General features: G+C 50.5%; 1 protein-coding gene across 5 annotated transcripts; it reads left to right on the top strand.

The window, feature by feature from the left end:
- The first annotated feature begins 26,226 nt into the window (after nucleotides 1–26,226).
- On the top strand, nucleotides 26,227–117,075 carry ST3GAL1 (ST3 beta-galactoside alpha-2,3-sialyltransferase 1). 5 transcript variants are annotated; one of them, XM_005215316.5, is made up of 9 exons: nucleotides 26,227–26,444; nucleotides 43,333–43,484; nucleotides 75,404–75,458; nucleotides 97,610–98,521; nucleotides 105,176–105,372; nucleotides 106,372–106,551; nucleotides 107,892–107,937; nucleotides 109,875–109,994; nucleotides 112,677–117,075. In XM_005215316.5, the coding sequence occupies exons 4-9, from the start codon at nucleotides 98,219–98,221 to the stop codon at nucleotides 112,848–112,850; spliced, it is 1,020 nt and encodes a 339-aa protein (XP_005215373.1). In that variant the 5' UTR covers nucleotides 26,227–26,444; nucleotides 43,333–43,484; nucleotides 75,404–75,458; nucleotides 97,610–98,218; the 3' UTR covers nucleotides 112,851–117,075.
- Nucleotides 117,076–138,333: the final 21,258 nt, after the last annotated feature.

Raw genomic sequence — 138,333 nt, forward strand, 5'->3', positions numbered from 1 at the left:
TCTCTGTGGGCATGACGGGGGACAAGGGTGAAGAGTCACTGGAGGATGGAGGAGTCGGGGCAGTGAGGACGAGAGCAGAGCACGTCGTCTCTGTCCTCTGGGTCTTATCTCTACAGAAGTCCCAGCGTTTCCCTTCAGTCCAAGCTGATAGCATTTGCTGTGAGTCTATTTTGACATTGTCACACTGTCCCCAGAGAGTGGCACTGACGGGCTTTCTTTTCTTTTTGCTTTGGTATCTCAGGACCAGACTCATTGCTCACGGGTATTGGAAACATTTCATCTTGACACCAAACCATGGCATTTACAGGTTCCAGGAAACACACTTCTGCTTCTCGGGGAAGCTCAGACAGGTCCTGGAGTCGGGGCGAGCAGGACGTGACAGACCATCTGTTTGGCAGAGATTACTTTATTTAAGAGCAGTGTGGGCTTGGACTCAGATGTTCAGAATGATCGGTGGATGGGTTTATTATTCTATCTAGTGCGTGGTTATTTGAGTACTTTTAAAATTTGTTGTTTTATTTAATTTTTGGTTGCACAGGGTCTTCGTTGCAGCTAGGGTTTCTCTAGCTGGGGGCGTGGGGCAGGGGCTACTCTGCATTGAGGTGCACAGACTTCTCACTGCAGTGGTTTCTCTTGTTGTGAAACGCAGGCTCAGTTGTTGTGGCATGTGGCCAGACCAGGTATTGAGCCTGTGTTTCCTGCATCGGCAGGCAGATTCTTATCCACTGCATCACAAAGGAAATCCCTATTTGAGAACCTTTTAAAGCCTGTTGTGTTAGGCACTGGAGAACCAGCCGGGAAAATGGATGATAGTCTCTGTTCTCATCATGTAAGAGGAGACTGAGAAAATGAATCACATTTCCAACAGGGATGATGCCCTAAGAGCTGGGTTCAGGGAAGGAAAGCACATCTGAGGAGGTCAGCGTGGTCTGGGGAAGACCACACTCGGTAAATATTCAGGAACACCAGCTCTGGGTCAGGGTCTAGGTGGGCAGTGGGTACAAAATAATGGAGACAGGCACACACCCTGCCCACAAGGAGGTCATATCTGACCAGCACAAATGGGAAGGTGTATAAGATGCGTAGGAGGCTTCCCAGGTGGCTCAGTGGTAAAGAATCTGCCTGCCAATACAAGAGATGCAAGTTCGATTCTTAGGACGGGAAGATCCCCTAGTGAAGGAAATGGTAGCCCACTCCAGTTCTTGCCTGGGAAATCCCATGGACAGAAGAGCCTGGTGGGCTACAGCCCATGGGGTCACATGACTTAGTGACTGAACAACAGCAACAACGATAAGATGCATAAGGCAGTGATTCAGCCACATGCTTGGGGGAGTCGGGGACTGTTTCAGGGAAGATAAAGTGTGATCTGAGGCTTGAAGGCAGGGGGTCAGTGCCAGCTGGACAAGATGGCACAGAGGGAAGGAAATACACAGAGAAGTGGAGGCATGAGAGAGCATGGATTAAATAAGACGTAGTGGGAGTCTGAAAGTTATGAAACATAAAATACAATGAAAAGAGGAGAACGGGAGCAGAACTGGAGGTGGAGAGGCAGCCAAAGCGGCCCCAGAAAGTCTGCACGCCGTGCTGAGGAGGTGTCACCTTTATCCCATAGATGAGAGGCTCACAGAGGAACACCAGGCAGAGCTCCACAGAACCCCAGGCAGTCCTGAGGGGGGTGGTGGTTTTCTTCTCCCCCTTCTCCACCCACTTCTTCTCCTCCTCTCCTTCTAAAGTTGACCTTTGTTGAATACGTTGTACAATTATGAGTTTATTCCTCCATCTTTTTTTTTTTCTTGGCCACACTGCTTTGCCTGTGCAATCTTAGTTCCCTGACCAGGGCTCAAACCCTGGCCCCTGCAGTGAAACCAAGGAGTCTTAACCACTGGACTGCCAGAGAGGTCCCTGTTCCTCTGTCTCAACAAGAAGAGACTCTTGCAATCATAGACCCTCCCTGGGTATTTGTCCAGAACTTGAGGTCACTATTCAGTACATGATCCGTATGGCCAGAATGGCAGATATGTCTGGAGAAGGGGATCTGAGCACACAAACCAGGAGAAGCCCTTACCACGAATGGGTCCAGTGGGTCCACGACTGGCTGTGTCGCATGGAGGTGACCTAAAACAGCTGTCACAGGTAGAGGGCCCAAGTGGCTGCCCACCCTCCACCTAGGATATCTTTTCCCCTACTGGGGTTATTTCACCCAGAAAATGTTGCTTGTAAGGAATAGAAATAGTTCACAGTTAAAAAGTAAGGCAGAAAAAGGAATCCAATGGGAAAATGTGGGTTCATTCATATAACTGAAAGGAAAGCTCAGCAATATTAGGTAATGATAGTAATAAACATATACTGAGCACAGATTTTATGCCAGTCACCATTCAAGAGCTTTGCACGTATTAATTCATTTAATCTTTACAACAATGCTAAATACTAACGGACTCGTGGACCCAGTGAGGGGAGGAAAGAATGGGACAAAGGGAGAAGGTAGTATTGACATATAAATATGTAAAAATAGTGTAAATATAAATATATATAAATATATAAATATAAATATGTAAAAATAGATAGCTGGTGAGAAGTTGCTGTATAGCACAGGGAGCCCAGCCCGGCGCTCTGTGATGACCTAGAGGGGTGGGATGTGATGGGTGGGATGGGGGGAGGGGAGCGAGGCTCAAGAAGGAGGGGGTATATGTGTAATTATGGCTGATCTGTGCTGCTGTAGGCAGAAACCAACACAACACTGTAAAGCGATTTCCCAGTTAAAAAAAATTAATTTAAAACCACAATGCTAAATACTAAACAGGACACTAGTATGATGCTAATTATATATTCAGTTCAGTTAGTTCGGTTCAGTCACTCAGCTGTGTCCGACTCTTTGCGACCCCATGAATCTCAGCACACCAGGCCTTCCTGTCCATCACCAACTCCAGGAGTTCACTCAAACTCATGTCCATCGAGTCGGTGATGCCATCCAGTCATCTCATCCTCTGTTATCCCCTTCTCCTCCTGCCCCCAATCCCTCCCGGCATCAGGGTCTTTTCCAATGAATCAACTCTTCGCATGAGGTAGCCAAAGTATTGGAGTTTCAGCCTCAGCATCAGTCCTTCCAATGAACACCCAGGGCTGATCTCCTTTAGGATGGACTGGTTGGATCTCCTTGCGGTCCAAGGGACTCTCAAGAGTCTAGTCCAATACCACAGTTCAAAAGCATCAACTCTTCGGTGCTCAGCTTTCTTCACAGTCCAACTCTCACATCCATACATGGCTACTGGAAAAACCATAGCCTTGACTAGACAGACCTTTTTTGGCAAAGTAATATCTCTGTTTTTTAATATGCTATCTAGGTTGGCCATAACTTTCCTTCCAAGGAGTAAGCGTCTTTTAATTTCATGGCTGCAAGGAAACTGAAATTCAGAGAGGTTCAGTAATGAACTCAAAGTCGCTGGGCAAGGCAGCACCAGAGCCATGATTTGAACACACAAAATCTGGTTTCTGAGTCAGTGCTTCTTACTCCTACACTAAGAAACAGGATTCAGGAAGGTAAAAACAGAAGGCAATAAAGAATGACTGATGTCTTCAGAGAAGTGTCACATCTGACCAGCCCAGCTTGGGATTCCTGCCATCTTGTAAATGAGGAAGGGGTGGGTCCCTGGACTGAAATTCTTCCCAGACTATGTGAAAGAAAGGAGTCATTTCTCAAAACACAGCCAGCACTGGATTTCACATAAGGCTGAAATATGAAGCAACAAATAAAGAAAGAAACAAAAAAGAGCTCTATTACTAAAAGAAAAAACAACTATCACCAGAACCCTCTTATTTGTACATGAATAAATAAACAGTTTTCTTAAAAGTTGAGGCTGTCAGAAACGGACTCACAGACTTTGAGAATGAGCTTATAGTTGCCAGCAGGGAAGGATGGGGAAAGGGATAGTTTGGGATGGTCCTGTCTACACTGCTATATTTAAAATGGACAACCAACCAGGTCCTACTGTATAGCACAGGGAGCTCTGCTCATTGTTATGAGACAGCCTGGATGGGAGGGGAGTTTGGAGGAGAATGGATACATGTATATGTGTGGCTGAGTTGCTTTGCTGTTCACCCAAAACTATCACAACATCGTTAATTGGCTATACTCCCATACAAAATCGGAGAAGGTGATAGCACCCCACTCCAGTACTCTTGCCTGGAAAATCCCATGGATGGAGGAGCCTGGTGGGCTGCAGTCCATGGGGTCGTGAAGAGTCGGACACAGCTGAGCGATTTCACTTTCACGCATTGGAGAAGGAAATGGCAACCCACTCCAGTGCTCTTGCCTGGAGAATCCCAGGGATGGGGGAGCCTGGTGGGCTGCCGTCTATGGGGTCTCACAGAGTCGGACACGACTGAAGCGACTTAGCAGCAGCAGCAGCAGCAGCCGTACAAAATAAAAAATTCAAAAAAGAGTTGAAGCTGTCAGTGTTTATTATTACTAAACTGCTTTTGCATGTAGAAAAATATTTAAGACTGATTTTTTAAATGTGTTAATGTGAAAATAATTTAGAAATCCATTTTTTCCTTAGGCCTTTGAATTCAACTTACAAGTCTCTTTAAACATAGACTATATTTTAGCAGGGAGACACATAGTCTCTTAGTCAATGTTTAAAGAAACCAAAATAGCTTTAAACAATAGGCCCAGATAACAAACCTCAATACATTAAATCTCTTCTGATATTTATACCAGTTTGATAAGCAAAAGCCTTCCAAGTATTCAAAACATCTAGTGAAGTGATAAAATCAAATTTAAAGGCCCTTAGATTCGTCTAAAATTCCACGGACAGAGGAGCCTGGCGGGCTACAGGCCATGGGGTTGAAAGGGTAGGACATACACACACACACACATGCAGATTCTTCTAAACAATCAAACATAGCAAATTTTCTTTTGTAAAATTTTCCAATAAAAATTTACATATCTAAATTAAACTGCTACTCACATTTTAAAGTGGCATTATCAGGCTAATCTGTCTTTAATATGAGAAAAATACTCTTTTATTATATCACATATTTCAGATACCAAACATCTGCTGATTTGCCCACAAGTATTATTTCTGTGATTTACTTTCCCATCACTCAGTATATTTCTAAACTTTCCCAGGGTGAAAAAATGTTTAGCACTAGGAGAATAAACATCACAAGCGAGTACCATCCTAAACTTAGGAATTTATCAACCAGAGATTTCTGGCTAGAATACAGGATCTGAGATGCAAGGACAATTTTTTTCTTCATGGCATTTGGCGTATTCAGCCTTTTTATGGTTACTATGGTGACAAGCAACTCTGAATCCATACTTTGCACATGGGATTAGCTTCAGCACTCTTACCCTTGGTCAAAATTGAGTGATCTGTCTCCTTTTAACCCTGCAGCACACACTGTTAATTGTCCCTAAATACCCACTTGTCTCAGCGTACATTCCCAGGATAAAGACCATATTACCAGCATCCCTTGTAGCTAGGCAGCTGAAAGTGACCTGGCCGATAAGATGTAAGAAAATATTAGTGTGGGCAAACTGTTGGAGATGTCCTGAAAGGTAAAAGACATGCTCTTATCTCTTTCTAAATGCCTAGAATAATTAACAATCGTAATAAAGATCTGATGGCTGGAGCGACAGCAGCCAACTTGGACGAGGAAGTAAAGTTAAGGATGGATGGTGTACACTCTCATGGAACAAGGAATATGAAGCCTGGGTCCCTGAGACAATAGAATGCCATATCAGCCTTTCTACCAGGACTTGTAAAAGAGAGAAATTAACTTCTACCTGATTCAGTTCAGTTGCTCAGTCATGTCCTACTCATTTCGACTCCATGGACTGCAGCAAGCCAGACTTCCTTGTCCATCACCAACTCCTGAAGATTGCTCAAACTCATGTCCATCGAGTCAGTGATGCCATCCAAACATCTTATCCTCTGTTGTCCCCTTCTCCTCTTATCTTCAATCTTTCCAAGCATAAGGATCTTTTCTAGCAAGTCAGATCTTCAGATCAGGTGGCCAAAGTATTGGAGCTTTACCTTCAGTATCAGTCCTTCCATTGAATATTCAGGGTTGATTTCCTTTAGGATTGACTGGTTTGATCTCCCTGCAGTCCAAGGGACTCACAAGAGTCTTCTCCAGCACTACAGTTCAAAAACATCAATTCTTTGGTGCTCAGCTTTCTTTATGGTCCAATTCTTACATCCAAACATAACTATTGGAAACAACATAGCTTTGACTAGATGGACCTTTGTTGGCAAAGTAATGTCTCTGCTTTTTAATATGCTGTCTAGGTTGGTCATAACTTTTCTTCCAAGGAACAAGCATCTTTTAATTTCATGGCTGCAATCACCATCTGCAGTGATTTTGGAGTCCAAGAAAATAAAGTCTTTCACTGTTTGCATTGTTTCCCCATCTATTTGCCATGAAGAGATGGGACTGGATGCCATGATCTTAGTTTTCTGAATGTTGAGTTTTAAGCCAGCTTTTTCACTCTCCACTTTTACTTTCATCAATAGGCTCTTTAGTTTTTCACTTTCTGCCATAAGGGTGGTGTAATATGCATATCTGAGCTTATTGATATTTCTCCTGGCAATCTTGATTCCAGCTTGTGCTTCATTCAGCCCAACATTTCACATGATTAAGCCATTGTTATTCTGGGTTTTCTGCAGCTAAGTGTAATCCTAACTGCTATAGATACTATCATCTGATTTTTATAGATGAAATTCTGAATCTTTCCTTCATCAGTAGAGTTCCTCATCAGTCATTTTACTGCTGAATGGAATTATCTGGCTCTAGACCACAATCCTAAAGTGCCCTAATGACTTAAATGATTTTACCAAATTGACACATGGAATTAGTAGCAGATGTCACATCTCTTAAAACTGATGCCATGGCTCCCAGCACAATCTCAAGGTAGATAGATCTGCCTCCAGAATCATTAAATGCAGATCATTAAGTGCAAGATGCTAACATTAATTTATATTTTATGAGTTTGCAGTTCAAAATATGTCAACACTAAACTGTTTAGTACATCAGTACACACAGAGGTAACAATTGCTAACTTACTGCACACCTACTGTGTGCATGGCACACTCAGGTTGCCCCTATCATTATCCTTATTTCAGGCACAAGCAAGCTGAAGCTAACTGTTCTGCCCGACTTTATACATGCAGTTCCACTCTATAAACCACTGAGTTATGGAGGTGTCATACCTTTTTGCTTTTCATAGTATTCATGGGGTTCCAGCTCTATGCACTCTCTGTATTGTTTCAACTATCAAAAGAGGGGGAAAAAGATGTTTGCAGATTTAGTCTCAAGGAAAGTTAACCTATTAAACAAAAAAAATACAAAGAAATAATTTCAGGGCCTCTTTTTTATTTCTTAATAATATATATGGATGCCATCTTCATTCTTTTTAAACATGGACCACTTATGCCCTGAACTTGAATATTCTAAGTTTCAACTGGGAAAAATAACTTGCTCTTCTTTGAAGGGGGAAAATAGGCCAACCCAAAGTTTGAAGGCCACCACCATGGACATGGGTTTTATTTTTTCAGTTAATTTTATTGGCGCATAGTTGCTTTACGACGTTGTGTTAGTTTCTACTCTACAGCAAGGTGAGGCAGCCACGCGTGTATATATACACCCCCCTCCTTCTGGACTTCCTTCCCGTTCACACTGCCCTCCGTTAAGCAGAGTTCCCTGTGCTATACAGTATGTTCTTATTAGTTATCCGTTTTATATATGTATTTTTTAAAAGGAAGAATTACAAGGCTTTCTTCCCCCAGAGAAGACGCTGCTGGCCTGGCAAAGCCCAGGTACTGGGGAACTCTTACCCTTCGTGATTTTCTAGTCTCATTTATAAAACATCTGCAGGAATGTTAACAAGTACCATGTGAATTAAACAGACACTTAAATTAATAATGGCCACCATTTATTGAGTGCTTACTAAGTATCCGGCAGTGAAACGGTAATTTTTTACCTATAATCTTTCTCCTTCAGAGAGCACTGAGAGGCAGGAACAATATGTCTATTCTGCAGATGGAATCTAACAGACTGAGGAAGAGTGACTCACCTGACAAGGGGCTCAGCACAGAGTCTAGAGCCCCGCCCCTGCCCCGCTGTACTGGCCGCTTCCTCCAAAAGGCAGGCTCACACGTCACCCTTTTCTGTCCTTTCACTCATTTCCCCAGGGTAAGGGCTGGCTTTTAAATGCCATAAAACCACAACGCAGAACATTTTTGATCCCTAAAGAGCCCCACAATTTCTTTTCAAGAATGAAGGTGATAACCTTGGGGTCTTCAGTTCGGTTCAGTCGCTCAGTCGTGTCCGACTCTTTGCGACCCCATGATTGCAGCACGCCAGGCCTCCCTGTCCATCACCAACTCCCGGAGTTCATTGAGACTCACGTCCATTGAGTCAGTGATGCCATCCAGCCATCTCATCCTCTGGCGTCCCCTTCTCCTCCTGCAATCAATATTTCCCAGCATCAGGGTCTTTTCCAATGAGTCAATTCTTCCCATGAGGTGGCCAAAGAAATGGAGTTTCAGCTTCAGCAAAATTCCCTCCAAAGAAATCCCAGGGCTAATCTCCTTCATAATGGACTGGTTGGATCTCCTTGCAGTCCAAGGGACTCTCAAGAGTCTTCTCCAACACCACACTTCAAAAGCATCAATTCTTCGGCGCTCAGCCTTCTTCACAGTCCAACTCTCACATCCATATATGACCACAGGAAAAACCATAGCCTTGACTAGATGGACCTTTGTTGGCAAAGTAATGTCTCTGCTTTTGAATATGCTATCTAGGTTGGTCATAAAATTCCTTCCAAGGAGTAAGCATCTTTTAATTTCATGGCTGCAGTCACCATCTGCAGTGTTTTTGGAGCCCAGAAAAATAAAATCTGACATGGTTTCCACTGTTTCACCATCTATTTCCCTTGAAGTGATGGGACCGGAGGCCATGATCTTTCTTTTCTGAATGTTGAGCTTTAAACCAACTTTTTCACTCTCCACTTTCACTTTCATCAAGAGGCTTTTTAGTTCTTCTTCATTTTCTGCCATAAGGGTGGTGTCATCTGCATATCTGAGGTTATTGATAATTTCTCTCGGCAATCTTGATTCCAGCTTGTGTTTCTTCCACTCCAGTGTTTCTCATGATGTACTCTGCATAGAAGTTAAATAAGCAGGGTGACAATATACAACCTTGACGTACTCCTTTTCCTATTTGGAACCAGTCTGTTGTTCCATGCCCAGTTCTAACTGTTGCTTCCTGACCTGAATAGAGGCTTCTCAAGAGGCAGGTCAGGTGGTCTGGTATTCTCATCTCTTTCAGAATTTTCCACAGTTTATTGTGATCCACACAGTCAAAGGCTTTGGCATAGTCAATAAAGCAGAAATAGATGTTTTTCTGGAACTTCTTGTGTTTCCATGATCCAGCGGATGTTGGCAATTTGATCTCCGGTTCCTCTGCCTTTTCTAAAACCAGCTTGAACATCAGGAAGTTCACAGTTCACATACTGCTGAAGCCTGGCTTGGAGAATTTTGAGCATTACTTCACTAGCGTGTGAGATGAGTGCAACTGTGCAGTAGTTTGAGCATTCTTTGGCATTGCCTTTTTTTGGGATTGGAATGAAAACTGACCTTTTCCAGTCCTGTGGCCACTGCTGAGTTTTCCAAATTTGCTGGCATATTGAATGCAGCACTTTCACAGCATCATCTTTCAGGATTTGGAATAGCTCAAGTGGAATTCCATCACCTCCACTAGCTTTGTTCGTAGTGATACTTTCTAAAGCCCACTTGACTTCACATTCCAGGATGTCTGGCTCTAGGTCACCCACCATCGTGATTATGTGGGTCATGAAGATCTTTTTTGTACAGTTCTTCTGTGTATTCTTGCTACCTCTTCTTAAAATCTTCTGCTTCTGTTAGGTCCATACGATTTCTGTCCTTTATCGAACCCATCTTTGCATGAAATGTCCCCTTGGTATCTCTAATTTTCTTGAAGAGATCTCTAGTCTTTCCGATTCTGTTGTTTTCCTCTATTTCTTTGCATTGATCGCTGAAAAAGGCTTTCTTATCTCTTCTTGCTATTCTTTGGAACTCTGCATTCAGATGTTTATATCTTTCCTTTTCTCCTTTGCTTTTCACTTCTCTTCTTTTCACAGCTATTTGTAAGGCCTCCCCAGACAGCCATTTTGTTTTTTTGCATTTCTTTTCCATGGGGATGGTCTTGATCCCTGTCTCCTTTACAATGTCACAAACCTCGTTCCATAACTCATCAGGCACTCTATCTATCAGATCTAGGCCCTTAAATCTATTTCTCACTTCCACTATATAATCATAAGGCATTTGATTTAGGTCATACCTGAATGCTCTAGTGGTTTTCCCTACTTACTTCAATTTAAGTCTGAATTTGGCAATAAGGAGTTCATGATCTGAGCCAGTCAGCTCCTGGTCTTGTTTTTGCTGACTGTATAGAGCTTCTCCATCTTTGTCTGCAAAGAATATAATCAATCTGATTTCGGTGTTGACCATCTGGTGATGACCATGTATAGAGTCTTCTCTTGTGTTGTTGGAAGAGGGTGTTTGCTATGACCAGTGCATTTTCTTGGCAAAACTCTATTAGTCTTTGCCCTGCTTCATTCCATATTCCAAGGCCAAATTTTCCTGTTACTCCAGGTGTTTCTTGACTTCCTACTTTTGCATTCCAGTGGGTGTTATTTCTAAACGGTCTTGTAGGTCTTCATAGAACCGTTCAGCTTCTTCAGCATTACTGGTTGGGGCATAGACTTGGATTACTATGATATTGAATGCTTTGTCTTGGAAAGGAACAGAGATCATTCTGTCGTTTTTGAGATTGCATCCAAGTACTGCATTTCGGACTCTTCTGTTGACCATGATGGCTACTCCATTTCTTCTGAGGGATTCTTGCCCGCAGTAGTAGATATAATGGTCATCTGAGTTAAATTCACCCATTCCAGTCCATTGGAGTTCACTGATTCCCAGAATGTCGACATTCACTCTTGCCATCTCTTGTTTGACCACTTCCAATTTGCCTTGATTCATGGACCTGACATTCCAGGTTCCTATGCAATATTGCTCTTTACAGCATCGGACCTTGCTTCTATCACCAGTCACATCCACAGCTGGGTATTTTTTCTGCTTTGGCTCCATCCCTTCATTCTTTCTGGAGTTATTTCTCCACTGATCTCCAGTAGCATATTGGGCCCCTACTGACCTGGGGAGTTCCTCTTTCAGTATCCTATCATTTTGCCTTTTCATACTGTTCATGGGGTTCTCAAGGCAAGAATACTGAAGTGGTTTGCCATTCCCTTCTCCAGTGGACCACATTCTGTCAGATCTCTCCACCATGACCCGCCCGTCTTGGGTTGCCCCACGGGCATGGCTCAGTTTCATTGAGTTAGACAAGGCTTTGATCCTAGTGTGATTAGATTGACTAGTTTTCTGTGAGTATGGTTTCAGTGTGTCTGCCCTCTGCTGCCCTCTTGCAACACCTACCATCTCACTTGGGTTTGTCTTACCTTGGGCGTGGGGTATCTCTTCAAGGCCGCTTCAGCAAAGCGCAGCCACTGCTCCTTACCCCGGACGAGGGGTCTTAGACAGCTTAAATCCAGTCATTGCATTCTGCCTGTTTTGACTTTACTCAGAAGTAAAATCATGGAAAAACATCATAGAACAAAAGACTTCCTCTTGCATGGACCCTTAGAGATCACCTAAGTGCTTTCAAAGCCAGTGCTTTCAGTCCTGGGGAGGGTTTGCCCAAAAGGCAATCCAATGGGAAGCACAGGCATAACAATTTAAAGTCCTTTGGCCAGCTCCCTCTCTTCTTGTGCTTCTCTCTCTTGTTTTGATTCTTTTGGCAGTGCCAAGGGGCATGTGGGGTCTCTGTTCCCCATCCAGGGCTCGAACCTGTGCCCCTTGCAGTGGAAGCATGGAATCTTAACTACTGGACCAGCTGGGAAGACCCCTGGGGCTTCTCTTTTGAAGTATCTTTCATAATGATAATCAGCCATTGATTGGGCCATATCCCCAGTATCCAGCCCAGGGCCCAGCGGACAGCAAACATTTGCTAAGTGGATTAATCCAGATGGCAGACCCAATCTGGAACCCCTTGGGTCCCCTACAGCACAGTAGGAGAGCATTGGTTAACTCGGCCTCCTGATTGTACAGATGAGAAAACTGGAATCAGAAGAAGGAAATTGGCAGCAGTCAGGTGGCTACAAAGCAGCCAAGCCAGGATTTGGAACCAGGACACCTTATCAAAAAGACTGTCTGTGACCACTTCAGGATTTGTGGCTGAGTGGCTAAGTACTGTAATGCCTGCCAAGGCCCTGCAGCCATATTAGAGATGGAAGTTGTTTAAAAGGCAGATTCCTGGACCCTATTGCAGTTCTGCTGAATTCCAACCCTCTGGGAATGGATTAGAGGAGGCTATGCTTAGTAGAAGCCTCCTGACGTCAGCCTTGTGCACACTAAAGCTTGAGAAGCAGACTCTAATTCAGTTCAGCTCAGTTCGGTCACTCAGTCGTGTCCGACTCTTTGAGACCCCATGAATTGCAGCACACCAGGCTTCCCTGTCCATCACCATCTCCCGGAGTTCACTCAGACTCACGTCCATCGAGTCAGTGATGCCATCCAGCCATCTCATCCTCTGGCGTCCCCTTCTCCTCTTGCCCCCAATCCCTCCCAGCATCAGAGTCTTTTCCAGTGAGTCAACTCTTTGCATGAGGTGGCCAAAGTACTGGAGTTTCAGCTTCAGCATCATTCCTACCAAAGAAATCCCAGGGCTGATCTCCTTCAGAATGGACTGGTTGGATCTCCTTGCAGTCCAAGGGACTCTCAAGAGTCTTCTCCAACACCACACTTCAAAAGCATCAATTCTTCGGTGCTCAGCCTTCTTCACAGTCCAACTCTCATGTCCATACAAGACCACTGGAAAAACCATGGCCTTGACTAGACGGACCTTTGTTGGCAAAGTAATGTCTCTGCTTTTGAATATGCTATCTAGGTTGGTCATAACTTTCCTTCCAAGGAGTAAGCATCTTTTAATTTCATGGCTGCAGTCACCATCTGCAGTGATTTTGGAGCCCAAAAAAGTAAAGTCTGACAGTTTCCACTGTTTCCCCATCCGTTTCCCATGAAGTGATGGGACCGGATGCCATGATCTTTGTTTTCTGAATGCTGAGCTTTAAGCCAACTTTTTCACTCTCCACTTTCACCTTTATCAAGCGACTTTTTAGTTCCTCTTCACTTTCTGCCATAAGGGTGGTGTCATCTGCATATCTGAGGTTATTGATATTTCTCCCAGCAATCTTGATTCCAGCTTGTGTTTCTTCCAGTCCAGCGTTTCTCATGATGTACTCTGCATATAAGTTAAATAAACAGGGTGACAATATACAGCCTTGACATACTCCTTTTCCTATTTGGAACCAGTCTGTTGTTCCATGTCCAGTTCTAACTGTTGCTTCCTGACCTGCATACAGATTTCTCAAGAGGCAGATCAGGTGGTCTGTTATTTCCATCTCTTTCAGAATTTTCCACAGTTTATTGTGATCCACACAGTCAAAGGCTTTGGCATAGTCAAAAAAGCAGAAATAGATGTTTTTCTGGAACTCTCTTGCTTTTTCCATGATACAGTGGATGTTGGCAATTTGATCTCTGGTTCCTCTGCCTTTTCTAAAACCAGCTTGAACATCAGGAAGTTCATGGTTCACATATTGCTGAAGCCTGGCTTGGAGAATTTTGAGCATTACCTTACTAGCATGTGAAATGAGTGCAATTGTGCAGTAGCTTGAGCATTCTTTGGCATTGCCTTTCTTTGGGATTGGAATGAAAACTGACCTTTTCCAGTCCTGTGGCCACTGCTGAGTTTTCCAAATTTGCTGGCATATTGAATGCGGCACTTTCACAGCATCATCTTTCAGGATTTGAAATAGCTCAACTGGAATTCCATCACCTCCACTAGCTTTGTTCGTAGTGATGCTTTCTAAGGCCCACTTGACTTCACATTCCAGGATGTCTGGCTCTATGTCAGTGTCAACTCTTTTGTTGACCATGATGGCTACTCCATTTCTTCTGAGGGATTCTTGCCCACAGTAGTAGATATAATGGTCATCTGAGTTAAATTCACCCATTCCAGTCCATTGGAGTTCGCTGATTCCCAGAATGTCGACATTCACTCTTGCCATCTCTTGTTTGACCACTTCCAATTTGCCTTGATTCATGGACCTGACATTCCAGGTTCCTATGTAATATTGCTCTTTACAGCATCGGACCTTGCTTCTATCACCAGTCACATCCACAGCTGGGTATTCTTTCTGCTTTGGCTCCATCCCTTCATTCTTTCTGGAGTTATTTCTCCACTGATCTCCAGTAGCATATTGGGCCCCTACTGACCTGGGGAGTTCCTCTTTCAGTATCCTATCATTTTGCCTTTTCATACTGTTCATGGGGTTCTCAAGGCAAGAATACTGAAGTGGTTTGCCATTCCCTTCTCCAGTGGACCACATTCTGTCAGACCTCTCCACCATACCCGCCCGTCTTGGGTTGCCCCACGGGCATGGCTTAGTTTCATTGAGTTAGACAAGGCTGTGGTCCTAGTGTGATTAGATTGACTAGTTTTCTGTGAGTATGGTTTCAGTGTGTCTGCCCTCTGATGCCCTCTTGCAGCACTACCGGACCCTAATTATCCTTTGTTTGGTTCTAGGAGATCACTGGAGACTCAGATAACTGGGGTCTTTCTCCTGCTTGGGGCCAGATGTAGAATCACCAGCCTGGAGGGTGACCTGAACACAGTCGTGTTCTTGAACAAATTATTAATTCCAGAATCATTTACTGACAATAGCCATGAATTCAGGGCTCTGTCCTCATCCCTCTTTTCATTTTCCACAATGTCCCCAGGGGATTTCATCCACGCCTGGTCTCCATCACCCCCTGCTGCCTGTGAATCTGTCGACACCTGGGTTGTGCAAATCAGTCCTGAAAATGCAGCAGCTGCATGAGGCTGTGTGCCCTTCTAAAGCAGGCTGCAAACTCTGACACTCCTCCCATCAAGGGGCGGTCTAGCGCCCCTCCCTAGTGTCTGGACAGGCATGTGACTGCTCTGAAATAGTGCAGGGTGAATGATGCTATGCTATTTCAGAAGTTAGGTCATAAAAGGCGTGCGGCTTCCACCTGTCTCTCCTGGGATGCTCCTTCTCAGAACCCAGGGGCTAAAAATGGGGCACTGTGGCAAAAGACAACAAAAGAGAAAGAAAAAAACACCCTTAGGATTCTGATACCCCAAAATACATCTTAAATGCTAAAAGGGAACAGAAATTGGATATGCCCGCTTAGAGCAACAGCTCCTAACAATATACACAACACTCCTCCAGAGATAACCTCACAGAAATAAACAACATGCCATAAAACCATCTTATCAAGAAGTGGGTTGAAAATACGTTCCATTGATCCACTTCTGCTATGGCTCAGACTCTCACTTGATGAAGCAGCATGCCTATTTACAGCAAAGGAATACCCTGCCCACCAGTCCTCCTAGCTCTTAAAGTGTGGGGGCTGCTAGGCCCTACAAAATATGTAGACCCTCCAGATGCTCTACCTGTATTCCTATGGTGGCCCCTACATCCTAAAAAAAAATTGTTTTAATTCCTGCTAGTGCCAACATGTATGATATTCACAACCAGCTCAATTTCCTAAAGCAGCCAACCTCCCTCTCCTTACGGCCAGGTGGAGAGATTTTATTTTTCACTCATGCAATTAGTTGGCCTGGCCACCATTTTTATTCCCTCCATTGGTTTGGGAAAGATTATCATACATATGAAACCTTTTACCAAATTCACAAAAAACCCTGAAGTGATAGTCAACAAAGCCTGCCCTTACCAAACACTGAAGAATTGATGCTTTTGAACTGTGGTGTTGTGGAAGACTCGAGAGTCCCTTGGACTGCAAGGAGAGCCAACCAGTCCATCCTAAAGGAAATCAGTCCTGAGTGTTCATTGGAGGGACTGATGTTGAAGCTGAAAACTCCAATACTTTGGCCACCTGATGCAAAGAACTAACTCACTGGAAAAGACCTTGAAGCTGGGAAAGATTGAAGGCAGTAGGAGAAGGGGAAAACAGAGGATGAGACGGTTGGATGGCATCACTGACTCAATGGACATGAATTTGAGTAAACTCTGGGAGTTGGCGATGGACAGGGAGGTCTGGCATGCTGCAGTCCATGGGGTTGCAAAGAGTCGGACATGACTGAGAGACTGAACTGAACTGAAAACATCTCTAATAAAAAAAAAGCAGCACTCCCAAATAAAATGGCCTTCAGTCCAGTTCAGTTCAGTTCAGTCGCTCAGTCATGTCCGACTCTTTTCGACCCCATGAATTGCAGCAAAATGGCCTTAAACATTATTATTGCCACACAAAGAGTTACCTATGCATTATCCAAACAAAATATAATATGTTCATATCTGATAAGTCTATTAATGGGATGTTGTTGCTAAGTCATGTCCAACTCTTTGTGACCCCATGGACTGTAGCCCGCCAGGCTCCTCTAGTCCATGGGATTCTTCAGGCAAGAAAACTGGAGTGGGTTGCCATTTCCTTCTCCAGGGGATCTTCCTGACCCAGGGTTTGAACCCTTGTCTCCTGTATCACGGGCAAATTCTTTAGCACTGAGCCACCTAGGAAGTCCCAAGTCTACTAAACATCATCTTTATTAAATCATATAAAAACACAAATAAAGGCCCTCAGTGATTCACTCTCCAACCATTTCTTTAGAAAAATGGTTCCTATCATGGGACACTCCATTAAAAAAAAAAAAAAAAAAAGCTATTTATGTTAAAAATCATTATTGGGACTTCCCTGGCGATCCAGTGGTTCAGACTTTGAACATCAGCTGCAGGGGGCATGGGTTCAATTCCTGGCTCGGGAACCAAAATCCCACATGCCACATGGCATGGGCAAAAAAAAAAAAAGAAAGAAAAAATCTTTATCTTAATCTGTACTGTGTCTTACATGTACCTGCCTCCAGTATAGTCAGGGAGCCACCAAACAGGCCACTTTCATGCTAGGAAGCCTCATTGCTGATCACTCAGGCCACATTAAAAAAAAGGGGGGGGAAACGTGTAAAAACCAGGCACAAAAAAAGAAAATGTCAGCAGAAGCCATGGAGAGGACATGACCTCCAGTGGACCGGAAAGCTGGACCCAGGCCATCTGAGGCTCCTCCCCCCACCTTCGTGATACTGTGGGGGTCCCGGGCACAAGGCCTTTCTGTGTCCCCCATTTCTTCAATTATAGGAAACTGCCTTCATTCAGCCTCCATGACCTTCCCCGACTTCCAGTGGGCAGATTCAAGCAGTTATTAATTAGGGAAGAGAGAGAATGGGAGACCAGAGAGAAACAGTCAAGAGCAGCCTTGGGGCAAGGGCCTGGTTCCCCATCAAAGGATGCACACAATAACGTCTTAGAGCAATTTTGCAGATGCTGAAGCCCCTTCCAGGAGCCCACAAGCATGTAGACTCCAGATCAGTTGGACCTTAAGGTTGATGATGTGGACTCCTGCTTACCTCACCACCAACCCAGCAAAAGGACGTCCATAAGCTGATTATGCCTTCTTGGGACAATTAATATAAAACTTCTCACTATCTTCTCCAAGTGGGGATATGTGGTTTGGGGGGCATGAACCTGCTATATTCTCCTTTGCCCGGCAAAGCAATAAAGCTGTCTTTTTCTACTTCATCCAAAACTCTGTCTCCGAGATTCGATTCTGAATTGGCGTACAGACAAGCTGAATTTTCAGCATCACTTGTCCTAGGGATGTACACTCTGCCCATCATCTCCACCATGGCATCTGTTTTCAAGGATGCAGGCTTGAGAGATCACATGTGGTTGAGACCCTCAGGATGGTGTATGTCACCAAGCCCCTTTAAGGCTATGAACTCCTATGGAAAAGGAACCGGTAACCCACTCCAGTATTCTTGCTTGGAGAATCCCATGGACAGAGGAGCCTGGAGGGCTACAGTCCATGGGATCACAACAAGTCGGACATAACTGAGCGACTAATTGATGATGAACTCCTAAGATTCTGGTGGGTGGGGGCAGAGATCTACTTGTTTCTCGCTGCCCGAAATAAGTCTCCTGAGTAAGTGTCCGTCTTTGTTAAACCTGCCAACTACCAATCTGGAGTGCCTTCTTCTCTCTTTGGTCTCTCCTCGCCTCCATGTACAGAAGTGGTTTCAGATTTCACCCCCAAAACTCCTAAAGTGGGAAACCATCACCCTGTTCAGGATCTCAGTACAGCCACTTATCAGCCTATCATGGCAGTGCCCAAACATGGTGAAATAACCAGCCACAGTCAGTCCCCTGCAAAGTGTGGGCTCCTGGAGGACGGGAACTGTGTCGTGTCCACCTCTTCATCCCCAGCACTTTGTATCTGATGCTTAGCAGGTGCCTGGTAAATTTGCGTTGGATGAACTGATCGCTCCTTTTCTCCAGGACTTTTCCATCTCACTGGAAATGTAGCTTAATAGGCAAATAAACTACTAAGGCACAAAGGAATAGAGAGTCTAAGAAAGACACAGCAAGATATCATGAAGGGAAGGGAGTAAAGCTACAGAGGGAATGACAACCCCCCCAGCTTCATGGGGGGGTGGGCAGTGAGACCGCAGGGGTCAGGCTGATGGAGAGCTTTCAAGGGCACCAACAGTCCATATACAGAGCCTGGTGGTGGGTTTTCTAGAAGGACTGGCAATGCGTGAGAACACAGGTATAACAGGCAAGGTGAGACACTCTATTATATACTACTTGTGATTTTTGTCCTCTATGTGTTCCCTTTTCATACCAGGCCTTGACTGTTTCTTTTTTGCCTCAAAGACTTTTGCCAAAGGGGAAATCAGAAGTAGGAATTCTTTGAAATCTTGTTTCAATCCATTTGCATAGGAAAAAGGAGACAGTGGTGTGCTTCTGAGAGCACTAGGAGAAAAAATGACAAAAAGGATCTCTAAGGCTGGAGGTCAGCTGGAGGTGTGCAGAGGGGAACCAGCACTCAAGGGCAGGGCCTTGAAGCGGGGTGAGCAGGAAGGTCGAGCGTCCCTGGTACATTGGCTTGAATAGCGTCTCCCAAATTCATGTTCCCCTGGGAACTTCTGAATGCCATCTGATTTGGAAATAAGGTCTTGGCATGTGTTGTTGTTGTTCAGTCATGTCTGACTCTTTGCAACCCTACAGACTGACTGCTGCACACCATGCTTCCCTGTCCTTCACTATCTCTCAGACTTTGCTCAAACTCATGTCCATTGCATAGGTAATTAGTTAAATAAATTCAGTTCAGTTCAGTTCAGCCGCTCAGTTATGTCCGACTCTTTGCGACCCCATGAATCGCAGCATGCCAGGCCTCCCTGTCCATCACCATCTCCCGGAGTTCATTCAAACCCACGTCCATCGAGTTAGTGATACCATCCAGCCATCTCATCCTCTGTCATCCCCTTCTCCTCCTGCCCCCAATCCCTCCCAGCTTCAGGGTCTTTTCCAATAAGTCAACTCTTCCCATGAGGTGGCCAAAGTACTGGAGTTTCAGCTTTAGCATCATTCCTTCCAAAGAACACCCAGGGCTGATCTCCTTTAGAATGGACTGGTTGGATCTCCTTGAAGTCCAAGGGACTCTCAGGAGTCTTCTCCAACACCACAGTTCAAAAGCATCAATTCTTCGGTGCTCAGCTTTCTTCACAGTCCAAGTCTCGCATTCATACATGACCACAGGAAAAACCATAGCTTTGACTAGACGGACCTTTGTTGGCAAAGTAATGTCTCTGCTTTTGAATATGCTATCTAGATTGGTCATAACTTTCCTTCCAAGGAGTAAGCGTTAAATAAATTAAGAGGAGGTTGTACTGGATTAGTCATATGTGTGTGCTCTGTTGCTTCAGTTGTGTCTGACTCTTTGTGATGCCACGAACTATAGTCCACCAGGCTCCTCTGCTCATGGAATTTTCCCAGGCAAGAATACTGGAGTGGGTTGACATTTCCTTCTCCAGGGAATCTTCCGAACCCAGGGACTGAACCCACATCTCTTGCATCTCCTGCATTGGCAGGTGAGTTCTTCACCACTGAGCCACCTGGGAAGCCCATAGTGGATTAAGGTGGGACCCTTAAATCCTGGCGTCCCTACAAGAGGAGAAGATTTCATACAGACAGAGACACACACAAAACATACATACAGACTCATACAGACACACACAGACACACATAGACTCACACACAGAGAGAGAGAGAGAGACTCATACAAACTCCCCACACATAGCCATACGAAGACAGAAGCTTCCACAAGCCAAGGAAGGTCAAGGACTGCCAGAAGCCACCAGAAGCCAAGAGGCAGGAAACAGATTCTTTCAGGGTTTCCAAAAGGAATCGGTCCTGCTGACACCTTGATTTCAGACTTCTGGCCTCCTGAACTGTGAGAAAATAAATTTCTGCTGTTTTTGGCCACCTAGTTCATGGTCATTTGTACTGGCAGCCCTGGGAAACCGACACATCCAGGAAGGCTGGACCGCAGGATGGGGGCTGTTTAGGAGCCTTGGTCCCTGAGGGGTCAGGCAGCTTAGAGCAGCAGGAGGCTGGGCCGATGCAGCAAATGCTGCTCAGAAGCCGAGCTCCCTCACACCAGGCCCTGGTTAGAACTCTGGACCTTTAAACACCTCCCGAGTTGAAGAGCCCCATGACAGGTATTGGGGAACTCTTTACCAGCCCAGCAACACAGAGATCTATGTTGATGTCAAGGACCTAAAACATGTCAGGACTTCTGGGCTGACCCTAGTTTGCTACACAGAGGTTCATAAAAAGGAAGGATGGAAGACGAGTGAGAAACACGGGACCATATCAAGGAGGACTTGTTGCTAGGCTCAGATGTTTGGATTTACTTTCCAAGGCAATGGGAGCAATTGAAGTTTTAAGGGTTGTAAGCTTGGGGCTGACTTGGGGGGATGACTATTTTGAAGGGGGGCTTCAGAAAAAGCACTCTGGCTGTAGTTGTATATAGGTTATCAAGTGGTTGGCTGCAAGTAACAGAACCGTGGCCTAAAGTGACTTAAACAAAATAACTCTATTGACTCATACAAAAGAAAAGCTAGATGTAGGCTTCGGGTACAGTGTGATCTGGCCTATGGATCTATCTAGCTTCAATTTCGCTTTCCTCAGGGGCACAAGCCCTGGAAGAGGGCATGACAACCCACTCCAGTATACTTGCCTGGAGAATCCCACGGACAAAGGAGCCTGGCGGGCTATAGTCCAAAGTGTTGCAAAGAGGCAGACACGACTGAAGTGACCTAGCACGCATACATGCATGCAGGGGCATAAGATGTCTTCTAGAGAAACTGAGTTAAAAATACTTTCTTGGGACTTCCCTGGTGGTCCAGTGGCTAGGCCTCTGTGCTCTCAATCCAGAGGGCCTGGGTTTGATCTGTGGTCAGGGATCATGTGGTCCCACATGCCACAACTAAGAGTTCACATGCTGCAATTAACGACCTCGCACACTGCAACTAAGATCTGGCACAGCCAAACACATAAATCATTTAAAAAAAAAAAACTTTCTTGTTCAGTCCAGCTGGAATAAAGAGAAGCTTCCTAGGATATACTTTTAAGAAATTCTTCCCTGTAAGACCCAAGTATGTTTCTATCTTATTGATCCAAATAGGGGTTAAATCTACTTATTCCTGAGCCAAATTCTGCAAAGAGATTAGGGGAATCATGACTGGACAAGACTAATCAGCTGCCTTAGCTGTTGGTTCTAATACATGTGAGTGGTTTCAGTTCAGTTCAGTTCAGTCACTCAGTCGTGTCCAACTCTTTGCAACCCCATGAATCGCAGCACACCAGGCCTCCCTGTCCATCACCAACTCCCGGAGCTTACTCAAACACATGTCCATCGAGTTGGTGATGCGATCCAGCCATCTCATCCTCTGTCATCCCCTTCTCCTCCTGCCCCCAATCCCTCCCAGCATCAGAGTCTTTCCCAATGAGTCAACTCTTTGCATGAGGTGGCCAAAGTATTGGAGTTTCAGCCTCAGCATCAGTCCTTCCAATGAACACCCAGGACTGATCTCCTTTAGGATGGACTGGTTGGATCTCCTTGCAGTCCAAGGGACTCTCAAGAGTCTTCTCCAACACTACAGTTCAAAAGCATCAATTCTTTGGTGCTCAGCTTTCTTCACAGTCCAACTCTCACATCCATACATGACCACAGGAAAAACCATAGCCTTGACTACACGGACCTTTGTTGGCAAAGTAATGTCTCTGCTTTTGAATATGCTATCTAGGTTGGTTATAACTTTTCTTCCAAGTAGTAAGAGTCTTTTAATTTCATGGCTGCAGTCACCATCTGCAGTGATTTTGGAGCCCCCCAAAAAATAAAGTCTGAGACTGTTTCCACTGTTTCCCAGGCTATTTGCTCTCTCTGACTCAAATGCCTTGAGACTTTCAGGGTTCGGAGGGGACTTAAGAGTCATGGGTCCTACCTTCCCTGCAATGCAAAATCTCCTATACAAGTCTCCATCCACACATTGACTCCTGAGCCAATGCTGCATGGGCAGCCTATTCAGTTGACTAGTTGACCTATAACAGAGTGAGACCTGCCAATCAGATTTCTCTCCTGGAAAAACTAAAACCTGGAGTGGTTGAACAGTTGCCACAGTGTGGATGGGCTGGGGTCACAAACATAAAGCTTTCGGGGGTGAACCCAGGACCTAACAGAGAAAGTCTATGGGCAGGAGAGAGAGCAGAGAGAAACAGAAGGAGAGCAGGAGAGAGACAGAGAGAGCCAGAGCAGAAACACAGGCTACCTTCCCCCTTCTGGCACCTCACTTTCAGCATCAGTCTGTACATCCCCTTTTTTTTTTTTATATCTAAGGAAAAGCTGGGCTAGGTCCTCACAGCCCCAAGAACCCAAAGCAAAATGCTGCCCAAAACCAAACACCAAGTGCCCAGCAGCTCTGAACTCACCTCTGACAAGCAAGGCAGTTCTTTCCTTTTCTGCACAATCACCCAGATGGCATCAGAGCCCAATAGGATCTTTCCACTCTGATGTGCCAAGAAAGGGGACCAGGAGAGGATGGAATCAATTTTCTTAACCATTATTACTGAGAGCTTTGCTGTTGCTCTCAAGCCGTTGTGGGGGTGGATGGGGTGATGGCGAGCTTAAATCAATGTCGGGTCTCTCCCGGGAGCTCATTGTGCAGACACTCCAGTCATGACAGGAGTTACCGGCAGGCCGTGTTGGGAGACACACAGGCTGAGAACCTGGAATGCTCACAGACACACATTCCTGACACACAGCCCCAGATCTGGGCTCCTGGAAACTGGCCAGGGCGTCAGAAGTGCTTTTCACCAAATGTCACGACTGTAGGAAAAAAGGGAGAAGAGAGCCCTTCTCAGCTACCTGGTAAAAAGAAAAAGAAAAACCCTTGTAAAAAGAAAGGAAATAGGGTTAGAAAAAGCCTTGGCAGGTTAACCCATCAGAGGCTGGCAAAAGATGCGTCTGATGAGCATCTTTTTATAGCAGTAAGCTGATGATATATGCATGTTTCATCAGAGTCACTTAATAAGAAATTTCCATCTAAGCGAACTGCCAAAAGCCCAGAGCTGTGACTAAGAGCCAAATTTGATTCTTGGCTGCAGAGCAGAACAGCTGGATGATCTAGGGCACTTACTTGCCCAATCTGATCCTCTCTCCTACTAGGAGATAACAGGATAGTCTTAATGACTGAAGCGTTTTCTATTCTGTGAAGTGCTTTTCTGTACATTATACTATTTGATCCTTGCAATAAACATTTCTTTATTAATTCAGCTAGAAACTCTTTATTGAGCATGGAGATGGGCGTTGCAGTCAGCCGGGAGCAGTACACATCGTATTTCCTGCCCCCAGCAAGCTGAATCAAATCAGAAGGCCAAAGTCACCAACTATATAATCAGGAAAACCAACAGGGCACTGCAGGCAGTTGTTCCTGTGAAGACAGCAAGATGATCGTCGCCGCTCTTGTATTTCTGATGACTTGGATATGGGTGAAGCTTCAAGCCATGCTCCCAGTTGCTAAGTCCCAGAGGTCCATGTGAGAAGGTTCCTGTGGCCCAGAGATGCTGCCACTGCCGAGAACAGCAGCTGATGTTGCTGTTCTGGGCAACACCTCTGCTCCCCTCATCCCATACGCTAAAGCATTTTGGGGAATGCCAAGAGCAGTAGATACCCTGACACTCACCTTAGGAAGAGCGAAGTCCACAAGATACTTCCACGCAGGCCAGAAGGTTCACCTCCACCACCCCCCACCACCACCACCCCACCCAGAACTGAAACAAAAGCCAATAGGTTCAAGCAAGAGTCTCAGGTCATAAAATACCCAGAACTTTTCTTGCAAACCCTGGAGGCCAGGAAACATAGCCAGATGGCAGTGCCCTGGTGCAGTTTGGCAGGACTCCTTGAAGAACTCCTGCAGATTCCTAAGTATGCTTTCTGTTTCGGCCCCTCTACCTCCAGTGCCTCACTTGCGCTTTGTACGTCTTTATTCCTCTTTTCCTTCCCTTTCTAGTAGAGAATCTTCTCACTTTCTCCCCTGCCCTGTTTAATCATTATCTTTTCTGCAGCTTAAAATATCTCTCCTTTTCTCCTTCATGTCCCAGAAGGACTTGTCCAGTGCCAACACCGCATTCCCTAGGCCAGGCCTTCCCCCGTTGTGGGCAGGGACCTGGGGCTGGAGAAGTCCACCACGGGCACAACACACTCTTACTGGGCATTTGACAATATGCTGTATAGAGTTTTTAGTATTGGGCATACATGCTTTCACTTAGTCATCACAGTGACCTTGTGGGACTGATCGCATTACGCCTATTTTCACAGATGGAGAAACTGAGGCACAGAGGTAGCAAGCTTAGGGATTCTGAAACTAGCCTAATTTCACACATCCAAGGAGTGGCAATGCAGGCTGCAACCAAGAAGTCTGGTCCTGCGGGCCCTACTCTGGAGCATCCACTACATCTCTTTCTGATGAAGAGCTAAGACTATTCTTTCTGCTTCCGTTGCAGAAGGCTGGCCTCTCCGACTGGGGCCGGGGGCACTGCAAGAATTGACTGACCCCCTAGACCAAGCTGGGCCTTTTTCCTCGTAGCATTCCTCCGAAAAGTTGTGAAAGAGGAACAGCCCCAATAAGGAGTTAAGAGCTGTAAAACTAGATTTTTTTTTTTTTTTGGTAATGCCTCTTAAATCCTGTGTCCAGCACTTAGCCTGTAGAACTGGCATTCTGCTACAGAGCAAGACGCCAGCACCGCCTCACTTCCCTATAAAGAAGAAAGGGCCCAAATCCGCAAAGCTGACCCCAAAAGGGGGCCTGGTCCTGGCAGTCAGGCTGGCGAGAGAGCTCGCCCTGCTCTGGATCACGTCGCAGGTGATCCCTGCGACCCTCCCGGCGGGTGGGAGGGAAGAAGCAGCGGCGGGCGGCAGGGCCAGGGCGGGGGGCCGGGCCGCGGTGGCCCCTCCGGGCTCTCATCTGGGCGCCCGCCCCGGGGCCTCACCAGCCGCCCAGCCCCGCTCCCGCCACCCCAGCTCTCAGTCCCGCAGCGACTCGCGCGCCCTTAGAGGAAGTAGGTGGCTTGGCCCCACCGCCGGCAGGGGGATCGGCCCCTTCCCGCTACCGCGCACCCACGCGGGCTCTTCGGTGCGCCGCCGCCTCCTCCGCGGGTGTGAGCCCGCGGGCCACCCCCAGGCCGCGCCTCCCCAGTCTTGCCAGCCCGCCGGCGGCGACCGTCCCCGCAGAGCCCCGCTCGGGGCGGCGATCCTGTCCCCGCGCCGCCTCCAGCGTCTCCCCCGCCGGGCCTCCGCAGAGCCGGCTGCAGTCCACGTGGCTCGGCTCTCTCGGTTCGGCTCGCCGGCAGCCCGGAGCCCGGGGAAAGCTGAGCCGAGGCCGGGTGGGAGGGGGGACGGCCGCCCGGGGAGCGCGGGGCCGCAAGGGGCGGGAGCTGGGCGGAGGAAGCGGAGGGCGGCGCGCGAGAGAGGCACCCGCTCGGCTCCGGCGCGCCCCGGCTCTCGGCTCCTGGCCCCGGCTCCTCCCCGGCCAGCCCGCCCGCCTCCCCCTCCCATTCCACCCGGAGGAAGGTGTTCCCGAGACCGCCCCCCTGCTCACCCCGCCTCTCCGCTCCCCCGGCTCCAGCCTCCGCCGGCGGAGCTCCACTATGCCAGACAGTTTCGACACTTTGCAAAGACAAAGACCAGAGCGAGGAGGAAGAGGAGGACGAGGAGGAAGAGGAGGCGGAGAGAGAGGAGGCAGGGGCAATGTGAGCCGGGAACGGGCCGAGTGTTCGGGACACCCCCGTTTTTATTCTCCTCCGGATCGCCTCGTCCCGTACCCACCCCCAGCCCCAGAGCCCCGGAAACTTCCGCGTGTCTCCGGCCGCGGTGAGTGAGCGCGGGGAGCTAGGGGTACGCGGGGGGCTACATCCACCCGACTTGGGGCTCGGGCAGTTTCGTGTGTGTTCTCCGAGTGGAGGGGGTGATGGTCCGGACCTGGGGACAGAGGCGGTGGGGAAGGATCTGGGAGTGTGTGACAGGGGCGTGGAAGTGGACTGAAGACCCCGGCGCCGGGAGGGAGGAGGGCACACGCAGGGAGCCCCCCTCCTTAGCAGCGGCGTCGCCGGGGTCTTTGGAAGAGCGAGGAGGTCGGAGCGGAGGGTCGGGCTCAAGGGTATACAGCCATTTCAAAAAGAGCTGCTGGGATCTCTAGGGAGCCTACGCCGGGTCTGGGGCAGCGGTCCCCGGGGTGGCCCCAGTGACACTGCACTCGGCTCTCAGAGCTGGCATCTCGCCGATCGGGGCCGCCGAAAGCGAAATGGCCCGCGGGGTTGCCTGTGGGCTAAGACCCCACGAGGAGACGGGGCCGCGCGACCTTTTAGAGCGGAAACCGGGGTGCGGGGGCGCGCGGAGGCCGCCCAGTGATCGGAGTCGAGCGTCCAAATCCGCTGCGAGCAGGCGCGGATTCGGGAGGTGGCCATCGCCCCCGGGGACACCGCAGGCCCGCGTTGCTCCGGATACGGTGGAGAGGTTGGCACCCGGGGCAGGCCAACTGGACGTGGCGGGTTGGGCAGGGAGGGACTGGGGTGGGCGAAGGGGAGTTTGACTGGGGTGGTGCCCGTTGCAACTCGAAACTCTTGAGTCTGCCCGGGATCCCGTTAGGCGCCGCAGCTGCCGCGAAATAATCCGACAAAAGTTAGCAACTTATCTGCGTCTGGGGTGTGTGACCTGCGCGGGGCAGGGGCTGCTCCTTGGGCGGGCGCGGGAGCGGGCAGCAGTGCCTTTGGGGCAGAGCGCCCAGATGGGGGCACAGCCTGGTTCGAAATCGGGACGGTGGCGCAACTTTGAGCTCCTTCTTTCACTAAGCGAGAGTGTGTTTGAGCTTGACCTTGCGGGAGGCAGCGCGGCTGAACTTGAGATGGGCACTGAGGCTGCTCCCTAGCTGGGCACAGTTATGCCCCAGGGCGCCTACGCTCTATCCCGTGGCCTGGTCTCCAGGGAAAGGTGTTGGGATCTTTTGGGCTCCCCTAGTCCGCCAGAGACCCGAGTCCCACCTCCCTCGTACGTGAGGGTCGCGGATAGAGCCTACAGAGCGTGGGGCTCGGTGAGGGCTCTTGACGAGCAGACGAGAGTCCGCTCGCAACTGCGCGCGTGGCTGGGGGCTGGGCGGGTCACTGCGTCTCGCGGGCTCTGCATGTCCCACAGAGGGAGACAGCCTTGACCCTGAGGGCAGTGACCTCCTGGCTGCGGCCCCGCATCGGGCATACGCCTGGCTTTCACGTGCCCACCTCCGGGAACCCCTCGCCTCTCCCAGCCCATCCCCTTCCCGGGTCCCACGCCACGTGGATTTGCGCCGAGATGATTCCCCGGGGAGACAGTGAGCACCCACTCCCGCTCTGCGGCTGTGTGTGTTGGGCGAGCGGTACTCTCCAGCTCGGAAAATGAGGTCCGCTGGGGACTGGGTGGTCCAGCTGTCGCGTCTGGCACACAGTAGGTGCGAAAGGTGTGAAAAGGTCCCTTCCTGGGAAGGCGCTGGCGGAGGCCACGGTGTCTCTTCCCTCTTTCTCCCCACGTTTACTATTATTGAATTCGCATCCATCTGCCCTGTCCAGAGCTTTTGACTTCTAGACGTATTTTGCGCACCTACTGCGCGCTGGGCTCAAAGATGGGCTATTCTAAGAAGATGCGGGCGCAGCCATCAGGTTTTTTTTTTTTTTTTTTGTCCCTGGGGAGCTGAGCGACTGTGTTCCTCAGGTTCAGAAAAGGCAAAGTGCACTGCCCCCTGCCGACCACTATGGAAACTGCCGCTTGGCTACAGGGATGGGAAGGGGCTCTGGAGACTGGGTGCCAGGGGTCGCTCCCTGCACCTTCTAACACCTTCCGTTACTGCCCCCAAACATGGCCTGGCCTTTTTCTGCAATCCTGCGGGTAGCTGAAGAGACCAACCCGAATCCCCCACGTTAACATGTCCCGATGTTGTGCCAAGTGAGGGTAAAATGGGGTCATGGCTATTACCTTCCAAATATGTTAGACTACGTATTATATGAATTGTGTGAATGTGTGTGTATAAGTATATATACATACGTATGTTTACACACATATATATTCATATGCCTTGACCTCAAGTCGGCACGAAAGGAATTTCATCCTATGAAAAATTTATTTTGTGGAATAAATAACAGAATAAGTAGGGGGGGAGCCGTCCCCTGCTTTGAAGAATTCCACGTGGGTGGAAATATGCTGTCCTGAGTTTTGCAAGGCCTGCATTTGCTCTCCAGGCCTGCCTCCCCAGGTCTGCCTCCCTGGCAAGGCTAGGGCCTGGGTGCCGGCAGAGTCTTGCCTTGACTTCCCTCCTCTGTTGGTGGCGGGACCACCAGCACCCCCCTGGAACACTGGGCTTAGAGTTAAAAAAAAAAAAATAAGGAAAAAACAGAAAGTGTTGGGCAGAGGAATTTCTCTAAGGGGTGCACATTCTGCTCCTCCAGGCTCTTATCAGCAGTGGCCTCCTGCTCACCTCAGGACTGTTTCCACTTGGAGGCACAGGCCGGGCTCATCAGACCTAAGGTCCTGAAGTCCTAGTACTGTCTGTCTGGAGCTCTCAGTGTGCCAGTGTTGGTGGGCTGGGTCTATCTGCGGGCCTGGTGGGGAGGGTTTTGTGCAGGTGGGTGTCTGTCTCCTCTCTCCACTGCCAACCCCAGGAGCATCAGCTGGAGGCCAGCTGTCTGCAGCCCTGTGGGAGCCCCACAGAGGCCCCATAGGGGCCTCTTAATCTTCTGGTCAGTTAACCTTGCCTGAGTCTGTTGCTGACTCAGAGGATTTGTATCTGAACAGGCTTTGCCTTATAGGATCTAAACCTTAACCCTCCCCTGAAGTCCCCTCCCACACCATGAAAAACAGCCAAGAAAGCAAAAAATAAAATCCACTTAAAACTTTGCACGGCTTCCCAGTTAGTCCTCCGTGCATGTCTGCACACACCCATCATGGGCGGGTGAAAAGAGCTGGCCTGGTCACCAAGAATTATTCTAGGGTAAGGCTTCCATGCACTTTGTCCAGTTGTGGAACCCTCTGGATCCTGCCGCACCAGCCCCCACCTCACCCCTGCCCTGGCCTAGCAGAGGATCTGGGTGCCCCCGCCCCACACTAATGTGGTTCCGGGAGCCCAGCCTCGGACCCCAGCAAGAGCCTGTGTTCTGGCCTCGGCCAGTGAACAATGGCTTGACCACTTGGCACCTAGACAGTTTCAGGCTCAGGGTCTCAGTTTCACTGTGGGAAATGAGAGACTCGGAGCTCTGCTGACATCACCTTGGGGCCCTTTGAGCCTTTTCCTTGTGAAGGCAGCACCTCCACCCCACTCCCCGCCATTTGCTTTTGCCTCCAGCTTCATCCTCAGTACCCTCCAGGCCTCCCTGGCATCACAGACAAGCCTCGCCCACCCCTTGCCAACAGTGCGCCTCCTGCTCTCCCTCCTGGAGCCTTGAGGAGTGCACTCTCATGGCGAAGTCGATCTTTTATGCCCAAGAGCCGCACAGGGTCCTGCTTGGTATTAGAAATGGGGTTTTCTTATTTCTTTAAGTTTTGTTGTTGGACTATTTTGATTTCAGTTGAACCAACATTTATTAGGAACTTATTGTGTCCCTGACACCATGCAAGGTGCTGGACACGTGGTTGATCCTATCCCCTACGTGCGGACGTGAAGGGTTACCCTCCGGTGTGGTTTGCACTAGAGTGGAAATGTGCATGGGCTGAGGCAGGGTTTTGACAGAGAAGAAAGGATTCTTCTGCCTTGGGGGACCCATGGAAAGAGTCATTGAGGAGACAACCCATGAGCACCTTGGGGAATTCTTTTAGGCGTAAGTCAGGCTGCTGGAGAGCAAAGGCATTTTCTTGAATGCACAGTTACTGTTGTTCAGTTGCTAAGTCATGTCCGACTCTGCAGCCCGCCAGGCTCCCTGTCCATAGGATTTCCCAGGCAGGAATACTGGAGTGGGTTGCCATTTCCTCCTCCAGGGGCTCTTTCCAGCCCAGGGACTGAACCTGAGTCTCCCGTGTCTCCTACTTGGCAGGTAGACTCCTTACCTCTGTGCCACCTGGGAAGCCCTGATGCTCTGGATAGTTGATGTGAAAGATAAATGAGAGTCTCTCAACAAATGCTACCTTTTGTTCCTGAAAAGCTCTAGATCCAGACCTGTTGGTATAGAAGTGGGTTGTGTGCCATCATGGTCCTTGTAACTTATTCAATATTCAAGGAATACTATTTGAATAATCTTATATTAAAGATTTTTTTCCCTTCCAAAAATACCTGAGGATGTTTGGACCATTTCATCTGCTTCTGTGTGTATGTATACATATATATTTTTTCTCCTCTAAGATACATAAAAGCTATCTAACTAGGCCTGATTCTGGAACTCATACAAGATTATAAAGTACAAACTAAAAATTATTTATAGTCATTCAGAGTTCAGAGGAAAATGTTAGCTCTAAATTATGTGGCAGAAAAAAAGAAGAAGTTGCAAATGACTTTTGGAAAGTCCCTGTTTGGGTACAAAGAAAATACATTCTCCAAATTTCACTAGATACCTTAAAAAAAATCAAACCAATATCGATACTGTAATAGATTGTGCTGCATTAAATATACATCCATTTGAATCCACATGGAACCAACAGACCAGAGTGGCTAAAAATTCCCTTCATGCATATTTACTTAGCAGAGGGCTCTTGAGAAAAACCCAACCGAAAAACACAACCAAAGCAAACCTGGCTACTTCTCTGAGAGGGTGGAATGACTCCAAAAGATCGTTTCATGTTCAAAAAGCCTAAAACAACTCTGCATGAAAGATGAAAATCCTTCTAATTGGGCATTTACCTTTTCAGAAATAAAAGGCTCAGTAGAAAGAAAAGAAAATGGGGAAAAAAAAAAAACCTTCAAAAAACCTTTTTCCTTGGAAGACCAGACTGGAGCCCAAAATAAATCCCCTGAATTTGGCCAAATCATGAAGAGCTGCATTCTCCCTCCCCACCCCTGGTCTAGCTCAGAGAACTCCCAGTGCTCTGAAAGCAAACCTTCTCTGAAATGCCCACCGCTGCACGCCAACATCTGCAGCTCCGACCTTGTGTGGACCTCAGTCTGTCCCCTCTGTGTGCTCCACTCTGACACGTGTCCTCCTCATTTTATGGATGTAGTGACTTACTCAAGGTCACACAGTCTTGCTCTCACCCACATCTTCCGTGTGCCTGGAGCTACCCTCGTGGGAAGTAGGTGACTCCTAGGCCAAGAATAAGCCCACACATCCAGCCACCTGGAATCCCCATCACACATTTTCCTCTGCTCACCCTCTGGAACCCCCCACCTTCACTCTTTCCACCTTGAACTGTACAGATGAGGAAGCTGAAGGTCAGTCAGGTGACCAGGTTCATGGAAATGACCTCCAGTCTTGGTGGTGCCACCTCCCTGCATCCTGGCCTTTGCTGTCTTCACCTCAACGCCTGCTCCCTCTATCTGCTTGGCTAAGTCTGAGAACAATGGCAGAAAATCCCATAAGTTGGATCTCAGCATTCTTATTAGATCTTACAGTCAACTTAGGGAACAAAACTTCATCTTCACAACAACACAATATGACACAGTACTATGTAACACAACACCACATAACAACCACAACTGCCACTCACAGTTCATGCAGAGAGTGTATGAATGCACCAGAGCGGAAACGGACTAGGCTGAGAACCAGCTTCAGTATTAGCAGGAAGCCAGAGAGCGCCATCCCAAGGGAAGCCTTAAGGGAGGGGTTGTTGAAGTGGGGTCTGCTGGTGAGGCTCAGGGAGGCAGATGACAGTGGAACCTCCAGAAAGGAGCTCTCAACCACTAACTCAGGCATGTCGCTAGATAATTTCCCTACTGTTTGGTTATTTTGCCCATAAATAATTTTCTCCCAGGAGAGAGAGTCAGCTAACAAGTGCATAGAGTCAAAGTCATAGAACAATAACAGGAACAGAGTTTAGAAAAAAGGCGATTGGAGAGAAGATGCCTACAGAGAGTCTGGGAACAGGGAAGCTTGCCTGCACATTTTCGAGGGTGGCCTCCTAAATGGCCTCCTGATGTGAAGAACCAACTCTTTGGAAAAGACCCCGATGCTGGGAAAGATTGAAGGCAGGAGGAGATGGGGACAACAGAGGATGAGATTGTTGGACGGCATCACCAACTCAATGGGCATGAATTTGAGCCAACTCCGGGAGACAGTGAAGGACAGGGAAGCCTGGCATGCTGCAGTCCATGGGGTCGCAAAGAGTCAGACACGACTTGGCGGCTGAACGTGACATGGCATGAGTGGGCTCCCCAGGTGGTGCTAGTGGCAAAGAACCGCCTGCCGATGCAGGACACAGAAGAGATGTGGCTTTGATCCCTGGGTCAGGAAGATCCCCTGGAGAATCCCATGGACTTCGGAGCCTGGTGGGAAGAGTCAGACACGACCGAAGTCACTTAGCACACACGCAGTCTGGTTGGAGCCTCTGATCGTCCACGTGGATCCCAGCATTGTTGACTGCAAGCTCTCATCCTTTGGCTGTCCACACAAACTGAATTCAGAGAGCCCACACAGTGCCCAGGGGTTGAAGAAGGACTGGGCGGGAAGGCTTGGTATAAAGTTTGTCACCAGGCATGTAGACCTAACCAGGTTCCTAGACAGGTGTCTCTCGGGCAGTCTGCTGCAAGAAAAATGAATTGTAAAAGTTGCTGTTGTGACACTAAAAGCTTCCCCTTGTTATATATTTATTTTTTTAATTTTTACAATGTTGTGTTGGTTTCTGCCGTACAACAACACAAGTCAACCATAATCATACATATATCCCCTCCCTTGTGAGCCTCCCTCCCCTCCCCACATCTTACCCCTCTAGATCATCGCAGGGTGCCAGGCTGGGCTCTCTGTGCTGTCTGGCAACTTCTCCCCAGCTGTCCACTGTACACGTGACAGTGTGTCTATGTTGAGCTACTTTCTGCACTTGTCCCTCTGTCTCTGTCCCCTTGCTGTGAACACAAGTCCCTTCTCCACGTCTGCGTCTCCATTCCTGCCCTGCAAATTTTCCTAGATTCCATATAGATGCATTCACATACGGTGTTCGTTTTTCTTTTTCTGACTTACTTCACACTAATGACACCTTCACAATGGAGAAAGTGTTGGCTGTTCTTCTTCCTTGAAAACACCGTTAATCCTCCCACCTGGTGGAGAGTCTGATGAATCAAAACTGTTGCTTTGAAACGTTAGCTGCCACCAACAAGAATGTCTTAGTGGGGGGTATTCCTGGTTGTTCAGAAGCATATTCTTGGGGAAGAAAGGAAATTAAAATGAAAAGGAGAGATTAGAAGATAGCAAGGCTGTGCACCACCGCCTAAGGGTAATTTCAAATGAAAAAAAACACCTCTCAGAATGGTTTGAAAAATCGGTTCCAGCATAAGGGCCTCCTCTATTTTCTGTCTGTAATCTATGACAGGGAACAAACTGAGCTACGCAAAAATGCATCATGAACTATAGGATTATAGAAATTAAACTGATGTCTTCGCTGCAGAAAGTGGGTGCGGGGGCTCTTTCAGGGCCCGAGAGTGGGCTCTTGCCTAACGCTTGGAAATGAATTGTCTGAGGAGACACAGGTGCCAAGGAGACACACACAGCAAGAAACTTTATTGGAGAGGGTGCCCGGGCGGAGGGCAGCAGGGCGAGGGAGCCCTGGAGAACTGCTCTGACACGAGGCTCACAGTCTGGGGTTTTATAGTCATGCGGTTAATTTCTGGGTTGTCTTTGGCCAATCACTGACTCAGAGTCCTTCCTGGCGGTGCACGCATAGCTCAGCCAGCATGGATGCTGGCAAGAAGGCTTCTGGGAGGTGGAAGGACACGTGGGGGTCTCCTTTTGACCTTTCCCGAATTCTTCCTGTTGGTGCTGGCTTATTAGTTCCATGTTCCTTACCACAACCTCCAGTGATAAAACAACTCACGCGAACAGTTACTATGACGCCTGGCCAGGTGAGGGGTTTCAGTCAGTGTGTTTCCCCTAACATCTCTACAATGCCAAACATCCAAACAAGGAGAAAAGATGTGATGGACCTGGAGGCAGGCTGGAATATCGAAATACCCCTGTGTCCTTGGAAACCTGCCTCTGGAATGGAATGAAGGGGCTTCTCTTTTTCTCTGAACATAAGTTGTGTTGTGCGTTGAGTTGATTGAATGATAACAAGTTACAAAGGCTGTACCTTTAAAGAGCATGAAATCAGAAAGAATTGTCAAATCTGAGCATTTGCAAAGATCCTCAGCAGTGCCCTTGTTCAACCTTCCGCTACTCCAGACTTCAATTATTCATCGACTGAGTCATTCATTGATTCATTCAGTGGAAGTACTGGCTCTGCCACTGGCTTGCTGTGTGACCTTCAGTGTGTTTCATAACCTCTCTGTGCCTCCAGCACCTCATCTCTAAAACTGTGGATAATAATAGCACCTACCACCTGGTAGGTACTAGATGAGTTAATACTTGGAAGGTGTTTAGAACAGGACCCTGCCGAGTGCCTGCTTTATAAGTGCTCGCAGAGTGCATGCTGCGATCATCATCAGCTTTCGAGTTAAGCAATGCCTTGCTCAGCTTCCCCTGAATTGTTTCCTCACTTTGACTCTACCAAGTGGTTAATGCTCCTCTGCTTGAATGTTGCCAGTGATGGCCCTCTGATTTCTGGACACCTCTGTGGATTAGAAAGCTCCTCCTCACACAGAGCTTCCATCCACAGAGGACTTCCTGAAGGAGGTGGTAAGGTGGGGGTGGGGCATCTCTGGAGCTGTCTGAATTTAAGGCTGGGAAAGTTCTTTGGGCTTAAGAAGCTATGGTGTGGCCCCTGGACACTAGTAGTAGAGAGGGTCCTCTGGAGACTTTGGACATGACATTTTAGACGCTCCCTGCCCTGTATTTCACCACTGAGATAGCTCAGGTAGAGGCCTGACCCATATGATTCCTCATTAGCAGGCGGAGCCAGAGTGAGAAACCACCCTGAGTTCAGGGCTGTCACGGCTGACTTGGGCAGCTCAAGGTGTCCTGGAGACGAGCTTCCAATGTGCAGAGCACAGGACGCGGCAGCAGGCACAGACCGGGGTGCCAAGGGCTCCTAGGTAACCCCACCGGGCAGGCCTCCTCCTCTAGTGATCCCCATTGTGTTTTCTCCTCGGTCTCCTAGAACTCCCTCTTGACCCCCAGTCTCCCTGAGATGGCCCTCTGAGCAAGTCCATGTTGGTTTTTGTGAATTCTGGCATCTCTCTGCCCTTCTCTCCTCCCTAAGTCCCGTTCCCAGGAAATACCACTTCTGGACACTCTGCACTCATTTAACCTTCTAAACAGGGCTTTTCGGTCCTTCTTGTTTTCAGTATTTTGACAGTTGAGAACACCAAGGCTCATGGAAGTGGGCCACTTGACCTCAGGCCCCCCAGGTGGGGACTGGTCCCCTGCCAGCACACCCCCACATGTCCCGTCCACCCCCATGTGACAGCAGCTTCCTTCCACTTCCCTTCAGTTGTTCTGAGAATCAGATAGTGAGTGAAAGTCACTCAGTCATGTCTGACTCTTTGCAACCCTATGGACTACACAGTCCATGAAATTCTCTAGGCTAGAATACTGGAGTAGGTAGCCCTTCCTTTCTCCAGGGGATCTTCCCAACCCTGGGATCGAACCCAGGTCTCCCGCATTGCAGGCAGATTCTTTACCAGCTGAGCTACCAGGGAAGCCCAAGAATACTGGAGTGGGTAGCCTATCCCTTCTCCAGCAGATCTGCCTGACCCAGGGATCGAACTGGGGTCCCGGCATTGCAGGCAGATTTTTTACCAGCTGAGCTATCAGGGAAATCCGGGAATCAGATAAGAGGCTGAAAAGAATGAAGGCCCTCCTTCACCAAACGATACTTCAAAGGACTATAATTAGGACACTTACTGGTGGCACTCGGTCACATTCGCTATGGACAGGACAGATGCTGCGTGATGCCAGCGTGTCCTCCAGCCCAAGGTTTTCACGGTCAGCACTGGTTTTTTTCCCTGACGCTCTCTCACTCTCCCTTCTTTGTTTTTCTTCCTTCTTTCTTTCCCCTCATCCACTGTCTTGCCCCAAAGTACATAGTTCAGCCTCCTTCATTTGGCCATGATTGCCTAGAAAACAAACACGTGCCTGTGTCACGATTTCTCCCAGTTCTGACAGACACGAAACAGTGCCCACCAGGCCCCGGGGAGGCTGCCCAGCCTCCCATCTCCCTCCTCTGCAGGCAAAATCAGGGTACCCAACAAGAACATCCACGAGGGCACCTCCTGCCCTGGAAACCATGGAGGGCAGAGAGGTCAGTGAAGGCTGAGGTTAGGGGAGAGAACAGGTCCACCGTTTGTTAGCTGTGGAGTGTGGGGCAAGTGCCTACCATGCCTGAGCCTCAGTCTCCCCACCAGGACTCTGGGGACACCACCACCCATCTTTCTGGCTGAGAGTTAAGATAAATCAGGCAGGAAAGGGTAGGGGAAAGGCCCAGAGGAAAGATGGTCTTCAGGCTGGAAGATGGGAGAGCCAGGGCATGGGGGACCCTGGAGTGGGACCCACATTTGGAGCCAAGGGCATCTCCCCAGCCATATGATCAGTAGAAGGAGAAAGAGGAAAACTTCAAGGCACCCGCTTTGTGGGTCCCAACCGCTCTGCCCTCTTCCAGCCGTGATCAAGGTATCTTTTCCTGCGAGTAGAAAGAGATTTAGGCAGACCCACATTTTAGGTGAACCAGCAAACTGAGGTTTGCAGTGGGTGGGAGGCAGAGGCCTGAGCAGCTCCTGGGTAGTCCACGTGGGAGTGTTTGCGTTGCTCCGGTGTGAGAAGTGGTGACTATCTCTTTGGGGTTCAAGAGCTCATTGTACTCAGATGCTGAGAAATTAGAAAGTGAAAGCCACTTGGAGATTTCCAGTCTGGTTGCAGAGGTGACTGGGGGGCCATGGACGACCACAGGGAGCGTGGCAACTGACAGCCCAGGGGACCATGCTGCCCCTCCCATCCCAGACCTGTGGGATTTGAGGTGTAGGAGGACACCCTTCTGGAGCCCAACCAGGCTGGAGGGTGAAGAGGAAGCCTGGGGCTCAAGACGGCCCTGGCTTTGAATCACATCTCTGCTGATTTCTAACTGTGTGGCTGTGGGCAGATACCTTACTCTTTCAGAGCCTCAGTTTCTGCATCCTTGAAATGGGGATAAGACTACCACCCTCAAGAGGCTGGCCTCGCAGGTTGAATGAAATCACAGACGTGGAATGTGACTGTGGTGCTGGCCTTGTTGCCCGGATGCATTCCATGGTAGCTGTTGTTATAATAATATCTCCCTTGGCAGAGCAGCCAGAACTAAACAGTCAGGCCCTGGATTCAGAAATCCACTCCTTCTCAGGACTCCAGCATGTGGAACCCTTTCAGAGAGGGAGGGTGCACGCTAGCTTTCCCAGCCTGGTGAACATACCTGCTTCTTGCCCGAGTTCTGACTGGCTTCTTCAGCCCACACACCAAGATGGGGGAGGTGCGGCGAAACCCTGGAGAGGGCCAAGCTGCTGCACTCAGCTTCCTTTCGCTCTCGTTATTAGCTCTGTCATCTGTGGTTTGCATGCTCAGAATTTCTGCCTTCACACCCCACTTTCAGTCCTGCCCGACATTCTAGCACTTACACAGGCTTTTCTAGGGCATCTCACCGTTTACCCTTGCTCTTCTGCGTCATCTGTTCTCAAAGCAAGCTGATCTAGCCAGTTTCAGTTCTTTTTCTCATCCTCCATGATCACTGAATGCCACCCACTTAACCCGTGCCCTCTCTCACTGGGTACAGAGTGAGGTGGTTCTTACTGTCTGCCCGAGTCCCCTTCCCCACAGTTGGAAGAGCCTGCAAGTGTACTGCCGTCCCCATCAGGGCAGAGCAGAGTGCTTGCACAGCACAGAAGAAGCTCAGTAAGCACTGATTGAAGGGAGCCGTGTTAGTCCTGATCTTAAATGGAGTCCACCTAGGAATTAGTTCATCATTCAGGCTCCACTCTTTACTATGACCATGAGCAAGTTACTTCATCTCTGCAAGCCTCCGCTTACTCATCTACACAGTGATTGCAGATAATAATACTGCACACATCACAGGACCATTATGAGGAGCCACTGAACTTTTGAGTACAAAGGGCCTAGTTTGGCAAAATCTTCACAAACATTTAAAAATGGTACCTGCTACTACCACTACTGCTAGTTTTACCTTATAATTTTTATTAAAGCAACTTCATGTTGTTTCTTATTCTCTTGCTTTGCAGCACAGCCCTGTAAAGCATTGAAGGAGGTAGAGTTTCCATTTTACTAGTAAGTAAACTATGACTCAGAGAAAGGCTGTTTTTCTAAACTCACACAGCTAGACTTTGTGTGGCTGGCCTCCTCTGCTTGGCATACCTTGCTAGCCAGCCACACTGTTTTGGAACATGATATGACCGTGGGCCTCTGAGAAAAGATTCCTGCAATTTAAAAGCACAGCAGTATTTTTTTCACCTAGGCCCAGTGTTAATAATTTTTCAGATGATCTTCTTTTTTTTTTGACTTGGAGGAGAAAGGCTATGCTTTATTAAGCAAACTGCTATACTCCAGGTGTGATGGAGAGTTTCATATCCTGTTCCCTGCTCTATCCTAAGAAGAAACAGAATTGGAGAACACGCTCTCTTATAAGATTTATTGCATTCTGTTGCACAGAAGAGAGGAATTTCAGGTGGTAGATGTACTAACAGGGGCAAAGAAGGAATGATTTATGAATCCAGATTAGGAGAAGTGAGAACTCGCTGATTCGTTTGACTGGAATTTGTCCTAATCTGTGCACCGGCTGGAATTTGTGGGCATGTTTCTTGCCTCAGGTCTCCTGGTTTAAGCCCAGCAGTTTACCATTAAGGACCCAGTTGGTAGCTGGTTGCTGCCAGTTGGATGGAGAGAAATGAGGGGGCAAGCCCTGAGCCTGGAATCAGAAGCCTCTGGTCCATGTTCCCACAGCCCTGTTCTCAGCTGTGTGATCCATGGGCCCACCTCTCCAGGCCTCAGTTTCTTCATTTGTACCTTGGAGAGTCACATGAGCTTTTCTGCTCCCTTTCCAAAAATGAGGATTACATCTGATCCGTTTTCCTATGTAGTCCCTGTGTAGGAACACATTTCACCATTTTTAAGAATTGAGTTAGAAACAATTGTGGAAGCCTTGGGAAAGTAGGAGGAATATAAGAAGATGCAGGGCAGGAGGGCATAGGGAAGAAAGTTGTGATGTGGGATGTTAGAAGAGATTTTTAGGGCTTCCCTGGCAGCTCAGTGGTAAAGAATCCGCCTGCCAGTGCAGGAGACATGGGTTCAATCCCTGATCTGGGAAGATCCCACATACCACAGAGCAACTAAGCCCGTGAGCCACAACAATTAAAGCCTGTGAGCCCTAGAACCCATGCTCTGCAACAGGAGAAGCCACTGCCCCGAGAAGCTTGTGCACTGCAACTCGAGAGTAGCCCCCGCTCACCATGACTAGAGAAAAACCTGCGCACCAACGAAGACTCAGCAAAGCCAAAAATATACATAAATACAATTATTCAAAACAAGAAGAGATTTTAAAGGATCAATTAAAATCAGAAATCAGGGAGAGTCAAAGTAGCTGATGAGACTCCTTCTCCTGGGCCCAGCAGGTAAGCAAGTGGGGTCCTCTCTTCTGTGTGATCAGTGCCTTGGGTCCTGTTAGAGCAGCTGAGAACCCCAGGCTCTGGAAGGTGGGTGATGCTTGTGGGGCACAGATCCCGTTTCTAAAGGCCCCATGGTTGCAAGCTTGCTAGTTGGGGTTGGAAATCCAATGCAGTTGCCAAGATATTGCGTGTCATTCCCTGTGCTATACAGTAGCTCCTTGTTGGTTATCTATTTTGCATGCAGAAGTGTGTATATTTTAATTTCAAACTCCTAATTTATCTGCCCCCCTTTCCCCTTTGGTAAACATAAGTTTGTTTTCTATGTTTGTGAGTCTATTTCTGTTTTGTAAATAAGTTCATTTTTTTTAAGATTCCACATATAACTAATACCACGTGATATTTATCTCTGTCTGGCTTACTTTCACTTGGCATGAGAATCTCTAGGTCCATCTATGTTGATATGGCTTTATTTCATTCTTTTCTTTAGGGCTGAGTAGTATTCTGTTTTATATATATGTATATGTATGTATGTATATATATATATATATATATCTCACATCTTTAGGGCTGAGTAGTATTCTGTTATATATATATATATACATATATATATATATATATATATATATATATATAAACATCTTCTTTGTCCATTCATCTGTTGATGGACACTTAGGTTGCTTCCATCTCTTGGCTGTTGTGGGTAGTGATGCTCACTTACTCATTCATTCTATAGTCATTACTGAGTGCCCCCACCCCCGAGTGCCCCCTTTACCCATACAGTGTCCAGTGGGGGTGGGGAAATCTAGTTTTAGGTAAAGTCAGTAAAATACTGTCCTTTCCACCACCCCTAAGGCCTTCAGTCTCATGAGAACAATGGCCGATAGAACTGAAGTGATGGCTTGCGCTTGGTAAATTCTTGTTAAACGGAAGAGTGAACCAGGGGAGATCAGCACAAGAAACCATGGAGTCCCTGTAAGGTTCCCTAACCCATTTCAGGGTAAGGAGAGCATGGTGTCAAAGCAAACATCTTGGAAGTGTGGTGCATGAACTGCTTTGCTCATTCTCTGACTCAGGAGATAGTAATTGACTTTCCCCCGGGGGGAAGCTGGGTGGTGGCTTGTAGAGTGGCGTCTAGGACAGTTGCCTCACTCTCGCCTCCTGGAATTACGGGGCTGTGAACGATGCTCTGCAGGAGCGCAGGGAATTCTGGGAATGTGTCATGGCAGTGCCTGGCTTTGTCTGTCCATAGAGATGTCCCTGGGAAGTACGCTGACACTGAGACCTGAAGGGTGAGTAGAGTGTGGGTGAGGATGGTGTGAGTCAGTAATGGGAGGGAGGAAGGTGTGAGCTGCAGTGTACAAGGACCCCTCTGGCATTGGAGGAGGTGGTAGACACCATTTGGAGGCTGGAGGCAGTGAGCCTCCTCCCCCTTCATTTTTCCAGATAACTGGGGCTGAAAAAACTTTCATTCCCGGAACTTCCCCTAGCTGCTCTGGCCACTGTGTTTCTTCTGTATAAACATCCCGCCTACATCAGGACCTCCAGATAGAGTCTGTTTATCATCAACACCAGATGCCTGTAGACAAATCTGGAGTCAGTTGATCACTAAATCCTGTTGATTTTATGTGTAAAATAGTTCTTGAATCTTCTCCTCCTGGTCTTGCCCACGGCCCAGCCTTATCCCTGGCCCTCATCGTCTCTTGACAATCAGGCTGATATGGACGGCACAGGCTGACTTTTCTTTCTGACACAAAAAGCATGTGGTCTCACTGCCAGCAGAGTGAGGATAACTTGGTTGTATCAACTAGCTCTCTCTGCGTAACAAACAGTCTCGAACCTTAGCACCTTCAACAATAAACATTTATTATTTTTCCTGATGCGGTGGGTAAGTAGACTAGGTGTTTCTTTTGGACTAGTCCACTTGGCTGGTGCTCAACTGCCTGTAGTAGCCTCCCTTGCAAGCCTGGGGGCTCATCTCGGGGGGCTGAAGCTTCTCCCCATGTTGGTTGGTTTTCATCCTGGAGGGGCTAGCTCAGGTGTGCTCCTGTGACTGCAGAATGATTCCCAGCAGCAAGCCAGAGGAAGTCCTCTGTCTACTCATTCTTAAGCCTTTCTTTGTGTCAAGTTTGTTATCATCAGCTTATTGTTCAAAAGCAAGCCACATGGCCAAGTTCGGACTCCAAGGGTGGAGAAACGGCTTTCACTTTGTGGTGGGAGAGGTGGCAAAGCCCCACCACAGAGGGTAGGCTGCAAGGTGATGTGAGTAATAGGGGACCTTCACCAAAATCCTCTCTCGCAGTGGCTGAGATGAAGGCTTTGGAAGCAGACAGGATGGGTGTGTCCTGTCACAGCCTCCTCTCTGCCACTTACTGCTTTTGTCATGCAGGGCAGCTCCACTCATGTCAGCTCTCCAAGCTTCAGCTGCCCATCCGTGTTGTGGGAATAATCAATCTGGACACCTTGGATTTCAAGAGAGTGTCAGCTAAGAAAACCCATGGTCTGCACACTGCAGTGCTTGGCACACAGAAAGAACTCACCTGAGGGTCTCTGTTCCCGTTCTCAGACGAGGTCTTCGAAAGGCCTTTCCTGTCCAGCCTCAGCCTGGTTTATCCTAACTTTGGTCTCACAATTTTCACCTTCACATCTTACCTATTTCTTTATCTTTGTCCTGAAAGACATTTTCCCCTGAGGCTTTTCTTTTGCCAAACAGCATCTTGCTTGTACCCTGATCAAGGAGCAGCTAAAAATACCATCTCCTCTTCAGATTTGTCTTTCAGACTGAGTTGGCTATTTCTTCCCCAGATATCATGCACACCCTCGTATCATACTTCCCCAGTTTGTTTATTTGTTTCCTCAACCAGGCTGAGCTCCTGGAAGGGTATGAACGATACTTTACTCACCTTTCTGTCTCTGGCACTTGACTCTGAGCATGGAACAGAATAGGGGTTTATTTACAAAATATTTGATGTATAAATCATTGGCTGGGTGAATGCGGAAGTGGGTAAATGCTTTTTAATTATGTTGAGTCATCTTCAAAAGGCGGTGAGTGAAACGTCAAAGCTGACAAGCTTCTATCATCTTCACTTCCAGCTGGTACTGTTTTCAAATTCAACCTTTCTGATGTGGAAATGCCAGTAGAAGTGATCAGCATCTCCAGGGGCTGTGGTGAGCAGACACTCTGAGCTTTGTGTCCGGGACAGTCGTCTGAAGAGCAGAGATGGACACTCCCTCAGCCCACTGAGGTAATGACTAACACCAGTGAGAAACTCTTTCCTGTTTCTTCTGTGGATTACATCAGGTTGTGGGGAGAAGATGGAGGTGGGAGAGATTGCCCCTGTTTCTTGATCTCTTTGCAACTTGGGTATTCCATAAAGAGGGCTTTCTCCCTCCAGGAGAAACGTGCGCCTCTTAGAATATCAAGCAACCTCTCTGTTTTTTAGAGGTCTTTGTGCTTTCATGAAAACTGGGAGATCCTTCTATGACAAGTGCCTGTCATCCCAAAGAAGCGCTACAATCACAGTCTGGTGCAATGACAGTCTGGCGTGTCCTGGGGTGAGCGCTCAGCCAGCAAACCCTGTGACCCACAGGACAAGTCCCTCCTGGCCATGTTTTACAAATAAAGTTTTACTGGCACTCAGCCAAGCTCATCCATCGGGGCTATCTGTGGTATGTCACACCACAGCAACCATTGCGACAGAGAAAGTGTGGCCCCAAAGGTTGAAATATGTACAGACCGGTCCTTAAGACAAAAACAAAATGTGTCGGTCCCTGGTCTAGAGCTGAGCTGTCCACAGATATCCACTCCATCTGTGGCTATTTAAATTTTAATAAATGAAAATTAAATAAAGTTAAACCCAGAGCATTCTTTTCAATTAAAAACGAGTTTTTTTCAGTTAGTTCATTTTTATATAATTGAAAATTTACAGGTAAGCTTGCAAGAATAGTCATGGGTACCCTTTACCCAGATTTCTCAATGTTAGCATTTTATATATCCCAGCGTTATTATAAACACAGTGCAGCTGAGTCAGAAGCTGAGCATTGATTTGCTGCTAACATTGATCTGTAGTTCACAACACTGACCTTTTTTGACACAGTCAAGCCAATTATTTTCCAGAATATCCCTCAGTTTGTGTTTGTCTGATGTGTCCTTGTGATTCGATTGAGGCTGTGGGCTCTTGCCAGGAATCCCACAGAACTGATGCTGGGTCCTCAGCGTCTCCTGTTAGGAGGAGGGTGTCGGTCTGTCTCAGAGCTGGTGATGTTGCTTTGTCATCTGGTTGAGGTGGCCTCTGCGAGGTGTCTGCATGTGAAATTACCATTCCATTTTTATAATTATCAAGTATCTTATTGGAGCGTCTCTAAGACTGTAAACATCCTTTTACTCCTTAATCTGCCACACGAGCTTTAGCATCTATTGATGGTTCTTCCCTGCATCAGTTTATTATCAGCATGGTTACCAAATAGCGATTTTTCTCATCTCATTGTTTATTTTTCATTTGTTAGTTGGTTTTCCACCATAGAAAAGAACATTCCTCCTTCCTTTCCTTCTTTATGCGGGTTGTGAACTGGCAGATTTTAACTGTACTTAATAAATTTTAATCCTTTGTTATCATTAGTTCTTTTGATATTTTAAAGTTGTCCCAAATGTATCCAGTGAGGGATGTCTGCGGCATCTTTTTAACATCTCCCTGTTGGTTTTTTGATCACTCTCTTACTTGTTGGTGAGACACAATATTCTAGCCTCATTTTGTGCTTCCTCTGCCCAGCCTCAGAGTTAGCATTTTTCAAGGAATCCTGGTGCTCTTCAGTGCAGGATGTTATTTAGAAGTGCCATCTGGTGACAAGGCGTGTCCTTTATTACTAGGGTAGCATTGCTCCCAGGCCCTCTGGGCAGACGGAGTGGGCAATGTGAAATGGGTGGGGGGTGTGTGCATGGCTATACACACACCCATGTTCTTATGCATACATCTTCACATATACATCCACCCACATCATATATACGTGTTTCTATATGTACATATACACACCATCTAGACTATTTCTAACTCACACGTGTGGGTGTGTGCTCAGTCGCTCGGTCACGTCCGACTCTGTGACCCTATGGACTGCAGCCTGCCACACTCCTCTGTCCATGGGATTTTCCAGGAAAGAATACTGGAGTGGGTTGCCTTGCCCTCCTGCAGGGGATCTTCCCAACCCAGGGACTGAACCTGTGTGTCCTGCTTTGGCAGATGGATTCTTTACTGCGGCACCACCTGAGAAGCCCATTTCTAACTCAACCTATCTCTGTGTTAAAACCACCTTACGTGCACACTGATGGTGCTGGAATGTTCTTGATGCACATCTAAATGCTGGAGTCACCCCGCCCCTGCTGTCAGCACCATCACTCACCACATTTACTAAACTATGGATCAGATCCTGTCCAGACCCCTTCCTGGCCATTACTGCTCACAAAATCCCAGTGGCCCAAGTTCAGAGGAGGAAGCAAGATTCTGAAAAATTCCTTAACTTGTGCAAAGTGATGCAGCCAGCGAATGTGGCATGCTTGCAGAGAGTGCCTGTCTGCAGGCTGACATTTGATCAGATGGCCCTGGGAGACGGAACAGTCTCAGAGGGAAGAAACAGAGAAGGTGGGGGGAGCATTTGTCCCCGTGGATCAGGGCATCTCAGGCCCTCGAAGCAGCAAGAGAGCCAAATGATGCAGGTGGACACTGTCTCCTTTGCGTCACACCCCAGGAGCTGTGCTTATGACTATATCACTGATAGAGCCGTGTCACATGTAACAGGACGTGTGGCGATGCACGTGGTGGAGATGTGAGTCCGTGTGTGATTGCGGTGTGCCTGTGTGCTTCCTGGCGGGTGGCGTGTGGCTGCTGTCCTAGGCCTGCAGAGACCTTGATCTGGTTGAAGGTGTGATTACAGAACTGGGCCTCTCTGGGGAGCAGGCATTTCCTCTCGCACTGGGGTTTTCTGAGAGGGAGCTACTTAAGCACAGAGGCCTTAACGTAAATACATTTGTGTTCCCAGCTCTCAGCAGAATATTTGCAGAATGTGCAGTAGATCCGTGCTACTTTTATTTGTGCTTCAACCAAATCAGAACTGAGTCAGAGAGCTCTCAGATCTCTTGATGCACCAGGCCCTGTTCTAGTCAGACAGAGACCCAGAGAGTTCACGTGCTGGCAAACGGCGGGGAAGGCAGGAGATTGGCCTTGAGCAGTAAGAACTGGATCTGTGAGTGGCAGGGCTGGGGGCAGGCAGAGGGGGCCCCGGGAGGATCACAGGGTAGACATGGTGGCCCATGAAGGTGACTCTAAGATATTTAAGGAACTGAATCCCACTGCAGATAAAACAGTGAAGGGGGGCAGCAAGCAGGGGCTGCTGATCTAAGGACAGGTGAGGGGACTCAGCTGCTCTCCCCTGGGGTCTGTGGCCCCCCGCCACCCCCAGAGACAGGCCCATTTCCTGCCATGAGTCCTTTCAGGCCTGAAGAGTGTACATTCTCTCCCTCAGACCTCAAGCATTTCCTCTCCCAAAATAAATTTCATCAGCCGGCCCGCAGGCAAACTGTAGGCCAAGGCACTCTGCTAGATAAGAGCATGGCCTGGCAGTCGTTAGGGGCATGGAAATGGACAGCAGGGAAAGGCTGGTGGAATTTCTGTTGCTGATAACCTTTAAGAAAGGAGCGCTCGTTACAGAAGCCAAGGCTGTGTCCCAGGAAGGCAGGAGCCCTCTCTGAGTATCTGAGATGCTATCAGGTGGAAAAGGATTAGCTTGTCCTGGGCGGGTCTGAGGAGGGAACCCAAGTGGAAAAAGTGAAATGAACAAATTTCTGTTCACAGCATGTTTTTCCTTCTCACTCCCTCATTCATTCATTCATTCAACGAGCACAACTGGGTGCCTGGCACTGGGCCGAGCACTGGAGGGATAACAGAATAAGACAAGGGCTATATCTTCAGCATGTTAATAATTTAGTGGGTTCCCACTGTAGGGCACAGGGAACTCTGCTCAATGTTAGGTGGCAGCCTGGATGAGAGGGGAGTTTGGGGCAGAATGGATACCTGTACATGTAAGGCTGAGCCCCTCTGCTGTCCACATGAAATTATCACAGCATTGTTAATCACTATTGTTGTTGTTTAGTCGCTCAGTCGTATCTGAGTCTTTTGCGACACCGTGGATTGTAGCCCGCCAGGCTCCTCTGTCCATGCGATTTCCCAAGCAAGAATAACTGGAGTGGGTTAACATTTCCTTCTTCAGGGCATCTTCCTGACCCAGGGATCGAATCCATGTCTCCTACATTGGCAGGCGGATTCTTTACCTCTGAGCCACCAGGGAAGCCCCGTTAGTCAGCTATAGTCCAATATAAAATAAAACTTTAAAAAAATAATTTAATGGGAGAAACAGATGAACAAATTAGTGATATGTAGATATGCAGTTATGAGTTCTGTAAGGCTGGAAGCTAATAGAATGTAGGCGTTCTCTTTAAGAAAAGAATATAAGGTTAAGAATTTAAAAGACAAGCCCTAGCTTAATGGGGATCCTCTGAGGGTCCCTGGTCCCTAGGCTTCCTTGGCCTGGCCCAGGCCTCCAGTGGGGGAGGTGAAAGGGCACGAGGGTTTGTTTCCTGCAGGAGGCGGGATGAACACTTGGCAGAAAGGCCTGCAGCAGGAATTCTGGGGTCCATGCAGTAAGGCCCCCACATACGAACCTTCAAGTTGGGAACTTTCAAAGATGCAGACGTGCGAATGCAGGTTAGTAAATCATGAAAATTAGTCCGTGTGTCTGACTACACTGTCATTGTCACCTGGGCACATCTTTTACAAGCGGTTGTCTTCTGTGCGCCTTACTGTGCAGCACCGTGTAGAGAACAGTAGTGCAGCGTCTTTTATCTCAAGCTCAGGATGCCCAGAAGCAAGCGTAGAAGCTGCGGCAACGTAGCTCTACTGTAGTTTTCAAGGTATTGTATTGTAAGGTTAAAAAACATTTTTTTATTATTTTTTTATGTCTTATTTGTGTGAAAAGTTTTATAAGCCTGTTACAGTACAGCACTAGATAGCAGGTTGTGTTATTTGGGTGCCTAAGCTAACTTGGGAGAAGGCAACGGCACCCCACTCCAGTACTCTTGCCTGGAAAATCCCATGGATGGAGGAGCCTGGTAGGCTGCAGTCCGTGGGGTCGTGAAGAGTCAGACACGACTGAGCGACTTCACTTTCATGCATTGGAGAAGGAGATGGCAACCCACTCCAGTGTTCTTGCCTGGAGAATCCCAGGGACGGGGGAGCCTGGTTGGCTGCCGTCTATGGAGTCGCACAGAGTCGGACACGACTGAAGCGACTTAGCAGTAGCAGTAGCAGTAAGCTAACTTGGTTGAACTTTCAACTTACAAATGTGCTCTTTTTTTCTTTTTAGTTTAATCTTAAAATGTATTTTTATTTTTTTTAATTAAATTAATTTATTTTAATTGGAGGCTAATTACTTTACAATTACTTTACAAATGTGCTCTTAAAATGGAACTTGTTCATATGTAGGGACCTTGCTGTATAGTAGGGCAGCCTCGTCTTCTGGGTCCCTTGAGCCTTTGTCCTTGGGCTAAAGACTTTTTTTCCTTAATGCTGCCGGGATTTTCACAGGTGCTCTCCTTAGAGTTCTGCAGCCTGACCGTGTGATCCCACTTCCAGGAAGGTGTTCTGTGGAATCGCCTGGACTTAGGGGTGTAAGCGCTGGTGGGGTGAGTGTGGGCACTTACAGAGGGCTGGCCAGGCTCTCCTAACAGCCCTGAATATTGACAACTTTACCCCCACAGCCATGCTGAAAGCCAGCTGCCCACATTCTTCCTGTTCTACTGATGATGGAACCGAGGCACAGGGTGGCTAAGTCACTTGCTCACAGACACACGGCTAACAAGTGGAGGAGTTGGGCTTTCAAGGCACCTAGTCTACCTCCAGGGCTCCGGAGGCAGGGCTTGCTCCATTGCCTCTCCTTGATCCTCGCTGCCTAACTCTTTTATAGCAGCATTATGGAAACATCCCGAGTGTCCAACATTGGCGAGTGGCTAAAGGACATCCATAGAATGGGATATTACATACTTGATCCTTACAGAGAGTTCTTTTTTTAACAAAATTTATTTATTGTTAACTGGAAGATAATTGCTTTACAATGCTGTGTTGGTTTCTGTCACACATCAACATGAACCAGCCATAGGTATACGCGTGTCCCCTCCCTCTGGAACCTCCCTCATACCTTCCACCTCATCCCACCTATCTAGGTCATACAGAGAATTCTTACCAGCACGTTGAAACGCTTTGATTAGGTGCAACCGTGGAACATATAAGAAATGGCAGTGGCAACAGTGTTTCAGGGCCTGAACCCCCTCTCAGCCTCTGTACCCTCTCCTGGATGGTCATAACAGCTCATTGGTTCACACATCCATCCAACAGGTTTTAACCCAGCCCGTTATGTGCCTGGTACTGGGAATGTGATGATGACAAACTCAAACATGGACTCTGCTCTCCTGCCGCTAATTTACATCCAGCTTCTTTTTAAATTAATTTGTATTGGAGTATAGTTGCTTAACAGTGTTGTGTTCGTCTCTGCTGTACAGCCAAGTGAATCAGCTACACATGTACATATATCCCCTTCTGTTCTGGATTTCCTTCCCACTTAGGTCACCACAAAGCACTGAATAGAGTTCCCTGTGCTGTACAACAGGTTCTCAGTTCACTATTTTATTCATAGATAAACCCATCTCTTACATCTCCTGTATTGGCAGGTGGGTTCTTTACCACCGATGCCACCTGGGAAGCCGGTTTTACGCAGAGTAGTATATATATGGGGCTTCCCTGGTGGCTCAGGGGTAAAGAAAGAATCCATCTGCAATGCAGGAGACCCAGGTTCAATCCCTGGGTCAGGAAGATCCCCTGGAGGAGGAAATGGCAACCCGCTCCAGTATTCTTGTCTAGAGAATCCCCTGGACAGAGGAGCCCAGCGGGCTACAGTCCATGGGGTCGCAGAGTTGGACATGACTGAAGCAACTGGACATGTGTGCACATAGCGTATATGTGTCAATCCAACTCTTTCAGTTCATCCCGACCTACTTCCTCCCCTTGGTGTCCATACGTTTGTTCTCTCTATCGTATATTAACACGTATGTGTGGAATCTGGAAAAATGGTACAGGTGACCCTATTTGCAAAGCAGAAATATCGTCCGGCTTCTGACTGCAAGGTCTGCCTGGGCTTTCTCCCTCCATGTGACCCTGGACCTATTTTCCTGGGACTCCGATTGACCCCCAGCCCTCAGATCCAGCCCCCATCTGCACCTATTGCCTCATTTCTAAAACGGACCAAGGAGCCACAGACCTCCTGGACTTCAGAGCATAGGCTCTTCACAGTCGTCAGCAGCCACACCTCACATCATTACCACCTTCTAGAAAAGGTGGAGAAGAAAATGGCAACCCACTCCAGTGTTTTTGCCTGGAGAATCCCAGGGACAGCGGAGCCTGGTGGGCTGCCATCTCTGGTGTTGCACAGAGGCGGACACGACTGAAGCGACTTAGCAGCAGCAGCAGCACTAGAAAAGGTCAAGCTCCTGACAGCTGCAGGGAGTGCCCTCCTCCCTGAATGTTCAAACATCCAGCCCCCGTGGACAGCCAAGCTGGAATGGAGGAAGCAGGGGCCCTGGATTCCAAAGAAAAAGCTTCAGGATGGCTCTCCAATTGCCAGCGGTGCATCCTTAACCTGATGAGCTTTGTTCCCTCCATTGATGGGGCCAGTCCCACCCACCAGGGGAGATGAACCCCCACGGCGACAGGCAGGCTGTGGCAGGTTCAAGGCCTGGAGTGGCACCCGCCTGGCAGCACCCACGTCTGTCCCTCTCCAGCTTTGGGGGATCAGATCAGACTTTTTACAGATCAGATCCCTGATCTGTAAGAAATGGGATGGTCACAGTACCCACCTACAAGGGGTTGTGAGAATTAAATGAGACGATGATGCAGAAAGCTGGGTGCGGTGCCTGGCCCGTAGGCAATGCTGGATAAGTTACAGCCCTGTTATAAGTGTTATTACATTATAGCTGTGCTGGAGGGATGTGGGTGAGCTGTGAGGGTAGCAGGGGAAGGTGTCTGCTTACAGCACAGACCCCTGGGGTAGCTGCTGCTGTCAGGCCCAGAGGCCTTAACAACATTAGTGTCACAGGAGGGCATCCACCCAAAGCGTGGACATTTGTCGTTGTTGTTATTGTTCAGTCGCTCAGTTGTGTCCGACTCTTTGCGACCCCATGGACTGCAACATGCCAGGCTTCCTTGTCCTTCACCATCTCCCGGAGCTTGCTCAAACTCATGTCTGTCGAGTCAGTGATGCCATCCAACCATCTCATCCTCTGCCATCCCCTTCTCCTCCTGCCTTCAGTCTTTCCTAGCATTAGGGTCTTTTCCAATGAGTCTGTTCTTCACATCAGGTGGCCAAAGTATTGGAGTTTCAGCTTCAACAACAGTCCTTCCAATGAATATTCAGGACTGATATCCTTTAGGATGGACTGGTTGGATCTCCTTGCAGTCCAAGGGACTCAAGAGTCTTCTCCAACACCACAGTTCAAAAGCATCAATTCTTCGACATTCAGCCCTCTTTATAGTCCAACTCTCACATCCATACATGACTCCTGGAAAAACCATAGCTTTGTCAGCAAAACAATGTCCTTTTAGAAGCCAAGCCCACAGACTGAGTTATTCTCCAGAAAACAATTTCTATTCTATTCAGACCCAGCTGATAAGCATTTGTGTGTTCACCAATAATGTTTGTTCCTGAAGGGCGTTGAGTTGTGCCTTTCCTTCTTTCACTGACCATTTCCCTTATGGTCTAGGGACCGAGTCCAGATTCCACCACAGGACAGACAAGGCCAACATGACCTGGTTATCTGCCAAGATCCTCAGCCTTATCACTACTCTCTGGCCTTGTAGTTCTTATTATGATTACAAGATGAACCTCAGCAATGACCATCAGGGAACTTCATTATCAGTTCAGTCGCTCAGTCGTGTCCGACTCTTTGCGACCCCACAAACTGCAGCACGCCAGGCCTCCCTGTCCATCACCAATTCCCGGAGTTCACTCAAACTCACGTCCATCGAGTCGGTGATGCCATCCAGCCATCTCATCCTCTGTCGTCCCCTTCTCCTCCTGCCCCCAATCCCTCCCAGCATCAGAGTCTTTTCCAATGAGTCAACTCTTCTCATGAGGTGGCCAAAGTACCGGAGTTTCAGCTTTAGCATCATTCCTTCCAAAGAACACCCAGGGCTGATCTCCTTTAGAATGGACTGGTTGGAACTCCTTGCTGTCCAAGGGACTCTCAAGAGTCTTCTCCAACACCACGGTTCAAAAGCATCAGGGAACTTAGGGAAAAACAAAAACAAACAACGTTTTGGCTCAGGAGTTCTGGAGGTAAATGGCATGCCCAGGGCCACACAGGGAGGTGGGGGGCATGCACAGACCGGGGGTTCTGCCTTTACTGGGGCCAGGGTTGGTGGGGGGAGGGGCTAATGTTTTGCAAGGTTGCTCCTCATTGGCAAATCTGAAACAAAAGAGAGGGAATAAAGCAAGTGTAGGTAGGGAAAAGCAAGAGCACTCAGAAAGGCCAGCTATCTAGATCCCCCAGACTTTCTAGAAAGAGGAACTTCATGGGTGGGGCCACGTGACTCTTTAGTTGTGGATCTGTGGCAGTGTGTTTACGACATAGATGCCTAAACAATTAAAAGCTTAATGCAGGCACTTACATTGCAATCAAAAGAGCTACTTGTCAGGCATTTACAACTACACAGATAAAGAATCCACCTGCCAACGCAGAAGATGCAAGAGATGCAGGTTCAGTCCCTAGGTCCGGAAGATCCCCTGGAGAATGGAATGGCAACCCACTCCAGTATTCGTGCCTGGAAAATCCCAAGGACGGAGGAGACTGGAGGGCTACAGGCTATGGGGTCGTAAAGAGTGGGACATGACTGAGCGACTGAGCATGGTACACAGTACCACGGCTATAAATACAGATAGAGATACAGATGCTTCCTATGTTCTCATTACCCTAAATAGCGTTCATACTAAATGAAGTAGCTTTGCTGTCTCCAGGACTTAGAATATGTGACGTTTATCTGCTCTGCCCTCCACCTAGAATGCCCTTCTTTTATCTTCCTGCTTCAATCATCTTTCCTTCAAAACTCAATTCAAGCACCGCTTCTTCTGGGAATCTTTCCTCCCTGCGTCCTGTACATTCCCCCAAACATCCTGTGTGTGTGTGTCCCCGTGTGTGTGTGTGTGCGTCTGACTTTCATCCTGCTGACTCCACTCCTTACGGTGCCTGGCCTGTGTGTGTGTCTGTTTTCGCTGTTGGCCCAGGAGCTCAATGAGGAACAGGAATGTGTGATTCATCCTTCGTGGGGACTTCTTGAGAAGCCAGCTGGGCCAGGTGCAGCTCTGCATCTCCAGGGCCAAGCATGAGCCGCTGAAAGCGGGCCCGGTTTGTCCACTTGTCTCAGCCACACAGAGCCAGCCCTGGCTGTTGGTTTGATCAACACAATGTCCAGCTCACTGACCTCTCTGCTGAGCTGGACATGGGCCTGGTCCCCCTTGGGGATCATTTCTTTCTCCTTGGACACCCCCTGGGGCATCACTCAGCTTGCCACAATTTGGAGATCTGGAGATGAGGGAATCCCACGTCTAGAGGCTCTGGCTGTTTAACGTTGGGACTGTCCACCATCTCTGTTGTTCACAGCTCAGCCCGCCTGCCTTCAGAACACCTGCTATTTATAGATCTACATGCTCAGCCTAAATTAAGCAAGCACACCTTATCAGGATACCACAGCACACCACAGCCCTTTCAGATTTGGATCATGAGAAAGAGGAAGAAGGACATGGGAGGGACCCAGAGCCAGCCTGTCTGAAATGCACTTGGCCAAAATATCCCGTGCCTGTGCAGGGAAGAGGCACACTGCCTTGTGGCTCAATGGCTTCTCATAAACACTTTGTCACAGGCACTAAAAATATCCCCAGTGCCAGGGGATTGACCGTCAGAAAAGGAGAAGGACTGAAGGGAAGGTCCCTGGGACAGGGGAGTGGTTAGATGTTTGGAATTGGTTCCCTGTACTTTGAAACCTCAGCAGGTAGACAGGCACTTAACTGAAACCTCCTTGAGGGCAGGCGCTATCTCCTTCCCCATTGAGCCCCCAGTATCCAGGTCAAGGAAGGGTTACTGGGTGAGTGTTTCTGGAGTTGTCCTGAACAGCTGTCGCCCTGTACAGTTGTGTAATGACCCTTCAGGTGGCAGTACCACTGACTCAGTCATCTCCGTGGCAGCATATTTCTGTATAAAGTATGTCAGTGTCTATGGTCATCATCATCAATCATCATTGTAAACAACACTGCCCGGAACATCTAGTGGCTTTAGCATTTTATTTCTTTTGGACTGTGTCCTTGGGCTAAGTTCCCAGGACAGAGATCCTAAGAATGTTTTCGGGGTTCCTGTCACGTATTATCAGTTGTGACTTTGTCATGGTACAAAGGGAGGAAGGGAGACCAGGGGACGGGAGCTGGAAAACAATTCCCGCTGAACTGGGAGCAGGAGGGAGGCGGCAACAGTAAGAGCTTGTGAGGGCGAGTGGGTCTGCTGCTGTCAGCTGGGTCCAATGGCCCTCCCCCCTGCACACACACAAACAGACACATTCGTCCACATAGGAAGAGGCATGTTGGCTGTCACAGCAGCTGGAGGGGAGGGTCTTCTGTTGTTCTATAAGTAGGGGCCCGGGATTCTGTGCATCCTGCAACATGGCCAGTCCTGAGCTGGGCAGGAAATGCCAAGATGCACTCTTCAAAAACCCCGAGGGGCAGTTGGTAGCATAGCAGCTGTTCTTAAACAGTTGGTTTTGAAGGCCTCTTTACAGGGTCTTAAATGTTACTGATGGTCTCAAATAGCTTTTGTGTCTTCTGTCTTTAAGGAGACATTCTTTACATATTTATCGCTTTATTTAAAATTGGCAATAATAGGTCTATCACCTGATTATAATGAAAAACAGCTACTTTCCCAAATGAAACAGAAATTTAGTGAGAAAAGTAGCATCGTCTTACTAATCTCCATGTCTGGCTGAAAGGAAAGCAGCTGAGTTCTCAGTCTGCTGTCGCCTCGGTCTGTGCTGGAATCCCACACTGCCTGTCTCTGGGAAGCAGAGGCAACAGTCAGTTCCTGAGACAGTGAGAATGAAAAAGCGAGTGGTGTCTTGCCATGAAAATGGTTTTGCCCTCATGGACACCCTGGAAGGGGCTCATTGACACCCTGGCGGCTCTGGAACATGATTGACGGAGCACAAGTGCATGGTTAAGAGCTTGGCTTTTCAAGCAGGCTGCTGAGAGGGGAGGGGCGGTCAGCTCCCAGGGTCACCTGCACCCAGCTGGGTGACCTTAGGCAGGAAAGGTAACTCCTGTGCCTCGCTTCCAGCCTCTATCAAATGGGATAGTAGGACCTACTTCTCAGGATCATTATGAGAATTAAATGATCGAATATGTATAACAGTCAAAGAACAGTGCTTGGTACTTATTAAATGCATGTATCCACATATACATGTGTGCATATATGCTATATGTATATGCATATGTGTATACCTATCATACTTTATATGAACACTATATGTGTCTAAATGTATTTCTATACATGTCATACCAATGTGCATGTATGTATACATATCATACAACATGCATATACTATGTATGTGTATATATATGTATATACTGAATAAAAAATAATTTTAAGTCACCACAGCAAGAGTCACCCATGTCACTTCGTTTCTAAGAATTTGAATCTTAAACACAGCCCTATTTTTTTAATTAATTTTTATTCGAGTGTAGTGGCTTTATAAGGTTGTGTTGGTTTCTGCTTGTCCAGCAAGGTGAATCAGCTATACGGGTGCAAACATCCTTCCCCTTTTAGTCCCCATAGAACACTGAGTAGAGTCTCCTGAGCTGTACAACAGGCTCTCATTAGTTATCTACTTTGTTCATAGTAGTGTATATCTCTCTGCCCATCTCCCGATTCATCCCCCAGCCCAGCACCGCATCCTAGCGCAGCATTTCTGACCCCTCACCCAGGTGGGGCGCTGCAGGAACCGTCACACTGTGCTCAGGGTCTGTCTCGTGGAGCATGGCCAGACGCTAGCTCAGCTGTGGGGTCACATGTCTGTCCCCCTCATGCTCCCTGGAGCCTCGATCAAGGGCTTGGTGACAACTCCAGACCGTCCTTCTCGTTTTCTCTTCCTCCCTTTGCTGGTGAAGTGACTGTCTTCATTTAGCCGCCTGACTGAGAACATCTGGCCGCTGAGGCAGATATCAAAGTGGGGGTCCCAGGTGCCTGGCCCCAGAGAGTCCCCAGAAACCCCAGGTGCCTCCTGGGGGCTCGCGGGGCTGCTCTGTCAGCAGCACGGCTCACAGGGGGAGTGTTTTCCTGAAATGCTTTCTGTCTAGAAGCTCTCAGTGTGAGCTTTGCCAAGGCATATGCATTCCCTTAGCCTTTGAAAATACACATTGGTTCAAAGAGAGGAAAAAAAAAAAAAATAGGTCAGCATGAATTATCCAGCCACAGCATTCGAGCACAGGAAGAAGGAATTTGGGCGGAGGGTCTTTTAATAAAGTGCTGGTTGCTGTTCTTCCTCTTGCTTTTTTCATTAATTCTACTAACAAATATTGACTGGATGCCTCCTTGTACCAGGCAGGGTTCAGAAAGCCGGGACTGCTTCAGTCAATCCCTTGGGAAATGTAATAATATATGACTTCTGATAAAAGACAAAGGTAAAGGATTCAAAGATTTGTAGGAAGATGGGAAGTGCTGTGAGAGCGAGAAGCAAGGGGAGGAGAAGGTTTGAGGGGGCTGCTGGTGGAGGTGATGGGGAGGCCACACAGAGAGTAGACAGGTGAGCAGAGACCTGGAGGCGCTAAGGATCTGACCCAGGTGGGCACCAGGGGACCGCCATGGCCAAGCCCTAGGTCAGGAGGAGTGTGACTGGTGAGTCTGACCAGCAGTGGACTCAGGGGGCCCTGCAGAGTGAGTGAGGGGCCAGATGACCAGGGAGGAAGGGGAGGGCAGATTATAGGGGTTTCACCTTGGACTTTGGGTGACACTTGTCTCCAGGGGTGACCCTTGTCTCGATGGACTTCAATGACTTCCTGAGGTTAATTCCCTCCTCCTGTAATTAGTCAGCCTCCCCTCTTCTGGGAAACCAGCCCTGAGCCCTTGACTGGGCTTGGAGCCCCTCCTCTGAACATCCGAGGTCGTCCACGTTGGCCCCTAGCCTCGCATCCTCCAGCTCAGATGGAAATTAATCCACCTACCAGATTAAGGTCCATTAGCTGGGTGTTTCAATTTTCTGTCCACCAAGTGGGTGGCAGCTGGTCTTGGGTTTCATGACCTCCTACCCTTGTTCAGGAGCACCACCCCCAACCTCTAAGCCCCTAGGGACTTTCTCAAATTGCATCTGTCCTCTAGGACTCTTTTCATCCTGTCCCCAAATGGACCTTGACCTCCCCCTTCCTCAGAACCCACTCAGATGCTCTTGTGCCCCTCCCAGGCACTCAGCAGGTTCTGCCTGGCGTTTGCCTGTCACATTCCCCCACAAGATGCTAAATTCCATGAGGCAGGGAATGGCAGCCTGAACTCTGTGTGTGTCATCTTCCCTGTGGCTGGAGACAGCTGGAGGGGGGGACCCACCACTGCAAGGTTTGCCCCCAGAGCCTTCAATGCCTGACTGTGTGGCGCTTCTGTGCCCCCGGCGTGCACCTGTCTCCCAGCTCAGTATTTGCAGCACCCACGTGTCCTTGCCTGGCCAACCCTCTGCCTGGAGTGCCCTTCCCCTATTTCTTTTATTTATTTATTTTTAATATTTATTTACTTGCTTATTAATATTTGGCTGTGCCTCCTAGTTGAGGCTCTTTAGTGGCAGCGTGCAAACACCTAATTGAGGCATGTGAGATCCAGTTCCCCCACCAGGGATCGAAATCAGGACCCCTGCACTAGGAGCCCGGAGTCTTAGCCACTGGACCACCAGGGAAGTCCTTTCTCCTATTTTCTTCACCCAGCAGGTCCCCTATCAGCCCTTACTAACTCAACAAAAGGGCCACCTCCTGGGGAAACAGTCCTCAGTCCTCAGTGCTCCCTCCCCTTTAGCGCCAGCCCCTCCCCTCTTGGTGGCTGTTTTCACCTCCCACGGAGGAGAGGAGGCTTTGATGTGTCAGAAGGATTCACGGGGCCCTGCCCTCGGAGCCCTTGGAGGTCCGGAGCAGGGGCAGAGAGCTCTTTCTGTAAACGGCCGGAGATAGTAAACATTTTCATTTTTGTGGACTGGATCGTCTGTGTTGTGACTGCTCAGATATGCCACGGCCGCGCAGAAGTGGCCACAGGCAGTACAGAGATGAACAGGCATAGATGTGTTCCAGCAAAACGTCATTTACCAAAACAGGCGGCCGGCCAGATCGGGCCCACGGGTGGCCATTCGCGGAATCCTGGACTTGACTCAGCCTTGGCTTCAGAGGGAAACAGCTTGACCGGCACACGCACACCCTGTTTGCTGTCACTGTGGGGCCCCCGGTCGCTGGGCAGGAGCTCTTCCTGAGCGCAGCGTTTGCACCCAGAGTCGCACCCTCCGTGACTGGCATGTGCCCAACACAGGGCCAGCTGCTAGGACACAGGACGGGTCAGTGAGCGAGGCGATGACATTCCTGCAGGTCCTGAGCCTAGTAAGCCAGGCTGGACCTGCCCCTTCCCTCCCAGCACCAAATGCTGGGGAGGGGCCAGTCATGGGCTGTGGGACCCCTGGGCGAGTCACTAAATCCCCTCCTCCAGGTGCATCTTTGCTGCACTGGTTTTAAGGGGGTGCAGATCATGCCATCCCCTCGAGGTGGCGCTGGGAGGATTCGGCTCAGCCCTCCCGACCCCTAACAGCCTAGGAATGCCTCCCCCCTGGCCGCAGCCCACAGACTTCTGAGACACCCGGCCTTAACCGCAGAGCTGTGATGGGGGCTGGGGGCACCTGGAACTTCCTGTCTGCTCTTAGTCCCTGAAAAGGAGGCATTGAGGTGTGAGACCCCCCAGGAGGTAAGCGGATCCCATCCTGCACTAGAATTTTCTGGGGTCTGAGTGGCTTGAGTCCTGACATATACTTAGGCAGGAGCACACACAGCAGCTTGTGTGCTCCAAGTACGATTCACACACTATTCACTGTTCACACACATTATTTAATTGCCGTAACTGCCTGTGCTATGGATATTATTATCCTGATGTTACACAAGGCCTTCTGCATCATAGAGGTTGAACCGCACAGGAGCAGAGCTCGAATTTGAACCCAGTGTTCTGACACCGAGCTTTGGCTCATAACCCCCAGGGCAAACTGACATGCAAGAGAAAGCATACAGAGCTGGAGGGAAGCGGAGTGGATCAAATACACCCGCCAACCCAGCCCCCTTTCTCGAGCTGGTACATGGTTACACAGAGAACTGAAGTAACTTGCCCGAGATGACGCAGCATTGGTGACAGAGGCAATATTTGAATCCAAGGGTTGATTTCCAGTCCAGTACTTTATCCACCAAACCCAAACCTCTCCTTTGGCTTGGGACTTGTAGAAAAATACAACCCAGACTACTACAAACTCTCATCTTAGCCTTTATTAAGAAGCAACCCCTTCTCCAGGCAGTGGCAATATGGCTGTGCACCTTAGTTAACATGGATAGGTATCTGGGCCTGGATCCGGCCAGATCTGGGCTCAAGAATCAGTATCTGATTGTTGTTGTTCAGTTACTTAGTCGTATCCGACTCTTTGTGACCCCGCATGGACTGCAGCAAGCCAGGCTCCTGTCCTTCACCATCTCCCGGAGCTTGCTCAAACTCATGTCCATCAAGTCAGTGATGCCATCCAACCATTTCATCCTCTATCATCCCCTTCTCCTCCTGCCTTCAATCGTTTCCAGCATCAGGGTCTTTTCTAATGAGTTGGCCCTTCGAATAAGGTAGCCAAAGTATTGGAGCTTCAGCTTCAGCTTCAGCATCTGTCCTTCCAGTGAATATTTAGGGTTGATTTCCTTTAGGATTGACTGGTTGGATCTCCTTGCAGTCCAGGGGACTCTGAAGAGTCTTCTTCAACACCACAGTTCAAAAGCATCAATTCTTCACCGCTCAGCCTTCTTTATGGTCCAACTTTGACGTCCGTACATGACTACTGGAAAAACTATAGTTTTGACTAGATGGACCTTTGTTGGCAAAGTAATGTCTCTGCTTTATAATATGCTGTCTAGGTTTGTCTTAACTTTCCTTCCTAGGAGCAAGCGTCTTTTAATTTCATGGCTGCAGTCACCATCTGCAGTGATTTTGGAGCCCAAAAAAATAAAGTCTGTCACTGTTTCCACTGTTTCCCCATCTATTTGCCATAAAGCAATGGGACCGGATGCCATGATCTTAGTTTTCTGAATGTTGAGTTTTAAGCCAGCTTTCTCACTCTCCCCTTTCACCTTCATCAAGAGGCTCTTTAGTTCCTCTTCACTTTCTGCCGTAAGGGTGGCGTCATCTGCATATCCGAGGTTATTGATATTTTTCCTGTACTCTGATAGGCTGGAGCAAATCTCTGACTCTCTGGTTTCTCATCTGGCAACTGGTGCTACAAGGCCCCAGGTGGCTGAGTTGTTCTGAGAACTAAGTGCAATGACGTATGTGTCATGCCATCCCGGAGTCCTTGGTCCTCAGCAAGTGTGCCCTCTGGTCCCCCATCCTCATCTGCTCCCTGCTTCTCCCTCCCTCATCACCTCTGCACCAGGGAGCCATGAGCACCCCTCCCACTTCGCTCTGCTGCAGAACCTCTCCCATGATTCCTCCCGTGAGTGGCCGCTCTGACCTCGGCTTGGGCAGTACTGCAAACCCAGGAAACCACGCTGAGCTATTTCCACCCCAGGGGCCGTGACAGCTCCCTTTTTTGTTCCTGCCCTATAATTGCAGGGTTTTACAGTGGTTTCTCTGTTGCCTGCAAGTCCCAGGATTCGCCCTGTTTCTCTCTGACAAGTAATTGTATCTCAGGAACCCGCAGCAATTAGGCCCCCAGCCCCTGGGTGGAAGCCCTCTTTGTGTGGAGACAGATGTCTGGATGGAAAGGAAGACGTTAGCTTGTTGAAGCGAACTCTGTGATTAGACCAAGCCTTTCATAAAGCCTCTGCGTGGATTTGCTGGCTCCTGATGCCTGGTGAGCCTTGAAGTCATCATCCACTCTTTCCAACTTCCTTCCCCTTGATCTTGGACAATCTGTGGGAGCCCAGACCGTGGGTGCTTGCTAGGCAATGAGTGATGAAGAGGGAACAGGAGGGTGCAGGTCTCTGGTGCCCAGGGCTAGCAAGTTGTCGTGTCTGCAAAGGTGGTAGAATCTTCAGCTTAGGGACTTGTCAGAATGCACGTTGCTCATGGCTCAGACCTGCCTTCCAAGCAAGGTAAGGCTACCTTTGGAAGAACTAAAGGAAGCTGGGGGGGTCAACTTGCCTGCGAAACAGTAATGTCAGCTGGAGGCGGCAGTGTTGCCTGGTGGTTAAAGCGCTATCCTGGGCACACTGCTGGGTTGTGTTCTGGTTCTACCACTTTCCAGCCGGGTGTCCCATCCTTGCAGGGCCCCCTTTGAGGTAGGTGCTAGTTTTAGCATCACCACCCCTCTTTACACAGAGAGGGAAAAAGGCACAGAGAGGTTGAGAGACTTGCCCAGGGGTGCCCAGCAAAGATTTGGCAGCGCCAGATTCAGACTTGGGGAAGCTGGCCCAGGAGTTCACGTGCTGAACCGCTAGGCTTTCCTGCCTCTCAGCGTGGAGGGAGTGACAGCGTGCACCTGCGTGGGTGTCACCTGTGCCGTGTGCAAACGCAAGCCCGGGGCAGGGCGGGCCCGTTGGTCCTCCGCCCCTGGGATGTTCGAAGGACAGCGCAACCCCCCGGGAAGGGCTGCACCACACCCTCCCCGGGAAGCTGGGCGGCTCTCCTCGGTTCTGGTCCAAAGGCTGGAGGCCCCTAGACGGGGTGCGACTGAGCAGGGTGGGGGTGGGGCCCCGGCCCATCTGTTTGGAATTAGACGGGAACGGAGCACAGTTGGCCAGAAGGCAGCCACACTGAGCCAAGAAACAGTTTGGAAACACTCCGCTCATGTCTCAGAGTTGACTTCTCCTCTTGTGATTCTGTCCCGGTCTCTCTACTGCGGCGCTCACAGACAAGCATGCTGGAGTGAGTGGCCATTTCCTTCTCCAAGGGATCTTCACCCACCCAGGGATTGAACCTGTGTCTCCTGCACTGCAGGCGGATTCTTTACCCGATGAGCCATCAGGACTGGGGACAGATCCAGGGATGCTCTTTCCTTGGCCTGGGGTGGGGGCCTTAGAAGGGTGAGAGGCAGTGAGCTGGCGAACACCGAACACCGTGAGGCTAGAGAGCGACCTTACTCCGGGGAGGACAAAGGTGATAACGAGCGACAGCATTGATCGTGTGCTGACAACGTACCGCTGGCTTAGCGTTTAAGCCCTGGGGTCAGCATCAGATTTGCCTCCAGCTCACAGATGGAACCTGGCCTCCCCAGGGTTAACCAGCACAACCTCCACAGCTGCTGAGTGACTCTGCTGGGAGTGGAAGCCAGGCTTCTGGATGCCAGCACTGGGCTCCTGGGCCAGCTGTGGCATGGGGTGAAGTCCTCCAGGGGTCAGAGCAGAAGCCTGAGTCCCAGGTTTTGTCTCTCACCAGCTGTGTGGCCTCGGGCAAGTTGACTGACCTCTCTGGGCCTCGGACCTTCTGCTGTGGCATACGCTGCATGACACTGTAGTATGTCCCCACAGGGACAGTGCAAGGAGCTTCACCCGTGTGGAGCCCTGACGGAGCTTGGAAAGATGAGCAAGGGCTTTTCTGTGCTCCTGGGTGAAAGTGACGCTGTCCCGGGCTTTCCGTTGGGATTGGAGAGAGGTTCTGGGGGCTGGGTGGGCCCTAGGGAGCCTCAGAATGCAGGGATGGTGTGCCCAAGCACTTCTTCCTGGAAGCCAGGCCCACCCTGGCTGGGCCTGCATTCTCATAGACCTTTGCTGACATCGTATATTGCATCCTGCTTTTCCTTCTCTTCTTTGGGTCTAAGCTTCTGGTAATGAAATCCCAAATCCTGGGAGATTTTCTCAGTAAATACAGCCTTGGGAGATTGCTATGTCAGGGTCCCAGGGCCAAGCATTGGGTGGCTGGAGAAGGTTTTGAAGGTACCAGCAGTTTTTAGGGTTGGGGAGCGTTGGTAGTTCTAGTTCATGATCATAAAAGTAGCCATGATCAGTGAAGAGAATCCTGAAAAGAGAAGAAAATGTGAAAAAAAAAGAAAAATTCCACAGAACTACCCCTCCAGGAAAGTACCTATTTTAGCATGTCAGAGAATTCTCTTTCACTGTATGTGTTTTGGTTCCTCTAGTGTTAAAACTGTCATCTGATTCTAATACTGTTTCCATTGTCTTTTAACAATTTAAGAGTATAGCAAATGTTTCCTCTTGTTTTAAATTCTTCATGAGCATTATTAAAAATGCAGAGTTTTGCACGGTATAACAGATATTTGCGCAGACTATGGCGCACTTAGTAATTTCCTTAAGGTGGAGCATGTTGGAGCTCTGTGGCGTTTTACTATTAAAAATAACATGATGATGGATAAAGAAGATGTGATATATATACATATTATATGTGGTGTACACACACACACACACACACACACACACACACACACACTGGAATATTACTCAGCCGTAAAAAATGAAATATTGCCACCTAAAGTGGGCGGACTTAGAGGGTATTATGCTAAGTGAAATAAGTCATACAGAAAGATAAATACTGTATGACTTCACTTATGTGGAATCTAAAAACATTAAACAAATGAACATATGAAACAGAAGCAGAGATATTAAAACAGAGAACAAACTATCGGTTGCCAAGGAGAAGGAGGGAAGGGAGAAAAGAAAAAGGTGAAGGAGATTAAGAGGTTCACACTTCCAGTTGCAAAGTAAATGTTACAGGTATGAAATATTCAGTGTGGGGAATATAGGCACTAACTATATAATATCTTTGTATTGTGACGTATCAAAACTAGACTTATCATGATGATCGTTTTGAAATATAAAGAAAAATGTCTCCATGCTATGCATCAGAAACTAACATGGCACTGTAGGTCAATTACACTTCAAAAATAATATAAAAAAAAAAGTGCACTTCAAACAAGAGATCAGATTTGTGGTTACCAGAGGTGGGAAGGTAAGGGAGAAATATTTGAATGAAAGAAAAAGGTAAAAACTTCCAGTTATAAGATAAATTAGTCCTAGGGATGTAACGCACAACATGATAAATATAACTAACACTCATTGTGTTTCTGCTCAGTCGTGTCCGACTCTTTGCCACCCTATAGGCTGCAGCCTGCCAGGCTCCTCTGTCCATGGGAGTTCAGGGAAGAATACTGGAGCAGGTGGCCAGTTCCTCCTCCAGGGCATCTTCCCGACCCAGGGATCAAACCCTCATCTGAATCTCCTGCATTGCAGGCAGATTCTTCACCACTGAGCCATTGGGGAAGTCATAATTAACACTGCTATGCATTATACGTAAGCATGCTAAGTCGCTTCAGTCATGTCCGACTCTTTGTGACCCTTCTGGACTGTAGCCCACCAGGCTCCTCTGTCCATGGGATTTTCTCAGACAAGAATATTGGAGTGGGTTGCCATGTCCTCCTCCAGGGAATCTTCCCGACCCAGATACTGAACCCACCTCTGATTACATCTCCTGCCTTGGCAGGCGGGTTCTTTACCACTAGCGCCACCTGGGAAGCCCATGTATTATATACTGACATGAAAAATGTTAAGAGGCTCAATCCTAAAAGTTCTCATCTCAAAGTTTTATTCTGTTTCTTTTAATTTTGTATCTATATGAGAAGATGGATGTTCATTAAACTTATCATTTCCTGATGTATGTAAGTCAAACTGTGATGTCGTACACCTTAAACTTATACAGTGGTTTTGGTCAGTTACATCTCGATGAGACTGAAAGAAAAAAAATAACATGATGATAAACCTCTCCGGGTACAAAACTGTCCACATGTCGAGTCGTTTCTGAGAGCTGATTCCTAGCTGGTGACCCCAGGGGCAGAAGCTGAGCGCTTGTTGAGGCTTTGGATGCTGCACGTGAAGGTCTTCTTGTTGGAGACTGGTGAGCAGAGGGGCAGGAACCGTGCCTCTGCTGCGCGGGGGTCGCGCTGCTGCTGAAAGAATCTGAAACCACCTGTACCCAACTCAAAGGAAAGGTACCAGCTGGACAAGACTCGGCCTTTCTTTCTGATGAATGAGAAGCAGCTCTAGGCGTCCTGATGAGCTCAGTTAAGTTTCACTTGAAGCGAGAATGACTAGGACCCCCCACCCCCCGGAAGGCAGACGAGGCAGGACACTGAAGCTTTTGTGCTGCTGGCATAGGGGGCTGCCTCCAGCAAGATGGGATTCACTGTCGAATATCGCTTCCTTGGTGACTCAGATGGTAAAGAATCTGCCTGCAGTGTGGGAGACCCGGGTTCCATCCTTGAGTTGGGAAGATCCCCTGGAGAAGGGAATGGCAACGCAATCCCGTATTCTTGCCTAGAGAATTCCATGGACAGAGGAGCCTGGAGGGCTACTGTCGATGAAGTTGCAAAGAGTCAGATACCCTGAGCAACTAACACTTTCATCCACAAAGCAGTGCAGCTGTGTGGGCACACACCCACTCCCTGCCTTCTCCTCCCGTCCTCCGTTCTTTATTCTCTAAGGATGGTCTCTGGACATCTGACCTGTTGCTCATTTATTTCTCTGATGAGTCTCTCTTTCACCTAGAACTTAAGATCTCTTCATCCATTTTACTCCTTGCTGTAGGGCTTTCCAGGTGACTCAGTGGTAAAGAATCTGCCTGCCAATGCAGGATGTGGGTTCAAAGTGGGTTCAATCCCTGGATTGAGAAGATCCCCTAGAGAAGGAAATGGCTGCCCACTCTGGTACTTTTGCCTGGGAAATCTCATGGACAGAGGAGCTTGGCAGGGTACAGTCAATAGGATAGACACTGAAAATTCTTTGTCCGATTTGCAAAGAATTGAACTTGACTGAGCAACTGAGCACCCACACTGCCCTACCGCCTGATCCATTACCTGCATACAACAGGTGTTCAGTAAATATGTATTGGATGAACAGGGGAAATTGGAAATTTCAGATCAAAGGTCCCTAAAACATGATTATTTGTAGTAACAAGACTTGACCACATTGATTTATTGAATTAAACGTGCCTAGCATGTAATCCTCGGCCCTTCTTGGGTTACCCTATGAGGTGGCTCTGTTTTCATCCCATGTATTTTCTGCCTCCTGCCCCCTTGTAATTACAACATAAACACTTCCCCATGTTTTAAAAAATTCTTTGTGAACCAGAATTTTTCTTCCATGCATGAGAGCATTCCAGATAGACTCCTGAGCACTTTGGATAGCTGGGAGCGGAACTGCTGGGGCATAGAGGATGCCTGCGTGTAACTTTTGCCACACTATTGCCAGGTCGTGTCTGAGGACCATTGCCGAGTTCGCCTTCCCATCCGCAGGGCGTGACTTCCCATGTCCGCCCACCAACACTTGGCATCACAGTGCCTGCTAATTTTTTGCCAGGCTAATAGGTGTCAAGTGGTGTCTCATTCTGTTTTTACTGGCATTTCTCTGATGGCTACCGAGGCCCCAGACCCCTGGGGCTGCCTTGCCCTCTGCCTGGCTCCTCTCCCACTTGGGCTCACTCTCTCTTCTGTGTCTGTTTCTGGACTCAGGACAGACATCTGTCCCTCCGCAGGCTCTGGGTCCCAGCCTCCCCTCTCTGCTCCCCAGCCACCCTTCCAGAAGGGTTGTGTTTACAGACCCAGTTCTGGAGTCTCATATCGCTGGGTTCAAAGCCTGCTCCAGCACCTATAAGCTGTGCAACCTTGACCAAGGGCCTTAACCTCCCTGAGCTTCAGAGTCCTCACCTGCAAACGAGGAAGAGCTTTCCTGAGAATTCGCTGAGATGATTTATGCAGAGCGTTTGGCGTACAGTATGGGCTGAGTTCGTGGTGGCTGTTGAGAATCAGAGCCCATGCCATCCTGTGTCCTGGAGAGGGAAATGGCAACCCACTCCAGCATTCTCACCTGGAGAATCCCCATGGACCTTGGGGCCTGGCGGGCTACAGCGCGTTGGGGTCCCAAAGAGTCAGACACCACTGAGCACATCCTACCTCCTCACTGTCTGTTTGCCAGACTGGCCTCCCCAGCCCGGGAGGACTTGCGGGCAGGGCCGCCTTTGCTGCCTTTTTTATATTTTCAGCTCCTGATGGGCACATCATCAGGATTTGATGGAAGGTATCATGTCAGCCGCTCTGGAGGAGATTGAAGCATCAGATGGTGGGTTGGTCTAGAAGCTTTTATAAAGTCCCTTCTACCCCTGAAATTCTATGATCAGGAAATTACCCAGGAAACACTTCTCCTTGTGGAGTCCTTTCTAAGGTTTCTCAGCGGGGCTTTATTACACACTGCAGGTAATTATAGGAGGCTGCAGCGGCAGCAGGGAGCTCCCTGTGGCCTGATGGCTGGTTGGTGTGTTCTGGAGGCGATCATCTTTCCGCTGACCAGGGGACTGGAATCCTGGCAGAGGCAGGGCCTCCCTCTTCCATAGCATGGGGGAGACAGCCCTGGAGGTCACAGCCTCAAGCTGGTGGCCCTCCACTCTCTACCCCAGGGGATGGCAGGGGAGCACCAGTGAGGATGAAAAATATCAGGAAAGTCACCAAAAGCAGGAGCAGAGGGGACCTTCAGGACCTTTCATCCAGGAGCTCTAGTCCCCTATGTTCATAGTGACCATGTGGGTGGTACGAAGACAATAGGGATGATTAAGGCCTGCGGCAAACTGGGAAATGAAGCAAGGTCTGACCAAAGGTCATGGCTGCTGCTCACTGCAGGGAATTGTTGCTTTGGGGAATGGGAGCTCAGACTTCCATAATTTTCTCCTTCTTTATTGAAAGAAGCTAGAGAGCCAGATTTTTATGATAAGCTTTGTGATTTTTTTTAAATTATAGTTAATTCAGAGTTTTGTCAATGGCTGTACGACACAGGGGCCTATCGCTGGCGGCTCAGCGATAAAGAATCTGCCTACGGTGCAACAGACGCTGGAGACTTGGGCTCGATCCCTGGATTGGGAAGATCCTCTGTGGGAAGAACTGGCAACCCACTCCAGTATTCTTGCCTAGAAAATCCCATGGACAGAGCCTGACAGGCTGCAGCCCATGGGGTCACAAAAGAGTTGGACACAACTGAGTGACTGAGCGTGTGCACACACACACACGTATGCTGCTGCTAAGTCGCTTCAGTTGTGTCCGACTCTGTGCGATCCCATAGATGGAAGCGAACCAGGCTCCCCCATCCCTGGGATTCTCCAGGCAAGAGTACTGGAGTGGGTTGCCATTTCCTTCTCCAATGCATGAAAGCAAAAAGTGAAAGTGAAGTCGCTCAGTCATGTCTGACTCCAAGCGACCCCATGGACTGCAGCCTACCAGACTCCTTTGCCCATGGGAGTTTCCAGGCAAGAGTACTGGAGTGGGGTGCCATTGCCTTCTCCGACACACGTATGGCACAGACAAAATACCTTTGTGAGGCAGAAGTTTCCACATCCTCTGATTTAGCACATTTGACAGATCAGGAAACTGAGGGTCAGAATCAAAGTTCCTGGGTAAGATAAATCATGGTCTGACATGCCACTGGGCTTTCCCAGTGCCTAAGTGGTAAAGAATACAGGAGACCTGGGTTCAGTCCCTGGGTCAGGAAGATCATCTGGAGAATGGAATGGCAACCCACTCCAGTTTTCTTGCTTGGAGAATCCCATGGACAGAGGAGCCTGGCGGGCTACAATACAAGGGATCACAAAGAGTCAGACATGACTGAGAGACAAGACTGAGCCTATCCCAATGGGCTCCTAACTTCACCTTGTTCCGAGGCAGGAGCTGAAGCCCAGAGAAGGAAAGGCACCACCAGCTCTAAGTCACAGAGCTGGTAATGGCAGAGTCTGGGGGTGAGACCAGGGCTTCTAGGCCTCCTCCCTGGGACTATCCAGTGACTGTGCCGTTGTAAATGACCCTGGAATGGTTTCTACAAAAGCTTGAAAAAGAATGCAGCAGACAGCAAATTCTGACCCATCACCAATCAGCAGGAAACAGCTGGTGCGCAGTGGGCAGGGTGGCCAGGGCACTCCTGCCCCCAGGGGAGCTTTTTGTGTACTTGCTGAACTAAAGCTTTCAGCACCAAGGGTGCAGAGACCAGCTCTGGCCTCGCTCTGAAGGGTCCCTCCAGCCGAATGCCTGGGCAGTCTGATTGCCCTTGAACTGGTGTCTTTAGAGTCTGCCTGTGAAATCTCAGGCAGTCTAGGGGGATCTTTCCTCTCCTTTGTGGTCAGCCACATGGCTTCAAGAAGTGAACCTGAGCTTGGAGTTCATCATGAGCAGTTCCAGTTCCCCATGTTGCGGCTATGACCCTGGGCTGCTCATGTTCATCTCTGTTGCTCTGCTGCTGTCGCAGAGTTATTGTCAATATAATCAAGTGGATGGGTGTAAACTGACGAAGAAAAAGCTGGAGAAATGTAAACTCTTTGCCCTTCTATTCCTTCTCACCAAAGGGGAACATCTGAGCTGGGAAAGGAAGGATGAGAAAGAGTCAGCCCAGTCAGCAAGTTCAATGGCCCTGAGGCAGGTTGAACTTGGTGAGTTCAAGTGCAGTTGTGGAGTTAGCCAGAAGAGAGCAGAGAAGGCAGGGGAGCACGTGTGAGGGCGAGTCAGACGGAGGTGGCTGGGGGCTCTAGGAGTGTGGTCCCTGGAGGGGGGACCATCTTCCTGGCCTTTCACGGGAAGTGCTATCCCCCGAGAAAATAGCAAGGATCTCACCCCCGAGACAGGTCCTTCTCACAAGGCCAAGACTGTGGGTGGGGCAACAAGAGGTCCAGGAAATGAAGACAGTGGGGTGGGAGGAGGAGGCTGGATCACCCCAGAAGACATCAAGGAAGGGAGGGTGAGTGATCCAGATGCTGAGGTGTGAGGAGGGTGGGCGGGACAGTGAGAGGGAAATGGATTTTGCTGATAGGATGGGCGGAGGCCAGTGTGGACGCTAGCAGTGTGGCCTCACTTTCTGTGACACTGGCTGAGCCACAGTATGCCAGAGACAGCCCTGAGCCCTGGCCTAGGAAGGCAGGGTCTCAGAGGGCAGACCCAAGTGATGTCTGGACCTGGAATGCAGGCTCTTGCACCCCCCCACAACCTCATTCCTTCCAGCCTTGCGCATGCACTCAGAGGTCAGGGCCCCAGGAAGGCATCTCTCTGCCCAGGGAACGCAGAAGTCTAAGGAGTCTCCAGGGACCCTTTGTGCTCATGTTGTAGGCAGGCGGCTTGGGTATTTACTACCCCACAGAGGGCACTTGGAGGAGGGGAGGGAGCCACCTGAAGGAGCCTGGGCATCTGTTAGAAGGAAGAAAGGGGACAAGCCGGAGCTCACTCCTCCTGGTCTCTCCCACTGACTCCCCTCCCACAAAGAGGAGGGCACGTCAACTCTGAGCACCACGCTCCCGGGAGATGCTGAGCCAGTGCGTAGAAGCTGGTCCACTCTGGGCGAGTCTGCGATTCCCAAATCGCAGTTGGAAGTTTTCCTGGGTGTGTGCCTTGTGGGGCGGGAGGAACTAGAGGTCAGGAGTAGGTCAGATGTTGTCATCCTCGAGATTCTGATAAGTTTGAAATGACGTCTCTTTGCTGTTTGAATCATTCTAATTAGTGAAAAGTGAAAGTGTTAGTTTCAAAGATCTCCTTATACCCTGTGCTGTGCCTAAGATACAAATTTCCTGTTAAAGAATTTTAATTGTTCATGTGAAAACCCAAACTGGTTTGGCAAAGGGCAGATCCATTTGGTTCTCTGAATTTGAGCAGGTTGAATGATTTTGTTCTTTCCTCCCAGCTCACGTCCGACCACTTCTGGTTTGATCAGCCTCGGGACACGTGGCAGAAATGAGGCTTGGGGCCTGGACTGTCCCTGAGTTGACTCATAGCTGGCCTGTGACCCAGGAAAAGCCCTTTACCTTCTGCAACTCAATGGGCTTTCCTAAGAATGGAAACGATGATATATCACATCAAGGTCTGTAGAAAGAGGAGGGGAGACCTTAGGATCGTTTGTCACTGTTGGCGTCAGCTCCAGAGCCTGGCAGTCTGGCTTCTGGTATTGAGTCTGCCGTGACTCACTGTGTGACCTTGGACAGGGGACTTCACCTCTCTGTGCTTGCCCAAATATGGGGTGATGGTAAGGTACCTGATACTAGGCTGTTCGGAAGATTGAATAGCTTTATCTACATCAAGTATTTTACACAGTAAAACACCCACTAAGACGCTCTAATGCTGCACACATAGTAGGTCTCGTTGAAGACAGTCACTCTTCTGTGTTACTAGATGCTCCAGAACAATTCCATTCTGTTAATCTTTGCCACTTTCACAAGGACTGCAGATTTCCTGCATATCTCCTTCCCCATACACCATTAATGAAAGTTCTAAGCCCAGATAACCTTGCTTTTCTGTCCCTTAGCAAGCTTTGCCTTGATGAGAATTTTCAAAATGTGTTTGTCGATCTTTTAAAACCAGAGAAGAGTATTTACTGCCCAAATGTGCAAGTATATCAAAAAGATTTAATTCAGGGTGCTGGATATTAAGGCTGCAGATTTAAAGAGGGAAATGACAAGGGTTTCCTTTCTCTGCCCTTTGTGTGCTTGTGGCAACAAACACTTTCTTTTATCACTTGAAATCCTGTTTGAAAAGGTCAGAGGTTATTTGTGTGAAGTACAGCGTGAGGACTCAGAAAGGAAGAATAGGAGGTGGGCGCCCTCAGATTTCTACTCCAGGCTCTGTCCGTAACCCGTGATGGATTTTGCCTGGTGTCCCCGTGCTGCTCCCAGCTGGGGTCGGCGCCCCGGGCAGAGGAGGACCGCCAAGTCCAGGCTCGTGACTGTCAGTAATGAAGACCAGTCACCTGTCCCCAGCTTGCCTGCGGCCTTTAGCCCACTCTCTCATGGCTCTTGCCGTCCCCATTTTCCAGAGGAGGAGACTGAGGCTCCAGATGCTTTCAGCTCTGGCTTCAGGTTGCCAAGCCAGCGAGCGCCGGGACCTGCAGCTTCCTTTGGATGGCCACAAGCACCCCACCCAAAAGCCTGTACTCCGCCCTGACTCCTCTCCCCAGCAGGTGCTCCCCACGCTTCCTGCGCTCCGTCCATCTGATGTGGGATGACATGAAGGGGGGCAGATTTATGGGCCTTGTGGAAATGCTTATCAGCCTCATGTCTGCCAGGCGCCTTCACGTGAAAGCCCAAAAAACTCTTTGGAAAGTGGAGCTGATGTTCCGAGGGCCACTAATTGGTTGACCCACGAGCCTTAATCACTGGCTCTGAAATATTCGATGTGAAAGATGGACTTGGCCTGGGAAACCCCAGTGGGACAGGCATGCAATGGTTTCCCAAGGACAGAGCTCAACTATAGGAGGTGACTAGGTTGGGGTCATGAAGAGTCGCTCGTCTTTGCTAATTTGCTGGGTGACAAGCCTCTGCTCCCCCCGCCCCAGGGGAGGGGAGCCGCATGATCAGGCCCTACTTCTTCGTCCTGTAAAATCATCCCTTGGCTCAAAGCGCTGGGCTTCGGGCAGAGTACGCCCAGCTCGTTCCTGCCCTTACAACCTTGCATGGACTCTCCCCTCCACCTGCTCTCTGCTCTCCTCACCCCTATCTTTGCATGGCCAGCTCGTTCAGGAGCTCAGCTTGGAGTTCACCCCAGGGCCCGCTTCCCTGTCCCCCACTGTCACGCCATCCCCCTGACTTGGCTGCCCAAGTGTTTCCCGTGCTCCGCTCTGTGTGATGACTGAGCTGCCAGAGGAGAAGGCTGTTTCCTCTTTCACCGTGGGGTCATCAGCACCATTCTTTTCCTCTCTATAAAGCCAGGAGTTTGGACCAGACAGTGGCCCTGGGAGCTTCCCCACTCTGCAAAAAAAAGTTCTCGGAACTTCAGAGCACTTCACGTTGAGGCTTTCTCTTCCTGACGTCAAACCTGCCTCACCTGGGGGGCCCAGGTCTCTCCCAGCAGAGCCTGAGACCAGGATTTGGTGCATGTGGGTTACTGAGGAGGCAGTGAGGGGAGACGGACAGGGGTGGGGGAGACAGAGGCTGGGCAGGGAGGTGTCTCGGGATGGAATCAAGCTTCAGCCTGACCCCAGGGGCACAAAGCACCTACCAAGGGCTAGTTCCACATGGAGGCAAAGGGGGGGTCACCATCGAGCAGCTCTGATCCCCTCTGTCATAGACTGGGGGCCAGGGGTGGTCTCCTCCCTGGCTGGGCAGCTCCTGTCTGGCCAGGACAGTCCTTTGGAGGAGGAGGCAGCTGCCAGCAGCCAGTAGACACAGCAGCCGCCCAAGAAAGGCTCTCTGGGCTGCGTGCCAAGAGGAGCCACTCTCCGGGGACCCAGCCCCGTCCACCTCCCTAACCCTCGCTGAGGAAATTCAAACCCAAGACCTGCCCCTCCAGGTGAAGTGACTCCGAGGATCACTGGGAGTCGTTTGCTACCTGCAGAAGGGCTAGCAGCTTCTAGTTACCAACGCTTGCCCCTGCGGCCACTCAGGTTTCCTGCCTGTCCTCCAGGACAGCCCCAGGGAGGAAAGAAGTACTGGTTTCTCCTTTCTTAACGTCCCTACTATGTGCCAAGAATGGTTCTGGAAGCTTTAAGGGTACAGTCTCAAAATCTACCTCTCCCACCAACCCCGAGAGGTGGGGCTTACAGCGACGGTATCAACCCTGTAAATCAACTATGTGCGTGTGCTAAGTCGCTTCAATCATGTCTAGGTCTTTTCAGCCCCATGGACTGTAACCCACCAGGCTCCTCTAGTCCATAGGATTCTCCAGGCAAGAATACTGGAGTGGGTTGCCATTTCTTTCTCCAGGGAGTCTTCCCAACCCAGGGTTCAAAACCACATCTCTTATGCTTCCTGCATTGGCAGGAGGATTCTTTACCACCAGGTATTCAATGAAAAAAAGTCCTCCTTTCATATGGTTTCCATGGAGAGTCGGAGGTAGGCCGGCCCCACCCTAGGCAGTGACTCCCTCCTGCCAGCCAGGGCGACTGCTGTGCGGGCACTACTGTGCACAGGCCATCCATTATTGATGGGCAGAGGTCAGCGAGCTCAGGTCAGGGGGAGTGAAAGCGGCCCCGGGGGTTTGAGTATTTGTAGGGCTGTTTTCACCCCCACCCCCAGGAGGGACAGCGCTTTGCACACCTCACAGGTGACGGGAGCTGGTGGAGCATGAGGCTGGAGCTGCTGCGAGCATGAAGGCTTATGTGTAATAATAACACCATAGGGTGTCATTGTTGTTGTTTAGGGAGGGCCCTCCCTGCTCCCCCATGTTTAGGAAAAACAGCTAAATAGCAATGACGCCTCCTGATTTCTCAGATTCAAGCTCTCTCTCTCTCTTCCCAAAGCACCCAGCGGTCTGCTGCCGGAAAGAATGTTCCGGAATTAGACCCCGTCCCCCGCCTCCACGTGTGATCTGGGACTTGCCACCAGTTCACCCACAAGTGCCACCTGCCGGTTTCTGTCCTCTGGGTAGAGAAGGGCTACAACCCCACAGGCTTCCAGCCCCGCTCCGACACGGCCAGGCTTTGCCTGACGATCCTCGGTCTCGTCTGTCCCACAGGAAGCTGTAGGTTAACCCACGTGTGAAGCATCTTAAACTCAGGGCAGGGCGCACAGGGGTCGACAGGTCTGAGCACGCCCTCCTGTCTTCGCTCTAGAGCAGGAAGCCGGCTTAGCGATCAGGCAGCTCGGAGCTTTCGTATTCGGTGTGGAACAGGAAGCCTGCACCCTCGGGTCCCCCGACTCTCCCCACCCCCGGGACTCTGAAGGTGACAGCTGTCCCCTCTGCCCTCCACGTCTCTGTCACTTCTCATCAGCGCTTAGCATTCACTCCGTGTCTGAGCTGAGCATGAGGCAGGCTCTCTCCTTAGATCTTCACACTCTCTCTGTAAGACTGAGTGTCGTTTTTTTTTTTCTCTTTTGGCCATTTTTTAGATGAAGAAACAGAGGCTCAGAGAGGTTAGGGGACTCTCCCGAGATCACACAGCCGGTAAGTGGCAGAGTTGGACTTTGAACCCAGCTCTCTGACACCAGAATCTGTGCTCTTAATTGCCTTGTTATCTGTGCCTTAAGCTGTTCGATTGTCCTCTTCCACCTGAGTGTGGGAGACCTGTGACTTGGTGACTATTTCTTCCTGTGCTTCCTGCAGCATCCAGAATACAGTAGGCTCTCCATGCCTACAGGGCATTTAGAAGGCAAACCTTTCTGATCTCACTTGGTTGTACAGTGTTCAGGTAATGGAGTGTGTGTCTAATCACTGAACTGTCCTAGTTAACTGCTTCCACTTTTTGCCACGTTCAAATACATCAGTATTTCCAGTAGCTCCAGTATTCTTGCCTGGAGAATCCCATGGACAGAGGAGCCTAGGGAGCTACAGTTTCCATGGGATCACAAAGGGTCAGACAGGACTGAGTGTCTAAGACACACAAGTTCATCAACGTCTCCAACAGATACAAATAAGAAATGCATTATACCCCCTTATTGTAAAGATCAGATACCCTACTGCGGACTGTAACCAGACTGTTTTGAAGATGAGTGGGTCTTTTCTTTGTGATTCAAAAAATAAGAACGTCTCCCACGGTGGGACGGAGGGCAGGGCGGTGAGTGCAGCCTGGAGCCCCCTGCTCCTCCCCCCGCATCTAAATGGGCTCCCACTGGGTACTGATGCTCTCTCCCCGCCTTCCTCCTGCAGCCTCACCTTGGCTCTGACTACATCCACTTTGCATTGGTCCTCCTGCTTTTCACATCTCTTCTCTTCCATCTCCTCTTTCTCATCCTTGAAACCAGTCTCTTCCTTTTCAGAAGATTTCCTAGAACTCATCTTTGAAAACCCTTTGAATATGAACAAGCCCCATTTAGTAACATGACCACATGCAAACTACCTGATTCATTCTCCAGACTCCTCAAAGAAAAACCCTGTATTGGGGGTGGAAGTGGGTGTGACGTTCATAGGCCACCAGTGTGGACCTTGGGTGTGGTCTATTAACAATTTTGGTTTTTGAACCCCCTTAGAGGTAATGAGGAGGCCCAGCAGCTGAGCCAGGGGTCCCCCCTCCAGGCCTTGTGACCTGGAAAAGCTGAGTTTCAGTAGCTCGTTTCTGCCTGGGTGAGATTCAGTTTAAAAAAAAACATGAAAACCACAATTGATGTGCTTGTCCGGAAGTCTTGTTCTAAGCCTGGTTCTGCCACATCACCCGGTATGGACTTTGCTAAGTCCCTCCTCTTCATGGGGGCCTCAATTTTTCCATCTGTACAGTGGGTTATGGACCAAGTATAGCTAAGACTGACCCCCGGCTGTGGTTTCTCAGCTGTGGCATCAGTGAGCCTTTGACGATGCTCTTGCAGATTCCTGGGTTGACAGGGAAGAGCCACTGGGGCAGAGGACTGAGGGAGGCATGGCGTGTGATCAAAACAACGCTGTACCCTGATCAGGACAGGCCCAGAGCCAGATGCACAAGTGGGTTCAGGGATGAGCCTCCCGTGACCGACAGAGGCCATCCCCCCACTCCAGGGAGGTCAGTCAGAGGCTCAGACCAGACCCATGGCCCCCGCAGCAGGCCAGGTTCCTCCACACAAGCAGTGTGCCTGTGTCGTGTTCCGGCCACAGAAGGACTCAGCAGGCAGCTCTCACACCTGCAGGCCACACCTCTGAGTGCCGTACAGATAAACAGTGAGGTTTTGTCGTATTTTGGGGTTTGCTGCTTTTGCAAAAACCAAAGGAAGTCTGTAGGCTGGGCTCTGACTTCCTCTCCCTGAGGGTGGCCAATCTGCTTGGGCAAGGACCAGCAGAGCCTAGCAAGGACTGGAAACCTCCAGACACAAGGTCCAGGGATCAGAGGGCACCTGCTTCCACCCCTTCATGGGTCAGGCCGACTGAGTTGTCACTGGAATCGTCCCATTCACTGTGTGAGGACACTGAAGCTGGGAAGTGACCAAGACCCCTCGCTCACACTGTGCACACACCAGAATGAACTGTGCTCCCTGAGCTTGGACCACCTCTCACCCTGCCATCAGTCCACATGGATCCGTTGAGGCCCCGGTGTGGTTCTCAATGGGGTCGACGCAGCAGTGAGGGATGCTGGTGAAGTTCCTGCCCCCCTGGTTGGTGGGGAGACACACAGACAAAGAAAGAAGGAAATCAGCATGCAATGGGGTGTCCTTTTGTGATCAAGGCTGTGAGGGAAAATGCAGCTGAACGAAAGGGCTAGTGACAAGAGCAATCCCTAGAGCGATCCTGTCTTAGGCTGATCGGAGAAGGCCTCTCCAAGGAGAGCAGCTGGGCAGAAGCATGCATGCAGTGAGGAAGCGAGCCCTGTGGGCTCCACCCTAAGACAGTCTAGGTGGAGGGAAGAGGATGTTCCAAGGCCCTGGAGCAGGGCATGTGCTTACTGTACCTTGCACCCTTGGCATCTGATGGTCTGGGTGTTTGCCTCCCCACCTTCCCAGCAACACAGCTCCTGATCATCACCGTTATTCCCTCCATCCGTCACCTCCACGTGTCTAGGGCCGTGGCAGGGAGTAGCTGTTGCATGGTAAGAAAAATCAGACAGAACTGAATGGGGCCTAGGGAAGGTGTGACTCTAACAAGAAATTGCTGGTCTCATTCCTTCATCTTCTTTGCACAGTTCACTCTTGGGTGGCTTCTCTAGTGGCTTAGTCGATAAAGAATCCACCTGCCATGCAGGAGACATGGGTTCAATCCCTGGGTGGGGAAGATCCCCTGGAGGAGGGCATGGCAAGCCACTCCAGTGTTCTTGCCTGGAGAATCCCCATGGACAGAGGAGCCTAGTGGGCTGCAGTCCATGAGTCTGACACCACTGAGCTACTAAGCACAGCGCACGGTGCTCTTGGGTGACACTTGACAGTTTCACATTCTTGCTTTGCATTTATCCTCATAATGCATGTTTGAACCAAGACTGAGTTTTCAGCGTGCTGTGGTGCACTAGTTCAAGCTCGTCTTTCCAAGCAGGGCAGGAACCTGGATTCCAAAATCACAGCAACAGAGCAAGAAAGTAGGCTGGGGCTGCACCACTGACCTCAGGCTGAGCGCAGGAGAGGAGGTTCCAGCGCACTGAGCAGGGCCCGGGGTGGGGGCATGGGTGTGGCCATTAGCGGGCTGTGATCTTGAACAGACCCTGTCCCCTCGGGGCTCCGTTTATTTCCTGTGCATCCTTATTGGTACTGATGCTTGTCTAGCTCCTTCCGGAGCAGCTCACAGCCCGGGTGGGCCAGAAGGGACATGCTTTGGGAGTGAGGGATGCCAGCTTCTAATCTTCCTGCTGCTACCACATTTACCACCTTGGACAGGTCACATCCTCTCCTAGAGCCTTCGTGTCTGCACCTAGGGGGAAGAAAAAGTGGAAAGGCCTGATCCTCCCTGTGATCCTCTGCGATCTTGAAATGCCACAAGCCTTTGCCTCCAAGGCAGGCAGCAGCCCAGCCCAGGGACACAGCAGCACCCCTTTGATTCTGTAGACCTGGAGCTCTCAGCGGAGAGGTGCCCAGTGAAGAGGGCACGACCTTGGCCGTCCTGCCTCAGGCATTCAGATTAGAGCTTCAGATAGTCCTCACCTCCCCCTGATCTGAGACCTGGGGCTGCAGAGCCAGAAACTCATTTACTGGAATAGAGGAATATGTCTGTTTCTTCAGGGCCCAAAAGGACTTATTAAGTCTTCCATGAACTGAATTTCATTCAGCTGGAAAAAGAATAATCAGAGAGCAGTTCCGCCTGGTTATTTGAACGTTTCTCATAAGAAAGGGTCAAAAAGCTCCTGTACCTTGAGGCTCAGCCCTCCTTGCTTCCTCCCCAGGGAGCAGGCAGCCTGGTGGTCTACCAGCAAGCCCATCTACGTCACTGGGCTATTCACCTGTCCATCTGCCCATAGCAGGCCCCCATGAGGGGCCAGGGCCAAGGGCACAGAGACACAGCCTGTGCATTCAGAGCAGTTAAGGCTCAATCTGACAGTTTTCTACATCTGGTTGAACTCTAGAGAGTCTGTGACTGAGTTCACTCTCAAGGTCACAAAAACGTGAACATTCAGAAACTTTCACTTTTCGATGTTTTCTGTTTTCCACAATGTTTACTCTAAATTCATTGGCTCAACACATCCTTTGTTTACTAATGAAAGCTAATGTCTGTCTCTCCTTTAATCAGTGCTAATTTTCTTCTGATCCATTCCATTCCATGCAGTGCATCCTAGCCTCATGTGAATTCTGGGGAAAAGGAGAGGCGAGGGCACCAGGGAAGTTCCTGGGAAAGTGGTGCCAGAGACATGGAATTCACCAGCCGGGAGGGGACAGGAAACAGCCACTCCATCAACAGGGAATTTTGGCTGATAACAAAATACTTTAAGATATGGAAAGTAAGCTCTGTGGTTTGATTTATTCTACTTACAAGCTAATGGGTATGGGGTCTGGGGTTTGATTTATTCCACTTATGAGCTAATAACTAAATTGTTAGTGTTTTGGGGATGCTGGCAGAAACAGAGGAGTCCTAGGTCAGAGATGAGAGACTTGTGAAGTAGGGGAGACCCTACTCCTTTCATGCCTGGAGCCTCAGCTCAGGGTGGGTTCTTCTGTACAGTCAAAGCTATGGTTTTTCCAGTAGTCATGTATGGATGTGAGAGTTGGATCATAAAGAAGGTTGAGCACAGAAGAATTGATGCTTTCAAGTTGTGGTGTTGGAGAAGACTGGAGAGTCCCTTGGACTGCAAGGAGATCCAACCAGTCAATTCTATAGGAAATCAGTCCTGAATATTCATTGGAAGGACTGATGCTGAAGGTGAAAACTCCAATACTTTGGCCACCTGATGTGAAGAACTGTCTCCTTGGAAAAGACACTGTTGCTGGGTAAGATCGAAGGCAGGAGGAGAAGGGGATGACAGAGGATGAGATGGTTGGATGGCATCACCAACTCAACGGACATAAATTTGAGCAAACTCTGGGAGATGGTGAAGGACAGAGGAGCCTGGCATGTTGCAGTCCATGGGGTCACAGAGAGTGGGACACAGCTTAGGGACTGAACAATAACAACAACATAACTTAGTCAATACTTTCAGAGGTTGAGTTCAGGAAACAAAAGGGAGTGAAGGTTCTTGGTACCATTTCTTAGATCATGGCTTATCAGTAGGCACTTATTCTCTATACCTGCTTGCTGCTGCTGCTGCTGCTAAGTCGCTTCAGTCATGTCCGACTCTGTGCGACCCCATAGACGGTGGCTCACCAGGCTCCCCCATCCCTGGGATTCTCCAGGCAAGAACACTGGAGTGGGTTGCCATTTCCTTCTCCAGTGCATGAAAGTGAAAAGTGAAAGTGAAGTTGCTCAGTCCTATCCGACTCTTCGTGACCTCATGGACTGCAGCTCACCAGGCTCCTCCATCCATGGGATTTTCCAGGCAAGAGTGCTGGAGTGGGGTGCCATTGCCTTTTCTGCTACACCTGCTTATCTACCTGTAAAATAGGAAGGAAATCAGCACCTAGGTATCTATGTTGAATCAGAAGACCATGTACTTATTATTTGCATTAATGTGAGGAAGCAAACTCACCCTGATAATTCAGCCTTCTAGGTTTTGGATTATTCCTTTCTTAACTGAGATTGAAACTGTTTGAGTTGCAGCTCTAGTTCACAGCACACATGCAGACACCTGTGTAGAATTCACCTGCCAGGATCTTCCCTGATAAAGATGCTGGTCATTCACTGGGAGAGGGGAGGAGGTGAAGGTGAAAAGGGTCAGATTGCCAGAGAGCAAAAGAATAGAGCAAGAGAGAAAACAGCTGAGGCAGTGCCTCTTCAGATCTTGCCCCAGTGGACGAAAAAAAAAAATCATCAATAGTCTATCTAAGAAAGAAATGGAAAATTTTATTTGAGCCAACCTGAGGATCACATGTTGGCTTAAAACTCAACATTCAAAAAACTAAGATCATGGCATCTGGTCCCATCACTTCATGGCAAATAGATGGGAAACAATGGAAATACTGAGAAACTTTATTTTCTTGGGCTCCAAAATCACTGCAGATGGTGACTGCAGCCATGAAATTAAAAGACGCTTGCTCCTTGGAAGAAGAGCTAGGACCAACCTAGACAGCATATTAAAAAGCAGAGACATTACTTTGCCAACAAAGGTCCATCTAGTCAAAACTATGGTTTTTCCAGAGATCATGTATGGATGTGAGAGTTGGACTATAAAGAAAGCTGAGCACTGAAGAATTGATGCTTTTGAACTGTGGTGTTAGAGAAGACTCTTGAGAGTCCCTTGGACTGCAAGGAGATCCAACGAGTCCATCCTGAAGGAAATCAGTCCTGAATATTCATTGGAAGGACTGATGCTGAAGCTGTAGCTCCAATACTTTGGCTACCTGATGCGAAGAACTGACTCTTCTTCAACACAACTGAAGCGACTTAGCATGGCAAGAGGATCAAAATCCAGGAGACAGTCTTTCAGAAAGCTCGGAGAAATCAGAGCACAGTTATATACATTTTGGAGACAAAAAGTTCTACGTCAGATGACATGTTATGGACCGTTTACACAATCCAGATCTACACATCCAAAGCAAGCAATGGGTTATGGGTCTTCGTGAACCCTCACAAGATTAAGAAGAAAGGTTCTCTCCTGAAGAATGTGGTGGCCCTTGAGGAGATGAAGGAGGAATCTTCTAAGGAAGTGAAAGAAGGTGAAAGTGTTGTCGCTCAGTCGTGTGCGACTCTTTTCAACCCCATGGACTGTAGCCTGCCAGACTTCTGTATCCATGGGATTCTCCAGGCAAGAATCCTGGAGTGGGTTGCCGTTTGCTTCTCCAGAGGATCTTCCCGGCCCAGGGATTGAACTCAGGTCTCCTGCACTGCAGGCCGATTCTTTACCCTCTGAGCCATCAGGACCTCCCATCTTCTAAGCAGATCTGGTCAAGACAGATGCACAACACACACACTAAAATCAAAGTGTTAGTCAGGCTTCCCTGGTGGCTCAGATGGTGAAGAGTCTGCCTGCAATGCGGGAGACCTGGGTTCGATCCCCGGGTTAGGAAGACCCCCTGGAGAAGGGCATGGTGGTCTGGTTAACAGGGACGCACAGCACATACTATAATGGAAGGAGCAGGCCCGCATGGACAAAGATAACCCTTGTGTTTAAGTTTTTCTCCAGAGGAAAATTTTCTTGTCTTGCTGTAAAACGGGCTTGATTTCATTATCTATCACTCTTACCCTGTATTGTATATCTGGGGAGGGCTATAGTTACCCCAATGTCCCTCCCACAAACTCCAGTGGTTCCTGTGTCAGCTCAGGATACTCAAACACAAGGATGCGCATTGCCCCACGGCTGGGTGAGGTCTCCCAGCTGGCAGAATAGAAGTCCTGGGACTCTCGGATGGAGACCCTGCCTGGTGTCAGGTACGCACCACCAGACCCCGAGACACGCCTGGACCCGCCACCCCGGCCAGCCTCTGAGACCCCAGGGCAGCAGCCAGCCTCTTTAAAGCCTGCCTCTCACCACGGCGTTTCAGGAAAAGATGAAAGGAAGTCTGTGCTTTAAAGCAAATTAGGCAGAACGAGAGGGTTTCAAAGTGCCACTCTCCCCAAGTGGGAGGCTCTTTGATGGGCAACCGGGGACAGACCCTGCCGTCTCCTGCCCTCAGCCTGGGGAGCTGGGGCAGAACGGCTTTATCTCCAAGCACTTGTGGCCACAAGGGGAGTGTTCGCCATCTGGGAGGGGGTGGTCAGCGTAGCTCACTCTTTCCTGCCTTCCTGCTTGACTTGCCTCCCTCATTGCATAGAGGATGGCTTGTAGCTGTGAGCACTTTGTAGGGAGGAGTGGGAGTAGGGCTGAGTGGGTGTGTGACCTTCCAGGCGGCATGGATGCACCCACAGCAGGGGTGTTGGGCTCCAGCTAGGACTCCAGTTGTGAGAGCAGTTCAGGCTTGGGGGTAGATGCCCCCCAGGACCCTCAGGACCCTCGACTGAATCTCAGCCTCATCCCTGGCCAGGTGCCCTTGAACAAGAGCCCTCAGCCTTGACCTTGACAGAGGCAGCACCACCCCCTCACGGCCTGGGAGAAGCGCCCAGCTCGGTGCCTGACGCACAGCTGTGTATGTTAGAGACAGGTCCCCTGCCCCTTCCCCGACACACACACCAGCAGGGGTTTCTCCAGGACTCACCAGCTGTGGGTGCGAATGGGGAATACTCACTCAGGGATCCTGTCTCTCCCGTGGCTCCAAGCCTCCCTACTGCTCCCGGCTCTGAGGACTCCTGCCACGCCCTCCACGTGCGCAGGTCATCCCTGGTCCATCTGCTCTTGCCCGGCTCGCTGGGCCTCTGCTGCCCGCAGGCTGCCTGATCTCAGCCGCCCCGGGAGCTCGCTGCAGCCCCCAACACCATCCTTGCGCGTCTTCTCAGACACCTTTGCTGTCAGTCCTCCCGGTGGACAGCTGCACAGCCCCTCATCAAGGGGGCAAGGTGTCCCTCCTTCCCCAAGTTCAGGGCTCGAGAGGGGGCCCCACGTGGGTGACTTGGGCCCAGAGCGCTGCAGGGTTAAATACACAGAGCGGCCCCTTGTCTCTTCCCAAACAGGGCTTGGCCAGGGGTGGGGAGCTGGGCCAGTTATATCCCAGTCACCCCACTAGACACCATGACAGTCCTCCGACCCTTGACTTCCAGGGATGGTTTGTGCCAGACACATGCTTTTCTGGGGCCCCTGCTCACCCCAGAACACAGGTGCGTGCTGGGCTCCTTGCCTCTTTGGCCACTGGGTTTATCCTGCAATCTGAACCCGCATTCTGGGAGTCACCAGAGATCAACCCCCTCAACCCCCTTCAGGAGCTGATTGGATGCCTCTTGTTAATCATTAGAGTTCAGATCTCCCCTTGTAGTCAGGGGGCCTGGAAGGAAGTCAGGGAACCCCCAGCTCTTTAGAACCAAGGGCAGACCCCCGAGGTGAGGGTGCGGTGGGAGCTTCCCCCTTCTGAATCGTCTTTCCTTTGTCTTGACTTCTCCGCCACCCAAATCAGAGAAACCCCTCTTTCTTCTGGGACCTGGTGTCTGCCTGGAGGTGCCTACACAGGGTGACTCCTGAGATTCCCGACCACGTTACACACCTTGGATATTGTGTGGCTGTCTTTGGACTCCGATTTGAGCATCCCTCAGTCTACACACATAAGGAGATTTCTGGATTTAAATTCCCTTTTGTGCAGCTCAAAGCATGAAAATTGATCCAGCTCCTTCTCATATGACCCTAATCCTGGTTAATCACGTTTCTCACGGGTGCTTCTCCAAACTGCCTGCTCTGAAGTCCAGCTGGTGCGTCTGGAAACCTCTGCTTTGTCCTCCAGCTCCCCAGCACAGGAGCAGGCAAGAGGTACTAGGGTGAGGAGGATTCACAAGTCCTAGAGAGGGTTCCCCCAACCTGCCGCACTTCTTGGGTGTGCGGGAAATGGGCAAAGTCATTGCAAGAAGGAGTGGAGGAAAGTGAAGTCCCCCAAAACGGGCTTCCCAACGCACCAAGATCGAGGCAGAGCTGCTCTCCAGACTCCAGGGGACGCGGTGTGCACACCGTCCAGTCCAGGCTCCAGGTGCTGATTGTGTGGATGCCTTCTGCTGCTCACAGACCATTGCTGGCTCCCCACTGCCTTCATCCCAAAGTCCGCTTTCCTATAGACTTCCATCACCGGGCCCCCACCTAGCACAGTCACTCCTAAGGGCACCCCGTTTTCCAGAACTGTGCCCCCCATCACCACCACCTCCACCAACTCACTGTTTGGAAGCCACCTGGTTTCCACCACCTCTCCAATCGCCTCCATCAGCCCCAGGCCCCTGCTGTGTTCAAGGTCCAGCTCCATGCCCACCTCGTCCACAGAAGCTGTGTCCCTTCTCCCTTCAGTTGTTACCAACCTGCCACTTCCAAATCCCTGGGGCCCTTGGCATTCCCTCCTTAATGATGCTGGTCCCTCATGGACTGCTGCCCAGGCGGGCTTCCCTATCTAGCAGTGAAGAGAGGTGATGGTGCTCAGTGGTGTGCTCCGTGAGGTGTTACAGGTGTCCTCACGTGCCCAGGTGAGAAGCCAGGAGGGTGGTATTGAAGAGCTGGCTTGGGCATCAGCCCCAGCCCTCCATGGTCATGTGACCCCAGCTCTGCCCTGTACCAAGGAGGTGATGATAATACTACCTTCCGCAGAGGACTTGTGACTGTCTCGTACCCACCCGGGCTGGTCTCTAAGAAGCCACGTGTCCTTGAAGGGTGTCCACCCCAGAGATCTTCTAGGTGCCTTGCCAGGTGTCCAGCAAAGAAAGCATCAGATACTGACACAGCTGGATGGGTGGGTTGCATGAATAGACAGGGAGACAGGACGAAGGTCACTACCCGTGGCCCCCAGATCTGGTTAGAGATATTCTATGACCCTTGTTGCTGTTCAGTCACTCAGTCATGTCTGACTCTTTGTGACCCTGCATGGACTGCCGCACGCCAGGCTTCCCTGTCCTTCACCATCTCCTGGAGCTTGCCCAAATTCACTTGTCCATTGAGTCAGTGATGCCATCCAACCATCTCATCCTCTGCCACCCCCTTCTCCTCCTGTGTTCAATCTTTCCCAGCATCGGGTCTCTTCCGACAAGTCAGCTTTTTGCATCATGTGGCAAAAGTACTGAACCGTCAGCTTCAGCATCAGTCCTTCTAATGAGTATTCAGGGTTGATTTCCTTTAGGATGGACTGGTTTGATCTCCTTCAGTCTAAGGGACTCTCAAGAGGCTTCCCCAACACCACAGCTCAAAAGCCTTAGTCCGCAGGAAAAACAGTGAGGATTCTGTCTGATACCTGGATATTTAAGTCCAGCAGAAGTCAGAGAGTTGACGAGTGGGGGACAGCCGGGGAATCGTTCACAGACAGGGCCTTGGGAGTGGGTGGGGTCAAGTCCCAGGCACCACCCAGAGCAGTCAAGGGCTAAAGGGGCCTGGGTCTGTGACTCACCCGTGATCCAGCAGGAGGCAGCCTCGGGAGGCAGCTGGTGTTACCCCGGGAGCCTGGAGGCAGGGCTTGTTAGTGCGCCCCCTGGTGGAACCTGGAAAGTGGTGAGCCTGGAGCCTGCATGGCACCCACAGAGACGCCCACCCCAGTGCTGTCCCTGCCTCAGGCTGTCTCATCGGCCGGAGGAGGACAGGGAGGCTTCTTGATGGGTGAGTCCCGGGCAGCATTGGGAGCAGCGTTGGAAGGATTCCAGAAAGAGCCTGAGCCAACTCTTCCTGAAAAGCCCTCCGAGCTGCCGCGGCTGTTCTTGGAGCAGCTGTTTCTCTGGGGAGAGAAGGGGTGGGGGCGGGGCTCCCTGCGGACCACACCTCCAGAGGATGATCTTTGCCGGATGTACAGGGTCCATTCAGAGTGGGCCACCCAGGGCAGGTGAATGCCAGGGTGATTCTCAAGGCCGTGGTTTGGCCCCTGGGGGAAAAACCATGGGGTATTGCTCATCCTGGGGCTGAAGAGAACTGAGACCCGCAAACAGAGCCATCGCATGACGAGGGCCATTGACGGGAGCCAGAGGCTGCCAGGTCTTGGCTGCCCCACGGGGGTCGGGAGGGGCCAGAGCCCTAAGTGTCTGGCCTCAGCCCCCATCCTCCTTCCATTCTCCTGTCTGTGCCCACATGGCCCAAAGCCAACCAGTGTGGGAACTCACAGGTGAGGCCCCAGGGCAGCCCTGGGCACAGAGCAGAGTGCCAAGAGTGGAGGGAAGGAAAGCCAAGGTGCCCAGCTCACCACCTGAGCCCCCGGGAGGCTGGGCCACACAGCTTCGACCCTTCCAGGAACCCAGGGCCGGCCGGGCGGGGGCAGTGCTGCGCATGGGAGGTGCCCTGCAGGTGCCCCAACCCAGAGGACTTGGGCAAGTTGGGACCCTCCCGAGCCTGACCTCCCCTCTGCTGCAAAGCCTGCAGAGACTTCCCCTGGCTCCTGATATGTGGCTCCAGCCCCATACCCCTACCCCATCTTACATCTTCCTCTCTGGGTTTCTGCTCGGCTTGACCGTCTCTCTCAGTTCCTGCCAACCCACCTGCTTTCCTGACAGGCCTTTGCACCTGCAGCTTCCTTTGCCCGTAGGCCCCTGTCCTCTCTGCCCAGTTACTGGCCCATCCTGTGGTCCTGTGGCCGTTACCACTTTCTTAGGGGGCCCCCGACTCGTCTCCGGCTCTCTCTTCAATCACACAAAGGAAAGGGTAATAGCTGGTTCTCCAGCGGAAAAAATCCAATACAATAGATGTGTGTGTATATTGAGAGATTAAATTTTAGGAATTGGCTCATGCCATGTGGGTGGGTGGTGACGGGCAGGGCCGGGTTCCCTGGTGGCTCAGTGGTAAAGAACCCGCCTGCCAAAGCAGGAGATGCGGGTTTGATCTCTGGGTTGGTAAGATCCCCTGGAGAGGGAAATAGCAACCCACTCTAGTATTGTTGCTGGGAAATCCCATGGACAGTGGTACCTGGTGGGTTATAATCCGTGGGGTTGCAAGGAGTCAGACATGACTTAGCGACTGAAAAACAGCAGCAACATGTAACTCGGGGCTGGCAGAGTCAAAATCTGGGCGGCAGACCTGCAGCCTGGAGACTTAGGCAGGAGCTGACAATGCAGTTGTGGTTGACGTTGCAGCCGTAAGTGTGAACTTTTACGGCCAGCTGGCGGGCTGGCAAGTCAGGCAGGATTTCTGTGTTACTTATCACAGCCTATTTGCCTCTCCCTGAGGCCATCTCTCAGGCCTCACCTCACCCAAGCTGGGCTGCTCTTGGATAATGTTTTCTGGAGCGATCTGAGTCTGGCTGCAGCCAAGGCTGGTCCTTCTTGAGCTGGGGGAGAGAGAGACACACACAGAGCTAGTCAGGTCCAGGCTGGGCCACACGAGCCTGGCTGCCAACTTTGTGTGTGACTCAGAGGGTGGAGCTGGCCTGGAGATGCTGACCAGGGAGGAAGCAAAAGCTGGGAGAGGAGAGGTCACATCTGCACCCTGCCAGGCCCCAAACTGGCTCCACGCAGATCCTCATGTCGCTGCTGTGGCGTGGTCACTGTCGGTCTTCCTCAGCTCAGACGTCACGGGGGGCTCAGGGCGGGGCCCCTACCTCCTGCGCTCCCCATCTCCCAGTACCCCAGCTCCTTGGGATTCTGTCCCTTGACAGCTGTGGGCCTCTGTTCCTGCCTCTGAAAGATGGAGCTGGTACTCAGTCCCAGAGCTGTGACAGTCCAGTACTGTGGGTAAACAGGGTCTGCAAAGGGGGAGCCTCCATAAGCAGGTGATGTCCCCTGATGACAGATTAATCAGTGCCTGATGCAGCACCCTCAGCTCCTGCTGGCTCCTTTCCTTGTCCATCCCAGCCTGTGTTGCCCTCCACCCTCCTGCCCCCGGCAAGTGTGGAAACAGCCAAGCCAGGCAGCTGCGTGAACAGAGCAGGTTCCTTCTAAGGATCCAGGCGGTCTTGGAATCAGGCTCCCGGCTCCCCTCTCGGTTCTGGACTTTGCCATGTGTTGTTGGATGCACTGCTTCCCCTTCCTGAGCTCAGTCTCCGCGTCTGTTCAGTGATGTGGGCAGAAAGGAGAGGGCCGAGTGCGGCTGTTAGATGGCGCTCCTTGCAGGAAACCAGAAGCCGCTGGAGGATGTCAGAAGTCAAGCCCAACATTCAGGGAGTGCTCCCTGTGTGCTGGGCGCAGACTCCTGAGCTCTGCCTGCACTGATTGGAGCCTTTCTCAGCCCAGCCCCGTGAGGCATGTGTGAAGTGTGAAGCGAAATAAAAGTCGCTCAGTCGAGTCCAACTCTTTGTGACCCCGTGGTCACGGACCCTGTAACCCGCCAGGCTCCTCTGTCCATGGGCTTCTCCAGGCCAGAATACTGGAGTGGGTAGCCTTTCCCTTTTCCAGGGGATCTTCTTAACCCAGGGATCAAACCCAGGTCTCCCACATTGCAGGCGGACTCTTTAGCAGCTGAGCCACAAGGGAAGCCCATGAGGTGGGCACCGCCTTATCCCCAGGTGATGATGAGGCTTCACTGAGGCAGAAGCTTCAGAAGGATTTGGTTCAGAGGATCTGGGGCTTAGACAGTCATTGGAAAGGTGATGGGGGCCGTGCCCTCAGGTATATCGGTCCTGATGCTGAAGGCTGGAGCACAGAGGCCAGGAAGCCACAAGAAGCCAGCACAAGGATTCCCTGGTGCTCCTGTGGTTAAGAATCCACCTGCCAGTGAAGGGAATACGGGTTCGATCCCTGCTCCAGGAGGATCCCGCATACTGAGGAGCAGCTAAGCCCATGCAGCAGAACTCCTGAGCCTGCTCCCTAGAGCCCCTGCTCTGCAACAGAGAAGCCACACAAGGGGAAACGTGTGCACCATGACAAAAAGTAACCCCTGCTCGCCACAACTAGAGAAAGCCTGAGCACAGCAACGAAGACCCAGCATGGCCAAAAATAAGACCAAAAAAGTAACTCTAAAAAAAAAAAAGATGCCAGCTCAGAGTGTGGAGATGCCCTGCAAACTGGAAGGTGGAGGAGGCAGAGGGTTGGTCCACAGAGCAGCCTCTGCCCCCACAGGAAGGAGGACAAGCCCACCTCCATGCTGATTATCCTGTTATTGCAGAGCCGCCCGGTCAGGGGAAGTTGGGAAGTGTCATTTCTAACCTTCCAGCCCCACGATGCAGAGGAGAGAGCAGGGACAGAATCCCCAGTCCAGTAGATGCTAGCCGGCAGGGGCCGTGAAAGCAGGAAGAATCAGGATGCCCTAAGAGCCCTCGCATCGCACACAGGTTGATGCTCCAACAGTTAACCCTTTGAAGAGAGAAGGGCCCCGTGAATGACCACAGATAGCCATTACACTCTAGCCCATGCATTGCTCTGGGACCCTCCTCCCTGCAGGTCCTGGCCAGTAGAGCAGGAGGAAGTGAAGGGCTGGTTGTCCCATCCCTCGACGCATGGAAGCAGCTAATGAAGCGAGTCGAAATCATCATTTTCCTCATTCCCCCAGTTTGTTCTTTCATGCCTGATTTCATTCAGTCTTTTAAATAACCCTGCCAGTAAGGCAAGCCAGGGAATCTGTTGGACTTTTTACAAACGAGGAACCTGAAACTCGGGGAGGGAAGAGAACTGACATTTATAAGGTGCCTGCTCTGTGCCCCCAAACCAAGCTGCTCGCTTTTGTGCAAATCCCTTTATCCCACAGCAGCCCTGCCTTCCGGCGTTACAAGTCTCACTATGTGGGCTTCCCCGGTAGCTCAAGGGTAAAGAATCTGCCTGCAACGCAGGAGATGAGGGTTCAATCCCTGGGTCAGGAAATTGCCCTGGAGGAGGAAATGGCAACCCACTCCAGTATTCTTGCCTAGAGAATTTCATGGACAGAGGAGCCTGGCGGACTACAGCCCATGGGGTCACAAAGAGTCAGACATAACTGAAATCAGTGGGCACGCACACAGTCCCACTTTGTGGACTCAGAAACCGAGTGTCAGAGAGCTGCAGTGCCTTACCCCTGAGAACAGAACTGGGAATAGGAAGAGCTGGGATTTGAACCCAGGTATGTCTGGGCCATTTTTTTTTTTTATTCCAACAACCACTGGCCATGATCCACTGGCACAGAACCAGAACAGATGGATTCCAAGTGTCCAGTGACCAGCGGCTCCAGAAGACAAGCAGAGAGAAGCAGCTCAGTGTTGAGCAGTCTCAAGAGGTGAGGAGTGAAAAATAGTAATAATGAAACGAAATAAAAATGGAGGACACGACTCCCAGGTCAGCTAAAATGAAGGGGCCAAGAAGCAAAGCAACAGAAACCTTGGGAAGAGGGCCATTATTCTGCACCTTTTTTATTCCTTTCAAGGCATTTGGCAGAATTTAAGTTGCATGGGACCAGAGCCTAAGGAAACAAGCTGAACACAGCAGCTGAGAGATTGAAAAGCTAGCCTGAGCTTTTGATAGTCGCACAGTATAGGGGAGACAGAAATTGGAAGTGAGAGAGTGCATGGAGGAGGCATGCCTAACAAATTCATAGCCCTCCCAGCTTCCCTTTGGAAGGACTATGCCCTGGGCTTCCTTGCGGATCAGTGCAGGAAACTCTGGCTGGATCCCTGGTCCTGGAAGATCCCACAGGCTGTGGAGCAACTAAGCCCATGTGCTCAGTCACTCAGTCATGTCTGACTCTTCATGATCCCCTAGACTTAGCCCACCAGACTCCTCTGTCCATGAAATTCTTCAGGCAAGAATCCTGGAGTAGGTTTCCATTTCCTACACCAGGGGATCATCCCGACCCACAAGTCAAACCCGGGTCTCCTGCATTGGCAGGCGGACTCTTTACCACCGAGCCACCAATAAAGTGGCTTAATAGTCCACTAAAGGTGGAAGTCCAGTAAAGGTGGAAGCAATTCAAATATCCATGCGTGTAGTCAGTCGCTAAGTTGTGTCTGACTTTGGGACCCTGTGGACTGTAGCCCAGTAGGCTCCTCTGTCCTTAGGGATTCCCCAGGCAAGAATACTGATGTGGGTTGCCCTTTCCTTCTCCGTGGGAGAAGCCCACGTGCCACAACTACTGAGCTTGTGCTCTGGAGCCTGGGAGCTGCAACACTGAAGCCCACAGCAGGAGTGGCCACTGCAGTGAGAAGGCCGTGCAGCACAGCTGGAGAGTAGCCCCCGCTCGCCACAACTACAGAAAGAAAGAGAAAGTGAAGTCACTCAGTCATGTCTGACTCTTTGCCACCCCATGGACTGTAGCCCACCAGGCTCCTCCATCCATGGAATTTTCCAGGCAAGAGTACTGGAGTGGGTTGCCATTTCCTTTTCCAGGGGATCTTCCTGACCCAGGGATCGAACCCGGGTCTCCTAAACTGCAGGCAGACTCTACCGTCTGAGCCACCAGGGGACCCCACAGCTAGAGAAGAGCCTATTGAAGCAAAGCATAGACCTAGCATAGCCATAAATAAATAAATTAAATATTTAAAAAAAGAAAGGCTCTTCCTTATAAGTAAGGGCAAGCCAGGAATAACTAGTCATCATGAAGACTGTGCAGCCTGGTTGTCGGTCACCAGCTGGGACAGGGGGAGTGTGCCTGTGCTCTACCTGCCTCCAGGGCCAAACAGATTCCTTCCTGTCCAAGGACCACCTTGTCCTCAGCTGCTACACTTCCGGCCCGTGCTCTGTCCACTGTTAACCAGGCATGCTGGGAGACAGAGCCAAATGACCAAAGAGAGATAAGGAGAGAAAACAGACAACAGAAATAAACCCTCATCTCCAGATGTCACGAGGGTAAGACATGGTTTTAAAATAACTGTGATGGATCATTGCAGGCAGACAGGTGACAAGGTACAGATTTTCACCCGAAAACTGGAACTTATTTAAAATATTACTCAGGTGGCAATTCTAAAACTGAAAAAATACAGTAACTGAAATAAATGTAGTATATAATTTAAACGGAGTGGACACAGCAGAAGAGAGGATGGACAAGGTAGTATCCATTTCAGGAAGGCAGAAAGATGACAGATTTGAAACCCACAGAAATGACAAGAAAAGAAATGAGGGCAGGTCCTGATGAAGTAGAACAGTTAGCTGTGTTTATGGAGGACAGCCCAGGAGGAGGTAGGAGCCTGGAGCAAAGTGCTGGCTTTGCTGGCATCTCGCTGTGTGACCTTGGACAAGTCACTTGCCTTCTCTGAACTTCGGTTTCTCATTTCAGGGAAACGTGTCTGATGTTGTGTCTAAGTTGTGTCTGACTTTGGGACCCTGTGGCTCCTTTGGCTTATTTCACCCAGTTGACTTGAGGATCCCATGGAGGACAGTCATGGCAGCTCCTTATCAGAAGTGTGAATATTACCAACAACCTACTGTTCACTCGGTCACTTCACCAGCCAACATGAGGCAGAAGGCTATGCAGAGAGCTAGTATGACATCCCAGCCTTGTGAGACCTACCGTGCAGTTTGTACTTAGTCACTCAGTCATGTCTGACTCTTTGTGACGCCAGGGACTGTAGCCCGCCAGGCTCCTTGGTTCATGGGATTCTCCAGGCAAGAATCCTGGAGTGGGTTGCCATGCCCTCCTCCAGGGGGTCTTCCCAAGCGGGAAGTTTAGCAGGCATTAACCAAACATTCACAAACCCCATCTGTCCATTCATTTGGTTTGCCAAGTATTGGAAGCAGTTCTTCTCTTAGTGGCTGGTAATCATCACTATCTCCCTATTTTTAGGGGTGGAGGGGAGGAGGGTAGCTTCATTAGGGACCCTCCTTCAGGGAATCCTTTCTGAGTTCTTGAAGGGGCACTGACTTGTGTCAACTTTGAGGGGTGACCCTCTGGGACCGTGACATGCACCTCCTCTGTGCGTCCTCCAGTGAAGTCCATCAGTCATATCCAACTCTTTGCGACCTTATAGACTGTAGCCCACCAGGTTCCTCTGTCCTTGGGATTCTCTAGCCAAGAATACTGGAGAGGGTTGCATTTCCTTCTCCAGGGGATCTTCCCAACCCGGGGATTGAATATGGGCCTCCCGCACGGCAGGCAGATGTTTTACCCTCTGAGCCACCGTTCCAAATTATCCATCTTTTCTGTGCACCTCCTCCGTGCGTCCCCCAGAACTCCTGTCCATGGCTGAGACATGACTGCCTCTCTGCAGACAGCACTGGGAGCTGGGTCCTCCTCCCCTTCCTTCTCCTCGTCCTCCTTGTCAGGGGAGGCATAGCCAGCCTTCCTTGCTGTGCACTTGGCTCAGGGAGATCTTTGGCCCGTGGCGTCTTGGCCTCAGTCCCATCTCAGAGGCCCGGGCTAGCATTCCCCATGTGTTGCAGGCTGCCTCACTTAATAGAGAACAGAAAGTCACGCATTCTTTATTTCTTCCCTGGGGCAAGGGAGAAGGTTGGGGGGAGCAGGGCCAGGGGTGGGCTGTTCCTACTTTTCCAAGGCAGTTTTGTTCCAGGGCTTTTGAGGGTACTAATTGGTACCAGCCTGGAAGGGTCTGCTGGTAGGTGGGTTTAAAACCAGCACCCTGGCCTCAGAGATGCAGCTACCAGGATGTACCAGATGAATGGATGGGAGGAGGGTGTCACGGTCCCCCCTGCCTCTGCCATCCGGCCTTGCGCTCTGTCTCAACGCTCACTGCCCCCTCCCTCTAGCATCAGGGTAGAATGTTAATACCTCTCGTGGAGCTGGGACATTGTAAGGGACCTAGCTTCTCATTCACAGTTGTATTTGATCAACATGGTTCAGTAATTATCTGTTTCAGTGAACTGATGCCCTTGGCATCAGGATACAGAGTCCATAAGAGCATCATGGGTTCTGCTCATTACAAAGACAAATGTAATGAGACCTTGTGAGTCAGACCCTCCAGTGAGTCTCCATGTTGCTCAGAGACACTCAGTCTTGATCCTGGTTTCTGAATCCCACACACCCTCCGCCCCACCCACATGCATGCCCCTCTCGGACCCAAGGACACCAGCATCCTCTCTCCCAAAGTGCTGGGGCCTTGCAGGTGCCTGGGAAGTTCCCACTTTAGAATCTTTCATGATGGATCCCTGCCACCCAGCCCAAAGCCTGGCACAGCACAGGGCCCTGGCAAATACGCATCAAGTGAATCAGTTGAATGGATAAATCGTACCTTAGTTGATAGCCTCAAGAAGCGGGCAGAATCTGTGTCATCAGCTCCATTTTCCAGTTGAAAGGGTGATTCAGAGAGGGTCGGGCACTTGTTCACAGTCACACAGCAAATGGGGGTGAGCATCCTGGTGAGAATCGCAGACTCAGCCTGTGCTTCCTGGCCCAGCTTTCCCCTCTGACTCTTTCATCTTTCCCTTCATCTACGTCTGCGTCCCTTTACGCCCTGTGGGTTCCCGATGTCAGGGCCACGACAATGAGTGGGACTGAGTGTCCATCCTCATGGAGCGCCCAGCTCAGGGAGGAGACAGGCAAGCACATAGCACAGGCAGAGAGGAGCCGGGATGCAGCGGAAGCCAGGAGAGGCCCCCGCTCAGGCCAGGCACGGGCAGACCTCCCTCCTGGAGTCAAAGGAGCCAAGCAGGGTGGGGTGGGTTTTCTGGATGGTGGGGACAGCCAGGCTGGGTGTCCAGAGGCCAGAACAACTGACCTGTGGGTCAGTCAGTCAAGTTACAAACAGTCTGCTTTACACAATAAAGGGGATTTATTCTCTGATGTCACTGAAAAGTCAAGGCCCAGGGAGGGTGGCAGCCATGATCAAATAGGGACTTAACACCAATCAGTGAGGGAGCTAAGTGTCTGGTACAACTCCAGACCTCGCATTCAAACAGCAAACTGGCCAAAGCCAAAGAACGTCTCTTTCCCCCTTCCTCTGCAAAAGTCAGGAGTTTCGCTCCAGATGAATTAGGCTGCGTGCCCATCCCTGGACCAATTACTGCAGTAGGAGGGGTGGGAACCCTCTGCCTGCCAAGTTAAATCAGAGCCCGCCCTTGAGGATAAGCAGGTTAATCTGACTCAGATGACAGAGCTGGTTGCTGGACGGAGGAGCAGGTGTGGCTGGAAGGGACGGCTCTACACACCATTAGGTTCTCCATACAAGTCACACTGTCACGACAAGTACAAAGTGGAGGAGAAGGCAAATGAGGAGACCTTACCCGCCAGGCTGAGGCCTCGAGGAAGCAGTAGAAGCAACATGTCTTGTCCCCTGGCTATCTCCAGGACGGCGCTGTGGATTTAATCTGGTTTTTGAACTGCCCCTCTTTCTACCAGAAAGTAATCAATCTTCCTTTCACTATCACTTCCCTGGGCAGCAGGGGCCAGTGGGGAGGGTGGTCGGAAATCCAGCTGCTTGACAGCCTACACGTTGGGATGGCGAAGGTAACTGATCAGACGGATAGAGACAGGGGCATATGCTCAGCAAGGACCAAGGGGAGTCAGGTTCAAGTGCAGAGGTGTGACCACAGCTGGGCTGTGCAGGAGCCCAAAAGCCAGGGAGGTGTGGGGACTTGTGTTACAAGCCTCTCAGGCGTCCCGGTGTGCTTTCTCGGAATAAATGGCTCCCAGCTTTCTCTGTACCCCTCCAACTATGGTCATCTGGTGCCCAATTAACGGACAGGGTGTCCATCCAGGGCACACTCCTGCCCTGTTCTTGGTACCCCGGCCCTTCCAGGTGCATGGACTCAGAAGGTCTGGGATCCAGACTCAGATCTCACTTCTTCCTCTCCCCACGACCTTGGGCACAGCCACTTAATCTCTTTGAATCTCAGTTTCTTTGGACAACTTGGGAGACCCCTATCTGGGTGACCATATGCTTTGTTAGTTGAGGAAATAGGTATGCATGAATGCACCATCCTCTCTGGCTCTTAGTGGCTCATCCAAGAATATCCATTCATACGTAGAAAACAGCAAAGAAAAGTTTGTGTGTGTGTGTGTGCATAGTCATGTCTGACTCTTTGTGACCCCATGGACTGTAGCCTGCCAGGCTCCTCTTTTCCATGGAATTTCCCAGGCAAGAATACTGGAGTGGGTTGCCATTTCCTTCTCCAGAGGATCTTCCCAACCCAGGGATCGAAGCTGAATCTCTTGTGTCTTCCACATTGACAGGCAAGTTCTTTACTAGCTGAGCCACTGGGGACAGAAAGTTTAGCAATTGCTTAATGAATACCAGAAACTCAGCAGAGAGCATTTTGTCTTATCTTCATGGCCATCCCATAAGTGGAGGTATTATTGTCTTATATTATAGAAGGGAAAACTGAGGGTCAGGAAGGTTGAATAAATTGCCCCAAACCATTCAGCTGATAAACCAGTACTTGAACCTCAGCCAGGTAGAAGTCTGGGCTACCCTCTTAAGAGTAGCATTTTGGTTGTTGTTGAACTTCAGAATCCAAGAGAGAGTGAAGGAGAGAGAAAGTAGCTTGTGGTCAGCAAGCTCTGTGTGCCCAGCACCGTATGTGCATTATTAACTCATTTCACAAACTTTGGTCGTGTGCTTCAATGTACTAGGTTCTGGTTGCAGGAAAGATGCGGGGGGACACCTTCCGTGTCTCTTGGCAACCTTGCACAATAGGCATTAACATCCCACTGTACACATGCATGCACTGAAGTTCAAAAGGTTAAAAAATTGTCCACCTGCCATATCGGTGGTGTCGCAACAGAGAAGAAATGGAGGAAGTGGAGAGACAGAAAAGTTTTTTTTTGAAGAAGGGAAGAGACATTCATCCTGTTTTCTTCCTCTTTCTCTGTGTAGATGACAGACAGCCCCCAGTGCCTTCATCAAGCCAGCTGCTTCCCCACCACATCTCTGGTTACAGCGTGGGCAAGACCCAGTTCTAATTAAGAATTGTCACGCACCATCCTGTCCAGAGGGCAGTGGCAGAAACAGCTTCCCTCTGTCCCGCACCGCGGCCCTTCCTGTGACGTCTTCACCTTCGAGGGACCCTGGGCTGTCACAAGGATTAATTACCCCACCACCCCCTTGGATGGGAAAGGAAATCACGGTTATTAAGTTTTGATTAAAGCTTCATCAAGAGACGTTATCGGCTGTTTGAAGATTGCTGATGAAACAGGCCACTCTATTTCCTGAAAAGACAAACTGCACGCCAGCAGAGCCAACCCACCACGAGTGGTCCACTTAGCCTTTGAGTATTGCGGGTGATGTCCAGCACAGCCTGGTGGCTGTCCGCCTGCAGACGTGGCCGTCAGGAAGCTCTAAAGCTCCGTGGCTGTCCCTGTCTTGTCCTGCTCTGCGACTGAGCCTCTATCTCCGGGCTCTTTCTTTGGAGTTCTTCCCCAGTTAGGCCTGGTTTCCTCCAGCCCATCCCTGCCCCGCCCCCTCAGTAAAGCAGAAAAGGCGACCATGAGGAAAAGAACTCTCAAAGTGCTCACGCTCCTCCTCCTGTTCATCTTCCTCACCTCTTTCTTCCTGAACTACTCTCACACCATGCTGGCCACCACCTGGTTCCCCAAGCAGATGGTCCATGAGCTCTCGGAGAACTTCAAGAAGCTCATGAAGTATTCCAACAGGCCCTGTACCTGTACTCGCTGCATCGGGCAGCGCAGGGTCTCCTCCTGGTTCGACGAGCGATTCAACCGGTCCATGCAGCCGCTGCTGACGGCCAAGAACGCGCTCCTGGAGGAAGACACATACAACTGGTGGCTGGTGAGAACCGGGGCTGTGGGCGGGTCTCGTGGGAGGCGGGGCGGGGGGCTCCTGACGGCCAAATGCTCAGTCCCTGGCGTGCACTTGGGGCCCTGCCAGGCGCTTGGTGAGATTCGGAATATTAGTCATTCATTCATTCAGCATCTGTGTATTTAGAATCCATTCTATATAAATCAAAGCCAAGGGTTCTGTAGGCGTTTCCAGTGTCTGCCGTAACAGGTAACGTAGAAGGTGGCTTGAAGCTACAGACGTGCATTCCCTCTTGTTTCTGGAGACAGAGTCTGAGATCAAGGTTGAGATCAGCAGGGTTGGTTCTTCTAGAGGCTCTGAGGCACTCCATCTCACGCCTCTCTCCCTGCTTCTGAGGGTCGCTGGTCGCTGCGAATTCTTTGGCTTGTACACACATCCCTCTGGTCTCTGCCTCCGTCTTCACACAGACCCCTTCTCTGTCTTAAGCGCCTATCTTCCTTCTTCTGTAAGGACACCTGTCACTGAGTTTAGGGCCCACTCTGTATTCAAGAGGACCTCATCTCGAATTCCTTAACTACATCTGCAAAGGTTGTTTTTCCAAATAAAGTCCCATTCACAGGTTCCAGGGGTCAAGACTTGGACATATCTTTTTAGAGGCCACTATTCAACTATTACTGAGGAGCAAAAAAGACAGAGTCCTTCTCTCGTGGAGTTATATTCTGACAGAGAGAGATGGATAACAAACAAGATAGGCTCAGATAGAAGTGCTCGGAGGAGGAACTTCCTCCCAAAGGGGTTTGTGATGGGGGGAGCTTGGGGCAGAAGCCTCTCTAAATGGGGTCAATGGGAAGGTCTCTGAGGAGCCAGGACTTGAGTGGAGACTAAAGGCAGAGAGGACGCAGGCTGTGGAAGGATCAGGGGAAAGTGCGGTAGGTCACAGGGACAGCAGGTGCAAGAGCCCTGGGGCCGCATCACCTTGGTGTCTTGGGGGGCGGGGGGAGGTGAGTAGAGGAGCTCTGTGTGGCTGTGAGCAGGGGTTGCTGCCTCTAGAGGAGGTCTGGGGGCAGGCAAGACCCAAAGCGAAGAATGTGGCATTTGTGTCTAAGTGCAGCAGAAAACTTCAAGAGTTTTAATCAGGAGAGGTCCATGATCTGATCTAGTTGTTTGAAAAGTAATTCTGGTTGTCAAATGCAAAATGGATTGAAGGAGAGTGAAAAATACCCAGTCATTCAAGATTTATTGAGCATCTAGTAGATGCCAAGATATTTAGATGGAAAAAGAGCTTTCCCTTTTTAGGGATGGTAGGAGAGAAGGGAAAATGGACAATCACAAGACTGAGTGATGGATGGTAGGCACCCAGGGTCCCTGGGTTTTGCTTTTAATTTCCTATATTATATCAAGAATGATTCTGAGGAACTTCATCTTTCTGAGTTTCACATTGAAGTCATAATAGTCTCCTCACTACATTTCTCTACAACACTGCAAACATTAGGTTTTAACATTTTTATTTATTTATGCTGCTTTAATGGGCAAGGGGTAATGAATTCACATTTTTTTCAGTACGTACGAAGGCTGAATATTTTCCCACATGGCTGTTAACATTTTATCAGTTTTTTTAATCCCTACCCCAGTGCTTGTCTGCAGTTCTTCTTTGCTGGAGTTTAGCCTCTGGTTACCACTTGGTAGGGACTTTGCAGGGGAGGAGGGGAGGCGAGAAAGGGCCTCACCAATAGAAATCAACAGAAAGGAGCAGGCCTTTCGAGCTTCTGGGTTCCTTGACAACACACAGACCACATGTTTTGAATAAAGAGTTGGGACACCACATCTGACAAGCACTTCTGTCCCTCCAGGCAGAGACATAGAATACTGAAACCAAAACCATCCTGAGAGCTCCCGGGAGGCACCATAGCACTGCCTAAAGGCCCCCAGGCATCCAGGACAGATCCAGATCTAGGATGCTGAACACAGAGCCCTGCCTTTCAAATGTGATGAGCCTGGCAGGAAATGCCCTGCAGGCTGATGGGCTGGCAGGGGGCCACGGAAGGTGCTGGATGCGTAAGTCAGAGGGGCTGGGCCTAGACCCGCTTACCCTCTGTGGTCTGCTGCCTCTTCTCCTCTGTCTCCAAGTCGAGGTGAAGGACTTGACTGAGGTCACCGGGCTGTCAGTACAAAGCCAGACCTGGGGCTGCGCCGTCTGCCCCCAGGCACCGTTGTTTTCTGCCTTCTTGCCCACTGCGGCCTCTCCAGGCCCACATGGGAGCGAGGGCAGGGAGGCCGGACCAGGGATGGAGGCTTCAGGGGCTGGAAGCTGACAGCCCAGGTGCCTTGGGGAATCACATAATCCCCCATGTCCTTCACATCAGGGTTATGCTGGCTGTCTGAGCTTCTGCCTCCAGGCTCTGCCCTAAGGCACGAGCCCTACCAGCAGCAGCAGGCACTGGTTGAGCCCTGACTGTAGACAGGGAAATACACTACAGTGCTTGGAAACTAGTCAGGAGAGTGAAGGGGAGGAGGCGATTGTGAACCTCTGCCCACTCTCTCCTGTGTGCTTGTCAGCAGCCCTCTGGGACTTTGCATTGTCATTTACAGAAGACAGAGAATCAGGAGGTCCTTTCCCAGGGAGGACAGGGACGCAGCAGGGTGTGACCGGCCTCAGCTCCCCAAGCCAGTGAGGGGACGCTTTAGGGTGCTCATCCCCAGAAACACAGCTAGATCCCGGCCCGCTGTCCCCGGTTCTGCCCGCTCTGCCCTCCCCCAGTGGCCTGGATCTTTCCATCTCTGGACCTCAGTCTTCTCTCCTGCCAATGAAGGTCGGGAACAGAGCCAAGATTCCTGGAGTGTGAGCTGGGGGCCCGGGGCGTGATTCCTGGTGATACGGGGGCGGGGCCTTTAAGAGCATGGTGTCAGGCACGGGTTGGAGGAAGTCATCCCTGCTTTAATTCTCTTTCCATCTTTGAAGTTGCAAGGGTTACATGTGCCTCCTTGTTTCGTGATGAGCCTTTTAACACCTGCCCGTCTCAGTTCTATTAATAGCGAAGACAGGGCGGCTTGCCCGGGGCAAGCAACAGGATGGAGGTGGAAGTGAATAAGGTGATTTTGTTTTCATCGTATTGGATAATTACTTTTTTACTTCTGCCAAGTAACTCTTGCTTTCACGTGTGGCAGAGATATGAGATTGCCTTTTCAAATAAACTTACTCTTTAAAAACAGTCAATTCTAAAGGAAATCAACCCTGATCATTCCTTGGAAGGACTGATGCTGAAACTCCAATAGTTTGGCCACCTGATGAGAAGAGCCAACTCATTGAAAAAGACCCTAATGCTGGGAAAGATTGAGGACAGGAGGAGAAGGGGGCGATAGAGGATGAGATGGTTGGATGGCATCACTGACTTAATAGACATGAGCTTGAGCAGGCTCTGGGAGATGGGGAAGGACAGGGAAGCCTGGCGTGCTGCAGTCCATGGGGTCACAAACAGTTGGACACGACTGAGTGACTGAACAACAGCTTTTTAAAATGAATCAAGGAGTGAGTCGGTAATAGGCGAATGGGACAACAAAAGGCTTTCCTCCCAACACGGGTATCCTGCTAGCTCTGAGCCTTCAAACACTGGGTCCCTTGAGACAAAGCAGGCATGTGTCACGTAGGAGGTGCTCAGTAACTACTGCTGAGCTCTGGATTAAAGAGTGCCACGTGGCTCCTTAACCCAGCATGCAGCGTCATGCTCCCCGAGGACTCTCTCTGGTCTTGGGTGCCTCCTCATGATGTCTGGGCCCTTCCTGGGTGGGTGTCCTCAGAGGAGGTTCCTGATGGGGAGCGTGGCTGTGGTCTTCAATCTCAGGGGTTGTCAGTGTGTGGTCCCCACTTTACCAGCAGCAGCATCGCCTGAGAGCCTGTAAGAAGCGCCGAATCTGGCACCCAGATCTTGCATGTTAGCGAGATCCCCAGGTGACCGTGTATTCAGGAGCCTGGAGCTGCCCCAGGAGGTGCTGTAGGAGCACGTGTTTAATCTGGATGTGCTTTTGGTCTTGTGATAGAATAGGCATCACATGGGCTCCCCAGATGGGCAGTGGTAAAGAATCCACCTGCCAATGGAGGAGACTCAAGAGACGTGGGTTTGATCCTTGGGTCAGGAAGATCCCCTGGAGGAGGGCATGGCAACCCACTCCAGTATTCTTGCCTGGAGAATCCCATGGACAGAGAAGCCTGGTGGGCTACAGTCCGTGGGATCACAAAGAGTCGGACACGACTGAGTGACTAAACCATCACCATGCACGTATGTATCATCCTAGCTCTTTATAAGTGTGCAATTCAGTGACAGTAAATGCATTCATGATGTTGGGTAACTGTCACCACTACCCATACCTGGCACTTTCAACACCCCCAGAGAAACCCCATACCCATCAAATAATAACGACCCCTACCGTCCCTCTCATCCCCCAGGCAACCACCATTCTACTTTCTGTCTTGATGAATCTGGTGACTTAGTATCTCCTGTAAGTGGAATCGTACAAGTATGTCCTTCTGTGTCTGGCAAGTAAGTCAGAGAAATAACACTTAGTGTATGTGTTTTCAAAATTCGCCCTTTGGCACTATACATGGAAATGTCCCTTTTCTCTTTCTAATAACTGAGTGGTGTCCATTGCATGGATGCTCCACATTTGCTTTGTTCATTCACCTGTCAGTGAGCCCTTGGGTTGTTTCACCTTTTGTCTATTGTGAGCAACGCTGCTCTGAACACAAGTGAACTTGTTCAGGACCCCGATTTCAGGTTTCTTTCTCCTTTTCTTGGTCACGGCTTGTCGGACCTTAAATTCCCTGACCAGGGATTGAACCTAGACCCTCAGCAGTGCAAGCGCCGAGTCCTAACCCCTAGGGAGGTCCCTGATCAGTTCTTTTTAATACTTAGCAATGGAACCTCTGAGAGACCGCCAAGCAGTTTGCCACCGCGGCTGCACTATTTTACGTTCCCCCAGCAAGGCACGAGGGCTCCGGATCCTCCAGGTCCTCACCAGCATTTGTTAGTTTCCCTTTTTCTTTCATGATTACCATCCTGTGTGATGTTTACAGTAGGCGAGTGCCTGTGGTCCTGATATCATTGCCCGCGGCTCCCCAGGCATGTGCCGTGGCTTAGGCTAGAGGAGATGCTATGTGGCCTTACCCGTGGGACCATCTGGGTCTCCTGCTCTGCCTCCTGTTGTGGATGCTGGCTCCTCCCGTGCCAGGTGGGGACCAGGCGCCCGGGGACCTCCCCACACGTTCCCCCGGTCACTGATCTCCTAGACAGTGGCCAGAGCAACAGCTAACCTCACCTTTCTCTCCCGCAGCCCCTCCCCTGTCTTTGAGGCTGGTGAGACAGGTGGGACTCACCCCACAGCCACGTCCCCCTACCCAGCCCCAGGGACTGGGCTTTCCATAGGTCGAGGTTCCAGGGCTCTGAGACAGGGGTGGTGTTGGGGGAGAGACGTTAAGGTGGGCTTATAAAAGCCTGGCTTCAAATTCCCCTTTGGATTCGGGACACATGCTCAGCGGACTCAGACCCTCCTTCCTTGTGTTGAATTGACAGCACTGTGGCCTGGTGATGCAGGAGATACGATGCTTCTTAGGAGATCGCTCCAGGTTTCACTCTGAGTGGGCGAGTGGTCTGTGTCAGCGTGTGGTCACCGTGCAGTGTGGCCAAGCTCCCCCAGAGGCAGTGGGCAGACATGGGTAGGCAGAGGGGGCCTCACTACGGCAACCCCTCACCCCACTGTCGTCCCTGAGGGTCCCGCTCCCAGTGCTGGTGCTCGGTTGTGTCTGACCCCTTGGACTGCAGCCCTCCAGGCTCCTCTGTCCATGGGATTCTCCCGGCAAGACTGCTGGAGTGGGTTGCCATTTCCTCCTCCAGGGGATCTTCCTGGGTCAGGGACCTAACCCGTGTCTCCTGCATTGGTGGGCAGATTGTTCACCACTGAGCTATCTGGGAAGTCAGGGAAACTCCTTAACCCTGGGCCAACCAGGTGGCTGGTTGCCCTCAGGATAAACCCAGTGTTTGCCCACGCCTGGGGGTCAGGGAGTTCCCAGGGTAGTTGACCTTGGGTGTGGACGTGAAAATAATTTGTTAAGCAGACAATGGACTCCTTGATGCATCCGGCGAAGTGCTGATTCTTAGGTCTGGACAGACGCCAGTGGTCCTGGGCTGAGGCTGCCGAGCGGTAGGATGGGGAGCTGAGCCAAGGCAGGGGAGGCCGGCGTGGAGGGTCGCCTGGCCTTTCTTCCATGTGCCTCACTCATACCACCCGGTCTCAAGAGGCCAGAGCTACACCACGTTCATGAAAGTGAAAGTGTCAGTCACTCAGTTGTATCCGACTCTTTGTGACTCTGTGGACTGTAGCCTCTGTCCTTGGGATTCTCCCGGCAAGACTGCTGGTGCGGGTTGCCATGCCCTTCTCCAGGGGATCTTTCCAACCCAGGGATCAAACCTGGGTCTGCTGCATCGCAGGCACATTCTTTACCCACCAAGCATAGCAGGTTCTCAGGAAGCATTTGTAGACTGAATGAATGATCCCTAGCCTTCCTGTCTCCCCGAGTGGCTCCTGTGGGGGAGGAGCTCTGTCTCCAGGTCCCTTGGGAGGAGCCAGGTCACCAGACCCGAGGAGCTCGGGGTCCAGCCCGGCTGACTTGCGTCCCGTGTCCTCTGCCCACAGAGGCTCCAGCGGGAGAAGCAGCCTAATAACCTGAACGACACCATCAAGGAGCTGTTCCAGGTGGTGCCTGGGGACGTGGACCCCCTGCTGGAGAAGGGCTCGGTGGGCTGCCGGCGCTGCGCCGTCGTGGGCAACTCGGGCAACCTGAGGGAGTCCTGGTACGGGCCTCAGATAGACAGTCACGACTTTGTGCTCAGGTGGGTAAGGCCCTCGCCCCCTGCCCACCCTGCCACCCCCACCTGGGCCCCTGAGCTGCAGAGGGTGTCATGGCTTGGGGTCAGGAGGTCAGGACTCCAGTCCAGGAGCCCAGACTTCCCCAGGGCCTCAGTTTCCCCATGTGCGTTGCAGGATGGGGATGAATCAGTAAGGGCTCTCTGAACCCAGAGAGGAAACTGGGCAGAGAAGCACCCAGTGGGTGGGAACTCGGCCTGGAGCGGCCTGGCTGGAGGACAAGACTAACAAGATTCTTGTTTCATCTTTGCAGTCCGTCCCTGCTTGGCCATCTAGGGCATAATATAACTTATACTTCTAATGCAATAATAGGTTTCCCTGTCTTCAAGTAAAATGAATGTTCCAGGAAGATGCCACCCTCTCTCCTGGGTTTCTCGTCACCCCCACACCAGGGACCAGACCCTGGGCACCAGTGCCCAGCATGAGAAACTCAGGCAGCCATCCCCAGACCCCTTCTAGAACTGTCCCCCATGTATGTGGACTCCGACTTTATGTCTTTAGACCACTCACCTGGCCTCGGGGAGCCTCAGTGTACTGGTGTCCAGTGGGAATGTCTCTGGTGAGGGGGAAAGAGTCAGATTTAAGGTCGACAGGCCCTGAGTTCAAGGCCGCCACAGGGTAGCTCTTGTGTTCTGGGATAAATTCTTTATGCTCAGATTAGTTTGGCCGTAAAAATAGGACTATAAAATACATATACGAGTTATCGTTAAAGGTCAACGGGCTACATCACTGCACCGGGACAGAGTCAGCTGTTGGTGATGGGGATGGTTAGGCTCACCTGAGATCATAAATGAGAAAAAAGTTGCTAATGCATCTGACCTGTGCCCTCCCTGTGCCCATTTTACAAATGAGGAAGTTGGGGCCCAGCGAAGGGGACACAGCACAGCCTCTCTGAGCTAAAGCTGACCCTCCAAGTCAGCTTTGATGCTGACATGATGCCTGTTGTCTCTCCCTCCCCCTCCCAGGATGAACAAGGCCCCCACTGCAGGGTTTGAGGCCGACGTCGGGAGGAAGACTACCCACCACCTCGTGTACCCCGAGAGCTTCAGGGAGCTGGCAGAGAACGTCAGCATGGTCCTGGTCCCCTTCAAGACTGTCGACCTGGAGTGGGTGATCAGCGCCACCACCAAGGGCACCATCTCCCAGTAAGTCCCCTTGAGGAGTCTGCATGGCGGGGGGTCACTGCCGGGGGGGTCACTTCTCCTCCTTGCTGAGTGAGGGCCTCTGAGCCCCCTGCCGTGCTGTTCCACCCACTACAGCCACACTCATGCTGTCCTGCTGGCGCACCTCGCCTCCCCAGGCCTCCTCCTAGACAGCAGAGCCCCGCCCCCAGGCTGCCTCCGGCTCTTCCTGGTACCCATCCTCCCATCACCCGATGACCCCGAGCTCTGGCCTTCCTCCTGCTCATGACTCCCCACGCCACAACACAATAGACCTCCCAGGTTTGCTTCCCCAAAGTGAAAAGTGAAAGTGTTAGTTGCTCAGTCGTGTCTGACTCTTGGCGACCCCATGGACTGTAGCCTGCCAAGCTCCTCTGTCCAGGGGATTCTCCAGGCAAGAAGACTGGAGTGGGTTGCCCTTGCTTCCCCAAATGCCCTGCGAGTCCCCCAGGAGGTGGACCCTGCTGAACTTTCTCATCTCTGTGCTGCTCCCCAATTATGACAGCACCCCCCCACACCTGCCTCTCACACTCAAAGCAGCCCCAGCCGGGCTGAGGGACGGCTAGGGAGACTGGGTGAGGAGCATGTAGGCTCTGGTGTGAGTCCCCAGTCCTGCCTGGAGCATTGGCGAGTTAGTTCACATCTGATTTGTTCCGGCCGCTTGGCACGCATCTCGCTGAGCTCACACTAGTCCTTCATGACCTCTGTCCTCCAGGGAGACCTGGAGGCTTGGCCTCTACACAGAGCCAGGCTCGCACCCGGTCCCATTCCTTCCTGAAAGAAAAGGGGCTTAGTGCCCAGATGGCTGAGCGCCTCCTTGTCTGGGGCCTGGTTAGGAAATCCGAGGGATTCGGGCTGCAGGGCAGTGAGGGAAGCAGGCTTGGGCAGAGGAGGGGTTGTATCAGCTGGGGCTCAGCTTGGCCTCCGCAGAAGGTCCTCAAATTAGCCACGATCGCCCTCTGGTGTCCATAATGGGCTACTGCAGGAGGTGGAGCCCCTTGCTGAAAGAGTGCTTCTCCCCGTGGCCCGCCTTCCTCTCACCGTGGTCCGCCTGGGTCTCCCCGTGGCCCGCCTTCCTCCCCCCGGGGCCCGCCTGCCTCTCCCGGTGGTCCGCCTTCCTCTCACCGTGGTCTGCCTGCCTCTCCCCGTGGCCCGCCTTCCTCTCCCCGTGGTCCGCCTGCCTCTCCCGATGGCCTGCCTGTGTCTCCCCGTGGCCCACCTGCCTCTCCCCGTGGTCCAGCTGCGTCTCCAGCCCTCCCCGCCCCAGCCGATGCCCAGGCAGCCGGCCCTCTCCTGTGCTAACCAGCTGTCTTTTCCTCCTGCAGTACCTACGTTCCTGTCCCCGCCAAGATCAAAGTGAAAAAGAATAAGGTGAGTCAAGGCGCAGGTGCCTTGCCCTCTGAGTTCAGCCTCGCTTTCAAGGCTCCGCCTGATGACAGAGAGAGCCATCTCCCCGCCCTGCCCGCATCTGGCTGCAGAGAGTCCGGGGCCCCCAGGGTTGGCGGCAGTGGGTGGGCCCCCACTTAGAGAGTGGAGAGACGAACCCTGGAAAGTTTCCCTAAACCTGGACCCTGGACCAGCCCTTGTCACCAGTGCAGATCCTTGGGCCGCCCCAGATCTGCTGAATCAGAAGCTCTGGGTTTTTACAAGCCCCCCAAGGATGCGGATGCTATTTGAGAGCCACTGCCCCCATGGTGTGAGCATCTCAAAGCCAGTCCTCACCTCCTGTCTCTCTATATCGCCATGTTCCCCAGTAGGACCTGGTGTGGGGTTGGGTAAGACGTGGGCAAAGGGCAGAGGGATGGTGGAAGTGAAGTGTTGCATGGAGATGAAGAGATCAGGTTCAGAGAGGCCAGGTAACTTGCCCAGAGACACACAGCTTGTTCACCGATGCTGTGTGCTGATGTCCTCCCAGGGGTGGCTGTGTGACATTGAGCATGTTACTTAGTGTCTCTGAGCCTCGATTTCCCCACCTATGACACGAGGAGAGGGACAGCTGGCATGGGAGGTCATTTTAGGGGCTTAAGGTCATTCAGGCCCATGTCAGGCCGGACGGGTGGCTCGGTGTCTTCCTGCAGGGTGCCAGGCGTGTCCTGTCCCCAGCTCATGCTGCTCCCTTGGGGCCTTCTCCTGCAGCCTCATGTCCTGCTCCTGGCCTCCTTGACTGTAGTTCAGATGCCGCCTTCTCACCCCTTCCTTCCTCATCTTTCTCTGCTTTATTTCTCTCTGTGGTCATCCTCTATTCCAGCATGCTCTGTGTATCCGTGATTTAGATTCAGTTCAGTTCAGCTCAGTCACTCAGTCGTGTCTGACTCTTTGCAACCCCCATGGACTGTAGCACACCAGGCTTCCCTGTCCATCACCAACTCCCCAAGCTTGCTCAAACTCATGTCTATTGAGTTGGTGATGCCATCCAACCCTCTCATCCTCTGTCATCACCTTCTCCTCCTGCCTTCAATCTTTCCCAGCATCAGGGTCTTTTCCAGTGAGTCAGTTATTTGCTTCAAGTGGCCAAAGTATTGGAGCTTCAGCTTCAGCATCAGTCATTCCAATGAATATTCAGGACTAATTTCCTCTAGGATGGACTGGTTTGATCTCTTTGCAGTCCAAGGGACTCTCAAGAGTCTTCTCCAACACAGTTCGAGTTCAAAAGCATCAATTCTTTGGTGCTCAGCTTTCTTTATGGTCCAACTCTTACACCCGTACATGACTACTGGAAAAAACATAGCTTTGACTATACAGACCTTTGTTGGCAAAGTAAGTCTCTGCTTTATAAAATGTGGTCTAGGTTTGTCATAGCTTTTCTTCCAAGGAGTAAGTGTCTTTTACTTTCATGCCTGAAGTCACCGTCTGCAGTGACTTTGGAACCCCCCAAAATAAAGTCTGTCATTGTTTCCATTGTTTCCCCATCTTTTGGCCATGAAGTGATGGGACCGGATGCCATGATCTTGGTTTTTTGAATGTTGAGTTTTAAGCCAGCTTTTTCACTCTCCTCTTTCACCCTCATCAAGAGGCTCTTTAGTTCTTCTTTGCTTTCTGCCATAAGGGGGGTGTCTTCTGTGTATCTGAGGTTATCGATATTTTTCCCTGCAATCTTGATTCCAGCTTGTGCTTCATCCAGCCCAGCCTTTCGTGATTTAGGTTAGGGTCCGTATTGTCCACTAGATCGTACCCCTCCCAACCCCGCGTGTAGGGATATGAGCTCCGGGCACCGCCGTGTCCCACGTGGACACAAGGGCGTGCGGCACCTGATGCCTGCCTGGCCCTCCCCCCGCCCCTCACCCTGGGCCGCATTCTTCCCTCCGCAGATCCTGATTTACCACCCGGCCTTCATCAAGTACGTCTTCGACAGCTGGCTGCAGGGCCACGGGCGGTACCCGTCCACCGGCATCCTGTCCGTTATCTTCTCACTGCACGTCTGTGATGAGGTAGGACACACCCCATCCCCCACTGCCTCGTGTTCCCCAGGGGCCCGCGAGAGCCCCTGCGGTCAGGACCTCCATCCCCACCCCCAGGCCTCTTCTGGGAGCTCAGGTCCTGTCTCCACTGTGGGGCTTGCAGTGCCTCCTCCATAGGACCTTCCAGGAAGGAGTCTTGTTCTCCTGGTGTGGGAGCTGCCCTGGGCAGGGCCAGGCCCAGCAGGTAGCTCAGACCTGGGGGCCAAATAAGGGAGCAGATTGTAACGGGGAAGCTGTCTGGGGCTTCAGTTTCCATCTCGTTTGCTTGTTAGAATCATCTGTGCAGCTAAATTCTAGCCCCCAGGCCACAGCCCAGCCCACTTCCACCAGAACTGCTGGCAGTGGGGACCAGGGACCCAAGGGTTCCCCCAGGCACCCAGGGCTTCCTCTGCTCACCAAGATTGAGAACCAGTGATTTTGTAAAGCATGCCTTTCCCCATCCGGAGAAGGCAACGGCACCCCTCTCCAGTGTTCTTGCCTGGAGAATCCCAGGGATGGGGGAGCCTGGTGCGCTGCCGTCTATGGGGTCACACAGAGTCGGACACGACTGACACGACTTAGCAACAGCAGCCTTTCCCCATCATGGACTCTCCTCACCTTCTGCCAGGCTGTGCCCATGTTTCCATGGGCGATCTGGGGTGCTCACTGCCTGTGGGCAGTGAAACAGGAGGGGGACCACAGTCCCTCCGCGCTAACTTCCTCCCTGGCCCTGGTTCAGGCAGGACCCTCCGTGTCCCTTCTTCTCACCTACGGTCGGTCCTTGCCCGCTGCAAGGCTCTCTAGCGGAAATCGCAGGTAGGAATTGAGGGAGCAGCAAAGCCCACCTGCCATCTCTAACTCATGCGCTCTGCCACCATCTGCCCCCATCCTTCAGCCAGAAACCTGGGTGTCCCCACCAGAAACCATATCTGCCTCTTGACTCCCCCTGCTGCCCCCACCTCCTGTCTGCTGCTCACAGAGACCGTGGGCTTCTGCCTCAGGAGTGCCCTTCCCTCCTGCCCTGGGGTGGCTGTGTCCGTGCTGGCATTTCCTAAAAAGTCTGCAGTCAGCACAGAGCTGTCTCCTGGTCTGGCGGGCGCCCGCCCTGGAATCTGTCTGCCACGTTGCACCCCACATGGCTGCTCCTCTCCCTGAAAGCCTCTTCCCCAGCCCCTTGGGCTTCCCGGGTGAGGCTAGTGTTAAAGAACCCACCTGCCGATGAAGGAGAGGTAAGAGACATGGGTTCAATCCCTGGGTTGGGAAGATTCCCCGGAGGAGGGTGTGGCAACCCACTCCAGGATTCTTGCCTGGACACTCCTATGGACAAAGAAGCCTGGGGGCCTAGGATCCGTAGGATCACAGAGTCGGACGTGACTGACTTAGCATGCCAGACCCTTCCTGGGCATCTTCTACTCATTTTCCAAGACCCAGTTCGAAGGTCACCTTGTCGGCCAAGCTCTCTGCCCCCTCCGGTCACCTCACCCTCCTCAGTGCGGGGAGGCAGAGGTGGGGGACTGTGGGGAAGCCCTGGCATCAGCCCCTCTTGAGGGCTCAGTTGGTGGCTGTCATAAGTTAGCAGCTCAAGGCGACTGTTACTCACACCTTTTTGTCATCACCTCCTCTTGAATATGGGCAGGACTGTGATTTGTTTCTAAAAGATAGGATATGAAAAAGTACTTAATATTTGACCTTCTACAGGATAAGTGTGCTGATCTCCGAACAGAACAAAAGCAAACAAATAACCATCTATTAAACTTTCTACCTTATTTGATCATGAAATATATTATTTTGTGTTAACACTTGTTTCTCCAAGAAGCACATTAATTAAAAATACTTTTATGGGGAGTTTTGAGGAAAGAAAAGTTAGGATTTAAGTTGCATAATGTGCAAGTAAAATTTTCTCATATATTTTGTCTTTTACCCTAGTTTAAATTTATTAAATGGTGATATCATAGAAGCTAGAGAAAGAGAAAATATCCTGGAATCATATAACCAAAAATATGTATTTTTGTCTAAGTAGACAATTTTTTTCCCCTAACACAGTACTCATCCTGGCAAGGGCATGTTGATAAAGATATGATTATATATTGATTAAAAAAAGAAGAAGCTCCGAGGGCTGAGACCTAACTCCCTCATCCCTAATTTCTCTAGCATCCCCCTGAACTCTGACGGGTTTAATGCACACTTGACACAGAATAAAGGCTCAGGAAATGCGTGTCTCATGTAAGAAGCCTGCCCCCCGCCCCCAGACAGTGAGGACCCCTGGACCAGATGAATATTAGCCTAGGGGAAGAAAAGGATCAGTACCTTTTCTTGGTGGATCACACCGCCCTCTCCATGGGCATCACTCTTGGCCCCACTTCCCAGATGAGGAAAGTGAGGCTCCAAGAAGTGGTTTGGCATTCACGGATTATACCAGCAGGAGGCAGAACTGGGGCCTGGGGCGCACTGCTGGACTTTGAAGTTCTGCTCTTCAGTCCTTGGAGAAGAGGTTGTACCTCCGCGGAGGTGGACCCTGCAGGCACAGACAAGCAGTAGGCTTCCGTGATGCCTGCTGGCCTTGGACTTGACTTTTACTCAGCTTGCCTTTGCTACCCCAGGCTCCCGGGAGTTGTGCTCCTGGAAGCTGTTTCCCCCACTGGCCAGTCCTCACCTTTGCTTTGCCTTTGGCAGGTGGACTTGTATGGCTTCGGGGCGGACAGCAAAGGGAACTGGCACCACTACTGGGAAAACAACCCATCGGCGGGGGCTTTTCGGAAGACTGGGGTACACGATGGGGACTTCGAGTCCAACGTGACGGCCACCTTGGCGTCCATCAACAAAATCCGGATCTTCAAGGGAAGATGACGCTGCGAAGGCCTGAGGACAGGTGCCCCACATGCGACTCCGCATCCAGCCCCAGCTTCTCACCGGAGCTGTTCTTCTCCAGGAACTTCCAGGACCAGCCTCAGGGGTGTGCCCAGGTGCCCCTCGCAGCCTCTTGCACCCCAACATTTGGCAGCATCTACTCAGCAAGGTCACCGACCCCTGCCAGGGCTGCAGAGCAAGTCTTAGAACCAGTCTCGGGAGGGGAGAACCCCCGCCTCGCTGCTGTTCTGGACTGGGGGAGGCGGGGAGACTCTGGAGAGGCCCCATCCTAGGAGTCCCATGTTCTAGACGAGAGGATGGTCTCCCGGGGGGAAGCACAGAGACTACGCTGCCGAGGGGTCCGGGGCCAACACTCTGATTCTTGCTCGGAAGTTTCTGGGTGAAGATGACCTCCAGGAGAGCCACCCCACCTCCCCTTTCTGCCCAAAGATCATTAAACTGTGGCCATGAGGGGTCCCCGCCCTGAAGGTCTTCAGGACCCTAAATGCCCAGGAGATGTCTTCTTCCCAAGCTGACGTTTCCTCGAGTAATTGATCTCTGTGGTTACCATGACAGCTGAGCATGGGTCTAAGTGCTTCCACGTGCCTTGGTACTGGGGGGAGAAACGCATGCATTGACTGAAATGTGGCAAGAGCCCCAGCTTGGGGAAGGGGACCCCAGCAGTGCACTCCCCTTGGTCTGTAGCTGGGGAGAGTGTTCTAGTTTCCGGAGCCAGAGTCTGAGCTGCAAGAAAGCTCAGTTGGAACTAGGCTCCATCCAGAGGCCCGTCAGCCGTGGACCATACATTCTCATTTTCACAGACTATTGGATTTGGTGCCCGTAACCTTCCAGAGCTTTGTGGTGGAGAGGGGGCATCAGCCAGCGGTTGCCACCAGGGTCAGATCCCCCCTGGCCACCTGTGTGAGGACATCCTAGAAACGTGACCGTCAGAGGGGAGAAGTCATACCTCATCCTTCACGTCCCAGCTGCTCTTTCTTCCTCGTCAGCCTTCCTGATTATTTATTGTTTTGTCTTTTAAATTCAACTGACATCGTCTGCACTTTGTGGCTCGGTTACGCTCGCTTCGGCAGGCAGCTGCCGTGTGGGCACTCAGAGCCAGTTTTGTAAAAGTCTTCAGACGTGGGGTACTGGGGTGTTTAGGGCTTGAGGGCTTGCTGGTGGGCAGACCCTGGAATGTCGGGTTGATAGGTTTGCCGGATGCTATGTATCTCCTTCTCTTCCATCCCCACTTTCTTCTTCCTCACTGTGGGCTTAGATTCAGTCTCAGCTAAGAATCTCCAAATCAAGCGGCACTGTCTTGGGGCTGGGTGGGAATAGACTCATAGTTCCAGGTGGCACTTGTGGTAAAGAACCCTCCTGCAAATGAAGGAGACGTAAGAGATGCGGATTTGATCCCTGGGTTGGAAAGATTCCCCTGGAGGAGGAAATGGCAACCCACTCCAGTCTTCTTGCCTAGAGAATCCCCATGGACAGAGGAGCCTGGTGGGCTACAGTCCATAGGGTCACAAAGAGTCGGACATGACTGAGCGACTTAGCATGCACGCACTGACATTTAATCAAAAAAAGAGAAATTTCTTGCTGTCGCGGGCATTCCCTGAAGGGCCACGGGTGCCTTGAGAAGGTGTGACCGTGGCCTGGAAGAGGATGAAGGATGCTACTCTCAGAGGCCAGGGGGTCCCGCCCCACCGCGCCCTGCAGCCCTCTGGCAAGCCCTGCCCCCCGCCTCCGTGTCTCCCTCTGCCAATGGGGAGTGTCCACAGTGGGTATAGGTCATTTACAAGTGTCCCTAGAAGTCACACACCCTGCTGGTTCTTCCCCTGAGTGTTTGCCTGGGGAGAGGGTCCAGTTTTTCTTTGATTCTCTAAGGTTCAGAATCCAGAAAGTGGTTTTTTTGTTTTTGTTTTTTTTAAAAAAAAAAAAGCAAGCAAACGAAAAAAACTGTTCGAGCATTAAAATCCTCCAAAACCAAAGACCCTTTTGACTGACAAATGCTTGTCAATTGCTGTGAGGTCATGATTCCCAGCATAAATCCTCAGAGGCTAGAGGTCACGGCAGTCCTTGGCGTGAGGAACTCTGCCGGGTGTGTGGCTGACTCACTGCCACGTGTGTGGCTGACTCACTGCCACCTGGTCTCCACCCTCTCTCTCCCCGCCACCAGGCTGTTCATCGTGACAGGCCTTTCAGTCCTTGGGTCCCCATTTGCAGATGAGCAAAGCAAGGCCAGAGAAGGGAAGTGACTGCACAAGTGAACCAGCTGTGAAATAGATTTCGAGCTAAAAGAGGATGTTATTGGGTCCCTATTAGACCACCTAGAGGTGGGCTGCCCCAGCCCCTCCGAGAACTGTAGTCGGTGTAAGCTTCTGACTACAAGCCTCTCACCACCCGGCTTCGTTCTCAGGCCACCACGGGGGCCCGAGGCAAGCTGTGACCTCTGCCTTCTCACGCTCTTCTTCCAGTGGAGGAGATAGCATCACATTTTTCCCACAGCTGGGGCAGACACGGCTTTGTGTCTGTTCCTGGGCTTACCAATGGCCACCTAAGCAAATCCAGCCAGCCACTGTGGCCAGGATTAACACACCATTGCCTTAAACCAGCGGGGCCCATACCTGGGGTAAGGGTGGCCGAGACCTGGACAAGACTGTTTCCACGGGGGTTTGGCCACCAGCCAGAGGGTGAGAAGCACCCACAAGAGGAGGCTGTCCCTGAGGCCCAGCATACCAGCCCAGGGCTCTGCCCATTCCGCAGACAGAGCTCCTTGGAGACTAGCCCCAGGCAAGCGTTAGAGGCATTCCTGTTGCAGCAGTCAGTGCTGAGCCTGAAGCTAAAGAGGCCAGGCTAATGAGGGAGAAAGATGTCAGCAACACCCTAGCCTTCTGGCTCCCCCAGGGAACCAGGAAGCTGCTCTCTGGTGCTGGAGCAAAATCTACACCTGGAACCCCTGGCCTCACCCATGGGAAGGAGAAGAAAGGAGGGCGGGAGGGTAGTGATCTGGGGCAGAGAAGAAAGTTCTTAAGCGGATGCGTTTGGAAACCCCAGCTTCATCAGGTATTGTCCAGAAAATCACCTAGGCTGGATTAGTGGGAGAAGCCAGATCTAAGGAAATAGGACATAAAAGGGAGAAGCCAGGCAACGAGGGGTGGTCAGGTGATTCCTATAGTGGGTGGGAGATGGGGGGCAGGTTCAGGGGAGACCACCCCCCCAAGGCTCGGCTGTGGCCAGAAGGGCCAGGGAAAGGGGACAAAGCTACCTCGATGCAAACTGGGCCTCTGGGTCCAGGCAGAATGGAGTCTCAGAGAGCGCTGAGCACTGTGATGTTTGCTTCAGCTGTTTCCTTCAAGGCAGCCTGAACCCAAAGAAAAAGTGGAAGACAAAACAGCTCGCCCTCCCTCACGTGCTTGTGGTCGGAAGTGCTCTCTCCAGGGAAGCCAGAGTTGGCTGGACTCCGGCCACGTGCCATCAGGACGGGCAACTGTTCTCACCCCTCCAAAGAGCTGGGGGCTGTCACTGCATCCATCAAGGACATCTGGTTTGTGGCAGGGTTGGCCATAGGCCATCGGCTGGCCATCCTCTTGTGGGGTCTGGGCTAATGTGTTTGGAGCCCCCTGGGGGGCCGTGGCGGGGGTACATGACACCTGTGCATAGAAGAGGGTGAGGAACAGCTACCAGGCGAGGCGGCATCACACAGTCCTCCCCCAAAGCAACACATTTCCTCCAAGCCTGCCTCCAGCCCCCTGTTTCCCTCCCAGTCCATCAGAGATCTGTACTTATGTTGAACTTGACCCTGTTGCTCAGCTTCCAATCTGCCATCGTCGCCCACCCACCCAAGATCCTGGTCCAGACACCAGCTTTAACCTGGGTCTATGTCAGGAGTCCCCACTGGGCCCCAGTAGCATGGACGTGGTGCACCGTCGTGCTAACACTTAACCCAGTTCGTGTCAAAGCCAAAGTTCCCCGAGCACTTTTCCCCTCTTTGCAGTCCTGTTGGTGGGTTGGTTGGTGTTGTTTTAAAGTCTGCTTTCTTTGTCTGCCCCTCCTTGCCTGGCTCTCGTGTTTTGCAGCTGAGTGTTCATCTGGATGCTTTTTTGAATGAAGTTGGCAAGAGTCTGCTTTCCACAGCCTCTGCTCTATTTTTTATTTTTAATTTATTGTTGAATATTTCCAACGATCCAAATCAAAATGAATAAAAGAGAGCTATTTTATCGTTCGGGTGTGTCTTGTTTTTCTGTAAGGGCGGTGTCTTGGTGTGGCTTCTCAAAGTCTCCAATGCAAGAGACGCTTTGAGTCTTAAAAGACACCTCCGGGGTTAGTGCCCACCCCGACCAGGCACCCAGAGGCTCAGGACCTGAAGAGCTAGCCTCTGCTCAGATGCAACTGTGCCTTCTCCCTGCTGTGTGACTAATGCCAGTCACCCAAGCCCTCTGAACCTCAGCTGTCTCATCTGTCCAATGGGCACCACTTCAGGAGCTGCCAGATGGGGTCTGAGGTCTAGAATGAATGCATCCTAGGAGGCTGGAGGAGACACGTGCCCGCTCAGTGCACTGAGCGTTTGCTGAATGAAGTAGCCTGATGTGGGCAGAGTTAGTGTCCCTCCTTCCCGAAGAGACGGGCACATCCATGTATGGGTCCATGTGCAATCCAGAGTTGGCACAAATCTCCCAGGTTTTAGAATAATTCCAGCAATCCCATCACGGGACTACAGAATGGAAAGTTGGTGTCAATACTACTACCTCCCGGTTAGTACAGCACTTTACAGTTTGCACACTCCCTCCCTAGGGATGGTCTTGAACTTTCTCAACAGCCCTGCAGGGCTGATGAATGGCAGCAGGCAATTGCAGGCAGAGGTGAGGTTCAAGCTAAGACTTCCTTCCCTCCTCAGACCTGGGGCTCCCTGTTCTCTTCAGTGACACCTCCCCAGTCTCTTGACAAGTTTGTGGTGACCTGAAGGCTGCTCAGGAAACGGGACAGTGCAGAAATTAGCACAGGCGCTCGGGAGTCAGGCTGCCCGGGGTCCTGTGTATTAGCTGTGTGAGCTTGAGCAAGTCGCTTAACCTCTCTGTGCGTATTTCCTTATGAATAAAGTTGGGACGGGTCTTCCCAGGTGGCGCTACTGGTAAAGAATCTGCCTGCCAATTCCAGAGATGCAGGAAACTCGGGTTTGATCCCTGGATCAGGAAGATCCCCCGGTGGAGGAAATGGTCACCCACTCCAGTATTCTTGCCTGGGAAATTCCATGGACAGAGGAACCCGGCAGGCTACAGGCTCCATGTGACCCAGGGGTCACAAAGAGTCGGACAAGACTTAGAGACCGAACAAAGTTGGAGTGTTGAAGTACCATCCATGTAAACATGTGAATGAAAGTGATAGTCACTCGGGGGTCTCTAGCTCTTTACAACTCTATGGACTATGGCCTGCCAGGGTCCTCTGTCCATGGGATTCTCCAGGCAAGAATACTGGAGTGGGTTGCCATACCCTTCTTCAAGGGATCTTCCAGATCCAGGGATGGAACCCAGGTCTCCCGCATGGAAGACAGATTCTTTACCATCTGAGCCACCCAGGAAGCTGTAAACATGCATTGAGAGTTAAATGAATTATATCATATCTGGGCCCTGCTCTTATCATTTGTTGACTGAAAAAATTACTGACCCTCCATCAGAAACCTATCTTCCCCTAGGTTTGTTCCTGGTTGGTGTCACATTAGACCTCTGCAGAGGGAATGTCTATCCACTCCAGTATTCTTTCCTGGAGAATTCCAAGGACAGAGGACCCTGGTGGGCTACAGTTCATGGGGTTGCAAAGAGGTGGACAAGACTGAGCTACTAATACGCCCACAGCCATTCTATCACAATAGAGTTGTAATGTGGACACGCGGCCACAAGGTGGCGACACACGAAGTCAGGCCCTACCGGATGAGCTCAGCCAGGTGGGAACTCACCGCCCCCTTGTCCCAGGCGGGAGCTGCCAGCAGGCAGCAGAATCAGCCAGGATCCTCCATAGGTGTTCTCGAGGATGCAAAGGCATTTCTTTGGGACCCTTCAGGCACGCGTTGGGTACAAGCCAGAACCAGCTTGCTCTGCACCACTGACCCTTCCCACAAACACCGGTCCCCCAGGATTTGGCTGTGGGGCCACTGACGAAATACACCCAGCAGCATCCCACAGGCTGCTCCAAACACACGCTTGACTGTTTCACAAAGGGTTAACGGAATAAGAAAAGAACAAAATTTTCCCATTTTCAGCAATATGGATGGACTTGGAGGGCATGATGCTATGCAAAGTTAAGTCAGACAGAGAAAGACAAATACTGTATGGCCTCACTTAGAGTGGAACCTAAGAAATACAAAAAGCTAGGGAATATAACAAAAGAGAAACCGAACAAACCAGTGGCTATGTGCAGGGGAGTCGGTGGGGGTGTTGCAATATAGAAGTGTGAAAATGCGAGGTGCAGACTACGGGGTGAAGACAGGCTTGGGGGTGTATTGCTCACCATGAGGAATATAGATGCTGCTGCTGCTGCTAAGTCGCTTCAGTCGTGTCCGACTCTGTGCGACCCCATAGATGGCAGCCCACCAGGCTCCCCCGCCCCTGGGATTCTCCAGGCAAGAACACTGGAGTGGGTCGCCATTTCCTTCTCCAATGCATGAAAGTGAAAAGTGAAAGTGAAGTCGCTCAGTCGTGTCCGACTCTTCACGACCCCATGGACTGCAGCCCACCAGGCTCCTCCGTCCATGGGATTTTCCAGGCAAGAGTACTGGAGTGATACTATCTTGTAATAACTGTAAATGGAAAGTAACCTCTAAAAATTGCATAAAAGTGTATCTGAACATTTAAAAAACAATGAAAAATTTTGAAAGTAGGAAAAAACAAGCCAACCAAAAAAGAAGGTGGGCTTCTAATTTCTGTTTACTTTCTATCCTAAGGATCTGCACACATACGCAAGGATTGACGGGAGAGAGTGTATGAGCATCAGTGTTTCCTACATACCCCCCCATATTTTCTTTCTCTTCCTTATTCATTGTCACTGTTCATGGCCCCCTGTACTTAGGGATTCGCCTCAGGCATTGCTCTGTCCTTGTGCATGAGCGAGTGGCTTTCTTGGAACGTGCCTGTCACCTTCACACCCATCTGCATGTCACTCACCAAGCGGAGGTGTCCCTGGCCCTCTGGTGCCCCGTCCTCCAATTGCCTTTGGAAGATGTTTTCTTTACACCAGCACTCACTAAAGTCAAGTCACCAAAGTCTATCCCTTCCTAAGTCAGGACATCGCGTGAGGTACAGGAAGCTGAGCTCTAGGGGCTTGAGAAGAAAGCCCCACACTGGTCCGTGGGTCCCTCTGTGTCCACTGGGGAAGGGCCAGCCTCTCCTTCTGCTTTGTTCTGACTCAGCACCCACCGAACACGGCTGGGGCTCAGGCACTGGCAGCCCTCCCTCTCAGCATCCGTCCACGGGACAAGGATGACAGTGCGCTTTCCCCTCTCAGCCTCTCCCTCTAACACACACCACTGGGCCTCTCCAAACTCTGGAGCCCTGGAGGACACAGTGATGTTCCTTCCGCATGTCAGAGTCACGGCCCTTTGGTCATCTTCAATGAAACATCAGGTCCTCGCTGGAATCGGCAAATTCCAGGTAACCTGTTTCTCAGAGACTCTGGGTACCTTGCCACACTTTTGTTTGTGGGCATAGGGAAGGATTCAGAGACTGGCTATGCTCAATTCCAGTCCCACTGCTATGACCTGAATTGTCTTCCCCCAAAATCCACATGTTGAAGCCTTCACCCCAATGTGATGGTATTCAGAAACAAAGCCTTTGGGAGGTGATTTGGTTCATATGAGGTCATGAGGCTGGGGCCACATAGTGGGATTAGTGCCCTTATAAGAAGAGACATGTCTTCAAAGGTGTCTCAGTGGTAAAGAATCTGCCTGCCAATGCAGCACACGTGGGTTCCATCCCTGGGTCTGAAAGATATGCTGGATAAAGAAATGGCATCCCACTCCAGTAGTCTTGCCTGGAGAATTTCATGGACAGAAAAGCCTGGCGGGCTACAGTCCATGGGGTTGCAGAGTCGGACATGACTTAGCGATTGAATAACAGCAACAACAAAGAAGGGACGTAGAGAGAAGGCAGCCCAGCAAAACCTCATCCCCGCTGCACTCTGGGGAGCTTATCCCTCCCCCGGTCTCTTCCCCATCTCCAGACCTCCACAGGGCTCACTGCACAGGCTGTCATGGCTGCTGCAGGCGGGATGGAAAAGTCAGTTTGACTGGATGAAACAAATAAGGGAATTGCATGTTTTGCTCCAGTTCAAAGCCACACGCTCCAGTTCAGCTTGACTCGAAGTACAGTGAGCAAAGGATTTTTACTGGCTCCTTAAGCAATCTCTCCATGAACCCAGAGGCCAGGACAGAAAGGTGGGCTTGAAGCACTAGGATCTCAGCCACTTGGAATCAGAGACTTGGGCCTTGTCAGGCTCTGGACCGTGGAGGCCATGGATCTGGGCAGAAGCCTGCAAGCCAAGGGAGCAGGTTGGTAAGAAACACACATCATGGATTTGCTGTCTGCCATGAATGGGGGAGCGTCTGCAGCAGGACGGCGGGTACGAGTGACGGGAAAAGCGGAAGGGGCCATCTGGCACCCACAGCCCAAATGGCACCTGCAGCAAAGGAAAGTTTGGGGAGCGGGGGTGCGTGAAGTCCAGAACCATCAACGAAGCCAACAGATACGTGGCCCTCAACCTGAAAGCTGCTGCTCGGAGCTGGACGAGAGCGGCCACAGGCTGGGGTGATGGCAGCGTCCTCAGGAGCCCCCAGGCACTTCCCACAAGTCAGGGAACAAGCCAGCTTCTTTGCAGGGCTGGGGGTCCACCTGCGTGCCACAAGCCTGGCAAGTGGAAGACCACATCAGGGGGTCCTGATAACCATCAATTCAGAGCATCCTTTCTCCAGTCCTGGAGAAGCGGTGCTTACATAAAACCTATTACTGCAGAAACTCGAGAGCCCTGAGGATGCCTTCCACCCCGCCACAATGTCCAAGCTCAGCTTCTTGTGGGGACCAAGTAGTTCTGAGAACTCCTTCCCCTCCAAGTTTTAAAACATTTGGACAAGCTTTCCCGAAACTTTGTCCAAAATAGGGAGCTAGAGTTGGTGTAGATCTGTGGACTGCTGGAAGATTCCTTTCCTTTGTAAGTCCCCCAAGAAGGAACCTTGGCTGAATCATAGATATCCACAGGTACTGGGTGTCAAAGACCTGGATTCAGACAGGGACCTTTTCTGCAAAGTGGGAACCGTGATTCCTGATGATAGGCTATGTGTGTTAGTCACGCAGTTATGGTGGACTCTGCGGCCCTATGGACCATAGCCCGCCAGGCTCCTCTGTCCATGGGATTCTCCAGGCAAGAATACTGGAGTGGGTTGCCATGTCCTCCTCCAGGGGCTCTTCCCGACTCAGGAGTCGGACCCACATCTCTGATGTCTCCTGCATTGGTGGGCAGATTCTTTATCTACAGCATCACCTGGGAAGCCCAATGTGATATATATATATATATATATATATATATATATATATATATATATATATACACATGTCATTTGATGAATATGTACCAAGAGCCACTGGGGGCTGGGGATGGGCAAGACAGTTTCTCTGACATCGGAAAGTCACAGTCTTATGCCAGGACGACAGCAACACCAGGAAACATAGGAGATTCTTAATGATGATCATAATTCCCTTTCATATGCTGTCAACATGGGTTAAGGGCTTTGCCTGTGTTAGTCTCATTTAACCCGGCAGCAATCCTGCCAAGAGGCACTGTTTCTGGAAGAAGAGAATCTAACAAGGAAACTGAGATTCTAGGAGATGAAGTCCTCTGCCAGTGAAGGATGGGGGAGAGAGCCAGGACTCCAAAACCAAGGTGCTGAGATCCCCACAAGAGTCTGCTCTGCTCCAAAATGAAGCAATTTGGAGATGCTTTCCCCCCAACAGACTGGTTTTCCCTGACCTGGGAGCTGCCCACATTCCACGGTGACCTTGGTCAAGAGCCGGACCCGAACAATGAGAGCCACTGGCCACCAGAGGGCGCAGTGGAATCGCCTTCGGCCAGAATGTCAACACAGAGAGTGTGTGAAAATTGTATGAGAAAACACACACCCAGGTCAGGATTTAAAATAACTTGGCATTGATTAGTTGGGACAAATTCTGGACAAAAGATACAAAGACACTAAAAAAACCCAATTGCCACTTTTGAAGAGCTAGCGGCAAAAGCAAAGTGCTATGCACGCCCCACTCCCCCCCCCCCCCCACACACACACAGCACCACCTAAGAGGTAGGCAAACCACCTCTCCAGCCTGACCCCTGGACACACCCCTACCTCCACCCCATGTCAGCAATCAGCTCGCCCCTCCTCAGGGAGCGAGCCAGCAAGCAAGGGAAACTGTTGTTTGTTCTTGCTTCCCTCCCTGCTGCAGTAAGTGCCCCCAATATAGCTTTGCCTGGAAAAAAAAAAAAATGACTTGGCATCGAGAATTATCAAGTCCACACCCTCCAGATAAGGACATTGAGATCTCTGTCACTTGGCCAAGAGAATTGGGTCAAGAGGAAAAGGCTGGACGCAGTTGGAGAAGGTCAAAACCCCAGCAAGTGTGGACTGGCTAAAAAGCTCTAAATGATGTCACAGTGTCACACAGCTCAGCTCTCCCCATGGCCCTGCTGGACCTCAGCATTTCACTAGCTTAAGACTCCCGCCCTTTCAGTGACTCACTAGCCTTGTAACTTATGGGATAAACCTGATTTCTTAGAACCTCAGCTTCTCAATCTGTAGGACGGGTACTAAAAGGCAAAGTATACAGAAAGCCAAGAGGGCAGCCCCACATTTTCTGAGTCCCGTCTCTGTTCCAGGCATTTGTTATGCTGTTTTTCATTCAGTTCTCACAAGAGCCCCCATGGATGAGATAGTGCTACCACTTTCTGGGAAGATTGAGGCTCAGAGACTATTAGTTACTTGCCTGTGGTCACAAACTCCATGAGGGATTAGAGGGTTCAAGATTAGACCTGACTGCATCAGTCAGGATGTGACAGGCTGGTGCTACAGTAACAAATAAGCCTACAGACCCCGGTGACTTACAGCAGAGCGGCAGAGGTTTATTTCTTGCTGTGTCAGAGGCTGGTGGGTTTGGCCATCCATTCAGGCTCCCCCAGTGTGACTGTGCCGACCTCAACTTTAATCCACGGTCTTCAAGGTCACTGGCAAAGGGACGAGGAGGTGGAGATGACTCACTAGTTCTTAACTCCGAGTCCACACCCATCACTTCTACTCACAGTCTAGTGGCCAGCGTGATCTACCCATGCGGTCCACACAGAACCGCCGGGGAGGCTGGGAATGTGGGAGACCATCTGGGATAGCAGAGGAGCAGTATGTCCACCCATGTCTTCCTTGACGTCACGGACATCAGGGAGCTGACCGGTGAGAGAGCCCCAGAGTCCTGAGCGTGCCTGGGTGGAGCGCTCCCTTCTGCGGGCTCAGCAAAATGCAGACAGGCCACCCCAGAGCCTAGTGAGGGGCCCCACAGACAGGGGGTAGTGGAATCAAGGCTGTTCAGCCTAGTCTTCTTCCATGCCTTCTGTTATCGCAAGGGCTGGTGTGCAAACTAGGAGCTTGGTGGCTGTTACTGCCACCTTTGTCTGGCTCCTTCTCTGCAAGATGGTCCCTCCCAGTGTAGACGCCCCAGTGATGGCATGAGCAGCTGTCTCCTGCGGGAAGGGAGCTCTTCCTGGCAGCTGCCTCAGCAAGTCCAGAGAACTACTCTGGGAGATGCTAAGAGTAATTTGCGCATCAGGGAAAGCACACTGGGAAGAGAGGGTGGATTTTGCCAATGAAGCCAGGCCACTCCCATTCTTGCAGACAGCATGGCAGTAGCGGCTACATACTGGCTCCCTTGTCCCCGTTACCAGATCTGTACAATGGGGGACCTGGGCAAAATCCATGTGTCTCAAGCTTTGACACCGAAGGATGCCTTAATTCCCCACTCGCCCAAAGTCACAAACAAAAGTTCCCTAAGGCCAGGAACACAGTCTGTTTCTTCTCTTTGGAATTCCAAACTACAAGCACAGTACCAGGTACATAGCAGACTCTTAAAACTTGTGTTGGCTCACTACGTGGGCCTTTGGGAATTCATTCTATTTATACAGAATGAAAAGGGTTTCCCTGGTGGTCCAGTGGTTGAGACTCCACCTGCGAATGCGGGGGACACAGGTTCGATCCCTGGTCCGGGAAGAGTCCGCCTACCACAGGGCAGCTGAGCCCAAGTGCTGCAACTACTGCGCCCACGCTCCCTAGAGCTCGCGCTCTGCAACAAGAGAAGCCACTGCGGTCGGGAATCGGCCCCCCACAGCGAAGATAGCCCCCGCTAGCCGCAGCTAGAAGCCCACGAGCAGCAACAAAGACCCCGTTCCACCAAAAGTAGGTATGACTTACTTAATTAAAAGAATAGAAGGAAAGCTAACATGTGTTAGGTACTTCCCTGGGTGGCTCAGATGGTGAAGAGTCTGCCTGCAGTGCAGGAGACCTGGGTTCAATCCCTGGCTGGGAAGATCCACTGGAAAAAGAAATGGCAACCCACTCCAGTATTCTTGCCTGGAAAATCCCATCGACGGAGGAGCCTGGCGGGCTGCGGTCCATGGGGTCACAAAGAATCGGACACAACTGAGCGACTTCACTTTAACAAGTAGTAAGTATCTCTCAAACTCCAGTCTGTTCGCAGTTTGCAAGATGTAACTTACTTGCTATGCAGTTCTAGGAGATAGGTACCCTTCCTGGCATGTATGTTTTAAAGATAAAAATCTCTGAGACATAAACCAGCCTGCCCAGGTACACGCAGCTCCTCAGCAGTGGAGCCTGAATGTAAAGCAGGTGGTCAGGCTCTGAGCCTGTGCTTGGAACCCCTAAGCTCCTCTCAGTGTCTCCCGAAATAGCTGTCCAATACCCTCAAGACTCTCTATACCGTGGGGGTATAGAGAGGACAAACTTGTGGAGATGACTTATGCTGGGAATGAAATGAGTCATTACTGAGACTTATGTGTGCTCCGTCTCCCACCAAAGCTGTGGGGACAGGAAATAAACAGTTTTGCTCTAAAGCAGACATGTTAGGCTTCCCTGGTGGCTCAGATGGTAAAGCATTTGCCTGCAATGCAGGAGACCCAGGTTCGATCCCTGGGTCAGAATAAGATCCCCTGGAGAAGGAAATGGCAACCCACTCCAGTACTCTCGCCTGGAAAATTTCATGGATGGAGGAGCCTGCTGGGCTACAGTCCATGGGGTCGCAAAGAGTCGGACATGACTGAGCGACTTCACTCACTCACTCAGGCATGTTAGAGGTGACCCTGGTGGGCTGATTCATCACAGAAGGGCCAGCCCCGTGCAGGGAATGCCTGGAGCTGCCAGAAGGTTAATTTTCACCTTGGTCAAGAGTGCTGATCAGACTGAGCTGGAGGGGTGCAGCAGGACTGGGGCAGCTCCAAAAAGAGGTCACACCCAGCTGGGTCCTGAGGGCGTAATAGGAGTCTTCAAAGACCCGCAGCTCTTCGCATGGCTGCTGTGACCCACCTCATTCCTCTCTGATTCTGTCTTGGCCCTTTGCATGTTCCACATCCCCCACTTCGCCTTCGAATATCTGGGGTTTTTGAGAGGCCTTCTTTGGTCTTCTTCCTACAGATCACAGTCACGCCGCTCCTCGCTGATGGTGCCACCACTCTCTCTCTTCTTTCTCCTCCCTCAGACCCACATACCCATCTGTCTCCTGCATATTTTCTCTGCTATGGCCCTTAAAATTCCACGGACCCAAACCAAATCCTTCGTCTTCCTTCCTTGCTTCTGCTCTTGGGGACTCCATTGGCCTCTCTTGTCTGCAAAACAGATGTGCAAGGCAGCTCCCCTGGGGTTCTCCGTCTCTCACCCACCACAGCCATCCCGTGTCCCCACACCCTGTCCATTCTGCCTCTGTAACGTGGACACTTTAAATTAATTAAACATTTTTTAAATTTAATTTTTTTTTTTTGGTGCTGGGTCTTTGTTGCTGTGTGCGGGCTTTCTCTGGTCGCAGTGAGCAGGGGCTACTCGCTGGTTGCAGTGCATGGGCTTCTCATTAGTGGTAATCGCACACCATGGCAAAAGCAGCATGGTATAATTTAAAATGCTTACTTACGTATAATCTGGATTTCACTGAAGTTAAAAAATTAAATACATAAATCATTTAAAATAGTAATCAATAATTGTTTTCCTATAATTTCTCATTTGATAAGTCCTAGGAAGAGGACAGAATATGAGTTAATAACCCCTTTTTATGGATGTGGAAAACAGGGTGTGGTATAAAAGCTTGCTTGGCATCTAAGAGGGTCTTGGCATCAGGAGGAAGATCAGAGCAGGATTTCCTGATTGTCTGGCTTTCCGGGAGCCTCTAGGGCCTTGGGGGAACTTACCAGGTGGTGCTAATGGTAAAGAAGCCACCTGCCAATGCAGGAGACATGGGTTTGATCCCTGGGTCAGAAAGATCCCCTGGAGGAGGAGATGGCACCATGCTCCAGTATCCTTGCCTGGAGAATTCCACAGGCAGTAGAGCCCGGCGGGATGCAGTCCACGGGGCTGCAAAGAGTCAGACATGGCTGAGCAACTGAGCACACACCCAGTAGGGGCTTGTGTCTGCAGAGCTGGGCCCACGGCTGGAGATTAGGGAGGCAGGATCTCCCTCTGGGTGGAGTCTCTGGGAAGCCCTCCAGCCCCATGTCCTCAGAGCGTAAGGATTCCTCTCAAAGCCCTGAAGGAAGGCGGCCAGGTCACACACTCCCCACAGCCATATCACACACTCCCCACAGCCATATCACACACTCCCCACAGCCAGGCCTCTGCGATGGGGGCCGGGAAGGAGCAGGGAGGGCTCGTCAGGACCAGGAACAATGAGAGAGAAAACTGGCCTTGCAGGGTTTCATTTTAATTTCCTAAAGAAATTGGAGCCAGTCAGATTGTTCCAGAAATAGAGCTGTGACTCCAGGCACGTCCTGGAAATGTGACTTCCTGTCCCCACACGTGGCTTCCCCTTACCAGCTGAACTTTCCGAATCAAGGTGGAAAACGCACAGCGCAGCCTCTCCAGGTCATCGCTGCGTCAACAGTGGAATTTTCTCTGTCCTGACGCACGTAGGCTCAGCTAAGAGCAGGAAGCTTAGAAAGAGCGAGGTTGCTCAGGTGATGCCTCTGGTCAGATTCATACTCCCTGGGGCTGAGTGCCTGGGAAACCAGGTTGCCCAGTGACCTATGCCCGGTCCCAGCCCCGCCCCCGACCTCCAGCTGTGCAGCCTCCTGGCGGGGCTGCCATGCGTCTCCTCTGGACCACTGGAAAGTCATGAGCTGGCCTCTCAGCTTTGTCTGGAGCATCCATCGCCCCCTGCCTCCTGGCGCCCACATCTCGTGTCTCACCAGGCTTCCAGAGCCCCCAGGATGACCCTCTACTTTCAGAGGAACACACTTATTCCACAGCAAATTGCTTCTTAGCCTTCCTGTCCACCTCGCCCCCTGGGCAGCTCTTGGTTGGGGGTGGGCAGAGGGCTCCTCGTGTTCTCACCGTGCCTGGCAGGTACTTGGTCAGTGCTGGCTGAATGGAAGAATGCTGGTGGGACAGGTGGGCAGTGAAATGGAAGAGATGAAGCAGAAGGTGGAGGATGGGTGAGAAGTGAGCATGTAGGAGAGCCCTCCCTGAATCATTCCCAACCCACTGGAGACCCCATAGGATCCCCCTGTCTCTCCCTTGACCCTGGTCCTCTTGGCCATAAAGTAAAGGCCTTGGGGGTCCAGATCCCAGAAGTCCTCCCCTAATCTGACCCTCGATGAGACTCAGAGCCCAGGGCATACAGAGGGATGCACGGGGCTGTCCCAAGGCCAAAGACTCGGCTTGGCAGAGTTCTGGACCAAGACATACCACCTGGAAGGATCCACCTGGGATGGAGAGGGGATGGACAGAACAGGGGGACACTTTGTGCTAAGATCAGGGGCCCCCAGGAATATTGTGCAGTATTCCAGATCCTGGAATAGTGTCTAAATTGTCACCAAATCGTGTCTGACTCTCTGTGATCCTGTGGACTACAACACACCAGGCTTCCCATCCTTCACTATCTCCCAGAGTTTGCTCAAACTCATGTCCATTGAGTCAGTGATGCCATCCAACCACCTCATCCTCTGTCGCTCCCTTCTCCTTTTGCCTTCAGTCTTTCCCAGCATCAGGGTCTTATCCAGTGAGATTCTTTTTGCTTATACATTCGTGTCCACAATCACGCGTCACAATCCTTGCATAGAGCCAGGAGAAGGGGCCATCAGCTCCACATTTAGGGACATGCAGTGACTCACTGAGGCCCCACAGCACACAGCATCGCTTTCCTTCTTTAGGCTTGAACGTCTCTGTTCACATCCACAATGGATCCAAGTGAGGGCGTTCAGTGAGGACCAGGACCCAGGGCCCTCTGTGTAAATTACCTGGCCTGACAGCTTCAGTGCAACACAGTGATGGCTGAGTGGGGATGGAAACAGCGACTGACCTGGCACCAAGCCTGCTCCCTCCCACCCCCCTGCCCTCCCTGCCCAAGCAAGTTGTCAACTGGAAAATCTTCCTACCATGAAGACAGCCAGAGTTCCTGTGAGACCCATGCTCCTTGTCAACCTCTCCAGCCTCTGCATCTTGCATCAGCCCTTCTGCCCACTTCTCTGCCATCTGCCCTCTTGTGCCCACATCTCACCCCACCACCACCCCCACTCCCTGCCTCACAGCTCCTATCTCTGCTTCTCCTCCAAGCCCACACCCTGGACATTCCCTCCTCCTGTAAGACTAACTCCTTCCCAGTCCTGATGTTTTCCAGCCAGAGCTGGTCTTTTCTGTCCTCTGCCCCCCAGGGATAATAACGGGGCCCTAATTAGCATGCAGGGCAGCTTGCTAACACAGTGTGTTTCCCCGCCACTTCTCACCTCCCTCCCCACACAGTTCACAGGGGCTTTAGCTTTCTAGGGGCTTCCCTGACAGCTCAGTTGGTAAAGAATCCGCCTGCAAGGCAGGAGACACCAGTTGGATTCCTGGGTCAGGAAGATCCACTGGAGAAGGGATAGGCTACCCACTCCAGTATTCTTGCCTAGAGAATTCCATGGACTGTGTGTTCCATGGGGTCACAAAGGGTCAGACACGACTGAGTGACTTCCACTTTCAGTTTTTAGTGAAAAACTGACTTTCACTTTCAGTTTTTTCTGTACTATCCCACACTTAGTTGATTCTATAATAAATATAACAATAGCCAACGTTTATTGGGTGCAGACTATGGACTAGATGCTATATGGGGGTCCCTCGTGGATAAACTCATTAAACATTCATGTCTATAGGCAGGGTTGCTGCTGGAAAGTTACTCATAGAGGCAGTCTTGACTCCTCCTCCTGCAGCAATACCATCTATAATGTGGACAACGTCATTATCATTGGCACCACTGTCTTTGTCATCATCATTAGCCCCATTTTATAAATGAAGGAGAGACACACAGGGCTTCAGTAACTTGCCCAAAGTCACAGAGCTAATAAATGACAGAGCCAGGATTTGAATTGGCCCTTTGACTCCAAGTTCAATTAATGACTCTTAATTATGACATTCTGCTGTTTTCTACCACGTTGGGCTGCCAACATGTGAATTTGGGGTGTTGGGATGGAAGAACTAATGGTTTCGATGTCTTTAAGAAGAGCAAGAATGATGCTTTTGAACTGTGGTGTTGGAGAAGATTCTTGAAAGTCCCTTGGACTGCAAGGAGATCAAATCAGTCAATCCTAAAGGAAATCAGTCCTAAATATTCATTGGAAGGCCTGGTGCTGAAGCTGAAACTCCAATTCTTTGGCCACCTGATGTGAAGAGCTGACTCATTGGAAAAGACCTTCATGCTGGAAAACATTGAGGGCAGGAGGAGAAGGGGATGACAGAGAATGGGATGGCTGATGGCATCTTTGACTCAATGGACATGAGTTTGAACAAACATTGGGAGTTGGTGATGGACAGGAAAGCCTGTTGTGCTATAGTCCACGCGACTGCAAAGAGTCAGACTTGACTTAGTGACTAAATGACAGCAAATAACAATAAGATGTTTCAGGAACAGTGTTAACCAAAGCCAATGGATGTAAATCAAGATGGTGCCCCTTCCAGATCCAAAGAGTCTATGATGAATTGATATTGCTGTGGTTCTCTGACTCCCGTCCTTCCCCCAACCTGCCCACAGGACTGAAGTGCCTCCTGCTGATGTAGCAAAGATCTGACCCTGCCGGATACTTTACGTGCGATTTAGGGCAAATTTCTTAATCTCGCCGAGCCTCGATGTCTTCATATGTAAAATGTGGAAAAGAATTGTGTCTTCCTCATAATTTGCTCAGGAATGGAAAGACATGTGGTCTAAGAATTGCCTAATGTGGTACCACGAACATTGTGAGAGCTCAAGAAATGGTGAAAGAAGTCTAACGTACTCTGATAAATATGGTGAACTGTAGAGTGTAGACACTGTCCCTTTGTCAGCTCTGCTTGTGGCCCAGACGGCTGACCCCTGCAAACTACACTTCCCAGGCTCACTTGCCAGTAACTTCCAGCTGGGAACAGGAGGCACTGGTAGGGGATGGAGGGAGGGAAGAAGGAGGAAGCGATGCTGTTTGTCCCTCTGCTTCCAGCAGCATCTTTGCAGAGGCAAAATGCCCTCTCTGGTCTCAGCCCCAGCCAGGAAGTCCCTGCCAGGGTGCCAGCTCCAGGGGGCAGCATCAACCCCTGGGCCCTGGTAATAGCCCCTTCTTTTTATGCCTCAGCCCCAGGAAGGAATGCTTCCTCCTATTGCCAACCTCCAGGAGGCTTCAAAGTCCTCTGTGAGTAGAGTTCACCAGAATTAAGAAATAAAAATACAGCAAGCCCAGTTTAAAATGTGCATTTCAGATAAACAGTACATCTTTTTTTTTAGTATAAGTAAGTTTTCCTTAATATCACGTGAAACATACTTATATGGAAAAAAAAGTCTTGTTTAGCTAAAATCGAAACGTAACTGACCGTCATGTATTTTATCTGGCAGCCTTGTATGGAAGGCCTCTCCAATCTTCCTACAGTGTTGTACCTAGCAGTATGCATTAAATGTCCTTTATTAAACTTCCTGCTAAGGGCTCTTTCATTGCTGTTTCCTGCTTGATTTGAATGCTGAATCCAGCGTGATCCAGGGGCACATTTCTGGAATTCTGAAGTTGCTGCCTTACCCCAGCCTTCTATTCCTCTTCCAGCTCCCCAGGAGTTCAAAGAAGAAGACAGAATTCAAAACTAACGTTAATTCAGCATCTCTAGATGCCAAGCACTCAGAAACTTGGCAGAGATAAAACACTTTGCCATCTTAATTGCTGGCATCAGAACATATCCCAGATGTGTTGTTCAGGAAAACACTTCAACAAGCCACTCAGGGTAGAATCAGAGACCCCGAGGGCAGAGACTGGGACAATAAAAGACCTGGCTAATGGGATGTTTGGGCTTCCCAGGCAACTCAGTGGTAAAGAGTTGGCCTGCTGTGCAGGAGATGTAAGAGACACGAGTTTGATCCCTGGGTTGGAAAGATTGTCTGGAGTAGGAAATGGCAACCCACTCCAGTATTCTTGCCTGGGAAATCCCATGGACAGAGGATCCTGGTGGGCTACAGTCCATGGGGTCGCAAAGAGTCAGAAATAACTGAGCACGCACACAACAGGATGCTTAAGAAAAGCCCTAAGCATCTGGGAGATCTGGGAAGGGAGATCTGCTCTATTACTGAAACGCAAAGCAGCCCCAAACCTGGTAACGGAAAACCACAGTTTTATTATGCTCATGGATTCTGTGGGTCAGAAAGTGGGGTGGAGCATAGAAAAGTGGCTGAAGACTCGGCTGAATGGGCTGTCTCAACATCAGGTAGCTGAGAACATCAAAAGGCATCTCTGCTCCCCGACTTGGGACCAGTGCAGCCTCAGCTGGGGCTGGTGACCAGAGCCAGCATCACAGTGTCTCCATGTGGGCTGGGCTTCTTTATACTACGGTGGCCCCAGGGGAGCTGGATCTCTTACCTATCAGTGCAGGTTGCTAAAAGCAGGCGTCTAAGGGGACAAGGCAGAAGCTGCATCGCCTATAAGGTCCTGGACTCAGAAGTCATGAACATAACTTCCCTCTTGTATCAGGATGAAGCAGTTACAGACAGACCTGTTCAGAGTCAAGAGGGCACAGACCTCTCGACAAGAGGATGGTGAGTCACAGAGTTGAAGGGATGGGAGATGGTGTTGCAATGCTTTGGGGATAAAAGCACAATCTGCCCCAAGGAGAGTGAAGAGAGGAAGAAGAGGAAAAAGACAACCAGGAAAGGGCCAGGCAGTGAGAATAATGTATAGAGAGATACGGCAGGGAGAGTACCTGGGCGCAGCCGCACGGGGGCCCCAAAAGTAAAAATGGGTTGTTGACTTCATTTGGATACTGCATGCATTGCAGTGGGATGAACGTCATCCTCTGCCCCCCTCTAACTTCAGTTAGATGAACGTCATCCTCTGCCTCCCTCTAACTTTAGTTAGATGAACATCATCCTCTGCCCCCTTCTAACCCTGGGCTGGCGTGTGTGTGTGTGTGCACAGAAAGAGATGGGGTTCCATGCTTGACTTGTCAAACTGAATGCGAGGAAATGAAGACACTCAGACTCGAATAGTCCAGTGGAAAGGGGAGCAAAATGCCAAAACTCTGAACCCTTGAGCCCAAGTCCATGAGAATTTGCAAAAGCTTGAGGTGGGCATTGAATTTCCATAGAGTGTTTAGAAAGCAGAGTCAGGGCAACTTGACAACTCATAATATCCGACAAGTCAACATAAATACAAGTCATGTATTTATTTATCCAAAAAAGCTTAGTTCGTGCACCTACCTTGGGTCAGAGACACTGTGCTCAGAGCTGAGACAACAGGAACCAGGACAGCCAGTGACCCTGCGTTCCTGGAGCTGACATTTTAGTGAGATGGGCAATCAGCAAGGAAGCAGATACAAAAATGTCAGGATTGACCAACAACCCCAAATCTCAGCAGCTTAGAACAATGGCACTTTCTTACTCATAGAGAAATCTGGACTGGGTGTTTATCAGGGCTCCTCCAATTAGCAGGTGAAGTCTTCACTAGCATGTGACCCCTGTATCCCCCTCTGCCAGGACCTCCTAGTCCCCACTGGATGCTCTGTATTTGGCCTTACAGCCAGGGACAGGGAGAGCAGCGAGGACCATGCAGGAGGTTTGTACAACTGAGTGATGTAACCAAGGGCCTCACTCCCATACACGTGCCACCGGCGGCAAGGACAGTCACCCGACCATGGCTCACTGCAAGGAAGGCGGGAGGTGTGGTCCAGCTCGGTGCCCAGGAGGAGGAGGAACGTGACACGTGTGATGAAGGAAAGAAGCATGGTGCTCAGATGGGGAGGAAGTGCGGGAAACGACTCTGATCTGCCCTAAGAGATGGGATCTGGGCTAAGTGCCAAAGGCGAGAGACAGTGGCTCACTTAGCTGGGGAAGACTATGCTGGAGAGATAGAGAAGACGGACAAATCCCAGAAGTGGGTTTGATGTATTTAAGGAACTGGAAGCGGGCTGGTGGGGATGATTTGGGGCAAGAGGAGAGAGGTGGGTAGGGGTTGGACAATGTGGTTCCTGGAGATTTTGGGGGAGAGCTTGAGCTTAATCTAAGTGCTTCTGGAAGCTTCTGGAGCATGTCAGGTAGGGAATGCCGGAATCCGAGCTGTTCTTCAGAGATCTGATCCTCATTCCAAAGCGCAAGACCTTTACGGGCATCTGAGTGATCTGAATTGCAGTTTGCCATTTTGTCTTCACAACAGCTTTGGGGAAGGGATGGCATTGATGCTTCATTAACAGAGAGTCAGAGGCAAGAGTAATTTGTCCAGTTATTCTTGACCTTGGCGTGGCCAAGTCTGGTTCTAAAGTCAAGGCCGAGAGAGGAGCCCTGGCTGAAAATAGAAGCCGGAGCTGCGTCAGCATCCAAGGGTAAGGATGTGCCCAGAGGCGGCGATGCCTGGCAGTGCGAGTGTCACCCCCGGAGCGAGCTTCACCTTGTCACCCTGGGGGAGGGCTCCTCCCGGCCCTGGCACACGATCCCTTAAGCAGGGAAATCCTGGGATGCCTCTGTGTGTGGCTCAGCGGGAAGCTTGGTGTCCTCAGGACAATGTGATTAGTGCAGAGAGTGCAAACCCACTGTTGATACTTGCTTCTGTTGTTTGGGTTACTAAGTCAAGTCTGACTCTTTGCAACCCTGAGGACTGTAGGCTCCTCTGTCCATGGGGTTTCCCAGGCAACAATACTGGAGTTTCTATTTCCTTCTCCAGGGAATCTTCCAGACCCAAGGATTGAACCCATGGTTCCTACATTGACAGGCAGGTTCTTTACCACTGAACCACTAGGGAAGCCCACTGTTCACCCCCCAGTAATGGCCTCCGTTCCCAGTGAGGTCCACATGCTGGCAACCGGAATCTGGGAACATGTTACCTTACATGAGAGGGACTTTGCAGATGTGATTAAGTTAAGGGCCTTGAGATGGAAAGACCATCCTGCGTCATCCAGCTGGCTTCAGGTGGTCACAAGGGTCCTGAGAAGAAGGAGGCAGGAGGGATGGAGTCCCAGATGGAGATGTGGGCAGCAGGGTGATGCAGGCCCTTATTCGAGGAATGGTGGGCAGTCTCAAGCTGATGATTCTCGCCTCAAGCCTCCAGAAGAAACACAGTCCCATTTTGGACATCTGACCCCCAGAACTGTAATATAACCAAGTCCCGTTGCTTTAAGCCCATGTTAATTCGATTGCCTTGTGCTCAGTCATGTCTGACTGTTTGCAACCCCATGGACTATAGCCTGGCAGGCTTATCTATCCTTGGAATTCTCCAGGCAAGAATACTGGAGTGGGTTGCCATTTCCTCCTCCAGGGGATCTTCCCAACTCAGAGATCGAACCTGCATCTCCTGCATCTTCTGCATTAGCAGGCAGGTTCTTTACCACTGTACCGCCTGGGAAGCTTATGCTCCTGTTTGTGGCAATTTTTCACAGCAGTCACAGTAAATCATACACCCATCAACTAAGACAGAGCCCTGGGGACTTTAGAAGACTCCAGAATTTCATTTCAGTTTTTGTTGTTTGCTTTTCTTGACAGTCATTTCTCTTCCCACTTTTCTGTTTCTCTGCAAGTATTATTCATGAAAACTTTGAAGACCTGTGAGTTTACCAGTGAATGTGGGCTTCCCTGGTGGCTCAGGTGATAAAGAATCTGCCTGCAATGCAGGAGACCTGGGTGTGATCCCTGGGTCAGGAAGATCCCCTGGAGGAGGGCATGGCAACCCACTCTAGTATTCTTGCCTGGAGAATCCCACAGACAGAGGAGTCTGAAGGGCTATAGTCAGTGGGGTCGCAAAAAGTCAGACATGACTGAGCAACTTAAGCACAGCAGGTTGAATGTTTGTGTCTTTAACTTGGAGCCAGTGTGAGGGCCAGGTCAGAGATGGCAGTTGAGGCCCCAGGACCAGCGGGAGGAGAGACAGCCAGGGAGGCTGAGCAGCTGGCAGGCCTGGAAAGCAGGGCTTGGTTAATCAGTAAGGCTCTTGTTTGTCTGCCTCGGCCTTTTGATAACTTAGCACCCTTGGCTGATGTATGAGGGTTGGCGATATCAGCATTTAATAAAATTTAATGAGTAATCCAGGTCCCGAGGCTTCCATATCTGCCTTTTTTAAACACAGTTCACTGGGCCCAGTCTCCCTGGGGACTTTGTTTATTATTCAGTGTCTAAGTTGTGTCCAGGTTGGGGGCAAATCCGACATGGTTGAGAACATGTGGCCTCCTGTGGGGTTGATCTCCTGGAACCTGAGCTGGTCTCAGGTTCTGGGTCCAACTTTTCTTACCTGCCCCTGCAAGGGACGTGCCTTTGTCCATTCAACCAATGCTTGCTGTTGCTGTTCAGTCACTAAGTTGTATCCAACTCTTTGCGACCCCATGGACTGCAGCACTCCAGGCCTCCCTATCCATCACCAACTCCCAGAGTTCACTCAAACTCATGTCCATCGAGTCGGTGATGCCATCCAACCATCTCATCCTCTGCTGTCCCCTTCTCCTCCTGCCTTCAATCTTTTCCAGCATTAGGGGCTTTTCCAATGAGTCTGTTCTTCACATCAGGTGGCCAAAGTATTGGAGTTTCAGCTTCAGCAGCAGTCCTTCCAATCAACATTCACGGTTGACTTCCTTTAGGACTGACCGCTCATTCACCATGAGCTCTACTGCCTGTGCTGAGGAGTATGTGACAGGGTGAAGGCCAACAGACGAGGGCATTTGAGGCACCTAATAAGCGCCTCAGTCCCCGGATATCACCCAAGGTGGCTTGAGTTTGCCGTCAGGGGCCCTCAGAGATCCAGGGCCTCTCAGAGAGGCACGTCCCGCTGGTGAGGGGCGTTGTCCAGGCAGACGTGGCACAGGAAGTGCCCACCCCAGTGGTGCTGGGCTTGGGCTCTGTGCACCAGGCATCAGGTGGCCCGAGGCGAGAGCTAGGTTTGAGTGTGCCGTGAGTCAAGCATGTGACTCAGTGTCCCACAGCCTCAGTCTCCTTGGGTGTAAAATGAGGAGAGTGAGTCATGCCCATATTAGGAGGACGCAGGGAGGTGATGGGCAGAATGCTGTGCCCTGGGTGGCTGGCATATATATATAGTAGGTGCTTAGCAGAGGTGGAGTCTCTTCTCTCCTATCAACTCCACAGACCTCACGCCATACCCTCAGAGCCCCCAAAAATGGAAAACCTCATTCTGTATGGCAGGGAGCTCCTCATGGCTGGAAGCTTTCCAGGAGAGGTTGGACTCCCACACATGAAATATTAAGAAAAGACTGAGGGAATTCCTGGAGGTCCAGTGGTTAGAACTTGGTGCTTTCAATGCCGTGGCCCCAGGTTCAAGCCCTGGTGAGGAAACTAAGATCTTGCAGGCTATGCAGTGCGGCCAAAAAAAAAAAAAAAGAATTACTGTTTCATTTAATTCTTAAATATATTTTCCTCTGAGAGGCCACCTGTTGAAAAGACTTTCTCCTTGTTACTCTGCATCTCAACATTTAACCCAATGTTCGATCATTTTGTTTTTTGTTGGAAACATTTGTTCATTCATTCAACATGTGTTATTAGGTAACTTCCTATTTGCCAGGACTGAAGATCACATGGTAAGAAAAAGTTTCCTAAAAATAAAAATTGTCTTTGCCGTCACAAAGCTTACACGTGGGACAGAAAGATATTAAGTCACTGTAGAAATTGTTCTTGGTTTTCCGCCATCAAACCGTGAGCCCATGAAGATCAGGATTCAGTGGGTCCTCCTAGGACAGATAGAGAGCAGAAGCTCACGAGACCCTAAAAGCCGGTTGATAAAGATGCAGGAA

The sequence above is a fragment of the Bos taurus genome, chromosome 14, assembly GCF_002263795.3.
Source record: "Bos taurus isolate L1 Dominette 01449 registration number 42190680 breed Hereford chromosome 14, ARS-UCD2.0, whole genome shotgun sequence".
In the NCBI taxonomy this organism is placed as follows: Eukaryota; Metazoa; Chordata; class Mammalia; order Artiodactyla; family Bovidae; genus Bos; species Bos taurus.

Excerpts from the sequence above, each read along its gene's own strand:
- ST3GAL1 (XM_005215316.5), top strand. The coding sequence starts at position 98,219 with ATGAGGAAAAGAACTCTCAAAGTGCTCACGCTCCTCCTCCTGTTCATC. Across the intron at positions 106,552-107,891 it reads ACCAAGGGCACCATCTCCCA|TACCTACGTTCCTGTCCCCG; the intron begins GTAAGTCCCCTT and ends TTCCTCCTGCAG. Across the intron at positions 107,938-109,874 it reads TCAAAGTGAAAAAGAATAAG|ATCCTGATTTACCACCCGGC; the intron begins GTGAGTCAAGGC and ends TTCCCTCCGCAG.